Source organism: Alexandromys fortis, unplaced genomic scaffold, assembly GCF_014885135.2.
Source record: "Alexandromys fortis isolate MF-2015 unplaced genomic scaffold, M_Fortis_MF-2015_v1.1 scaffold_19, whole genome shotgun sequence".
NCBI classification, from domain to species: Eukaryota; Metazoa; Chordata; class Mammalia; order Rodentia; family Cricetidae; genus Alexandromys; species Alexandromys fortis.
The window spans coordinates 16,113,064-16,257,242 of NW_026067890.1; the positions used below are offsets into that span (position 1 = coordinate 16,113,064).

The 144,179-nt window shown below is 42.0% G+C and overlaps 1 protein-coding gene across 2 annotated transcripts; it reads right to left on the bottom strand.

Annotated features, from left to right (window-relative positions):
• Nucleotides 1-25,424: 25,424 nt before the first annotated feature.
• On the bottom strand, nucleotides 25,425-107,039 carry Tet2 (tet methylcytosine dioxygenase 2). 2 transcript variants are annotated; one of them, XM_050139142.1, is made up of 11 exons: nucleotides 106,872-107,037; nucleotides 78,932-79,075; nucleotides 48,638-51,942; nucleotides 46,767-46,857; nucleotides 45,472-45,565; nucleotides 44,464-44,672; nucleotides 40,987-41,137; nucleotides 38,386-38,475; nucleotides 36,650-36,787; nucleotides 31,364-31,715; nucleotides 25,425-30,002 (listed from the first exon to the last, which is right to left on the bottom strand). In XM_050139142.1, exons 3-11 carry the CDS (start codon nucleotides 51,894-51,896, stop codon nucleotides 28,543-28,545), a joined length of 5,844 nt encoding a protein of 1,947 aa, XP_049995099.1. In that variant the 5' UTR covers nucleotides 51,897-51,942; nucleotides 78,932-79,075; nucleotides 106,872-107,037; the 3' UTR covers nucleotides 25,425-28,542. The 2 variants fall into 2 exon arrangements, 1 of the variants encoding a protein (XP_049995099.1); XR_007591193.1 differs by lacking the exons at nucleotides 25,425-30,002; nucleotides 31,364-31,715 and having other exon boundaries at nucleotides 36,768-36,787; nucleotides 41,049-41,137; nucleotides 106,872-107,039.
• Nucleotides 107,040-144,179: the final 37,140 nt, after the last annotated feature.

A 144,179-nucleotide genomic window follows, 5' to 3' on the forward strand; every position in this document is an offset into this window, starting at 1 on the left:
GGCATACATGGCTAGAGGCCTGTGTTTAATAACATGGCTGGTGACAGGTTTGCACTAAGTCAGTTTTTCACCCTGAGTCGTTCATGTTGTTAGATGCTGTGTTTGTGTGTCTGTGTGTCTGTGTGTGCATGCATGTGTGTTAGGAGAGGGAGATTAGACGTGTCTGTGCTGATTCCAATTTAACTGGCAATGTGTTCTTGATAGAAGAAATTAGCCTCAAAAAGCAAAGAGGGAAATAGAAAAAACCACCTTGTGTTCACCTATTTAATAAGAGTTTTTGGATCCATATTTGAGAACAGCACTGCTACCATGAGACACATCAGACGTCATTACTGAAAGCACCTAAATCCCCTCCCAATTATTGAGATGCTCACACCATATGCTTTTTTTTTTCCTTGAGATCAAGATGTTACACTTCAACTTCCTTGGGATCTCTGGAGCATTTGTAGAAATTAACGGCCTCTTCTGTTTGGATCCTTTGAGTTTGTCATTGTTGTTTTGGAAGGCAGACACAACAGTGAGTCTCAATTAAGGATATATTTGCTGCCAATGCATAGATAGCTTTAGGGTTATCTGTTTGTTCTTTGGGAAGACTAATGCAGCTAGAGTCTGGGGTTTTGCTCTGATCAACTCATTATAGATTGTAGATATTGTAAGAAAGTGCATTTACTATAGCTACTCTGGCTATTTTAGCAACATACTGTACTCCAGAATGTCACTTACTTTGTCATCATCAAAAACTGAACTCCTGAGCACCTTGAGAGAATATTGTGTCACAGATTGCAAGCCTGGGAAAGTTACAAGTTTTTTTTTTTTTAACTGAATTCTTATCACTTAGCATCTCTGTGAATAGCTGAACACTTGTAAAGTCATGATGCATTAGGTTGTTTTCTGTACTAGAAAACATCTCACACAGTGTTAATGGCTTACTGAGATTTGCAAGACAAGCAAATATGAGCCAGATAGTGGTGATGAAAGCCTTTAATTCCAGCCCTCAGGAGGCAGAAACAGGCAGATCTCTGAGTTTAGAGTCAGCCTGGTCTACAGAGTTCATGTTGGATTCCATGAATACCATTGGTTAGTAAACAAGCTGCATTGGGCCTATTGCAGCGCAAAACTGGGGCAAGACAGGAATTCCAAGCAGATAGAGAAGGAGAGAATAGGTAGAGTCATAGAGAAGCTATGTAGCCGCTGCAGGAGACACATGCTGAATCAGAACCTTACTGATAGGCTACAACCATGTGGTGATACACAGATTAATAGAAATGTGTTAATTTAAAGTATAAGAGCTAGCTAATAAGAAGCATGAGCTAATAGGCTAAGCAATGCTGTAATAATACAGTTTCTGTGTGATTATTTCAGATCTGGGCCGCCAGGAAAATGAATGAGCAGCCTCCGTCAACATAGAGTGAGTTCTACGACAAATAGGGCTATACCAAGGGACCTGGATTAAGATCCAAGAAGTTCTGGAAATGGGGCCCTAAAAGTTTTTTCATTTTTACTCTGAATGCTTACAATTTGTAGGAAAATTTTAACCTGAACTATGATCTAGAGAACAGTTACTACCTTTTTTCACGGGTCTTTCTCTCTAGTCCCGACTCAGCACTGATCATATGGTGTCTCTTATTATCCACGCATTTAATATTTTATATACCATCTACCCATATCTTATATGTATGCATCCTGTATATGATGTAATGGTATACAAAATAAATATTTGCTTGGACATTGTAGTTCTGTCAGGGGTTAGAGAAGAAAACTGGGTAGGTTGTAATGAGCTGTAACTACCATGAGGTGAAGGCAATGCAAACAGAAAGAGGTCTTCTGTCCTACTAGAAGTTACAAAATCATCAATACTTCCCTAAATTTATTACAACTGGCCTTCAGACTAAAGGATAAAGTATTGGGTGAATTTGATCCTGTGCATATATCTTAAACAGAGAAGAAATTCAAACAAGAATACGGAATATAATATCCTTCTTGACACTATACGTTGTCTTTTCTAGTTGTTTTTTTTATATTATTCTAAGTTGAAAAAATAAACACTTTAAATCATGAGCATGAACTGAAACATTCACATTTGTGCTGTGCTCTGACTCACAAGCAGTGGCAGTTGAATTACTCACTTTGAATGTTGTGGCCCATTCCTTTCAACAAGGGCCTCCCACCAGCCAGAAAACATCATAGGATGCTTAGAAGAGACAGATACCATCTCTGTGAGCATCTAGGCATAATGACATCCGGCCTCGGAGAGACAGATACAAACTCCGTGTACTTATACTGAGAGTGTTTGGAGGAGAATATAGACCTTCACAGGATGTGACCAGGCTGCCACACAGGGAAGGTTCTGCTTTACACCAGTAGCCGAGATGCTGAATTGTGACTATGCTGGGAGTCAGATCTGGGGAAATCAAACCAGGCAGGTCCCGTTCCCATGAGATATTGTTCCATCTCAATAGACAGAAGAAACCAGGAATCTTTAAGACTCTACCTTATAGGGAGAAATGATGCCTGAATCAGAAAGTGTTCCCCCACCCCCCGAAGGTGAGCACAAATGTCCCCACACAAACTGAAAATGATTGTCTAGGTGACATGGCAAGAGGAGAGAGCTTGATGACCCTCAGACCACTTGTTGAAAAGTGCAGAAAACTGGACAGGTGGCTCCTATTATCCCAGTACTTAGAGGCCAAGGAAGGAGGCTCACCTGTGATTCAAGGTCAGCTTTGCTTACAGCTACACAGTTGCACAGTGAATTCAAGGCTGTCCTGCACTAAGGAACAGTCTCCCTCTAACAAAACTAAAAAGTTCCAGGAGACTAGGAGTTCAGTTATGAGGTGTTCAAATCAATGTGTGTTTTCAGCCACCTCTTCCTTTTTCCCTTGTCATAAATTATTTTCCTAGTATGGAAAAACAGAAATGAGAACTCAAACATTTCAAACTATGAGTTGCTCTTGTCTAGACTAAAGCTTTGGTTTGGTTTTGGTTGTTCTTTTGTGGGGGAGGAGATAGGACAGGAAGGCATAGGAGGTTTTACTTGTCCTTGAAAAAGAAATATTCTTATACTTCCTTCAGGTTTGTGTGTCATTCGGTCCTGCTAATTTACCTGTAGGAGTGTCTTTATTACTGTCCCCCCCACCCCCACCCCAGGGCAGAATATTGGAGTTAAGGACACTCAGATTAGACCCTGACAGAGCCAGTTTGAGTCAGGTCTGCCTGTCTGCCAAGCTTCCGGTATCCTTGAGGGAAAGGATCTTGTTTCCTGTAGCAGGCTCTAGCTTTCCTCACTGGTCTCCACACTCAACAACACCTAAAGCAGTGGCTCTCAGCTTTCCCAATGCTGTGAATCTTTACTACAGTATCTCACGCTGTGCTGACCTCGACCATAAAATTCTTTTCCTTGCCACTTCATAACTGTAACTTTGCTATTGTTATGAATCATTGTGTAAATATCTGATGGGTTGACTATCTGATATGTGACCCACAAGTTGAGAACCACTGGCCTAAAGAGATGATTTACGCAACAGCCTGGCCACACCAGGTGTAGAAACATCTCCTACCAGTGAAGCAAGTATAAAAGAGAACATTCCTGGATAGAAGTGGGAGGACCTTGGACTTCCTGCAGGGCAGGGAATCTGGACTGTTCTTCATTCTTGAGAGGGAGGGGGAATGGAGTGGGGGGGAGGGGGAGAGGAGTAGGGGAGTGAGGGGAGGGGCGATGTGTGCGAGGAGGGGGAGGGAAATGGGAAACGGGGAGGAGGCAGAAATTTTTTTTTTTTTCCAGAAGAGGAAGGGGACTAGAAATGACTGTCTTTCCTGTGGGGAATCCAGGAAGTTAAAAGTTTCTTAGGTTGGGGAAGGAACTGCTGCCCTCATCTTGGCCCCTTAATTGGTACTCTGAACCCAGATGAGTAAGAAAGAAGAGGCAGAAGACAGCCCGCTTGGATTTGCTCCACCTCGGTTTCTTATGCAGTTCTGTGCGTGTTGGGTTGGGAAGGATGGTTCCTTAATTCTAGAATGAATCTCTCTCTCTCTCTTTTTTTTTTTTTTTTACTTTTAGAGTTTTTTTTTATTAATTTTTAAATTTTTTAAATTTTTATTTATTTATTAAAGATTTCTGATTCTTCCCTGCCACTGCCTCCCCTTTCCCTCCCCCTCCCCCAATCAAGCCCAAAGAACAATCAAGTTTCCCTGACCTGTGGGAAGTCCAAGGACCACCCACCTCCAATTCAAAGGCAGAAGGAACCCTGCCGTTCTGACTGCAGTCCTCTGGGAATGCTGGTAGTATCCCCCAAGTAACTGCATCTAAGATCTTAGACGAGAGGTGCTTCTTCTGTTCACTTCTTCCTTGCCCAGGGCCCTCCCCTCACCCTCCTAGTAATGAACCCATTTCCAGGATTAACCGTGATCTTGAGTCATTTTTTCTGTTCCGTGTGGCTAACTTAGTGACTCAGAAAAGCTGAAGAGCCCTCTTTTCTCTGAATGATCTCAAGCTGATTTTACGATGGGCTTCTTCCTGCCCCTTCATTGGAGAGTCATTTTGGGTAGCCCTGGGTTTTCCCCCTCTTCTTGAATTCTGGTTATGAATGGTTGCCGTGAGAGCAAGTGATTTGCCGGTCTCCTGTATTGAGCTATGGGCAAGAAGTCATGCAGACATCAGCTGCTGCCCGATGCTTGGAACCATCCACACACACACACACACACACACACACACACACACACACACACACTCCACCTCCACCCTTTTGCTTCTGTCATCTGTAGCATCATGGTGCAATTTTTCCACCTATGCCTTTCAGAGTCAGAGAAGCACAGTTAGGGCCTTATTGATTCATGTGACACACACTGGCCATCTCAGTGTCACTGGAGCCGAGTTCATTGTAAAACACCTTTTTTTTGTTTGATTGACAGTTTCATACATTTATATAAGCAATGTTCCTCTCTCTCATCCCCCTCCCTCTCCCATGGGCATCCTTCTGACCAAGTCTCCCCCCTACTTTTCACATCTTCCTTTTGTGTGGAACACTGAGTTTGGTAAGAGTTCCTTTCCTGAGCACGGTGAGGAACTATTTAGTAAGAAGGTCAATTTCTTAGTGACTGTACCATTAGAGAAAGCGCCCCCCCCCCCCCCCATGAGTTCTATTTTGGGCTTCCCTTCTTCCTAAGGCCTTGTCGTTGACTCAGAACATTTTTGACTGGGGACAGAGAAATAGTGGATAGCAAATCTTCGCTGGGTCATGCATAGACCCTGAACCTGACCACAGGACTGTGATGATGGGGTTAGATGAGAAGACTATGCACACAGCCACCATAAGTCACTGTAAGAATTGGACAGCTGAAGGCTGAGCTGTAGCTCAAGGGTGGAGCTCGTGTGTGAGAGGTGCTGGGTACAATCTCTAGACCGAGAAAGAAACAAAAACTAGCTGAACAGAAAACTCTTCTTCTGGGCTCTGGTGGGGCAGCCAGACGTGTCTCTCTCTAAAAAGAAAGGAAAAGAAACTCCTGACTCCCTTAATTTCTGCCGGGTTTTGAAGTCATTGGTTATAAGTTCTTTGATCTTCAGAAAGTTATTTAAATCCCATACCTTAGTTTTTTTTTTTTACGGCTATAAATTGGAGACAATAATAATAATGATTCCCCTTACTGGTAGTTAGGGAAAATTGAGAAGGTTAACACACAAACAAACACTTAGATCAGTGATTATTCCACAGTAAAACCTCTATAAATGATAGTGATTCGTAATGTCTTGACTAAACCTCTAGGTGAGACATTGGTGAAGTGCAGATGAACAGGTACTGTCATAGCCTACCTGGGAAATGAAAACATAGCCCTGGGAAAGCCCCACGAACAGGTCAGCACTGGGCATCATGAAAACAATCATCACGAACCACCCAAATGCTGCTCCACTATAATGTTCTGGAGTCATAGATGCTCCTGAAAGGACGTTTGTAGATCTGGGATATCATCATCCTTTCTTTGGGGCCTATTTTATTCTGTTACAATGTGAGTCATGGTGTAGGTGCTTGATGGAGTTGGCATTGACGGTCTTCCCTTTGAATCTTTATCAAGAAAGTGCCACATCAACTTTTGAGAGGGTCTCGCTTTCTAAACTGTGCTAACTTCAAATTTATGATCTTCCTGCCTCTACTTCTAGAGTGCTGAGGTAACAGGTGTGTGCCAGCACATCTGGTTCTGGAAATGTTGTTTTCTTTTGGCCATGCAGACGTGGTTTCTGTGAAGCCTGGTGAGAACTGATTTCAGATATCCATAGTTCTAGTATCTCCATGATTACCATGATCCAAATGTTGTAGCATGCATGAGGATTTTCTTGTTTAAACTATTTCTATTTATTGCTGATGTGTGATTATTCCTGACAAGATACAGATAAACGTGTACTCACCCCAGATAGGGTAACAATGACAGACCAAAGCAATGATTTCACCACGCCAGGGGCAGGAAAACATGCACTCTGGCACCTGGAAAGTTAAATGTTTTTTTTTTTTTTTTTGTCATTAGTCTGTTGGTGTTATGTATTATCTTTGCTGACTTTTTAGAGGTTGAATTATCCTTAGATTCTACAATTCAACCAAGCTTAGTGAAGATGCATCACTGTTTTTATATGATGTTGTATTGGTTTGATAGACTCTTCCTGAGGAGTTTTGCAACTACGGAATGGCTGCTTCAGTGTCAGGGTAATTAATGTTGAGCACAGAGTGAGTTATCTCTCTCATTTATTTTGAAGAATGTGAGATAAGTTGATAGCAATCCTCCAAATGTTTGGTAGAACTCTTCTTTGAAGCGATCTGATCGAAGATGTTTTTACTTGGGGGAAGCTTTTATACTTGCTGATTCAATCTAGATAGATTGCATGTGCCTGGAAATTTATCAATCTTGTTGAATTTGCTGACATACATTTGTATAATAATACTTTCTTATTTTTTTAAGTAGACATTTTGAAGAAGACTTAGAGTCACAGGAAATTTTAGTAAATGAGACTTGGATTTCCTATGTGTGGTCCTGCCCTCAGCCAGGCATACACAGCTTTCCCTATTCCTCAAATCCCTTTAGCTGTTAGGACAACACACCCGTAAGATAGTGCTGGCTTACAGCCTTGAGTTATGGACCCAGAAGTGGATGTGATCTCTCATTGGGAAGGACTTTTGCCTTGCTATCGTCAAGACGTTTTGTCCCCCTTTCCCTCCATTAATGCCTTCCTTTGTGTTTAGTAGACCTTTCTTTCTTTCTTTTTTTTTTTTTTTGTCATGATGAATTTGGACTCTCTTCTCATTTGTTTGTGTGTGTATTTATTTAGTTTTAGTTATTTTTTTGCATTTATCTCCTTATCTGTGTTTGTGTATATGTGGATGTGTGTGGGTGTGGATGTGTGCACACTTGTAGAAGTCAGTTCTCTCCTACCATGTAGATTCCCAGGCTCAAACTCATTTTATCAGGTTTGGTGGCAAGTACCTTTCCCCACCGAGCATCTCACTACTCCATCAGTGACTATAGTTTCTTTGTTTTTGCTGTGGATATTTCAGATAGCATAGATTCTGTTAGTCACTGTTCTATTGCTATGAAAGAGACACTGTAACTATGGCAGCTCTTATAAAAGAAAGCACTTAAGAGGAGAGAAAGCCATCCGGCCTGGCTTGGACTTTTGAAACCTCAAAGCTAACCTGCAGTGACACACTTCTTTCAGTAAAGCCACTCCTATGCCAATAAGGCCACACTCCTAATCTCTCTCAAGTAATTGCTACTCCCTAATGATCAAGCATTCAAATATATGAGTCTATGGCGGGTGGGCTCATTCTTATTCAAACCACCAGAGCATCTTACACAGCTACAATGATCTATTCTAGAGTGACATCAACTCCGTTTCAATCACCACTCCACTCCTATGTTGTTCTGCCTCCTCCACTATGTTAGTATCACAGATTATCTTGCTGTGTATTATATACCTATTACTGTGAATGTATAATTATTATTATTATGCACTATTAACACATGTAAAAATTAAAAGTAAAATTACAAACTCAGATTTGCAAATGCCAAGGCACTTGTTCAACTATGTTCACTGCAACTAATTTTTAATAGTCAGAACCTGGAAAAAACCCTAGATGCCCTGTAACTGAAGAACAGATAAAGAAAATGTGGTACCTATACACAATGGAATATTACTCAACAATGACATCAGGAAATTTGAAAGCAAAAAAATGTATGGAACTAGAAAAAAGTCATCCTGAGGGAGGTAACCCAGACCTGGCACACATGTATGTATTCACTCATAAGCGGATATTAACTGTAAAATAAAGAATGCTACAATCCACAGCCCTAAAGAGGTTTAGTCAAGGCACACAGGGTATGTATGCTGTTTATTCATTTTAATTCATTTCTAGGAAGTCTTTAATTTCTTTCTTATTTCTATCTTGACCCCTTTTTTCATTCAGTAGTGAGTTGTGTAGTTTTCTAGAGTTTGTAAACTTTTTACTGTTTTTGTTGCTGATGATATTTAGCTTTAATCCAATGCAGGGATTTATTTCAATACTCTCATATTTGCTGAGAGTTGCTTTTGTCCAAGTATGTAGTGGATTTCGAAGAAATTTCTATGAGGTATAGAGAATAAGGTATATTCTTCTGTGTTTTAGTGAAATGTTATGTGTTTTTGTGGGTGTAGTTAGCATTCTTTGTACCTTTTGTAGAATTGGACTTGTAGATAGATATTCTCCAAATTTGACTTTGTCATGAAATGATCTTATTTTTTCCATCTATGGTTATTGAAAATTTTGCTGGATATAGTAGTCTGGGCTTGCATCTGTGGTCTATTAGAGTCTGCAAGACATTTGTTCACTCCCTTCTGGCTTTTAGAGTCTCCATTGAGAAGTCATGTATAATTCTAATAGGTCTACGTTTATATATTACTTGGATTTTCCCCTTGCAACTTTTAATATAGTCTATTACTATTAGTGTGTGAGGGTCAATATGTTACTTAAACATTTTTATTTATTTATTTATTTATTTATTTATTTATTTTTGACTTAAACATTTTTTATGAGCTTTGGTGCCCTGTGCTTGGGGCACAGATGGTAAGAACTACCATGTCCTCTTGGAGGATATTTCCTTTGCGTATGTAATATCCTTCCATGTTTAGTTTTTGTTTGTAATCTATTTTTGCTAAATATTAAAATATCTACATAAGCTTTCTTCTTTGGTTAATTTGCTTGTACTATCTTTTCTCCATCCTTCTACTCGAAGGTGAGGTCTATCCTCGATTTGTTTCTTGAATGCAGCAGAAAGGTGGATCCTGTTTTCCCATCCATTCTGTTAGTCTATTTATTTTTATTGGGGAACTGAGACCATTGATATTGAGAGATAATCATTATCTTTCTGCTTCTATGACTCATCTCATTAAATTTACTAATTCCATCCTGTCATTATGTAAATCTACTAGTGAACCCGCATAGTAAATTCAATTCAATTGTCATTTTTTTCCTAGAATTTCTGTTTGGTACTTTTTTTTTTTTACATAATTTTCTTTCATAGTCTTACTTTGTTCATGTATCATTATTCTGATTTTCTTTATTTCTTTGTCCATCTTTTGCTACCTCTTTGAACAAATTTAAGATATTTGTGTTTATTGTGGTAAAATGTGTATCACATACAACATTTATCTTTGTGTTTATGGTCCCAGAGGGACGAGGGGCCATCCTAGCCTAGAGGCATGGCAGCAGCTGGCATAGTGGCTGGAACAATAAGCTGAGAGCTCACCTTCTCATTGGCAAGCATAGAGCAGAAAGAAGAACTGGGAATGGCAGCGATCTTTAAATACCCAGAGCCTACCTGCAGTGACACACTTTCTCCAATAAGACCACATCTCCTAAACCTGCACAAGGAGGGCCACCAACTGAGAACCAAGTATTCAAATACCTGAACCCACGGGGTTATACTCACTCAAGTCACCATAGTCTGTTGTTGGCATAGGCTGTTTGTTTGTTCCCGGCTGCCCAGGCCCGAAATAACCACACAGAAACTACATTATTTGCAGTACTGTTTGTCCAATAGCTTAAGCATATTTCTGGCTCACTCTTATATTTTAAATTAACCCATATCTATTCATCTGTGTATCACCATGTGGCTGTGGCTTACTGGGCAAAGTTCCCTCCAGCATCTGTCTTCGGTGGGGCTACTTGGCTTCTGGTTGACTCTGCTTACTCTCTCCTCCTCTATCTGCTTGGAACTCCCGCCTTGCCCTATTCTGCTAAGCCACTGGCCAAAACAGATTTATTCATTAACCAGTAAAAGCAACACATAGACAGAAGGACTTCCCACACCACTCTGCGGGTTTGTCTATCCCTATTGCCTTCTATAAGTGGATTCGGCTTTGGCGTGTTCTCATTCTCTCCTCCTCCCTCTCTGTCTGTGCTGCAGATTGGAGCTAAAGCCTAGCGCATGAGAGGCAGGCACTCCGCCACTAAACTATATCACCAGTGTTTGTCTTAATCCACTTAGGATAATATAACCAAGGCTTATCCACGTTGCAGTCAGCAATTCCTTCCTTTGGAAGCTGGATAATATTTATTATATGCATGCACAGTAGTTGGCCTATTCTTGTACATTTTGGGTTATGTCCACCTATTGTGAATAAATCTGCTACACATGCTCATGCATTTTCCTTGGAGTCTTTAAAAGAATACTATCTTGCAATATATGCCGCACAGTAGACCGCATGGTAATTCTCTGCTGCTGCTCTGTTTGAAGAGCTGCCCTGCTGTTTGGCACAATAGCTATGCCAATTTGCATCCCTTCCAAGATGTACAGAAGATTTTGACTTCTCCATATTCTCAACAATACACCATATTCTGGATTCTGTTTGCTTATTTCCATCTTAATGGATAAAAACCACATCTAATTGTGGTTTTGCATTTCCTTAATGACTAGTAATGTTGAGCACTACTCACATACTTATTAGACATATTTGTGAATTGCCTTGGAATCCTCTGCTCTTTTTTTTTTTTTTTTTTTTTTTTTTTTTGTCTTTCGAGACAGAGTTTCTCTGTAACTTTGGAAACTGTCCTGGAACTTGCTTTGTTGCGCAGGCTGACCTTGAACTCACAGAGATCCACCTTCCTCTGCCTCCTGAGTGTCGGGATTAAAGGCACGTGCCACCACCGCCCACCGTTCTCTGCTCATTTCTAATTGGACTGATAGTTGAACCAGAGAATTGTTTCACACTCTGGCTCATAATGCTAATTACCTGTTCTGTTTTTGTGTGTTTGTGGGATTGCTGCTGACAGTTTTATTTTTTTTAAGGATACATGTATGCTATCTTGTACATTTGTATGAATTATGAATACCTGTTGAAATTTGGGCATAAGAAAAATAATCATTTCTCAGGTTTGACAGGCTGGGTTTGCACTAGGAGTTTTTTTTTTTTAAGTCTTTTCTAGGCCTGTGTGTGGCATTTAAAATGTTACTTGTATTAAGTATTAGAGAATTTCATTCATGCATACAAAGTATGTTTTACTATATTCACCCACACTTACCCAGCTTTTCTCAGATACACTGCTTCCACCCCTTCTAAGCTTTATGTCATTCTTTTTTTTAATAACCCAATGAGCCTAATATGTGCTGCTCATGTATCTATGGGGCCACACGGTCACGACCAACCTACTAGGGACCTCACCCTTAAAGAAAATCAACTCTCTCTCCCTGAGAGCCATCCCTGCCAATCATTCCCCACCTGTGGGTAGGGGCTTACGATCCCCTCTCCCTCCATGCTAGAAGACTGAGGGGCTTGCCCCACTGCAGATCTGGGTTAGCAGCCGTGGCTACCATGAGTTGATGGTTGCAGCAGTTCTAACATGTCCTCAGCACATTGTCCCAGCCCTCCCCAATAATATCCAGGTTCCTTTTCTATCATGTTCCCTGAGCCTTGCGAGGAAGCAGTGTGGTATAGAATGGGCATTTAGGAATATGTGCACTACAGAATTTTTTTTTTTCTGTGCCCTTTAACCACTGTTCACTGCTGAAAGCAACTTCTCTGACAAGGCCCCAAAGCTGGTCACAGAGATATGGACTGAGAGAACAGTTTGATTAGCAAAATAACAGTAGTATGTCACCCTGGGGCCTATGAACTTCATAGCCATGGGTGCTTGGCCAGATTTACAGTATCAGACATTCATTTTTTTTTTCCTGCCGAGTAGTAAGAATACAGATGTTTACCCACATAGTCATGCCATGAATACACTCATGGACAATTTTTTTCTAAGATTGATGTTTATGCATATGAATACTTTGCCTATATGCATGGAAGTACACTGGCTGTGCCTGGTGCCCGCAGAGGCTGGAAAGGAGAGCTAAAGTCCCCTGAGTTTGATCTTAGAATTGTAAGGTATCATGTGGGTGCTGGAAACTGAACCTGGGTCCTCTGCAGGGCCAGTAAGTGCTCTTAACTGCTGAGCCATCTCTCCAATACTATTGCTTCATCCTCTGATTTGTGTTTTTACTTTCTTTTAAGATTTAACTTATGTGTATTGGTGTTTTGCCTGCATGTATGTCTGTGTATGATGTGCATGTCATGGGCGTATCTTCCCAAGCCAGTCATTAGTATAGTTCAAAGGGCGCACAGCTGGGTTGATGAGTTTTCATCCTCAGCAACCTGCATAGCACCTTTGTGTGCTACAAAACCTAGCCAACAAGGAGGAAGTGTTGTAGGAGTTCCATCAATGCTCTGAGAGCTTGATCTGTTTAGCCAATGACAATTGGGGTGACTAGCCCTATGGGTATGGCTTTCTTTGGATATGTGACCAGATAACCAAGGAGGGGGTAAGTGCTCTCTTTCTTGGGTGGTTGGAGCAGGAGCAAGCCTTGCAGCTGGTCTTCATTGCCCTTGGGCAGAATGGCAGGACAGTAGCAGCTGGATCTGTAGTTGAGTCTACCATGTTTTGTATTCGTGAGTCTGTTTTTCCATTGCATCCCTTAATAAGTTATTGACCATACTTTTAACCCCAATAGTACCAGGTTGACTTCTCCATGTCCTGTGACCAAAGTAATGTCTTTCAATAGAGTCTTACCATCAAGTTGGTGGTAACCAACAGCAACGACAATAATTTGTATTGTTTGCGGGATATGGGGACACCCCTGACCAAAAACTTGGGGAGGGGGGAGTATACTACACTCAACACTGAGGTTTTTATTTGGCAACCTAGGTTTCTGGGGAAGACATAATCCTCTGTGTAAGATAAATACAATTAAACTCTTTTTATGAATGTGAACATACATGCATACGTACATGGAATTTATGAAATAGGTTTCTGCATGTTTTTTTCCAACATCCTTGGCGATAGTTTTCCCATATAAGATCACCCACAGACACAGATGCACACATATACACGAGAGAGAGAGAGAGAGAGAGAGAGAGAGAGAGAGAGAGAGAGAGAGAGAGGGAAAGAGTTTGTTGAACAAATCAGCTGCTCTGAAGAATCTAACCGCAGTTTCCCGGAGCCTTAACAAGCCTGTTATACATCCTCCCCATCATTTCTTGCTCCGAGTTACTGTTGGTCTCACTTTTCTCTTTAACTGTCATTGACAGGACACTGCTGCTCACTCTAAGGTCTAAGTTAGGAAGAACTAAAAGCAAACCTTCAGGGCTCCTTACTGTCAGCTAGAATGTTGCGGTCAGTAAGGCCTTCTCTGTGAGTGGGTGGGAGATGACTCAAACATTGAAATTCCCTACCATTTTGGATGTGGATATTTCTTGACGGTGCATTTGACTAATTGCTGTTGTCCCTTGACTGGTTTTCTAGAACAAGCATAAAGTTATTTTAGGCAGTCTGTTGTTGCTATTGTTTTGTGTTTCCATGGGGACGTGAGGGCTTGAAGTTTTTTTCAGCTTCTATTTGTTCATCTCACTCATCAGTTCAGGTTTCCATCTGGGGGACTTAATGGAAACTGATTTTTTATTTTTATTTATTTATTTATTTATTTTAAATCGCACTCTCTACTGACTTTTTTAAAAAAAAGATTTATTTTGGGATTTCTGAAGTTTGAAATCATGAAAATAACAGGAAACTCTCCCTAGAAAGCAAAGAGAACTTGGATAATTATATTTGGAATTAGGGGAAAAATAATTCTTCTGTCTCCTACAAGAACATTATTCAATGGATCAATGTGTGGTCTATGAGATCCCATGGGAGTTTTTTTTTTTTCCTGACAGAGTTGATCATCCATAAATACACTCTGAAAGGAAGGCCGTGTATCAGGCCCATTTGCTTCATGAGACAATAAATCTTAATAGATAAAAGTCTAGCTAGCACTCTTCTCCCCACTGGACCATGCCATAGCACAACTTTTGTTCTCACTGGATATGGAAGGTGCTTTTGAAATGCAAAGCACGATTTCTTTCTTGTTTATTACCCAGGCCCATGCTGCTAGAATACTTCCTAAACGTGGTGGGTGTTCAGTAATAGCCATAGAATGGATGGAGGAGGCTGTTGCCTATAACATGAGGTGAAAAACTGTAACAGAGTCCACAGAGTAGATTTGTTTTATCTTGATCAAAAGTCAGGGAGTTCAGACCTATTCTTGCCCCTTCAAGGTTGCAACAGGAGATTTGACTCAGGGTGAGGCTACCTACAGGTTGCTTGGCCTAGGGTGTGGTTGCTGCATGTGTTACCTAAACAATAGAATATTTAACTCAGGATGTTTCACATACTGAAGAGGTAATTGCTCTGTTTGCCCTTCTTATCTTGGTAAAGCAGTCTTATGCCTCACTTATCCCCTTTTGGAATGGGGTATATGAAACATACGGAAAATAAATTGCAGGCGAATTCAGTATTCACTGGGTTGCCCTCCCAAGTCTATTCTGTGTCTCTCTTTTTCTTTTGTATCTCTGTTTTTTTTTTCTGCCTAGTATTTCTAATCCACACATTCGTTCTCTGGAATGTACAAACCTGTCAAGGCTGGACCCCGGCAAAAATGAGGACTTTGTCTTTTAAAACTCCTTAGCGAACTTTATAATGAAACACAATATGCATGAGTAAAGGAAGCTAATCATAATTATAGGTCTGCGCGTTTTGATCAAGTAAGAGTACCTATGTAACAGGATTCTACAGGCGGATGCAAGATTTTCAGGATTCTGGAAGCAGAAATCTCATTTCATGCTTTTTCAATCACTACTCACTACCAAACCTCATCCTTCCCTCTAAAGGGTAAAGGGTAGCCACTGGCATGACTTCCCAAGTCTCTGGCTTTGTCTATTTCAAATTTTCCATGAGTTAAATAATACAATTTTTACTCTTATTTGTCCTTCCTGCTCAACATTTTGTGAGAAATATTCATAAGTAGAGTTTAAAAAAATTCTCCTGACTTTAATCGATGCCTTGTAAAACTCTACATTTTAGGAATACAGCCTCCAACATATGCCATGTGTTCAGCTCCCAGTGGCAGCCATGACCCCAAGAACACAGAAGATACTTCCTCCTTTCACCGCTTTCTCGAGGAGTAGATGCTGTTGTTTCTACTTTAATTATAAACAAAAAAGTACCTTGCTAATAAATAACAAGTTTGAATCAATACAAAGCTCACTGGAACCCACATCCCTCTAAATAACCACTCGAATCTGCTGGTCCCGTGGTGAACTCCTTTATTCTATTCTGAGTGGCCATGCATACAGACGATACAGTGAAAAGGAGGGACCCATTTAGAGATGGCTGTCCTGTGACCATCTGTATCGCAGGATGAGAAAGTTTCCCAAAGCTTCTTTGCTGTCTGAAGTGCATGCATAAAGACATCTCTGGACCCATTGCCCGAGGCTCCTTCAGGGCTTCTGATCCTAGGAAGAGAGGACTTGGCCTGGCTGCTGAATCGCAGAAGTGGGTCTCGGGGTAAATTGAGGAAGGACTGGCTCCAGCCATGACCTGTTTTCTCTGTGAGCCCTGACCGTTCTAGGGCACAGGCCCAGCTCCGGGTCAGCTTCGCAGCAGCTGTTCTCAATTTCTTCCCTGGAGGTGGCGACCTTGCTTTGAATCACCCCCCAGTTGAGGATGGATTCCTCTGGCAGACTGTGCATTCAGTCTGCGGAACTTTTCTCCAGAGGAGAAACTCCCAGCCTGGGATTTACTGTTCCTGGCTGTTCTTCAGACACCATTCAGAGGGAAGAGGGGTTTTTATTTATACAGCTTTCTTGGAGCAGTTTTTGGGCTCCTTCACTTTTGTAGGTTTTACATATTCAAGGCTTGCATTGATTTACGTTCTCTTCCAGTTTTTACAAGAGTTACATGAGTAAGGACGGAAGCAGAGACTCCACACCAGGAACCGCTGGTCTCCCAGGATTGTTCCTCCCTACTCTGTAGTAGTTTTCTCTTCCCCTTAGGTCTTTCTCTTTTCTCTCTTGTTGCTGTTCTCTGAGAATGATTTTGGCTTGTTTTGGTTCAAATTCAGCTTCTGGTACCTGGAAAAGGCAAGTTCCTTTTGTCCTGGGCTTCCTGCAGGCAGGAGATGAAGACATTGTGTCACAGTGTATAAAGCCAGGTGTGGTATATTATTCCAGCTGTTCGGGAGGCTGAGTCAGAAGGATTGTGAGTTTAACTTGGGTTACAGGGTGAGAACAGGGCTAGCCTGAGCAACTTATCAACTTAGCCTTTTCAATATAGTCTGTATCATGAATTCTAATTGGTCTTAATAATAGAAACCCAGAGTCAGATATTAGGGGATTTCAAGCTCTACTACGGACTATAGTAAGAAATAAAACCCACATGGTATTGGCATAAGAACAGACAGGTGGATCAATGGAATCAAATCAAAGACCCAGGTATAAATCCATACACGTAAGAACACCCGATTATTAAAAAAGAAATCATAATTATACAATGGAAAAAAGAAAGCATCTTCAACAAACGGTGCTGGCATAACTAGATGTTCCCATGTAGAATGCAGATAGATCATTACCTATCACCCTGCATAAAACTCAAATACAAATGAACAAAATACCTCAACACAATCCAGTTTCACTGAACCTGACAGAAGAGAAAGTGGGGAATAGCCTTGAGCACATTGGCACAGGTGGCCACTCCTGAGTAAATACAAGTAGCAGAGACACTAAGATTGACAGTTAATAAACGGGACCTCATGAAACTGAAAAGCTTCTGTAGGCCAAAGGCACTGTCAAATAGGACAAAATGGCAGCCTAAAGAATGGGAGAAGATCTTCACCAACATCTTCACATCAGACAGAAGGCTGACCTCCAAGGTTTATAAAGACCTCAAGAGGCTATACAGAAAAAACAACAACAATAAATAATCCAATCAAAAATGGGGTACAGATCTAAACAGAGAATTCTCAACAGAGGAATATCAAATGGCAGAGAAACACTTAAAGAAATGTCCAACATCTTTTGCCATCAGGGAAATGCAAATCAAAGTGATTCTGAGATTCTCTCTTACATCTGTCATAATGGCTAAGACCAAAAACACAAGCGACTGTTCATGCTGGAAAGTATATGGAGCAAAGGGAACACCCCTCCACTGCTGGAGGAGTACAGCCTATTTGGAAATTCATATGGCAGTTTCTCAGAAAATTAGGTATTGATCTACCTCAAGACCCAGTTATACAATCCCTAGCTATATACTAAAAGGATGCTCAATCATACCACAAGGACACTTGCTCAATTATGTTCATAGAAGTTCTATATGTAATAGCCAGAACCTGGAAACAACCTAGATGCCCCTCAACCAAAGAATGGCTAAAAAATGTGGTACATTTACACAATGGACTATTATAACTCAGATATTAAAAACAATGACATCTTGAAATTTGAAGGTAAAGGGATGGAACTAGAAAAAATTATCCTGATTTTTTAAATTCCCTTTTAGCTTACTTATTTTTTTGTTTTTGTTTTTGAGTGTCTGTGTGCCATGTGAACTCATGATATCTGTGGAAGGTTAGACGAGGATGATGGATCACCTTGAGCTAGAGTTATAAATTCTTGTGAGCTGATATCTATCTGAGTATTGAGAACCAAACTTGGGTCCTCTGTAAGAGCAGCAAGCACTCCTAAACTTTAATGCATCTCTCCAGCCCCAGCTCTGATTTTTAAATTCATTTATTTCTTCATTTGTTAATTTCTTTGATCAGGTGTTGGGAACTAAACAACCAGAGCAGCAAGTATGGCCATCTCTCCACCCCTCCCCCTTTTAAATACTCACTCACTGATAGAAATTTTCTTTTTAGAAGTGTCTTAATGTATGCCAAAGGTTTTAGTAAATAACGTTCATTTCATTTAATTCTGATTCTGGGAGTTTAAATTTTCCCTCTCTGACCTATTCAGTGATATACTTGTCATTCAAGAATTAATGATCAGTTTCTAAGCATCTGTATAGTTTCTCTCACTATCGATGTCTAGTTTTAGTCTACTGTGAGCTCATAAGATAATGAGTTTTTATTCCAACCCTTTGGTATTGAGTAAAGTGTTTTCTGGCCTTAAATACTTCAGAAGAAGTTCCATGGGCTGCTGAGAGGATGTGTCTCCCTAGGGTGCTGGAAGTACCACAGCATCAGTGTAATCTACACATGGGAAGATCTGTTTCCATAGCTTCACATCCCGCTAAGTGCTGATAGTGAGGCTGTCCTGGTATTGCACATCTGTGGACACCAAGGTCCACGAAGGGGTGGGGGTCCTCAAACTCCATAGCAAAGAATAGCAGTTCTACGACTGCTTCAGCTGATTCACCTGCTCACCTCAGGTCACCAGACTCCAGTTACTCTTGGTTGATGAATTTGGCTTCTGGTCCCTGAGTTCAAGGCTGCCTTTTTCTGTGCACTTCACTGTCTGGGCTGAGTCTTGTATCTGCTGCACGACTCAGTTTGTCTGTGACGAGCTCCCTGCTCTTTACAGTTGCCTCCTGTGTCACACCCAGGCTTACAGCAAGCAAGCTCCCTGGGTTTCCCTGTTCTCAGACCCCCAAACTAGCTCAGTTTTATATAGTAAGTCCCCCAACAGTGTAGGCACTAACCACTGCTCTCTGAGTCATACAGAATGACAAGAGTCATTGTCTCACAATTGGATGTGAGTGTAGGGAAGCATTAATAGGTTTGTTTTTAGGGCAAAGGGTACATGTCTTTATACCAGGGCACCTGGCTTTCAACCTGGCTTCTCTTTCCTGTCCCCTGCTGGAAAGCCATGTGGCTGGAGTTGGGTTAAGCTTGCTTTGATTTGGTGTGTCACCTCTTCTCCCCTGGACTTTCAGCTGCCTGGCCTTTGCTGCTTTGAGTTTTTATGAGTTCTAGAAGCTCTTCTTTTCCTGTTTTCCTTCCCACAGTCACTCGGACCATGCAGTAGCTTTCAGTGTTACATTTTACCTGGCCCCAGTTTGAACTCGATTCAAATGTAAGGCTTATGTTGGGGTCTCAACAGTCATCTGTTTCTGAATCTTCATGTATATTCGTGATAATTGCATTTCCTTTCTCGAGGGAGGGCTATCTCTACATCTTTGTAATACTTCCTGGTTATCATGAATTCCTTCATTTTGTTTCATTGTTTCCTCCTCATTTCTCAAGATTTACCTAGTTACAGTATTCATGGTTGTAGGTAATTTCCTACCAGGACCTAGAATGTATCATAGCATTGTGCCCTAGCTTGCAGGACTTCCTGGATAAATCTGTAGTTGATCTAATAGGAGAAACAATTAAATGTGATAGTGATTTTCCCTTGTATATTTTATTTTCTTTCTCTGGCTTGTGCTCTAGTCATTTGGGTATAATACACTGATGTGGGAGAGTCTTCTGTTTTGTGTTGATTTCATTGGTTAAGCATGTTTTTTGCTTACTTCTGTTTAGAGGAATCTAAGCCTTCTAAGCACATATGTCTGTAGTTTCCTCAAACTTAGCACCTTTATGGTATTTTATTGAATACTTACATACATTTTACATGCCCTTAAACATTTCTTGACTTTAGGTCTTAAAATTTTTCATATTTATTTTTCATTTATGTTTCCACAAATATCTTGAATTCAATCTTCTTTCCCCTTCTTTTCCTGTCTTTCATATGTGTTTCTGGTTGAGATATTTCATATGACCTGTCTTCAAATTCTGATTGCTTGATTTAGTCTGCTATCATGACTTGTTTATTCATTTGTTACTCACCCATCCCCTCTGCCCACTTCTGTTCATCAGGAGAGAGTTCTCCCTGCCCATGTAAAAGTCAGAGGACAACCTTGGGTTGGGCTCCTTACCTTCCTGCTATGGAATAATACTCTTGTACACTGTAAAGATTTGTCACTCAAATTGGTTAAATAAAACATCGATTGTCCTGTAGATGTTTGCAGTATTGGATATGTCTTTTACCTGGGTTCTGGTGATATGAAGTCAGGTTACTAGACTTGCATGGCAAGCAATATTACCCCCTACTTTACCAAATCCTCATTCCTCCACCTTATTATTTGACTTATTGAGCTCTTTATTACTGTTGTTTTTTCAAAATATCCATTTCTTTGCTGAATTTCACATTCAAATCTTCCTTTGTCTTCCTAACTTATGCAAGTGTTTATCCGTATTCTCTTAGATTGCATCGGAATGTTTTATAACAGTTCCTTTTATTTTATTTTTATTATTTTTTATTATTTTATTTTTTATTTTTTTGTTTTTTTGAGACAGAGTTTCTCTGTGGCTTTGGAGCCTGTCCTGGAACTAGCTCTGTAGACCAGGCTGGTCTCAAACTCACAGAGATCCGCCTGCCTCTGCCTCCCGAGTGCTGGGATTAAAGGCGTGTGCCACCATCACCCGGCTAACAGTTCCTTTTAAAGAAATCATTATACTTGTGCGCATGTGTGCATCTACACATATTATGGCTTGAATTTAAAGGCTAGTTCTATTCTTTCACCACAGGTTCCAGAGATTAAACTCATGGTGTATGACAAAAATGTCTACTTGCAGGCCTTCTTCTTCTTCTTCTTCTTCTTCTTCTTCTTCTTCTTCTTCTTCTTCTTCTTCTTCTTCTTCTTCTTCTTCTTCTTCCTCTTCCTCTTCCTCTTCTTTTTCTTCTTCCTCCTCCTCCTCCTCCTCTTTTCCTTATCTTCTTCTCATTCTCCTCCTCCTCTTCCTCCATCTCCTCCTCTTTTCCTTCTCCTCCTCATTTTTCTTCTTCTTGGTTTTTTGAAATAGAGTTTTTCTATGTAGGATTGGCTATCTGGAACTCTCTCCAGGCTGTCCTTGAACTCAGAGGTCTGCCTCTCTTTGCCTCCAGAGTGCTGAGGTTAAAGGTGTAAGCCACCACCACCCAGCTGACAGCTATATTCTTAAGACATCATATTAACTTGTTTTGCATACTTATTTTTTGCCTATGCAGATTTTTATACTTGATAGATTAGATATTTCTATCAATTTTATCAGTTGCCTTCTTAGTTTTAGGACTTTTCACTGAAGATGCACCTTGGCACATCACCCTCTTAGACAATAGTGGCTTTGATTCTCACCAGTCATATGCACTTGTCCTTTCTTTGGCTTTGAATAGTGGCTTCGCAATGTTAAGCAGCATGGTAGCATAGAAGAGGACCCCTGCCTCTGTGTGATTACAAGAGAGGGAACACTAGCAGTGCAGGCAGGTATGACATGATCAACAATGTGTGAGTGCACAGCATGACTACTCCCATAGCGGGTATGCTGACCTCTGTTAATGTTGGGGTTTTCCCCAGGCTCCATTGATGGTACACCTGCTACTATCACGGGCTGTGAGTAGCAGCCTGAAGTGCTGTGTGGTTTGAAATGCTTGTTTTCTGGCCGGCCACTTAGGCTACAACAAGGGGAGTGACTGTGGCAGGAGGGATAGCCCCCTCTGTGGCGCTCATTCTTACTTCTGCAACAGGTGCATTCAAAGCATGGGTAGGGAGGGGGTAGCAGAAGCTAAGAGAGGTGGTAACAGGAACCACAGTATTTCTCACTATATTTTATTGACAATGGCCTCCTAGAAGCGGGACCATGTAGTTGCTTGTTTGTTTCCTGACTGTCCAGACTCATTTCCTGGCCACCCAGACTCCCGAAATAATCACACAGAAACTATATTATTTGCAATACTGTTTGGTCAATAGCTTAAGGGTATTAATTAATAAGCTAGCTCTTACATCTAGAATTTACCCATTTCCATTATTTTATATTTTACCATGAGGATTGTGACCTATCAGCAAGGTTCTGGCTGGTAGCTAGCACCTACCTCCTGTGGCGACTCTATGGCTTCTCCTTGACTCTGCCTTCTTTCTCCCAACATTTAGTTTAGTTTTCCCAGGCTAGCTCTGTTCTGCCCTGCTATAGGCTCAAAGTAGTTTCTTTATTAATTAACCAATAAAAGCAACACATATACAGAAGGACTTCCCACATCAGGACCATGGCCAGAATCATACAAAGATGCCCTTCTTTGGGCACACAAGACTCCAAAGCCTCCCCCACGTAGCCCCATCTATTGGAGACCAATGGGTCAAACACAAGAACCTGTGGTGGCCACTTGTCCTTGTCACTCAAAGCATAATACTTAAGAAAAGAGTTAGGATCCTGTCCACTGGGGCATCTACTAGTGGAGCTCTGAAGCTCATCACTGGAAAGAATCTTCTGGCATGAGGCAAAGGAGATGTTGACATGCAGTATTTTCTTAAGGCTTACAAATATTCTACTTAATGTTCATATTCCTACCAGATCCTCAGATCCTCACCATAGCTATGATGGGTGCAGTGTGCTGATCTTCTAGACATAATTCAATGACACTATTGAGTTAAATTCAAAGCCAGACATTGTCTCCAGCATTACACTTCTTAAAGCTGCACTCAAGAGACCACCGTGGGACTAAGAAGTTGTCTCAGTGGAGGAAGGCATTTGCTCTTCTTGCAGATGACCACAGTTCTCTTCCACAATAGAACATCACATGACAGGCCACAGACAGCTGTAAATCCAGTGCTGGGGATGACACCCTCTTCTGCCCTCTGTAGGCACTGGGCACACACCTGGCCCACACACATGCATGTACGCAAAACATTTATATACATAAAATGTGTTTTTTAAGGAGGTTGGGCATGGTGGCATACACCTTTAATCCCAGCACCTGGGAGGTAGGAGGATCTCTTGAGTTTGAGGCTCACCTGGTCTACATAGTGAGCTCCAAGATAGCCAGGACTACATAGAGAAATCCTGTCTCAAACAACAGCAAATGGTGACTCTGACGTGGTGGGTTAAGGCAGTGGTTCTCAAACATCCTAATGCTTCAACCCTTTAATATGTTCCACATGTAATAGTGACCCCCAACCATAAAATTATTTTTGTTGCTGCTTCGTAACTGTAATTTTGCTGCTGTTATGAATTGTAATGTAAATATTTTTTGGAGATAGAAGTTTGCCAGCAGGGTTGTGAGCCACACATTGAGAACTACTGGATTATAACATGACATTAACATGCATTTCTCCTAAGCAAGGGATAAAAGCAAGGGGTTTTGCCTATGAATCCTCAATCCTGTGAATTCAACTCATCTGGATTCGCCCAGAGAGGGGAGAGGCAGCAAAGCACTTTTCTGTAATTAGTAATTCACTCAGTACCTAAGTAGAACTCTTATTTCAGCTTGAATGAAGAATTGATTAGAGAGTGAAGTGTCAAATTGAGTAGATTAAGCATCATTGAAGTCGCAGAAAAGAGAAGCTGCCAAGGGCATGTTCGTCGCCTGTGTCTGTTAGGAACAGCGGCCCCTTTAAAGAAAAAGCCTGTTGCAGACAAGCAGAGAAATCTGTGAAAAATTACCTGGTAAAGAAGGATATTTAGACAGGTGGCCTCAAATGTATCAGAACAAAAGAACCTTTGTTCTGAAGCACACTGCTAAAACCGGAATAATGTAAATTACAGTTAATTCCTTTCTAAGTATTCTTTGTGTTCATTTTTCTCCTGGAGGGAGTGAGGGAGGGATGTAAGCAGAAAGAACATGCCCCCCCTGGCCCGATGAGTGATAAAGTCAAGAAGCAAATGTTTCTTGGAACAGGGTCAGCCCTCTTCTTAGTTCTGGAAAGAAATGTTCCCCCACCACCCTGTTCTCATAGAATGCTCACCTCCAGATGGCTTTTAACCCAAAGCACCAAATTAGAGCTCTCGGGGACATGCGGGGCATGCGTCTTGCTGAAGCAAGTCACTTCACCTGCAGCGCGATTCCCCTGAGCAGATTATGCAGGAGTTGAAGCTAATGGAGAATTATCCAGTGTGGGAACTGTTGTGTTTTAAAGCAACTCAAGGCTCAGGGAGGCAGCAGGTTATACTCTTAAGGGCTGCAGCTTTGCACAGGTTTGTTCTTGCCCGTTCTGGGAGAGGGAATGGGGCCCATAAAGCTCAGTGAATGCTGCTTCATCTGTCATATCCAGCTGTCTATCCATTCAAGTCCCCTGCAAGCTCGGCTGCTGGCCTGCCTGCAGTTCCTTTTCCAGTGTGCTGACAGCGTACCCAGCCTCTGAAGGTTGGTGGGTTGAAGGTGTGAGGGAGCGAGCAGAAAACGCCTTTGTGGTTTGGACTGTGTGATTGCTCCGTGACCTTGCAAAGGTGGACGGTGGGAATTTGTGGAGGTTCAGGTAGATGATGGGCCACGAAAGGACTTAAGATAGAGTGTGCCTAGCGGACTGAACTTGTGAACATTGATGGGCTGTTCTTCATGGCAACGCTGACTTGGGGCAGTCCTGGAGGCAGCTGTCAGTGACCTGAAAGTTACCAGGGGCCAAAGTTTACACCATTTGCATCAAATTTGTCCCTAGGCACATAGGAAAAAAAAAATCTGGAAGAGGAAATTTCCTTATTACAGGCATGCTAAAAATGATTGCACTCTAATTTGGGAAAAGGTAGGCTACAAGACCCTTATAACTGCTAACCATGACCTGTGGATCTGGGAAGCATTGCAGGCAGAGTGCAGTTGGGTTGCAAAAGGACCTGGTTCACATGCAGAGGACAGATGTGGCTGAGGGCAGTGTTGCTTCAAGCTTCCCAAAGCCACATGGGATAGGCCCATCTGGTATGGATCAAGCAACTTTTCCTGCAGCAGACCCTTGGAGGCCTTGATAGGCAGGAAATGAAAATTTAAGAGTGGCCATGAATAAGCTGAGATTAGACTCAGACCAGGGCTTACGCTTGGGAATATGGATCAGCTGATGCCGTGAGCTAAAATGTCAACCTAGGATCAGCTGCTGGGATCATTCCATTCCTGGCTACCTGTCTATATTTGCAGAGGAAAGAGGCTGAAAGTGAGTAGAAAAGGGGGTGATGGGCAGATAGCCTGACTAAAGAGCCAGCATTAAGGTATTCATTTCGTTTTAGTTTAACATGTACAAGAACTGTGTGAAAAGTGTCTGGAAGATGACAAAACTCAGCTCTTCCCATTTAACCTCATTCTGAACAAATGAACAAAAACTTCTGCAACAGGGTACTTCGAGTGCATTAAATAAATATAAATTTTATTAAAAACACTCACATAGCATTATCAGGAATGATATAATAATAAACAGCTTTCAAATGGCCTGCATAACATTACAATACTTACAGTATTTATAACCACCCTCAGATTTTATAAACAAACCCAACATCTCATGAATGAAACTAAGTTAAAAAAAATAAACCATAGGAAAATGCACACAGAAGATCATTATCTTAGTGTCAAACTGCAAAAGATTTTCCTAACAAGTTAACAACTACCTTGTAAAGTGAACTAGACATCACTGTGCGTCAATCAAGATGAAAATTCATTCAAGTAATGTTGACACCATGCAGAAGCACTTTCAAGTATGGCCCTGTAGTCAGCCCATTCCTATAGAAGCAAATCTCTGATCTGCTTTCCATTTGATTTAACTGAGAGGTTGGATGGCATTTAATTGCCTCTCTTCCCTACATGACCCATCCCCTCACAACCACACTTCCTGCTCCTGTTGGCCAGCAGTTTGACAAATGACAGTGGGTGACATGTAAAGCAAACATTTTTTATGGATGACTGGCTCGAGATGGCCAAACGCACCTACAAGAAGCTGATGTCGTGGATTCAACATCATGGTGTGGAAAACCATTAACCTTGTGGTTTTGTGTGCAAAGCAGACGTTCTGAAAGTTTTAATGACAAAATGTGACCAGTAAATTACAAAGGTCTCCTCCACTGATCATGGAACCCTTTATTTGAAGAGCTGGTAAGCAACACTCTTTTTAGGCCACAATGTAACAGAGTCCTATTGCACGGCACACCACCAGATTCCAGGACTGTTTCGAGACACTCATGGATATGAACCTGTAGTCATTACTAGATCAAAAACCTTTGAGGATTTGGCCAACAGCCATGTGATGACCTTTGACTTCACAAGTTTCCCTTTATCAGGTCAGTGCATTCTATTTTAAGCTTTTTTACTTTGTTAAAAATCATCAAAACTCTCCAGACCATTAAAAAAAATGCTTTTCTTTATAATTAAAAGTTGACAAATTTACAAAATTAGTTTCAGTTATCAGTACATGTACAAGCAAAATAGGAGGGATTCAAAATAAAAGAGTTAAATCCCTGAAAAAAAATATATTAACTGACAACTTTACATAAACACAGATGGCATGTTGGCATACGGAGAACAAGCTGAAATATCCCTGAATTTTTAGAACAAAAGGTTTGAAATTCAAGTTATACTTGCTAAGAAATCAAGTATTGAAAACGGTATGTTTTAATAATAATAAAAAAAGACTTTTAAAAAATGGTGGTATACAATGCTATAAGCTTTCGCTTAGTTTAATATCCCATTGCCAAACTAGTGTTGAGGTATATGACAAGTAGGAACATCACTCAAACTTTTAATCAATTCTTAGCTCACATTAGCATCTATGTGTAGCAGTCTGAGTAGCACCATCGTGATGTGAATTTTGCTTCAATCTCATATATATATAATATATATACACATATGTATATATTTAATTTTTTACAGTACTAAAATACTAAAGCATTGCATTAAAAAAGTTTTGTTTTACAATTTAATTTACTATACAACTCTTTCGTCTTTTTTATACAAATTTATGATTTAAAATCACCACAGCAAACCAGCTGCCTATTTTGTTTAGGGTTTTTGCTTTGTTTTGTAGCCAACCGTTTCACATGGACTTAACCCTGTCTGCTCATCTTACCCGGGCGTCAGTCCAATCCAGCTTCCTGGTAAGGAGGACACTTAAGCAAAGAGATGACATCGCAATGCACAAGGAACACGAAGGCAGCCTGTTGTCCTGGAGCGCCTACAGCTCCACGAGACAGCGTGGGCTGCAGTGGACAAGCTCTGCTGGGTCTGTAGCATGCAGCTAGTTATTGCCTGCAGCCAACAGAGAATCAAGCAGCACACACAGAAGCCACGAGCTCGTCACACCGTTACTAGAGCCAGTAAGATGAGCACCAGAAAGCACGTGTTCTGTGGACTAACACATCCACTCAGCTTCGGTTTGGACTTCACAGGCCGTGTTAGCAACGAGTACTGCTCATCAGCAGATACATGGCTAAAAGCAAATGTTTTAAAAGCTTTCCTTTAAAAAAAATAAACTTTTAATCCTAAGTGAAAGTAAACTTTTTTTTTTAAACGTCTCAGTACCTTAGCATTGTTCAAGTTGCCAAAGCTTAGGTAGGCAAAGTGCTTCTAAAACACCACTTAAAATATTTCAATATACATGTATTTGCACATATAAAAATGTGTGTATGTACACATTATGTTTATTGTCCTACAAGGACATCACTGGATGAGCACAATCCAGAGGCCTTTAAAATGTCCACGTTTAAAAAACTAAGCTGTATAAGAATAAGTAAGTAAGACAGAAATGTAAATGAAAGGATCCCCGGTTCTTCAAGGGCACCGGACTGCACTGACAGCATGGTAAAAAAGGCATTTGCTTTTCGGCTATTAAAGACACCATTTTTGTAGCACCATTTCATGTAACACCCAAACAAATTCAGTGTTTTGCCATTATTCACGTAAGCTTCCTGTAGCTTCTCTGATAAATAAGTTAATATTAAGATTACAGTAAAAACTGCGTGTTCAAAAGCCATAATTCCAGTATTCAGCACACCTTAGATCAGCACCAGGTGATTCCTGCAACTGTACTACTACAGTACTGTGTCCCGTGACTATGCAAACTTGGTATTAGACGTGGTCATGTATGTGGAGTGCAGGGGAAGCACGTCTCACGCACATGACCTCAGCCAATAAGAGAACCAGTGGTTTCGAAACTATGAACTGTGGCGCACTCTCTTCCCACCTTCCCTTTGCATAGGATGCTTTGGTCTTTTCCTGAAAGCCACCAGGGACCGCTTGGGAAGTCAGTAGAGATTAAGTGCAATGGTAAAAATAATCCCTGTTTTGCTGGTGAGCTGACATCCCTCCCCCCAACAAACACATACAAACACACACACACACACACACACACACACACACACACACACACACACACACACTGCATTTGTCATGGATGCTATGACCCGTCCCTGTTGCCCATGCCGCGAGAGCTATACCACTGACAGGTTGTTCTTGGTGTTCCGGCGTAAGGGACAGCATCATACATATCTGCTGTAAGGCCCCGTGACCTGAGTGAAGGCATATGGAGATGTAGTCACCGTGGAGTCTGTGGTCAGGGACCCTGTCTTCTCAACAAGAGACTGGATGAAGCGCAGGTAACTGGGCTCAGAAGGTTCCTGCAGCTCCATGGGCTCACGTTTTACCCTTTTGCCATGGCTTTTCTGAGACACATGCTCTGGTCCATACTTCTCACACTCTTCCTCTTTCTCTCGGGCCTTTTCAGCCATTTTGGCTTCCCAGAGAGCCAAGCCATGCTTTGGCTCGTTCAGGTTCTTATGCTGGTAAAATACAAGGGAGATCCTGGTGGGATTGACCCGATCGGGAGTATTTATCCGTGTTGTGGCATGAAGCTCTCGCTTGGCACACTCGATGAGAAGCGAGCCATGAGTTGGAGCCACAGCCACCCCTCCAATGTCAGGATCAAGAAAGCTGTGCTCACTGTCTGACCAGACCTCGTCATTGTCCTCCACAGAAGAAGCCGCACCCTGGCCTGCTGCCCCAGGTTGCTTCTCCTGGCTGCTGTCAGGCAGATTGTGTAATAGACCTGGGGCAGAAGCAGTACTCTCATGATTCAGCCCTGGAAGCACCCTTGATAGCCCATTGGCTGTGTGGGAGAGCATGTCATTCTCCTTGCTGTGGAAGGCGTGATTGGAGCTGTTGGTCATGCCCGAAGCCGCCGCGGTGTAGCTGTGGATCGTCTGAGGAGATGGATGGCGCTCGCTGTTTCCGTAGTCTGTGTGTGCATTGCTCATACTGTACGGTAATCTGGGGGCAGCTCCCATGAAATGGGCATCTATCTCGGGGGTGGGATACGGAGAGAAGGTTGCGAGGTGGTGTACATTTGGTTTTATGGTACAGTTGCTGAAGGCCTCTCTCTGCATATTTTGGTTTCCATAACTTAAGTACTTAGAGGGACCGTCTCCAAACCTCTGTTGGTAAAATGTGTGGATGGGTGGTAGGTTCAGCTTGGTCAGATGCTCCTGGCTTGCATATCTGTACAGATCCCTGGGCTGAGACTGGGGGGAGTAAGAGCCTAAGTAAGGAGAGCAGTTGTCCACGGACACATTCCCATTGCACTGATACGCTCCGTATTGGTTATTCTGATTGAAAAGCCCAGGGTAAGGGTTCATGGGGTCAGAGGGACTCAAATACGATGCTGCAGTTTGAGATGAGGTGGGGTAAAAGTTCATGTGGTTGGTATCTCCATAAATATCCGAAGTGTGTGAAGAGCCTGGGTAAGGGCTAAGCGGATTGGGCCGTCTCATGTATGGGTTGGTGGGGTAAGAGCCGAGGGACTCAGACTGAGAGTTACTCTGCAGGATCTGTTGCTGTGGCTGAGGTGGCTGTGCCTGTGGCTGATGTGGCCGCTGCGCTTGCTGAAGGTGCCTCTGGAGTGGCTGGGGCTGCTGGATGACAGATGCCGAAAGTCGCAATTGTTCTAAGGAGAGAGCGGGAACACTGGCTGTTATTCTAAGAACTCTAGTGGAGACTCTTAAATATATGCAACAGCATAGACAGTCTCCACGAGCAAGGGTGAAGGAAAGCCGGGGCTCTGAACATTGTCAAGCAGAACTTTTTGTGTCTGAGGTATTAGAATAAACATGCTGAGCTTTTAAAGCTACATTTTGTAAGTAAGAAAAATGTGTGTCCACCAGAGTCATTCAAAGCGCCTCTGCTCACTCTACCTATCTCCCAGCCCTTCCTCAATTTAGCCCATGTCCTCACCATCTATGCAAACACAGTCTGAAAGGCAGTGACAGTACTATAATACTGCCCCCCTTACCTCTATTGTTCCTGGAGGAGGAAACATGTTTTATTTTATTTCTCAATTGTCTGGCTTGTGACAGGACTTGTTATATAATTAGAACGACAAGAAGAATTGCATTTACCAATGCCTAGAAAGGATCTTATACACTTGGTGAATCCTACTTCATAAGAACATTTCCCAGAAGGAACTGAAGAGAGCACCTTGTAGAAATGTTTGCCTTGTAGGCTACAAACTGTTAAATGGACCCGCTGTGGCGCTATTGGGACATGCACAGTTTTCCATCACGGAAACCAGGAAGAAGGGAATTTTCATCTCTCAAAGCCAAGAGGCGGTAAGCGGAATGGCAAGAACATTCTTGTCGTTGGTGGTGAAGTCAATATACATCCTAAAACCTGGATTTCTTTTTAGTAGCTCCAACCGTAGATAAGGCAAGGGGCTCTGAGGCCATTCTCTATGAGGACGACCACAGCCAGAAGCTCTTTTTATGAGTGTGGAACTTTAGCTAAACCGGACCAAACCTGTCTATGGAAAAATGTACTCAACTCACCCTCTATCCTGTAAACTGCATTTTCAAACTCATTTCAATATATCACTATTCAATTATCTAGGCCTAAAGGCTTGGAGCAGTCCAAAGTTTTCTCCCTTCTCATCTATTCTTTTGCCAGCGTGATCTGTTTTGTACCCTGAGAGGCTTTACTTGCAGTTTCTTACATATTTAACTCAAGGTCTTGTGCTCTCCTCTTGCCCCATTGTAGGTCCTAATGCTCCCTCCTTAAACTTGGTGAAATGTCCCTGCATGATTCACATGACTTCTGACATATAAATGACCTGTTTATAAGTTTTGTTATTTATTACATTTAGGATAACCCCAATGTCCCTCTAGTCTGAGATGCCAACTCTAACAATGCCAGTGAAGCCTGGACCTGGTCACTTGCGGAAGATCATGCTATAGACTCAGACCACGACTGTTAACACCCCCGCCCCCCCGTGTCACCCAGTGCCGAAGGCCACAAGGGTCACGCGGTGTTTACCTGGGAGCTGTTTCATATGGCTTGCACTTTCCATCTGCTTTGTGCGAGAGGAAGACTTCTCCTTTTCGTTCTTAGTTGAGCCGTTCTCCAGGGAAGACAGCTTTTCAGCTGCAGCTTTCTTGGCCTCTAGTTTTCTTTGTCGGCAACTCTTGACCGGCTCTGCCAACATCCTCACCTTCCTCCGGAAAGAGTTCAGCACCTGAATGGACCCCTTCCGAATCTTCTCCTCCTGACCTTCGGTGCTCCCAAACTCATCCACAGGAGAGATTTTGTACATAGGTAATACGTGGAGCTGCTCGTCCTTAGGCTGTCCTCCAATCTCTCGATTGTCTTCTCTAGTGAGGGTGCACACCTGATGGGGAGGGGAAATGGTCCAGGCTCAGTTGCAGGTTCAGAAGAAAGTATATACAGGCTAAAGTTTCCCCCTCCCAGTATCCACATGTGTGTTGAAACAGGGACATGCGCAGTATCAAAACCAGATCTGCCTGTTACTAATGAAGACATTGTACAAATCAAAGACATAGAGAAAAGACAAGCTCCCTTTTATACTTCTTCAAGTCTATCAGGAAGACTGTTTGTCATGCACGTCTAGCTAGATCTCAAGGAAGAAGACATACTTCTTCCAGATGAAATGATGCCATCTCCTGCTTTCCACATATTAAACACACACGACAGATCATTTCCGTCAAGAAGCTATAGTGTGCTTCTAACCACGTGACCATTATGTGCATGGGTGGGGAAGGGGGATAGCACAACACAGCTCGGCTGCCCTCAGACCTGACTCCTAACTATCCATGTTTAATAAGTGTGCTGCAGAGATGGCTCAGTGGTTGAGAGTGCTGTAGATTCTTTCAGAGGACCTGGGTTCAATTCCTAGCACCCACATGACAGTTCACACCTGTCTGTAATGCCAGTTCCAGGGGAACAAGCATCCTCATATAAACATACATGCAGGCAAAACATCAATGCACATACAAAAATAAGCAAATTGTTTAAAAATTTTTGCTATGTTCAAGAAACTTTACAGCTGGGTAGTGGTGGTACACTATATTAATCCCAGAACTCCAGGAGGCTCGTGACCCATGCTCTATCGACTGTGAATGAAATCTGCAGATGGATGTGTTCCATTGTGTAGAATTTAGAAAACTAAAATATGTACACCACACCATTGATACTCATTTAGGTCTTCAATGGGAAATTGCTTTGAGTTTGGAAAAGGCTGATTCAGTAATAACACATTTGATAAGGGTTATGACAATCATGGGTATACTTGTACAAATAAAGACACACAATGCTCCAGCATATGTCTCTAAGAAAATGAGCTCCCAAGGTCCAAATGAGGAGCAGAAGGAGGGAGAACATGAACAAGGAAGTCAGGACTACAAGGGGTGCTCCCACCCACTGAGACGGTGGGGCTGATCTAATGGGAGCTCACCAAAGCAAGCTGGACTGGGACTGATGGACATATGATCAAGCCGGACTCTCTGAATGTGTTGGACAAGGAGGGCTGACTGAGAAGCCAAAGACAATGGCTTTTGATCCTACTGCATATACTTGCTTTGTGGGAGCCTAGTCTGTTTGGATGCTCACCTTCCTAGACCTGGATGGAGGGGGGAGGACCTTGGACTTCCCACAGGGCAGTGAACCCTGACTGCTCTTTGGACTGGAGAGGGACTGGAAGGGGATGGGGGGAGAGGGAGAGGGGTAGGGAGAGGGAAATGGGAGGAGGGTAGGAGGTGGAAATTTTTAAGTAAAAATAAAAAATAAAAAAAGGAAAAAATGAAACAGTTTTTGCTTATTTTAATATAAAGCATATTACAAGTGTACCACACTATTCTATAGGCCAGGCAGTTATAAAAAGATCAAATCAAACTCTAAAGGATAAATAAACAGAAAGGGATGATAAATACCCCCCCAAATTGATTGTATCATGCTTTATTGACTTTGAATTTTCTAAATGCTAATGAGAAAGAAACAACAGCTGTGGAGAGACATTGGATAGTAGAAAAAACTACAGAATTAAATCAGCCAATACACTAAAGATGTATACAGACCTCAGAATGGAAAGGAGGATATGTGTTACATTAGGGAAGGGGGTGTTGCTTTTATTTCCATAGGAGAAGAAAAGCTATGGATACCATCAAATTGATAAAGATTTGATTTGAACAAAAGGGAACCTCTTAATTAGAAGAGATGATAGTTCATCAAACACCATGACCATTTAATAGAAACTATCCTATAAAACTATCAAATGTTTTAACTTCATCAGCTATAACTTGCCATAAGAGAATCTTTCCAAAATTTAAGTTGGGGAAGGGTTTTCCTTTTAATATAAACTATCCTATAAAACTAACAAATGCTTTTACTTCATCAGCTATAACTTTCCATAAGAGAACCTCCCAAAAATTCGAATTGTTTTGTCTTTTCAGGAGAATGAAGACATCCAGCTAAGAACTGGACCACTGGACAAATGAGACATCTAATGAAAAAGTACAAATCATCTAAGAAAAATGTCTCAAGAAAAAGTAAGTTGGCCTTTTGGTATATAACATTTCTAACGTGATAAAATTTCATAAATCTTTCCAAATGCTAGTTTCTGCTGTTCTCTACAGATACATAATGCAAATGGTCTTTTTGTAGTCCCAGTGCAATTAAAAATCAAAGCTAGCTTTGGAGTTGGAGTGTGGCTCTCTCATTTTATGAACACATGTATGTTTATTAAAGTGAAATCCAAAATTTGTCTCATGTCAGAAGAGCCACCTGATATGGGACAGAAGAAAAACAAATATTTAAAGACTATTATATTGCTACCAATCTCATGATCTTTTGGTTTATATTGACTATTTAATACATTTTCTTGATATACAAGATTAATATGAATATTATAAGTATATATTATATAAACATATATTAAACTTTTTGTCATGATATTAATGGTTATATAGAGTATTAACTAATTCTAGGAAAAGGTTTCATCTACCTTCCTGTACATGATTTTGGGTTTGAGTCTCTATCAGTTTTCTGCAGTGAACCCTGGGCAAACCTAGCAGTAATCTTTGAAGTCTTCATAAGGATCATGGGGCTCAACAATGATGATTCCTTCAGGAATATGATAATACCGCCAAGTTTTAAAATACCCCCTAAAGATTGGCTTTGGACTACAAACTGCTGAGAACAATTTCGAGGTGGCTAGCTGAGATGATCCAGCCTCACAGACTACTCTAGCCAGGACTTGAAATAAGTCCTGTACTTTCCCATTACGCAGAGACTGGACAGCAAATGATACAGCTACATTTCCCCAGACTTGACAATTAACCTAAAATTTTCTTTTCAGGATTCCCTAAAGATGCCATCACCCCCAGAGAGCAGGAAGCACATTTAAGAATATGACTTTCACTTTCCCAAGAGGTGGGGTGGGCAGCTTTTGGTTTTTCATTGTTTAGGGAGATTGGTTACAAGCTGTTAACAGTAATGGTCAGGAAAAAAGCTAAACAAAGGAAATTAAATTCAAGGTTCTTGTTTTGAATAGAAAAAGGGGATACAGATATGATAGGATAAAATGGTAAATTATTAAATTTACTCTGAAAAAAAGAAGATGTAGATATGATAATATAAAAGGTAGATTATTGACTCTTCTTTTAAAAAGAAATTACTAGTTTTAAATGTTCTACAGTGGATTGGACTTTTGTATATTGTATACAAATTTTATATATTGATACAAATTTGAGATTAATTGTGTTACAACATACTGTACATACATTTCTTCTTGTTCAAGGTATTGTATCTATACAATTCATTTAATGATGTAAAGCAAATTCCTAGTCCTTGAAAATTATTATTATGAAATGTTTAGGATAATAAGAATTTACAGGTAAGTAATTAATCACCTATTATAACTGAACATATTAGGTATGGTTTCAAGGTCAAACAAAGATAAATTTTAGATAGATAGGTCAACTTCAAACACTTCAGAGATTTACAGAATATAGCATTTAAAGTGTCCTAATAACATAGTTCTTAAAAAAAATGACAATGAGATATGTCTACTACTGGCAGCACTAATCTCCTTCAGAGAAGATAATGGGCATCTAAGAAACTCCACATAGAGTTTACTTTCTTTGTGGCAAAAGTAAGCCACTGGGTAAGAAACTGCCCTTGTTTCAACTGCTGACAGTATGCTGTTCTAATTTAGCAAGCAGGACACAGAAGAAAGTGACTGCCAAACATTGTCAAGACAAGGAAGGACAGCCCTTCAGAATAACCTGCTTCACAGAAAAGCCTGTCAGATATGCTAGGTCTGTAGACTAGACCAAAGACGGATGCCCCAACGTTGCAGGGGAACTTTAGGTGATTTCCCAGGCAGCCAGATGTTTCTGTCATTGCTTACATTTTTTTGGAAGTCATTTGCTTACACTTCCTGCTTACTCAATTAATATTATTTCCTTCTTGGGTTTCTGAGAAAGTTGAAGATTAGATAGTTATAGTTTTCATTGTTTATCAGAAGCAGAAAGCAAGTTAATATAAAAAGCAAATTAGGTACAAGATTTTGACTCATCAAGATAGGATAGAAATGGGGTTTTTCCTCTGAATTTGTCAAATGCAAATGAACTAGACATTGTTGATGCATTTATTGCTTTTATATATTTTATATAGTTATTGTACTTTTGTATATAGTTTTTCTTATATGAGGTATAACCCTCTTTTTTTTTTGACAAAAAGGGGAAATATAGTGATATTTCATTTGTATTTTAATAAATAAATCTTGCCTGAAGACCAGAACACAAAACAGCCACACTATTCAGCCATACAGGTCAGGCAGTGGTAGCATACACACCTTTTAAACCCAGCAGCCACACTAGTTAGCCATAGAGGTTGGGCGGTGGTGATGCATGCCTTTAATTGCAGCACTATAGAGGACTATTTAAGGCAGGATGGGGCAGAAACTTGCTTCTCTTTCAGCCTAAAGACTTAATAGAGTTAAGAGCTCTCTAGTGGGTGGTTGCTTTGCTTTTCTGATCTCCAGGTTGAATGGTAATATCTGTCTTTGGGTTTTAATTATTTATGCTACAGGTGGTTGTGAGCCATGAGTGCTGGCAGTGATTGAGATTAGTACTAAGAATGCCTAAATTCTCATGTGGTTGCCAACCTTTCTACTAATGCGCCTCTCTGTTAGGAGGGTCTTTGCCATGCTCAGGAAGGTTACTTTGGAACACAATTCACTTCTGTTCTGAGCCAGCAGCACACAGCCTTTGGCAGATGCTGCTAGGATCATGGTTTGCCACTTACCAATGTGCTGCCATTTGGCATGTTGTGCAGGTCCCTGTGGGCATGAGCACAGAAGTCCACACATGCAGTGACCCCTGAGAATGGTCGGCCTTCCTTCAGACCCAAACGGCACTCTGGAGCTCTGTGTTCATATTCAATCTGAGAAAAACATGTGTGTGAGTGGGGAGGTACTTCAGAAGAGTTTGAGACTATTTTGCACATATTTTGCGCTTTATATCTATAAAATAATGGAAGGACAAAAAATAGAGCACACACTTAACATATCAAAGTTTCATTTGACAATACTATCGACGAAAATTTCATGTGCGTGTGTGATGCCTAGGGTCCCATTCAGGGCTTCACACATTGAAGTGGCACTCTACTCCCGACTTACCTTGCCAGGTCCCAGATTTCTCCTTTCCCTCCAAACCCTCCTCACTCTTTCAAATTCATGGTCTCGTTTCCCACTAATTGTTAGTGAAATATATACATATATACACACAATAACTGTTATTGTAGCATATATTCCTAAATGTAACCTGCCCATGAACTGTTAGGTGGCATTTACAGAAGGCAGTCTAACTTTGATCTATGTATACCCACATAACCACTGCTATAACAAAGTCAGGCCCATAATCTTCATTCCCTGAAGTTTCTGGCAGTCTCCTGGGTTTTTTCACCATACAGACAAATGAGGACTGCATCACATGTAAACTCTTTTACATAGTCAAGGGAACAACCCATGTTAAAAAAAAAGTGTGAGATGGAAGAAAATCTGTGCAGAAGATACTTCTGATTATAGTTACTACCCAAAATGTCTAAGATTTAAAGAAAAAATGAAAATAAAATTTCAGTCACTTCATCCTTTCCTACTTCCAGTGCAAACTTGGTACATGAATGGCTCCCTGTAGGCTGATACGACATCTTTATCTTGTACCAGATACTCAGGAACAAGCTCTGTGTACATCTCTTTCTAGATTTTATTATGTGGAAGTTGCTTTTGAATTTATTTCTAAACACACAGAAACCACAGTGCTCTCTTCATGCCTCTGTGTGGCTATAAACAGGTCTTCATTTGAGTTCATTGGATGATTCTGTTATGGGATTAAAGCTGGAGCAATTTCTGAACTTATCACTAACTAAGGAGTCTAGTACTTGCAAAATACACAATGATTTTGTATTTGACTTTCTTCATGAAGACAAAGTCTAACAAAACATCTGGACCCATGTATAATAAATGTAATAAGCATTTTATAGATATATAGATAATCCTGTGAAAATAGACTGCATAGTGAGGGTCACGTGATTTAAATATATTCAACAAAATCTTTACATGAAGATAAATTAGTAGACAAAATATAAGTTAAGACTAAAAAATTTGTTTTTAAGGCAGAAAAGACCAAGAATATGCCTTTTAAATGACAAAATCCATACACTTTCTTCAGATAGTTTTAACAATTAAGAGAGAAAGGGAGAGCTCAGCAGTGAAGAACACTCACTGTTCTTACAGAGTCCCTGCACCCACATAGTGGCTTACAACTGTCTGTCTATAACTCTGTTCCAGGGGAGCCAATGCCATATGTGTGTGTGTGTGTGTGTGTGTGTGTGTGTATGTGCATACATGAAGGGTACACTCATATACATGAAGAAAAGAAAATATGAAACTTAAAAAAGAAGGTTAAAAAGATACTTCAGGAGTGGATAAGTTACAAGTAATGAACAAATAGTTTGAATCATCAATAATCACTTAAACTTACCTGATTATTGTATGCATCAGGTGCAAATTTCTTGTATATTGGAGCAATTAGAGTAGACAGGTTTTGCAAATGAGATTCTAGTTTCTCTTCCTGTACAAAAAAATGATCCAACAAACTCTAAATTAAAGATGAATATATAAGCCTGTGTATGCATTTAGACACGAGGCAGTCAGTTGTATTATTCCCAAGTGTATAGAGTTTTTCTTTATATATATTCTAAAATATGACTAGTTCTAGAATGAACGCGGCACGATCAGGAAGCTACTTGGGCTTGGGTAAGATGGACGGAATCTCTCCCCTCTGCTGGGGGTGTGGTGCTGAGTAAGCCAGATGGGTCCCAGGAACACATTTTCTTTCATTATACAAATGTTCATTAAGGAAGATGAACACCTATGTTTGTCTAAAGACTGAGCAGTTTACTTGAAAGGGAAACATTGTTATATTCTCAATACCCTATGCTCACACAGAAAAGGTTTTCAGGGAGGCTTCTGAAGTGGCATGTGGTAGTAATTGGTTTGTAAATTTCCCCAACATAGTCTCAGGAGACAGGGCTTCTCTGTGTAGCCCTGGCTGTCCTGCCACTTACTCTGTAGACCAGGCTGGCCTCGAACGCATAGAGATCTGTCTGCCTCTGGGGTGCTGGGATTAAAGGGGTGTACTACCACTCTCGGTCAACACATTCCCATTTTAAAATTATACTGTTAAGCGATTTTGAGGGCTGAAGCGATAATCTCAGCAGTTAAGACACTTGCTACTCTTCTAAAGGATCCAAACTTGGTTCCTCTCCCTCATGTCAGGCCAGCTCACAGCTACCACCTATTACACAGTTCTAGGTGATCACAAGCCTTCTTCTAGCCTCTGGGGGCACCTTCATGTATGTGGTGCACATACCAACACTCAGGCACATGCATACACATCAATAATTATGCTGTCTGCCTCATACCATGTGTGCACACACAAATGCAAGACACACACATCAGGAGATGCAAACGTTTAGTAGGTAAACAGATCGCTGTGCCATATTCCTGCCTGAGAAAATATCCTTCGAGAATATTTAAATCACTGATTTTTATTTAATATTATAGTCACAGATAACAGTACCCTTTTAGAGGAATATATTTAAGTTAATAACTTTGTGTGTACTTTAACTACACTCAAGATTCAAAGGCTAGAGTGTAGGGAGTGAGAAGTACACAAGTGCCAAGTACGTTGAGGTTTTGGTCATTTGGCAAACTTCCAAGCAGACTCAAATGCCCTTACGTCCCACAATTTACAAATATGTTTTTCAAAGAATCTGTATTTTAAGAGACAAAAAAATTTGATGGCTTCAGTGAGAAATCAACGCTCATTTTACTTGAATGGGACACATATACTAAAATTGACCTGTTTTCATTGCTCAAGTACATTCAGTCCAGTAACTTAAATCTTGTGACTGACTAGAAATAGGGTAAGCATGACTTTCATAATTCAGACTTGGATGAGAATGACATCACACATCCTAATTTAGTTTTCTTTAAAATAAGTCTTTTTTTGTTTTAAAAATAACATTTACACATTATCTACAAATCCACAATATTTTTGTCCTTGGTCGCAACATGATTCACATTGCCGCAGCAAACCCCAATATCACAGACCTTCAAGCATGACCAGCTTTAGTATGCAAATAATTTTTACCTGGTCTAAGATATTATAGACTTGTTTTTCCCCAAACATTCCATGAAAAATTAATGTTAAATGTAAAATTACACTGAAAAATCAGAATGTCATTAACATTGAGTCTATTGTCTGCCAGGTGATGGTGCTGCACACCTTTAATCCCAGCACTCAGGAGGCAGAAGCAGATAGATATCTGTGAATCTGAGGTCAGCCTGGTTTAGAGTGAGTTCAAGGACAGCCAGGGATACACAGAAAAACCTGTTGCCTGTATTACCGACTTCTCTTTACACAGCCAACTCAACTCTTTAGTCCAGGCTAGCCTAACTTAATTTAGTTTTCCCATGGGTATTCTGTAAAGGCCCATGTGCTGGCTAGCGTTTGTCAACTTGACACAACGTAGAGCCATTCTGGAAGAGGAACTTCAATTAAGAAAATTCCCCTATGGGCAAGCCTGTGGTGCATATTCTTGATTGATGATTGACAGGCAAGGGTCCAGCTCAATGTGGGCAATGCCATCTCTGGGCTGGTGGTCCAGGGTGCTATAAGAAACTGACCCAATCAAGTCATAGGAAGCAAGCAAAGAGCACTCATCCATGGCCTCTGCAATAGCTCTGTGCCTCCAGATTCCTGCTCTGGTCTCCTCAGATGATGAATCACACTACAAGCTTTAGGGTGGAATAATTCTTTCATCCCCAAGGAGACATTGGTCATGGTGTTTTTAATCACAGCAGTAGAAACCTTGGCTAAGACAGCCCACAGGGAGGAATCATGTATGCTGCTATACATAGTCATGTTAAATTTATAAAATACTTTGTGCTTATGATTTAGTCAGAATTTGTAGGTTCATCTGAGATAAAATTCCTTCTGTTAATGAGAGTATGACAGGTCATCCATGCTCACTAATTCTTTATGAAAAATAGGTTATATATTAGGAAACAAACCAACCTCTTTTGGATCATCTCCAAGTAGCTTAAATTTCCTTGGGATCTTGCTTCTGGCATACTTACATCCATTATAGTACATGCTCCAAGAACAACCAAAAGAAAAGGAGGCACCACAGGTTTCTGGATCCAAGCCCTGACAAGCACAGGTTCTCCTGAGATCAAAGGACAAAATGCAAGATTATAGATATTCCACTGTCTCCTCAGTGGGGGCATCTCCTAGCACCTTAGTCTCTGACAAACTCCACCATCTCACCTTTTGTGTTACTGAGCCATTCTCCTGTCTTAAAGAGACAGAGATTATTTCTACCTCCAAATTTGTTTGAGTATTCTTAGATTTCATGTAATTGTATAATGTGTGTCAAAGATAATTGTTTCTATATATTGTTCGTGACAACTTTGGTCACTTCAATTTTCTCATTTTTGTGTTCTAAACTTGTTTTTTATTATTATTTATCATGTTCAATTAAAATGCACTTGGTGTACTGTTTATAAATGTATTTTTATATACACAAATTTGGATAAGGAAGGGGAAGGAATATTACCAAATTCATCCTACAATTTACCCTGACACCAAAAGTCAATAAAGACTCAGCAAAACTATTGGCCTAATTTCCCTGATGAACACAGATGGACAAATTTTGCAATGCATATTTAAGAACACAATAAGATCATACACCTTGGTAGAGTTGGCTTCATGGCAACAAGACATTGGTTCAACATACAAATAAGTACAGACATCACATGATCTTATCAACAGACATACAAAAAGCTTTTGACAAAGCTCAATGTTCCTTCATGAGAAGTACTTTTTTTTTTAAAGGGAAAGCAGGAATCTATGCCAAACACAATAAAGGGTACATGGTAAAGCCAGAGTCAACATATACTATATTAGGACCATTTCCTCTCAAATCAGGAATGAGGCAAGATTATTCATTATCACTGCTCTATTTTAGTTCAATGCTCAGTCTTTTCAGGAATGTAGAGAATACAAAAAATATATTAAAAAATCAGTAAATTTTGCAAATAGCATGTACAGATTTAGTTCCTAGAATCCACATTGGGTAGCTCACTATTGCCTTTAACTCTAGCTCCAAAACCTCTGGCCTCTGTGGGTTCTAGGGTTTACATGAACACCCCCCCCACAGATAATCATAATAAATAAATCAATCAATAAATGGTAGGAAAGAAATTTCCCCAGCTTTTCTATATGCCAATAATGAACATGACAAGAAAGAAAGAAAGATAGAAAGAAAGACTCCTATTCCAAGTTTCAAATAAAGTAAAATACAAGTGAATAAAATTAACCAAAGAGGTGAAACAAATCTATATTGAAAAGTTCAAGACAAGCAAGAAATTGGAGATATACTCATGCATTGGCATAATCAGAATTGTAAAATGATTGTATAAATGAAAATGACTATAGAGTCAAAGCTATCACCAAATCTCCGATTACATTCTTCACACCCTTAGAAAAATGATTCCCAAATCCATAGGGAAGAATGAAGTCCTAAATAGCCAAAATAATCTTCAACAGAAGAAAGCAATGCTGTAGGTATCATAATACTGGATCTCAAACTATACTACAGAGCCATAGCAGCAAACTAGCATTGTACTCATACAAAAAGAGACATTTAGACCAATGGAATAAGAAGAGAGGACCCAGAAATAGAGCTACAGCCACCTGATTTTTTTTTTTTTGATAAAGATATCAAAGTTCCAATTTGAGAAATACTGCCTGAATAAATGGTGCTGGGAAATGAATATCCACACGGTGTAGAACAAAATTCCTTTCAGTCTGGATAAAAGTTGGGCAGTGGAGAAGGGAAAATGCACCTGCAGATCATTTTCTCAGTTTTAGGGTTGGGCCCCAGCCAGGAAGGGTGTTGCCCACATTAGGGTGGGTCCACCTACCTCAATTAACCTAGCTCCAGAAAATCGCTCAGAACCGAGCCCAGAAACGTCTCCAAGGTGATTCTGGGTCCTGTCAAACTGACAATCAATAAACCACCACCTGAGGTAATCTTAATGACAGCGAGATTATGTGGCTCAGGAAAGTTTTGTGGGGCAAAAATCTTTACCAAATACACTGACGGGGATCAAATGCAGGATATTTAAAGAACTGCAAACTCTCCAGTCAATAAGCAGACTAGTGAACTGAAGAGACAGAAATATAAATGGCCAACAAATACTGGAACCTATTAAAACACGCACGCTAAAGCTGCTCTGAGATTGCACGTCTCTCGAGGTTTTCAAGGAAACACGTGACACAAATGCTGACATTGTGGGAACGCGAGAATGTGAACTTTTGTCCAACAAGAAAAAGCAGAGCTCTCATGTCATGTCATGTTTCTTGGTATGATGTTTTAGATTGTGGCTTAGTTTGCTTAACACAATCATCTTTAGTTCCATTCATTTTCTTGAAGATATTTTTTTCTCTGTGGCTAGAAATCTATTATGTGCACGCATTACATTTTTGTTTAACCCTTTTTCAGTAGGTGGGTATCTGTATTAGTTGTATTTCCTGGCTATTAGGCAGAGGGCAACAATAAGCATAGATACACAAGTATCCTTCCCTAAGTCATTTCCCCAAGTTCTTCAGCAATTTAGACTCTGAAGCCACTGTTCTGTTGTAAGAACAGTAGTTCCTCAGCAACAGTGTGTCCAATGTGCCTTCTCTCTTATTTATGATTAAATGTATCTACACATTTTTTTCTAAGAATGAACAAAATAATTTGATAGACAGAGTGGAAAGTATTTTGCATCTAGAGCAGTTTAACAGAAATTTACAAGTCATGTGCGAGGAAGTGAACCTTTTGAGCAATCTCTAGCAAACTGAGGGCAGTCAAACAAAGACCATGAGATGTATTTTGATCAAACCTCTCAAAATCAACTCTGTTTCAAATGGGAGGAGTAACTTTCCTAAATCAGTTATGGATTGATGATATAATACAGCCAAGACTGAGCAACCATAAGAAACAATTTGATTAGCAATGGGATTGGTAAACATGGGCATGTCTTTCTGTAATTCCAAATTATTTTGTGTTAGAATTGTGTGGATTTTTTTTAAGTGTAAAATTTAAATTATTTTCCAACCAACAGTGAGAAAAGGTAGCAGGAGAGCCTTTCTGTATCTTAGCATCATGCAGAAACCCACAGTAGAGAAACAGAGAAAACCTCTGAGTGAGTGCATTGGCTTCATGCAGAGTGGACAAGGCTAAACCAGCAGATAGTAACAACAGATACACAGCAGTAACGTCTGGAGCAGCATTGGGAAGGGAAGCACATTTGTACTACAGAAGTAACGAACTAGATTAAATGGGAAAATGGTTTCAATTTCTACAGAACTTTATTTTTGCTTGCTAAAGTGGTAGCCACATTGATAAGGAGGGTCAAATTATGGCATGAGAAGTAAAATAGAAATTATGGTAGAACGGAAGCCATGTGGGTGCAGATACCTAAATATCACTAGACCACTTACTCTTCATTCAGGGCACAACGACGATTAGTGTGGGCACCGTATTTACTCAGGGTCTCTTTAAGATCCGAGTAGAGCTGGTCAGCCAGAGTCCTTGGGATTCCTTCCCAGATCATGATGAGAATCACAATCACCGCAACATCACAGCTGTGGCCAGCTCGCTCTCGGACCAAACACAGTAGCTTCTCCTCAAGGTTCTCTCTTCGAATCACCTGTGGGAATCAATAGCCCACCCAAACAGCCCCGCCCCACCCCAAACAGAAGAAAGGTCAATTGGGTTCAGAAAATATCCACTTGCAAATGCATACTTTTTCCATGTCTGGATCAAAATTATCACCGCCTGACCAGGTATACAGCGAGAACCTAAGCAACTATCACAAAAGGAAATGGCACAAAATTACTCCTTGATGGCTAGCCTGGCACAGTGGGGCAGTTAAATTCTAGTATTGTAGTAAGAACTACAGAAAAGACATGGAACATCTCAGTTGAGGTTTTCATTGAGTGGCATTATAAATATTAATCTGGTGCTTAAAGGGTTAAGGACTATTTCTTCACCATCTAAGGACTATGCTTTAGACTAGTGGTTCTCAATCTTCCTAAGGCTGTGTCCCTTTAATACAGTTCCTCTTGTTATGATGATCCTCTCCCAATCCTAAAATTATTTTTGTTGCTACTTCATAACTGTAATTTTGCTCATTATGAATCATACTGTAATATCTATGTCTCCCATTGGTCTTAGGTGGCCCCTGTGAAAGGGTTGTTTGACCCCCCCAGGGCTCTCGACCTACAGGCTGAGAACCTCTGCTCTAGACCTCTCCTACTAAACTATTTCAATTTAATGGTTTTTCCACGATTTCAGAACTACTCTACCTACAGAATACAAGATGACACAGAGGATATGTTCATTCCAACTTGCAATGCTCTTTGGCTAAAGCAAACCCATTCTTGTGGTGATGAATGAATCAAAATGATCAAGAGCGAAGAGCAGGGGTACCAACAAGTCACACTTACCCACTTAGCAATAGGACATCCCTGAGAACTTTTGCCTTCTTTACCAGTATAGATGACTTTTTCAATCCTAATAGCTTTACCCTTCTCTCCAAACCTTAAAGAAACACACACACACACCATTAGCAGACTACTTCAAGAAGCAATCAGATATTTGGACATCTAAGTGAAGTTTTGTTCTATAACCACATCTTAAGAAATTAAAGGTTTAATTTATTCTTTAAAAATTGGTGTAAGCCAAGTATAATGGGCAAGTCTTATCTTTTCTTCAGCATCCAAATATATCAAGAGTTATAATGAATTATTCGGTAGTTATATGTTGAATGAGAAATACTAGGAAAGCTATCTTTATATACAAAGTACAAAATAAGTTAGTTTGCTAAATCCATATTTTGAAACCACATACTATTTGATTATTGTCCTGTACTAAATTTATCTTCCAACTTGGAGAATTGTAAGTTTTTAGAAATCCTGGGTTTCTAAAGAAATCTGGCAAAAAGTTACTATCCAGCTATTTCGAAAAAGTCAGAACTCTAGAAATAGATTGTATTCCCTGCACGCCAAATGCTGTGTGCACTGTGAACAAAAGAAAGTGCTTAGAGAAATTCACAGCCTCTGCCAGGGTGGGGGACGACGTGGTGAATTTCTACATAATAGATTAGAAGGTCATAATCCACAAATAAAGCGAGAATGACACCCTGCCCATATGTATGCAAATACATTTTTATGACATGGCATACAACAGCTCAGAGCTTTAGCTATAGGGAAGGCCTTCTGAGTCTTCAGCATAAGGGAACTGAGGGTAGACACCTTGGACAGACAGTTTTGGAAAGTACATGGAGTCTCTTAGCTAACCTTTCGCACTTGCTTTCTTCAGTAAGAGAAAGGATTCATTTGCAAAGCTAAGATTGTAAATCAACGATCTTCACTTGCACTGCTTCGCCCTTGTTATTTCTTTGACACGTCACCAAACAGGAGAGAGCCAGACTGAGGCCCCTTGGCCGCCTGGGCCAGCACTCGCGTGCCCAGCAGGTTGGCTGGATGGTTTTTGTTTGTGCCCGGGTTTTCAAGCATCCATTTCCAAGTGGGCAGCCTGTGCCAGCTAAGCAACTATTTGTCCTGTCAAATATTGTGACTCTGTAGTGAATAGCAGTGTGCTGGGCTGGCAACCCCGGAATAGCTAAGCCTACTGATAATTACTTGATTTACAATTGTTTACTGCTCTGTGCGGGGGAACTGGAAACACTGCTGTATACAAAGGATAATGTTAATCTGCCCTGTGCCTTTGAGTTAATTACCTTTCTTCCATGATTGTTCTAATAGCTGCCACATTAGGACCAGCTCCTAGATGGGTATAAAAAGGACCTTCATCTTTTTCAATAACTTGTTCTGTTGAGATAATAGAAGATTATTATTTTCGACCTCAATTATACTAAGAATTAAGACTACATCCAAAGATTATCCCCAGCTGCACATTAATGGCCCTAAGTCCCTAAGTAACTTCCATTCTTTTTTTTTTTCCCCCTTTAGAGTACATTGGTGGCTTCATCTATTAGAAAAAATGTGCCAAGTAATACACACACACAATGGCTACTGGCAAATTATCACTACATTTCAGATATAGCGTAAGACATTATTTTAAATCGAGTATTATTTTAAATCAAATAAAAATGAAGGGATTAAAATGTATGTTAACAAACTACAACACAGTTTTCTAAATAGAAAAAAAATCCAACAGAATCATGCTTGTCATTTGAAACTTACAAAGTCCTATTCCACTCCAGATAATTCGACTTGTGGAGTCCATTTATTCTGCCTCTATTTTCCCTCAACATTTGGTGAGAACTATTTCCACTGCACGTTGGAGCTAACTTGTGAGAGAATGCTACAGAGCCCAGTGAAGGGCCAGTTTTAGGAGTACAGGTGGGAACTTGGTGCTATCCATGATACTGGCTACACATTAGCTCTGTGCGGCATCTTGTGAGCCACACACAGGGAAGAAGGACCTCCTCCCACCAACCTACCAAGTGGATGGCACAATGCAGTGAGCACCACCAGGGGATGGGTGGGACATTAGACAGTAAGGTACCCTGTTCTCCTAATGTCTTCTGCTACACTTGTGGGGGGCAGCTGCTATTGGTATCTTCCAGCTGCACATCTACTATATAACATGAGCTTAACAAAAGGCATTGATTTTTATAAGAAATACCATTTTTATATTAAAAATTTTATAAGAAATACCATTTTTTATATTAAAAAAAAGGAAAACAAAAAGGAACACAAACCAATACAGAGTATCAAGTGGGAAAGGACGTATTCTCTAAATGCTCCTAAGGGAGTTTTCGCGAGTACTCTAAGGGCTACCTTTGTAAGTACTCGGAACCTTGGAACTAAGTACTCAGTACCTTGGTCCTGCAATTTTCCAACTTGAGATTAAAGATAGGAACTCCCTCAGTTCCCAGAAATCTTCTGATCTTTAACCCCAAACTTTAAACCTGGTTTTATGACACTGTTTTGTTTAAAAAGCTACATGGAGTTGGAGGAAGTAGTTATTTTTTTTTTCACAGTAACTAATTTTTCTGCCTATATGCGTCCTCTAAGAGATAAGAGTTAAAACAAATAGATCCAGGCTGGGCATGGTGATGCACGCCTTTAATCCCAGCACTTGAGAGGCAGAGAGGCGGGACAGTCTGATCTACATAGTGAGGGACAAGATGGACAGGGCTGGGAGACTCTGTCTCAAAAACCAAAGATGTAGGGCTGGAGAGATGGATCAAGCAGTTAGAAATCCCAGTACTCCCAGGGTGGCTCACAACTGTAGTCCTATGGGATCCAATGCCTTCTTCTGGCGTGCAGACATACATGTAGACAAAATTCCAATACGTACAAGCAAAACATTAAAAATGTTATAAAATACATTTATACTTCAAGATCTGATTAGATGGAAAAAAAGAACACATTCAGTTGGTTTGGGGGGTGGACAGATACAAACATAGTTTTTGTTTTTCATGGCATGAGTGTCTGTAATTTAAAGAGAAAAGCAAGTTTTTATGAGCCTTCATAGTGGGCTCCCAGACTCCAGCTTTAAGAAGGAAGAAACTCTCCAATACAAAAACAATGAGCTAATTCTGGAAAGCACCATGGGCTTCAGGATGTTCCTGGCACTCACCTACACATCTGCACGATGGGAAATCATATTGAGTCTTGATAGGAGTATCCAATAAATTTCTTACAGGAAGATTTAGTAATTTGGAAGGTGAGTCTAAAAAATTGTTGAGTGCAGAGCCAGCTGTTCTTTTGGTTGGTGTCTTTTCTGCAGCTGGGGTGTGGCTCTCTGACTCTGCACCATGGGTCTTTGTAGACACAACTGTGACAGGGCCAGATGTCTCCACTCTCATTTGCTTCTGTGACTTGGGAGTCAGAGTCAGGGACTTATGGTTAAAGAATGAATTGAGCTGAAACTGCTTCAGATGCTGCTCCATGGTCTCAATGATGCTCTTAGGTTGCCCATCTTCACAGCTTAGTGGGGGAATCTCTTGCTTTATCTTTTTGGCCATTTTTTCTTGGGGTGCCAACATGGAGCGTTTACAGGAAGAGGGTTTGGATCCAGGCTCTGTCTTGACTGGCCTGTGTGTCTGATTATGACAAGAGTCAGCCTGGGACTGCTGTGTTTGCTGCTGTTCTTGCTTTTGTAGGAGGAGCCACCTTAGGGCAGCATGCTTCTGAATGTCCCTCTGAGGAGGGATCTGTGTTTGAGTTCCTCCTGGCTTGGGCACAGGATTATGCACCTTTGCCTGATTATGCACCAAGTACCTTTGCTGAGCCACTTCAGCTAGTTTTGCTGTCTGCTGCCCAGAAAATGCATCCTGGCTTCTGCTTGTGAATCCCTGCAGAGCCGGAGCTGGTTGAGGCTTCTGTTCATGTTCTGGAAAGCACCTATGATGAATGTCCTGATTTGGGGTCACATCATTTGGGAAATATTGCATGTTTTGCAGGTGTGGGGTCTTATTTCCTGCAAAGAGTTCAGGGTGTAGAGTTTGTTCTCGATTCTCGGGAATGGGGTGTGTATCATCTGAACAGGGAACCTGTAATTTGCTTGTGTTTGATTTTAACATCTTACTACTCACATTCTGTACTTGCTCCAACCCCCCCTGGGTATTGTGAGTTTGGAAACTGCTTGATTTTGAATACTGGTTTTCACCACTATAGCATTCTTCCACCTTAATCTGGCCAGAGCAGGACCCTTCCCTTAGCTTATCATGGCTGCCTTGGAGATGAGAGAAAGTCTGAGGCATTTGTTCCTTATTCGTCCTCTGGGATTGCTGCTGCTGGCAGTTTTGAGGGAAACTTGAGTCCTGGGATGCTCGTATTTGTGCTCCCTGCTTATGAGGCTTATGCTGTAAAAAGTTTTCAAACGGTTCGGTCTCTGTGGCCTGCTGATTCAAGTGCTTATTAGTGGGGGGATCCACTGTCTGCTGGAAATGGAAAAGAGGAACACTTGGAACGTGAGCACCAGGAACGGTGTCTGCCTTGGAGAGGCACTCCTGGTATGAAGTTTGCTGGAACTGTAGCTGTTGGTCCCTCATACCAGGAGAGTGTCCTTGATTCGTCTCCGCTTGGTACATTTGTGACTTCTGCTCCGGCTGAGCTGTTTTCTGGATGTAGGGTAGCCTTTGGAATCCTCCCGGCGTGTTCGTATTTCCAGTGCACTGTGTGGAGGGCATCTGATTGGAAGGGCCGCCCTGATAGCGAAGGACCGACTGAAACATCGCATCCTTACATCTTGGCTGATGCTGCGCTTCCCGGAAACGAGAGGTCTTCAGTTCAATCCATCCAGGTTTCAGATAGTGCTGGGCCGCCAGCACTGAGTCTTGTGTTTGTTCCCTGTTCTCATCCTTCACCATCTCTTGTTCCCTGTGTCCCATCAGATGCAGGCTGTGCGCTTGTAAATCTCCACCGCAGCCATGATTTGGTGGGTAATACTTGGGATATTCTGACATGGTTCTGGTTTGTTCAGAGCGCACAGAGACGCAGTTATTCTGATGCCCTTCGGGAAGCATCAGCGAGGGGTTGGATGTATGAACAGATGGATTCGGACTCTGGCCAGACGATGCCGCCTTAGGTTGATGTTCTATTTTCTCTTCCCCTAAGAGAGATGCGTTACCTAAGTGCTGGTGTTCTTCCAAAGCCCCATCACCCAGAGTGCCTTTTCCTTCTGAGGGAGGCTGAAGAACAGGAGGGGGAGAAAGAAGCAGTTGTGATGGTGGAGTCATGGTAGTGGCAGAAATGGAATCTTTAGTGAACACTGAGCTTTGCCTGAAGTAAGCACCATTGATTTCCTTCTGCTTTGAATACTGTTCAGAGCTGCCATGAGAACCTTGTATGTCACCGCTGGAACCGGAACAGGATTCTTCAGCAAAGAGCTTCACCTTTCCCCGGGGGTTTACGTTTTCTGCAGGAGATGGGCATAGCTCCGAAACTGTTTTTTGTTGATGTTTCTGGAAAGGACAGGTACCTAGCACTCCAGCTGGTTTGCTGGCATTATCAGCATCACAGGCCTCAGGCACCATGGCAGCTAGCTCGGGAGGCAGCCGGGAGCTTGAGGTCTGTGGGGAATTGATCTGCTCTGAGGTATGCGATGGTTGAGTGATCTCACAAGACAACTCATTAGTAGCCCGACTGTTCAGGTCGTTCACATGAGATGTGGTATTCTGCACTGCCATGGGAACGCGATCTGGGCAGCACAGAGATGGCGTGTTTTCCAGGAATTCACCATGCGTGTTTTCCACGGAAGGGGCAGAAACTGTAGCACCATTAGGCATTAGCACAGCCTTGTTCGTAAGTAGTAAAACGTTCCTGTCGTTTTCCCCTTCCTGCTCCTTGAGAACCCGGAACTCTCTGTTGTCCACTCCATTGCAGTGATGAGTCGGGAAACCATCAATGGCTGCACCTGCTCTATCCTGGGTCAGAGAGGGCACAGCCTCTCTGTTCTCACTCCGACAGGAGACACTTGGCTGACGGCTGCTTTCACCTGGGTGTCCTTCTTGGCTTTCCCCGAAGCAATTACCCTCTCCCTCAGCTTTTTGGTCTAGTTTCGATTTCTTGTTCAGATGGAGCCCAGAGAGAGATGGTTCACTGACTGTACGTTTTATCCCTCCGTTTTGCAAGCACCCGGAATACCCTCTGCCTTCGTGTATAAAGTCTGGACTCTCACGATTGCTCTGGCTGCCTTTCCTGTGGGGTATTCCATAATAGCTTTCCAAAGACTGCCACTTGGTGTCTCCGTTGACTTCTTCTGGATGAAGTCTCTCTACTAATGGGCTTCCATTCTGGAGCTGAGGTTCTGTCGGGCAGATGGGAGAAGGCGGTGGTATCAGGAATGGACTCAGTGTGCTGCCCTCAGGATGGGTGGTTCTGTCCTGTTCCATCAGGCTTGCTTCGGGGCCATCCACGAGGCTGCCCTTTGAATGAATCCTAAAGAACACAGAAGCACAAATTTTTATCGCAGCAATACCAATACCTAGGTATAGCAATCAGCCACTCATTTTCATCTTTGGGCCAACAGCTACTCTTGTCTTCCTAGCATGGCGAAAAGGAACGATGGAATCCCAGCTGCTCTGAGAAGTTCATACTTCACCATCGAGTAGTAGCAGAGAAAAATCGCATTTTCTCCAGCACTTGTTTGTCTAATCGCTTACCCAACTGCCATCGCCGCTTCCTGTGCACTCCTTAAATTATCCCCATTACGATTCACTCCGTTCTACTTTGTCTCACAGTCCCTGTCACAGCTCTTTGACACTGGGCCCTCCCTCGAGTTCTTCAAGGCTGCCTCCAATTTGTTATCAAAGGACCCAAAAGAATGTTCTAAAATCTGATCCTGGTACCTTTCCTCCTTATCATACCTAATTAGTTTGGCCTGGCCTGTGTCAGTGGTTTTCAAACTCTTTCATTTAACAGGGACCCCACATCGTGTTTCACCGTCATCGGTACACCATGCGGTGACGTGGCGGAAGGTGAGGTTTTAAAATACCCATTTGGCTCGGGGCTCAAGTCAGCGCAAGGTGGCATGCGAAGTTTGCAGGACACTCTCCCCAGGCTCAATACTCAGTTGAAACAGAAAAATACACACACAACCACTTCCAAACACGTACCACCTCCAAGCATGCTGCTTTTAGGTGATTTTTCAACAAGGGATGGATGCCCACTTTGCTGAAGATTTCCTGTCTAGGGCAGGTGAAATGATTCAGCAGGTTAAGGGCACTTGCCACCAAGCTGATGGCTTGAGTTTAATTCCCAGCACCCAGGTGAGAGGTGTGAAGGCCTACAAATTGTCCCCTGACTTCTTTCACCTGTTACAGCACATTTGTACATAGACAATACATATACAGAATCACATGTAAATAAATACAGTTTTAAAAATCATAAAACAGGATCTCCTGAGTAAACTGCGAGTGTGGGGGTCACGGGAGAGGGTAGAAGGGGCGGGGAAAGGAGGGGAGTAAAGAAAAACGCATAACTCAATAAAAACAATAAAAAATGTAAATCGTGATAATTGGTGCTAATAGCTATCTTTCTTGTTCCTCATGGCTTATAGTCTAGCAATGACAACTTTATAAAAACCGACAGTAAGTAAGCACTTTCAGCTCAAAGGGCTTTTGCTGGTGTGTGAAAGTAGCCTTCTACATCTACGTCAGCATCACCTTCTTCCCCTTCAGCTCCTTCTCCATCCTGAAGTCACCACGTTAGCTATAGTTGGCCTACTGTCTCTGTCTGCCTTATGTACTGCTTAGACATAACTTCTAACTCATTTTTGTGCTTAATCTAATTTATTTTTGTACTCATCCAGTAAATTTCACTGAGACGATTCAAATCCTAACTTATTACCATTATCATGGATTCAAACATTTTCCAGATTTGTACAAACATTCAAAGGCCGAAGAAGAGAAAAGGGGAAGGGGAGGTGGGTATGTAAAAACCCATCTTAAGGGATGGAGGAGAGGGGCTCAGTAGTTAAGACCTATGTTTGGTTCCCAACTCCAGTGTTGAGTGGCTAATCTGGTTTTCACCTCTGAATTCAGGCACCTGCAACACATGTATGTACACACAGACACATACACACACACATATATGTATATATATGTTACATTTTTTAAAAAAAATGTAAACACTCCTCTGTTCATTTAATTATCCTTTTCTATCCTCTGCATCTTTCTCACATTTTGAAGGCTAACAGTGGAGGGGGCACTCTTTTCTGTCTGTGCTAAAGCAGTATTGTATTAGATTAGTACTTATTTTTCAGACAAGACAAATGGGACAGAGGAAGAAATAAGACAGAAATGTTAAACGCAACACTAAAGTTATCACTGGACCTAGAAGGACACAGCTGTTCACACCTTTAATCCTGCATGGGTAGAGGAACGGGCCTACAGCGGTTCCAGGACAGCCAGGGCTGTATACAAGACCCTGCGTCAGAAAGATAATACCACTGTACACTGATCAGTGAAGAGAGCCAGCTAAAATGCTGCCATCTTTCCTAAAGATTTAGTAAAGTAGCCCCCAAAATGCAAGTATAGCCTCAAACCATAAAAGTAATCAGAAGTTTTATGGCAATGAAATATTGCCGTTGTAACAGAAGAAGTAAACTCAAAAGTTCTATGTATATGCAGTGAGATTGCTACAGGGGAAGAGTTGAGGGATGAAAGCCAGGTAGGGAAACGCAACACGCAGCTAGTTGTTCTGAGAAAGGATGGCAGCCAGCCTGGCGGGCAGCGCTTCCATTTTAGGATTGATCCACGGTTCTCTCTAGTGTTCACCTGGAGCCCCCATCTGCAGACACAGGAAGATGCCGTACCCATCTGGGCAGTTATCTGGTCGGCCTCCGTGGCTGGCCCGACAACTGACATATCTTTTATTGGTGAACTTTCTATGGTTTCTAACCTTGTGCTGAAAAAGAAAAACAGAATGCCCAGGCCCACACCAAACCTGAGTCACAGACACAGAAACTGACGGAGAAGCAGCTGAAGAATAGCCACGGGAAGGGGATTCCTTTTAATTGTCTTTTTATACTTTTAAATTTGTCTTTCTTATTAAAATTTAAATGGAAAAGATTCTTCTCACTGAACAAAGAAAAGTGATCTTTTTTTGTGTGTCTTAAATGACAGGCAAGATTGATATCACCTGACATAGATAGGAATACACGGTCACGTTCAACTACTGCACCCTTGCAGTACGCCTACTCTAAGTTGATCTGTGCTACAGGAATGGAAAGAAGCACCGGATTTCAGGCCTGTATGAAAAGTAACGTAAATATCTCGGTTTTGAAAACATCCATTATGGGCTAGGATTTATTTCATCTGGTAGAGTGCTTGTCTGGCTGGCTCCAGTCCCCAGCACCACGGCGCCCTGGCAGAGGGCCCCAAGGAAAGATGAGGGCAGGAGAATCAAGGTCAAAGTTCTTCAGTTTTACAGTGAATTTAAAACCAAATTGTAGGGATAAATCCCGCCCCTTAGGGGGCGTGTTCGTCTCGGGCCAGTTTACCTATAAATCTGGAGAGCTTGCTCGCAGCTCTGGCTTCTGCTTTCCTGGTCTCCGCTGGAACGGTGGTTCTATAAGTCTATTTCCCCATTAAAGCTGTCTGCATTCGTTACAATCTGTCTGCATTCATTTACGCCGTTACACCAAAATGTCTCAAAAAATAAAATAATAACTTATTCTGGATGATAGTAAGCAAAAACATTTAATTTTCACTTTTGGGGAAATTTAAAATTCTATATCATGTATTGTATCATATTTCTTTTGGGTTGTTCTTTTTTTTTCTTAATAAAGAAACTGGGAGGGAGGAAAGGAGGAGGAAGGGGAAGAAAAAGATGCACTCTGGGCAACTGTACAACCAATCCACACATACAGCAATCAAGGGTTATTTAAAGCTACATACATGTATGTACATTTCTGATGTTAAAAAATTTCAGGCTCTGTATACAGTGTTGTGCTACCTAATTTTGAGCTATAACATATTATAAGCATTTTAAACACTCAACACATTATGATCCATTCCATGTAATTTGCGGTCATTCTTTAGAATGTCAAGCTAAAAATTATAATAGATGAAGCTCAAAAACCCTTTAAACATAATAGTAGCTCCTAAGAATTAGGGTAACGAAATAGAATTGACATTAATATGGAGGTTTAAAGACAATAGAACCTTTAAGCCCCAATTTAAACAGAAGTTTTCTGTGGCAAGATTTCACTTCCTGGGTAAAGCCAGTAGCTGTAGAAAGCTAATAGTTCAGGGAATTTAAACACTGTCTCTCCTGAAAACAACCTCCCCTGTCAGAGGGTAAAAAAAGGATATATTACCCTCGGCTTTAGTACGTCCTAAGCCACATTTCTTGTAGGAGTACGCAGAATATTAAAGAGTTCTGTACCCATTTGTACAGTACTTTCAGTTATCCAGGTTTTGGCATTATTCACTTAGAGCTGTAGCTTTTTATTTGTTTGTTTTAAGCTGAAAAAGTCATGGTTAAAGACAGAAAGAATCTTCGGGCTGTATTTGAGATGTTTACCTAATAATCAGTTAAGACATTAGTTTTTTTTTTTTTTCAAATTTAAATGACTGTAAAACAAGGAACCATTTTCAAAAAACTATAAACTTTTGCTGGAGTTATTTTTGCACGGTTTTCCTCAGTCCACTTCCTATTTCTAATAGCCTGGGGTTGGGCAGGCTGGAGGCTTATTTTGGCTCTTCATTCTCAAATGGAACAGCCTTACTGCTGTTCTTGTCTGGAGCTGGTGCAGAGTATCATGGCCAAGGATACTGTGTGCTGGTCTTGCCTTCTTCATTTTAAAGGCCCTGTCCCAAAAGACCTGGGCTGGACCCTAAAGCTCACACAGTAGGCGAGAAACAAAACAAAACAAAAAAAAAAAAAAAAAAAAAAAAAACACCCTGCCAGTTGTCATTTGACCCCCACACTCACACCATGGGACCCCACTCCATGATCCCAATTTTAATCACCTCTGAATATTCTACTTCTAAATGTACTACCTCTAAAGTTTACCCTCTCAGTTACCCAGTGAGGGTTAAATTTCAGCCATGTTTTACAGGAAAAATCAAAGCTTTTCCTTTCTCCATTGAAAGCAATAAGAGGTACAGACTTTTTATTATCTGTTCTTATAAGTGAATGACTAGAAATAGATTTGTTTTTTAATTTATGAGATTAGATACTTCTAAAGTAATGCATTTTCTGGAAATTTACAGATGATAGTCATTTATTTATATTATACTAGTTTGCTACATGAAGAAAATTTTCATGTAGACTGAGAAGCAACACCATCATAATCATCATCCCCATTATTTTGGGACAGGGTCTCACTGGAGAGCCCATGCCGGCGATCACACCCAGCCTGAGCAGCAACTTTTTAAAGAGGGATTAGCCAACGTCACTCAGGAGGACTTTGGCCAATCAAAATTAGGGTGCTATTTTTCAAAAGCCATTGTGAAGTTTATATAAGAGCATAGACTAAATATCCTTCAGGAAACCTACAAACCTGACTGTGGCTAAGCTTCCCAGGGATGCTTTACAGGATAACCCAGCTTACACACTGTAACAGCTACACTTAAAAACACAAACCCGAATAACCAACATCCTCTGAGTTGTATTGAAGGGATAATTGCAGGCTATTGAAACCCATCTCCAATTTCTGTTAGGAATTAATATCTAGGGCTTCTGAAAAATTACCAATTATATATTATTTGGAAATCAAATGCAAGTTCCCTGAGCCCAGCATAAACTTGGGTAGCCATTCTGGTTTTCAGAATTATGTTAACAGGGAGCTCAGGATCACAGAATGGCGGCATTTCACCTTCGAAAGAATAACAAGACTTTAAATGACATTTAAGTAGGAGGCTGGGCGCGTGGTGTTAATAGTCCGAATGATGTATGAAGTACTTCAGGGTATCAGAAAGGGCTTCATTGGTTCCCCATTTACAGATGTAAATACCGAGAAGCTGCCTGGAAATAGTGACTCCTGGTGGGGCCATGCAGAAGTAGTCCGCCAGCTCTCTGAAGCCCTTCCCGTCACATAACACAAACGAAAACGCATAATTTAGGGAGACTATTTTGGACTTAAATTTGTATCTTGTTCTTATTTGAGCTTGTTCGCATGCTTGGTATTAATACTCTAAAAGGCAGTTTGCTACATGTCTATAGACATGTAGTTATTAACAGAATTATGGGCATTTACTTATCTTTAATGAGGGCCTCATTTCCCTATATGGCTTGAAATAAATAAAATGTAAACACTTAAAATATGAACTGTGAGAGGTTCCTGTAGCGTTTTCCTGATATTCTGTTGAACTCAAGATCCTGCTGTCTCACTGAGTGCTAGGATTACAGGTGTATCACTGCAGTGGCTACTGATGCCCTAAAATATGATGGCTCAGCAGTTAAGAGCACCAGTTGCTCTTCTAGAGGTCCTGGGTTTAATTCCCAGCCCCCTCACAACACACCGTAACTCAAGTTTCAGTGGGTGCAACTCCCTCACACAGACACATATGCAGGCTAAACACAGTGTACAATGTGTGTATGTGACATTCCTTACAATGCCTGGCTGTCCGGGGAACCAAAAACAGTGGTTATATCAACTATAAATACAATGCATGCCTTTTTGTTGCTGAAAGTGTAACGGTAAAATTATAATAACTTAACCTAAATAGGAATGTGCAATCATTTTATAGCCTTCCCATCCCCATTGATGGCATTAGCTATTGGCAGTCTGACCATTGCTGACTGTGTCAGAGGCACACGTTTACAAAGCCTGTTTATGCTGGGCATGGGGGCATTCCTTTAATCCTGCCACTACGTGGTGAGCTCCAGGACAGCCATGATATGCAGAGAGACGCTTGTCTCATAAAAACAAAACAAAACAAAAACATTTCTCTCCCCTTAAAATACTGCTCTTTTGAGGAGTAGCTAGCATTTCAGTTTCTTTAAGACAAGGCAGGTTTCAGCCATTGCAGTTTTCCTATGAGCATAGTTTTGTCCTTTCTCTTGCCTGTGACAATAATTAATTAAAAATTCAAGTCACATCGACAGCATCTGTGAAACAATTACTGCACGGAGGGCTGACTCTGCAGTCTAATCCATCATAATTATGACAGTCCTCTTTCAAGACACTATGATGCATGACTTAAAAATAGCACATTAGTGTGCAAATGGATCAGCATCTCATTGCACCGATGTGCATTTAGCGCTGTAATGTAGCTCAGCACCATTTGACTCTTTCTGAATCACTCAGAGGGTAGCCATATCTCTCACCAGAGAACACCGCAGATGATGCTCAAAATTTGGAGGTTTTTTTTTTCTTTTTGGCTTTCTGGTTTTGTTGGCAATATGGATTTTCCAACTCTAAAAGTAAAAATACATTTATACAACAATGCAGTAATTTTTTTCCCTACAAGTACTCCTGTCACTCTTTGTCCTAATATTGCAGACACACACATGCACGCACAAGCACACACACACACACACAATGCCATAAACTGGTGAATCGTGTGTGTGTGTGTGTGTGTGTGTGTGTGTGTGTGAGTGTGTGAATCTATTCAGATGAGTGGAGGTAAATACGCACGGCTGGTTATGAGCAAGGAATGCAAGTCCATGTTCCAGCCTCAGTCTTAGGGGATCCCTGTTGGTCACCTTGTCACTTCCACTGAGAAGTTTCATTCCTTCTAAACTCATTTACTAAACTCATTGTTAGGAATGATTTCTTGGCAAGGAAAAACCTGAGAAAGTGATACATTTGATTATATTTCCCACATACATGGGAATAATCTCCACAACGTTCTATTCTGATCACCAAAGTGGAACACAATTTAGGTTAACCACAGGTTAATTTCAAGATAGGCTCAGGGAGCCCTTGTGGTGGTAAATACCCATCATCCCAGACCTTAAGACTGAGAGATCCAAAGTTCAAGGATAACCTGGATTACTTACTAAGCCCATCTCAAAGTGTAACAGGACAGGACAGTGGACATCACCATGCATGTCTAGTTAGTATCCTTGAGGACCCAAATGCTGCTTTGAAATCTCATCTTATTAATCTGCCAGCTCTTTCCATTTAATTTTCTTGCTTCCCTTTTTAAAAAGATTTTTATTTATTTATATGTCTATTTATTTATTTACTTATTGTGTGTGTGTGTGTGTGGTGTATGTGTGTTGTGTGATATGTGTGTGGGGAGGGAGAACTAATACATTTTTTTTTTTTACTAATAAAACTTTTCTTCTAGAGGCCAGCGATGGCTTAGTAGTTAACAGCACTTGCTGCTCCTCCCTAGGACTCGGGTGAGGTTGTTCCCAAGACCCATATCAGACAGCTTACAACCATCTAGACTTCAAGTTCCAGAGACTCTAGTGCCTATTCCTGTCCGTCCAAGGTCTCCTTCATGCTCACGGTGAATATACATATACTCAGGCACACAGACATAAAACTTCCAGTAAATCTATGGAGTTCCAGTGTAATCGCAAGGTCTCTCCCTGAAGGGTGTTTAGTTATGGAAGATAGCAGATGCACAAGAAGAGATAGAGTGAGAATTCCTCTGGCTCTACATGTGGAGTTACAACAGACCATAGAACATTCCCCATCTTCATTTTAAAAAAATCAACAATTTAGGGCCTGGAGCAACAGCACAATGTTCAGTGGTTAAGAACCCTGGCTGCTCTTTCAAAGGAGCCAGGTCTGATGCCCAGAACCCACATGGTGGCTCACAACTGTCTGTAATTCCTGTCCCAGTATACCCCTTCTTCTAGTCCCTAAGGACACCATACCCAAGTGATACAGAGCTATACATTCAGGAAAAACATCCATCCATACAATAAAACAAGTATGGGAATTAAAAATTTAAACATGATAGTTCTCTGAAACTGGTAGTGTAATTTATGTGCCGGGGCATCACTGAAACACAGGCCATCACAGAGTGGTGACAGCCATGTCTGAAAGTAGAACTCTGCCTCATTTTGAAATGTGTGGGTTGGAAGGGCTGGCAAAAGAAGACGGTGAAATAAGATGATCGGTTCAGATGATCCATTTGCTGTCCTTACTTATACTCTCCGGGGGAAGAAAGGAAATCCACCAGCGAGTGCAATCCCTAGGCAAACAGATTCCACCATGAAGCAAGGAAGTTTGCAGCAGTGTCGATGACAGCCAATGACTCTTCCCTAAAATTCTACCTCCCAGAAACACCGAATTCCCTTAATGTAAGTACAAGGGAAAATTAAAAAAATAATATTAATGCCCCCACTAGCTGTTAAATACTTCCATTGAGTTTGATTAAAACAATTAATTTCCCTCAATCCAGACCATAATGGGGTATCTGATCCCCTGGAACAGGAGTTACAGGTTGTAGCCACCACACGTCTTAGGAAGCAGCCAGTGAGCATTCTGAAGCATCTCTCACAGGTGGGCATCCTTTATAGAACAGTCTGCAAAACCAACATCCCGTGGAACAGCATACATTATAACCCTAATTTAGATGAATAATTTATGTGGTTTTAATTAAATGCGTTTTGTGTGTGGTGATGCGTATCTGTGTGCAGTGGCAGTAAGACAATTTCACTGTGTAGCCCTGCCTGATGTGGAATTTCCTTTCTAGACCAGATTGGCCTCAAACTAGAGACCTGCTTGCCTCAGGTCTGCTGGGATTAAAAGTTGATTTCACTGTAGCTCAGGATGGTCTGGAAGTCACTATATAGCCTATGCTAGCCTTGAACTGGCAAGAATTCTGCCTTAGCCTCTCTAGGACTGAGATGGACAGGAGCCGCCTTGCCTAGTTTCAATATATCACTCCTGAGGTGCTGAGAATCTATGGGCCCGAGGAACTGGTGCCGTGTCAAACTTAGATGGAGCGTTAAAGTCAAAGCATACGGTAGAAAGTCTGCCATGCATTCTGTTTATACTACTGTTCTCACTTATTCAATCCTTTGCCTCTAACTCGGAATTTCTATCTTGCTGGGATACAAACTGGTCACAAATTTTTATATGTAAATAACTTTCAAAATAGTAACTTTTGACATAGGGCTATGTAGAAAGAGTAGTCTCTGGGAAGGCCACCACACATGAAAGTACATTTTAAGATCATTTATTTTTAGCTTTTATTTTTTTCTTTAATTTTGTTGTTGTTGTTTGAGACAGGGTTTCTCTGTGTAGCCCTAGCTGTCCTTAGACGTTCCCGGGTAGCCGAGGTTGGCCTTGACCTCAGAGATCCACCTGCCTTTGCCTACACCACCACACGCAGCTTCAGCATTTTTTTTTCTTCAGTAACATTAGTATAGCAGATATTTAGTTAAATGTTAGTGTGATTTATCAAATAGACCTATTTTAATTTTAAAAATAAATGAGAATTTATCACTAATTTTATATACCCCAGGTTCACCGATCTAGGTGGTACTGCCCATAGTGGGCCCTCCTTCATCAATTAATAAGTAAGAAAATGCCCCCATAGACTTGCCCACATACAATCTGATGGTCTTAATTTTTCAACCTGGGTGAATCTAGCTTGTGTCAATTTGATAACATACACACACACACACACACATACACACCATGACTCTAACTTCAGATGACTGCCACATAACTACCAATTTTATAAACATTTAAAAGTACCACCCAGGTAATTTAAATTGTAAGTAATAGAAACTGCACTCCACTGAATTAAGAATTTTGAGCTTTTCAGTAATAAACATGGGTCAAGTGTCGCCGTTTAAAAAGCTCTTCCATTAGTTTTCTAACACGGGCTGGCAAGTTGTCAGAAAACTGTAGAGAAATGGTACCCATTTGAGGAGAGTCAGACAGCACCATGTCTCGGGGCATGCTTCCTGAGCAGCAAGCATAGTATCCCATGCATCACTACACAAGGCAGATTATGGTGTATTTGACACATAGCCGCACTGGTTCAAGTGAATTGCTTATTGAACTGCTTGTTAAGTACTGTGAAGAAGAGTGTGTAGCTGGGTGGTGGTGATGCACGCCTTTAATCCTAGCACTTGGGAGGCAGAGGCAGATGGATCACTGAGTTTGTTCCAGGACAGCCAGGGCTACACAGAAAACTCCTGTCTCAAAAAAAAAAAAAATAAATAAATAAAATAAAAACAAAACCAAACAAACCACACCAGCGTGGACTGCTGGTGAGCACCTCCTGAGCTTTCTCCTAGCTAGAAGTAGAGTTGTCGACCATGGTTAGTCATGACAACAGACCCAAACAAAAATGGGCTTGGACTTTCCACAGGACAGGGAACCATGACTGCTCTTTGGATACGAGAGGGAGGGGGAGAGGAGTGGGGGGAGGGGGAGAAGAGAGGGGGGAGGGGGAGAAGAGAGGGGGAGGGGGAGGGAAATGGGAGGCTGGGAGGAGGCGGAAACTTTTTTTTCTTATTCTCAATAAAATAAAAAAAAAAAATGGGCCCACGAAGATTCACAGTAGTTATCAAGTTTCTTGGCAAGTGTTACTAGTGAATAGGCAAGGAAATCATCTCAACGTTGGCAATTAGCAAAAACTATTGTTCTAGCAGTTGTATTTTGCAAATAAATACAATGTCACTAGTCTAGCATGTTTCAATGAGCAGTACACTGATATAAAGATATAGTGTAAAGATAGTGCAAAGCAAACCAAGATGAGAAGATAGTTTTCATCATGCTTATTCCAAGCAGCTGTCTAGACCAGTGGTTCTCATCTTTCCTAATGCTGAGACCCTTTAATACAGTCCCTTAGGCTGTGCTGACCCTCCAAACAGGAAATTACATTGTTGCTTTAATTTTGCTACTATGATGAATCATAAATCTGACATGCAAAATCTGTTGTGACCCCTGTGACAGGATCATTTGATTTCGGGGGGTTGCAAACCATAGGTTGAGGACCACTGCACTAGGGTTTCCTCTATCACTGATTCTGTTCTGTGTTGAGAAGAGCCTCCCCTGCTAGAGGCCTCAGGGTTCTGTCTTAGACCCTCACAATTGTTTTACAAAATAGGACAAAAGTAGCATTGTCCAGTTGGTTTTTATGAAGTCATGTGTTACCTTGGCACCCAAATTACATAAAGCCCAAGGAAAGAAAGAGTTAGACAGTCTTCCTCTGTGAACCTGAATATTTTACTCTGTGAATATTTTACTCTTGCAGAGGAAGCAACACAGAGAGAGACAACTGATACAAAACTTCTTTTTTTTTTATTGAGAATAAGAAAAAAGTTTCCGCCTCCTCCCAGCTTCCCATTTCCCTCCCCCTCCCCCCACACTTCTCCCCCTCCCCCACTCTTTTCCCCCTCCTCCCACTCCTCTCCCCTCCCTCTCCAATCCTAAGAGCAGTCATGGTTCCCTGCCCTGTGGAAAGTCCAAGGTCCTCCCCCCTCCGTCCATGTCTAGGAAGGTGAACATCCAACCTGGCTAGGCTCCCACCAAGCCGGAACATGAAGTAGGATCAAAACCCCTTGCCATTGACCTTGGCTTCTCATCAATCCTCATTGTTCGCCATGATCAGAGAGTCCGGTTTTACAAAACTTCTTAAGAAAATATTTGCAAATGGGGCCTGGTAGTGTTGGGCACATGGTTAATCCCAGCACTTGAGAGGCAGAGGCAAGTGAGTTTAAGGCTAGACTGGTCAGCAGAGTGATTTCTAGGACAGCCAGGGTAACACAGAGAAATTCTGTCTCAAAACAATACAAAACAAAAACAAAAAGAACAACAAAGAAAGAAAGAAAAGAAAAAAAAACTCAAGAATACAAAAGAAAAATCATCTACCATAATCAAGTAGGTGATTCAACATATATAAATTGATAAATGTAATCCACTGTATAAATAAACCTCATTGGATGCTGAAAAGGCCTTTGACATAAACCAACACTCCTATATGATAGAAGTCCTGGAGAGATTAGGGATACAAAGGACACACCTCCATATTATAAAGATGGTTCATAGAAAGCCCACAGTCAACAACTTAAATCAAGAGAAACTCATAGCAATTCTAAAAACCAAGAGCACTCTTTTCATACCTATTCAGCATAGTACTTGAAGTCTTATCTAGAGCAATAAGACAACTGAAGAAGATCAAAGGGATCCAATTTGGAAAGGAGAAGTCAAAGTATATTTATTTAAATGCAGATGATGAAAATATATGTAAGTAATAAAATTTTCACCAAGGGAACTCATTCCAATTGACAAATGGACCAAGAAAGAAATCAGGGAAATACCTTTCATAATAGCCTCAAATAAAATCTTGGGTCAACTCTAATCAAGAAACTGAAAGACTAGTATGGTAAAAAAGACTTCAACTTTTTTAAGAAATTGAAGAAGATATCAGAAGATGGAAGGATCTCTGTGCTAATGGATCAGTAGAATATAATATAATAAAAATGGTCATCCTACCAAAAACAATCTATAGATTCCATGCAATCGCCATCAAAATTACAACACAATTCTTCACAGATACTGAAAGGGCAAATCAGCTCTATATGAAAGCACGCGTGCGTGCACACATGTGAGCGTGTGTGCACGCGCACACACACACACCAAGATAGCCTAAAGAATCCTGAATAATAAAAAGAACTGATGGAAATATTACAGTGAACAGAAAGACTATATTCAAAGAATAAATATAAATTACTAAAAAACAAAACAGAAAACACAAACTACAGGGTATTTTTTATTCTGAATTTTCTTTCTTTTTTTTTAAATTTCATTTTACATTCCAACTACAGTTCTCCCTCCCACCCTTCCTCCTGCTCCACATTGCCTCCCCCCAAGCCCATCCCCTATTTATTTCTCCCAAAAGGTAAGGCCTCCCACTGGGAGTCAACAAAGCCTCGCACATGCACATTCAGTTTAGGCAGGACCAACCCCCCCCCCCCCCCCCCCCCCCGGCCCTTCATCAAGGCATCCAACCATAGGAATTGGGTTCCAAAAATGCACCAGGGATAGATGCTGGTCCCACTGCCAGGGGCCCCTCAGATAGACCAAGCTATATCTACCACATGCAGAGGGCCTAGTTCGGTCCCATGTAGGCTTCACAGCTGTTGGTCTAGTGTTGTGAGTTCCCATGACCTTGGTTCAGCTGTCTCTATAGATTTCCCTGTCATGACCTTGACCTCCCTTGCTCATATATTCTCTCCTCCCTCCCTCTCTTCTACTGGATTTCTGGATCTCGGCCTGATGCTTGGATGTGGATCTCTGCTTCTGGTTCCAACAGTTACTGGATGAAGGCTCAATGACGACAGTTGGGGTATTCACCAATCTGATTACAGGGAAAGACGGGTTTGGGCTCTCTCTTCACTATTGCTAAAAGTCTCAGTTGGAGTCATCCTTGTGGATTCCTAACACCAGGTTTCTCCCTAACCCCTCCATCAAGGTTTCTCTTTCATTGTTCTCCCACTCCATCCCTCCCCCAACTCTACCATCCCATCCCCTCATTTCTCATCCACCATCCCTTCTCTACGGCCCCCACCATCACCCCCAGTTTACCCAGAAGATCTCACCTAATTCCCCTTTTCAGAATAATCCTTACATCCCCTTTAGGGTCTTCCTTGTTACCTAGCTTCTCTGAGTTGTGGACTGTAGTCGGGATACACTTTACATCTAATATCCACTTATGAATGAATACATACTATATTTGTTTTTCTGAGTTTGCGTTACCTCAGGATGATTTTTCTAGTTCCATCTATTTACCTGTAAATTTCATGATATCATTGTTTTTTTTTTTTTTACAGCTGAGTAATAATACTCCATTGTATAAATGGACTACATTTTCTTTATCCATTATCCTTTGGTTGAGGGGCATCTAGGTTGCTTCCAGGTTTTGGCTGTTACAAAGAACATTGTTGAGCCAATGTCCTTGTGATAAGATTGAGCATCCTTTGCATATATGCCCAAGAGCAGTATCACTGGGTCTTGAGGTAGATTGATTTCCAATTCTCTGAGAAGTTGTCATACTGATTTACAAGTTTGCACTCCCACCAGCAGTGGAGGAGTGTTCCCCTTACTCCAAATACTCTCCAACATAAACTGTCCTCAGTATTTTTGATCTAAGCCATTCTGACAGGCTACAATGTAAGTATAAGAAGATTTGCATTTCTCTGATGATTAAGGATGCTGAGTATTTACTTAAATGTCTGTTGGTCATTTGAGATTCTTCTGTTGAGAATTCTCTGTTTAGATCTGTATTCCATTTTATAATTGGGGTATTTGGTATTTTGATGTCTAGCTTCTTGAATTCTTTGAATATTTTTATTTTTAGATCAGCTCTCTGTCAGATTTGGGGTTGGTGAAGATCTTTTACCATTCTGTAGGCTGTTGTTTTGTCTTGTTTACCAGGTCCTTTACCTTATAGAAGCTTCTCAGTTTCAGGAGGTTCCATTTATTGATTGTTGTTCTCAGTGTCTGTAATACTGGGGTTATAGTTGGGAAATGGTTTCCTGTGCCAATGCATTCAAGGGAACTTCCCACTATCTCTTCTATGAGGTTCAGTGTACCTGGGTTTATGTTGAGGTTTTGATCCACTTGGACTTGAGTTTTGTGCATGGCGATAGATATGGATCTATTTTCATTCTTTTACATGTTGACATCCAGCACCTTTTCTCCATTGTACAGTTTTGGCTTCTTTCTCAAAAATCAGGTGTTCATAGTTGTGTAGATTAATATCAAGCTCTTCAATTCAATTCCACTGTTTCACATGTCTATTTTTATGCCGATACCAAGCTGTTTTTTATTACTATAGCTCTATAGTGGAGTTTGAAGTCAGGGATTGTGATGCCTCCAGAAGTTCACTGTGAGAACATTTGATGGGAGGGTTCTCTCATCAAAGGTCCTAATTTAGAACAATACGTACAATTGTTGGAAATGACTCACATGAGCTGCAACCCAATTCATAAGGAGCAAGTATTTAGTTCGCTTAGCCAGCTGACTACTGGGTGCAAAGGACCAGAGACAGTGAGGACTCTGTATATTTACTAGAGTATCTCAGCCTGTCTAAAGCAAGAGACTTCACATCTCCTTCCTGTCCACAGAATACAGGACCCTGACATTACTCTGAACAAATTCAAGCTTCAACTATTGTTAATCCAAATAAATCCTGATCGTGTAACTCATATATGAAATAAACAACCATGGTGAACTCAAAGGCTTCAGACTTCACCCAAACAAGCATATTATATACGAACCATCTATTTTTATTTATTATGTGCAAGTTGGGACTTTTTAAAAACAAAATTCAGAGCCAGGGGTGGTGGCAAATGCCTTTAATCCCAGCATTTGGGAGGCAGCGATAGGCATCTGCTGTCTGAGTTGGTCTGAGTTGTGACCAGCAAATCTCAGGACAGCAACACAGAGAAACCTTGTTTTAAAAAAAGAAAAACAGAACTTTGAGCTGGCACACACTTTTTTTTCCCCTAGCAGATGCTAAAATTTAACAGCTTTGTCCATTATTTCCTTCTTGATTCTAAACACTTGAATTTCAGAGTGGATTTGATAACAGTTTAGTTTTCGGTAGCTTTTGTTTTAATTGGTATCAAGTGTCCTGCTGTCTTTCCTTATGGCAGGTCACCATGTCAAAAATTCAGGGCAACACCAAGGAAGAAAACTCATGTTCTGTTACCCTCCATCTTCAGGATTCGTTGGAAACATTACTTGCTTGTTTGGGCCCTGGGTTCTGCCCACTGCCTCTTCACTGTTTATCTCTGCCAGGAAGAGACTGGGTTTGCTCGGACACTACGACTACAAGATGCATACAACAAGGTGGCCAAATAAAAAGCCTTAGCTTTTAAAGACTTATTTTGTGGTAAAAAATCAGCCTACTCTTTGTACCCTTTAGGCCTAAAGGCAAGAAAAATAACTAGAAAATTAACAATAAGTGTGAGGAAAATCGCAGACACTCCCAATGAGTTGTTATGGAGAATTCTAACTAATGCTGTTTGCTTGAATGTCTGCTAAGGATGTTTTCCGCCACTTTCCCACATTTTCTACCATTCCTATCACAGTAATAATAATGATGTCTTTAAGAATACTACATTGAGCCTAGAGTCCATGATCCTAAAGAAGCTAAGTAATAAGGTGAACCCAACAAAAAACATATGTAGACCCACCTGGAAATTGGAAACAGACAAGACTGCCTGACAAAATTGGGAGTATGGGGGTGGAAGGTAGAAGGAAGGGGAGAAGGCGAATAAAAGGGGAGAAGGGGAGGGTTGAGGAGAACATAAGGGAATGGGATAGTTGAGATGGAGGAAGAACAGATTTGAGAGCAAGGAAAGAGATATCTTGGTTGTGGGAGCCCTTATGGGGTTAGCAAGAAACCTGGCTCTAGAAAAATTCCCAGGATTCCACAAGGATGACCCAAGCTAAGACCCTAAGCAATAGAGGAGAGGAGGCCCAAAATGGCCCTGCCCTGTAGTTAGACTGATGATTATCTTAAATAGCACCATAGAACCTTTGTCCAATTACAGATGGAAACAGAGGCAGAGAACCACATTGGAGTACTAGACCAAGCTCCCAAGGTCCAGTTGAAGAGTGGAAGGAATGAGAGAATATGAGCAAAGAGGTCAAGACCATGAAGGGTTCATCAGCTGAAACAGTTTACCTGAACTAATGGGAGCTCACCAACTCCAGCTGGATTGGGAAGGAACAAGCATAGGACCAAACTAGTCCCTCTGAATGTGGGTGACAGTAATATGGCTGGGGCAGACTGAGGGGCCACTGGCAGTGGCACTGGGATTTATCTCTACTGCATGTACTGACTTTTTGGGACCCTATTCTCTTTGAATGTATACTTTGCACAGCCTAGATATAGTAGGGAGGACCTTGGACCTTTCACAAAGCAAATTGCCTTACCCTCTCTGAGGATTAGGGGGGGTGGGGGGGGAGGGCAAGGGGAGGGGAATGGGAGGAGGGGAGAAAGTGGGAATTTGAATTCTTATTTTTTTTAATTTAATGAATGAATAAATAAATAAACAAATAAATAAATAAATAAGAATACTACAAAGTCAAGACAGCCAGAGTGACTTCCCCAGAAGAAAGAAAACAGCTGGACTCTTCCAGCTGTGGAGACGCACCAGGCCTGAAGGATAAAGCCACCACCAAGGGCAATCATTTCAGTTCCTTTGACCCTCATCCATAAAACTATTTTCACTGCTACTTTATAAGTGTAATTTTGCTGCTGTTACAAATTACAAATACCTGATATGCAGGATAAGATATGTGAGCCCTGGGAAAAGGCCGCTCGACACAAAGGGGCCGAGACCTACAGTTTGAATACTGTCATATTAATGCCTAAAACCCCTTATGGTTTAGTTTTCAACTCTGCAACTCTACCTTATGAACTCAAATTGAAGCTGGGTGTGTTGGCGCGTGACTTTAATCCCTTGCTGGCCTAGAACTCATTATGCAGACCAGGCTGTCTCTAAACTCAAATCTGCCTGCCTTTCTTCTACTTAAGCAGCTGAGATTAAAGGCCAGGAGTGCTGAGATTAAGGTGTGCACCTTCCACCCCCTTAGTCCCTTACCTTGAAAGTCTGCTTTCTATTTTAAGTTTCTTTGAAGCCAGTATCCAACAATAGAAGCCTTTCATGAGTTCGTTTCTACACTCATAGATAAAATTAAAGTACAGAGAAGTAGAAATATTATAAGCAGACCCCTTAAAATGATTGAAGAAAAACAAAAAATCATAAATATATTAGTATTAATATATTCAATACTAGGTGATAGTAGGAGTTCAGATTCAAAGTTTTGAGAATTTTTAGAAAAATGCAGATGAATCCACACTGTTCAGAGTCCAGTCATGAGCTCTCTCCTAAACCTCTATAGGGAAAGCTACAGAAAACAAAGCTGTGCTGTCTACTCCTTACTTGGATAACTTTTCAGTTGGAGTTAAAAAAAAAAAAAATGCCAGCAGACTGTGCAGTGAAAAGCCTCCTCAGTCCCTAAACAGCAGCTGAGCGGAGTACGCAGATGCCATGTGCCATCCCTGCGTCACAGTCACATGAGGAATGCTAACCCAGAGGGAGAGCGAAGCTCTTTTCCTAACAAGAGGCTCAGCAGTCTACAGCAAGCTATAAAGTAAGGGATGGGGCAAGCTGGAGAAACCAATGCCTTCAAGTCCAAGTAGCCAAAGGCAGCAAGTGTCCCATCTGTCCACAACACGGCTGGAGCTACTCTGAGCGCAGTGAAAGGACTCACGGTCACACGAGTGTGCATTGTTTATACTGCTCAGGCTCACAGAAAGGGGGACCAGTGTGATGGGTTTTCCTCAGCTTGGTGGGCTGAAGGGCCAAGGGAATACCATACTTAACCTGGACTAGAAACCAGGACAAGCGAAGAGGACCCAAAGTGAAGTGCGGACAGGCAGGAAACAACTCCCAAAGCGTTTCAATGAAGATTTCTAAATGCCCCCCTTAAGTGACTCTCTCAGCTACCTAGAGTCTTCTACATACAGGACAGGTAAATCCTTCTTCCGTTAGAATAAATGAACCGGGGGAAGAAAATCCAAAATGCCTGTGCTGCAAAAATGGAGTCCAACTGCCTGCTTCTCCCTCGCTCTCATCCTACAGCTGACACAAAAATCTTATGTGAGCCACAGGTGTGTGAGCATCGCTCCCGAGTAACAAGCAACTCGGGAAAGTAGCAACTACAAAAGGGTAGTACAACATGCCCTTTCATCTTCTTTTCGGATAGACTAGCTTTCTATGTAGATCTCACTGGCCCAGAATTCTCTTAAAGAGGTGAAAATTAACCTCTTTAAGCCTTCCAAGTGCCCATCCATGATTATGGGAATATGCCACCATGCCATCCTTTGTTGAGAATCTGGACAGAACATCAGGTCTCAGGACAGGAGGTCTGGCACAAGACAGTCCCCCTGTAGTGATACTTTGTTTGTGTTTTAACAAATGAAGCTTGCCTGACATTAAGAGTGCAGAGCCAAGCCACTAGAGGCCAGGGAGTGGTGGCCCACACCTTTAAGCCCAGGACTCTGGAGACAGAAGCAGAGGGATCTCTGTTAGTTCAAGGGCACCCTGGGCTACATCAGATTGAATCTGTCTAAAAGAGAAAAAAAAAAGCTCACACACAGGTCATCCCAGCACTTGGGATCCCATGCCTTTAATCCCACACCTTTAAGCGCAGCACCTCCCTAGAGGTGGAGACAGGAGTGATATGGCTGGGCAGAGAGAGGGACGTACAACAGGAGCAGACAAGAGCTCAGGGCAGTCTGAGGTTTGGTGAAGACAGATGCAGTCTGCAGATGCAGTCTGAGGACAGGATGGCTCCTTCAGTCTGAGCACTGGCAGAGGTAAAAGAATTCTCTAGTGGCTGGCTGCTCTGTTTCTCTGATCTTCAACATTAACCCCCATATCTGACTCTAGGTTTTTATTATTAATACCAATTAGAATTTGTGCTACAGTCTCCTCTATCAGGTCCCCCAATATAGATGCTAGTTGAAAGCCTTGGTCATTTTAACTGTGTCAGTGGGCTATAATCAAAACTTTCACAACCTTTTCCTTGGGTTTTCATTTGCAGAAGTTTGAGGCTTGGGCTCAAAAGCAGAGAGGGCTGGGAGTGTTAACAGACAGGCAGGGAAAGGCAGAGGGGTATGAATGAATGAATTAATGAATGAGTGAACAAATGACTCTCCCCAGTGCTGGGATTATAGGTATGTGCAACTATACAGCCAGCTATGCAATTTCTATTTCAAAAGAATGTGCAATGTGTCAGATGGGCATGGTGCTGCATTAATTTAATCTGGGAGGCGAAAGTAGGCAAATCTCTGAGTTTGAAGCCAGCCAGTGTTACATAGTAAGACCTTGTCAGAGAGAGAGAGAGAGAGAGAGAGAGAGAGAGAGAGAGAGAGAGAGAGAGAGAGAGCGCAAACCTGTAGACTAGCTTCATTTCTATCAGCACTAATAATTCCTGATTGGCCAATTGGCATAACTACACTCCTGTCCCTACTTGAGATTCAGAGCTACAGACATGGCTGGCATTCTCTAGAACTTGGACATGTTTTCAAAGGCTTGAATCTGTATTCCCAGATCCTGTTTGGTCCCAAGAAACTTTAATCTTTGGGTTTTTTTTTTTCCTAAATTGACTTTATTCTAGGTCAACAACGTTAAAGAGATTTCTGTTTCCCTTTCTGAGCAACTCTTTAGTCAAAGAAGAAAGTAAAATGTTGAAATAAATACCAGAAAATGGTAATGAGCATAGCACATCTCAAAATGCATAAAATGGATGGGCTGTAGTGAGTTATAACTTGAGTCTTAAAATCCTTTGTTTCCAGAGGAACAAAAGGAAAATGTTGGTACCCAATTCAATAGTTTAAGAGAGAACTAGATGTGGTAACAAAGAACCGCATGATCTTCTCGCGTGGGCGGTACAGGCCAGGGAATCAGGAGTTGAGATACATCTTCAGAAAGAAAGGAAAGGAAATTGTGAAATTTGTGTGGACCTAGAGAAGATCACATTGAGTGAGATACACCAGACTTGGGAGCAGAAAGACAATTGTCACATGCTGTCTCTCTTAGTTCCAAATCTTCAGAGTTGAGTACATAGCCTGGAACAAGTGCAGAACCCAGGAAAGCAGAAAGGGACCATCGCTGGAGTAGGGGCACAATGGCAGGACACATGTGATCTAATCGAGGAAATGTAATCTAATTAGGGGCTCTAATTAGAGAGGGGAAAGAGATATATACAGAAGGAGCGGGGAAGACAAAATAACAGCAAGGATGTCTTAAAGCCTTAAGCCCTTAAGACTCATACCATCAACTATCTATTGTAGACAAATCTGCTATAAACTGAGGCTGGAGAGATGGCTAAATGTGTAAGAGCACCTTCTGCTTTTGCAGAGTACCTGGTCCAGTTTCCAGCACCCAAATGGCAGCTCACAACAGTTTGTCACTCCTGTTCTAGGGGACCCAGTACTCTCTCTGTCCTTTGTAATTATCAGGGATGCTTATGGTGCACATATGTACATGAGGGCCAAGTGTTCACACATAAAAAACTGCCATAAACGTTTGTGCAGGTTTTTATGTGGATACAAAAATCTTTAGTTCACTCAAGATAAATACCAAGTTGTTGTTGTGTTTAAATCTAAACCCTCACCAAGATTTAAGGACAGTGCATTCTTTGGTCAAAAGTTACAAAAGTCTTAAACATAAAACATTCACTACAGGATCAGAAATTCTACAAGAAGAATATTATTGGCCTGATGTTAATATTAAAAAAAACTAAGATGACATTCAGCATCTTCATATTTTGATAAGGAATCTGGTAATACCTGAAATGATGATAAACATTTTTAGAACCCTTCGCTGTCACTGTGACTTTCGTTTAGACTACGAAGTACTTTCACCAAGACTCTCATTTCTGCTTAAAATATCTCATGAGATCAATAGAAGCAACTGATACTTCACTGGAAGAGGAAACTGAAACACAAGAGTGGTGAAAATGACTTTCTCGGGGCCACTCTATTTTAGTACGGTCTGCTTATTCTAAATGCAAAGGACACGTCACATGTGGATACGTAGTTATACAAAACTGCTGCCCAGCTATTTATGAATTTAAGGATTGCCAAAGTCCTCAGCTGAATCCTATGGCAATGTCCGTGTTCTCTCACTCAGTTCCCTATGTTTTAGTCGATCTATAACAGGGTTTTTGCTTTCACATAATTCAGCCAGTGCTCAGATCATTCTGATAGAGAGAAGAAAGAAATGATACAGAGCTCTTGAAAACAGACAATCAAGTCTTCCAAATATACCTCTGCTGTTCATTTACTAAACAATTATATTTTATTTTTAAAAAATGAACTAAAAACACAGGGTCAGCAAGACAACTCAGTAGGTAAAGAAAAGCAGTTGAATCTGATAGTTCCATCCTCGCCACACACCTGGTAGAGGGAGAGGTCCCACTTCAAAGGGTAGTGTACCATGGCACACTCATTCATACACACACATGCACACACACACACACACACACTAAAATAAGTGTAAGAAAACTTTCAAAAATTGTACAAATGGTTAAAAATAATTTGAGGACTAGAGAAGACTGTATGAGATGATCTCTTCTGTTCATTTTTTAAAAAGGAATCCTACAGTAGCCAAGTATGATAGTGACCTATAGTCAGGCTACCTGGGAATCTGAAGCAGGAGGATTACATAAGTCAGACCAGGCAACATAGTATGACCTCATGTCAGTAACAGACACATAACAAACTATCCCAAGATTCGAAGGACAAACGGATGAGGTTTGTTAGACAAATGCCTACAGACTTCAGTTCACAGGGCTGAACTGGTTTGTAAGGAAGAAACCCTGAAATCTTCATTTGAACTGTAGGTGAAGATTGAAAACTGCGGAGTAGGAAGAACTGTGTGGAGAACATCAGATAGAGTTGTCTGTTTCTAGAGGGACAATGAGAAATAGGCCATTACGAAAGCCATGCACTCCCCTAAAAGATAAACAGAAAATGAACACATCATCAAAAACAACCATTTCAGGTGGCCCTGGTGGTGCACGCCTTTAATCCCAACACTCAGGGAGGCAGAGGCAGGCGGGTCTTTTGAGTCTGAGGCCAGCCTGGACTACAAAGAGAGCTAGGGTAACAGAGAAACCCTGTCTTGAAAATCAAATCAAAACCAACCAAACTAATGAAGCAGGAAAGATGACTTATTTAAACAAAAAACCTTTGGTAAGTGTAGATAGAGGGAAAAAACCTAGAACTTGGGTATATATTCCTGCACACAACTTTTGTACTAGGCTAGCATTTACCTAAATTTTAGTATATGGTTAAGAAACTTTTAGAAACTTATTTGGCTCATTTCAACTCTTATATGAACTTTGGCTTCAAATATGCCCCCAATTTGTCCTTTGAAAACAGTAGGGGGAAATTTTAACCTAGTCTCCTTCATCTCCTGTGTGCAACTAGTATCTGAATCCTCTTGATTATTCTCTAAATATATCAGGTCTCTTTGTCCATTTCATTCCTATCTCTTGGCATAATTCATCAGATCTTCAAGGTCACCCTGAATTCCATATCTCCCCAAAATTGCATTACTGGGGATGAGATCACTTTGCTATCCACTGTGGCATTTAAAACCAGTATTTGCAGGACAGGGTGCAGTAGTCTTTAGGTTGATCTGATCCATTCTCTCACCATCTGCCCACAGGAGCTCTATAGGGAGTGGCATCCTCGTCCAACCTCAGGGTCCATGTCATCAATATTCTACACCATAGATTTTGCCCTCCACTTCTCCACTAGGATGCCACTGCTGTTACCTCCCGTCCTTCAAGATCCAGAGCCTGCCCATGACTTTCCCAGGTCCTCATCCATTGCCACTCAGCTGAGGATATGGGCAAATATTTACTGATGGAACACCTGTAAGCTGCAGCACCCTGGTTCTCCTTGGCTTCCTCTGAAACTTTTCCTTAGTCTTTGTGACTTTTTTCTATTACTTAGAACATTTTTCCCTAATTAAATGCCTTTATCTAATATTCAGTCTTCTCTGACTGCTGGCTTTCCAATGAACTATCTCATAATCATTCCCGATTTCCTCTTTCTTGTGTATATATCTGTGTGTTTGTTTAAGACGTCAGGTCTTGCAAGAGTGCCCAGGCTCTGAACCCTAGGCCCGGACAGACCCTCCTGCCTCAGCCTCCCGAGAAACTGAAAAAGCAGGCATATAACATCACGTCCAACTTTGTTCTTTACTTTATGCTTAATAGCTCTTGCTATACAGCATACTGCCTTCTTAAAACTACCATGGTTTTCCTTTGTCCCCTTCAGACTCCTAAGGTCACCAAAGACAGAGATTTCTGTCTGTTTCCTAGTATTTGATAGGCATCCAAGAAAAACTTCACAAAAGAAGAAAAGAAAACTTCACAACAAATTCCTATCTTAAAAGGTACAAGGGGAGATAAGTATATATAGCTTTGGTGCAAATCCCACGCCTAGCGTGATCAAGGCTCTGGGTTCCATCCCCAGGACTGCATATAGTTAGAAACACTCAAGCGTGGGGCTGGAGAGATGGCTCTGCAGTCAAGCACACAGACTGCTCTTCCGGAGGACTCAGTTCCTTTCCCAGCACTCACAGCTGCTCACAGCTGCTCACAGCTGTCTGTAGCTCCAACACCCTCTTTTAGTCTCCGAGGGCACCAGGCATCCATGTGGTGCACAGACATGCATGCAAAACACTCATTCGCATCGAGAATTAATTAAAGAAATACTGGAATGAAACAAAATAGAAACCAAAAGAGCCATTAAGATTGGTGATAAATATTAAAACCGTTAACAGTGATAACAACGAAAGACATGGCAGTATAGAACTAGGAACTCACATTGTGCCTGACCCAACACATAGTCTCTTTAAATCAATCCTATTGTCGTTGTCTGTTCTAGCCTAACTGCCAAGTAAAGCAGGCTTTAAACAGACCCTTCATAAATGAACTCCAATACGCCCTAGATTTATGTAGCATGAAAGTTAAGGCCTAGGCTGAGTTGATCTGACAGAGAGTGTGAGTGTGAACTAAGGTTGGAGGGTGTGGTTAAGGGAACGTGCTCTGCAGCCAGCCACTTCTCAAACCGTGAACGTTTTCATTTCTAACCCTCTTTTGTTATTTCTCTTGCACTTTCCCATAAGCTTGCACACTCCCTTCCTCACCCAACCCCCCACCTCCAAGAAGAGAATCTCTGAGTAATGCTGTGATCTCGCTAGAGAGATAAAAATTCCATCTTAAAATATATGTTCTCAGTTCTCATGTAAAGGACGCAAGCAGAATGAGTGCCCACAGTTGGCATCCACGGCGTGAAGTGAGCAACCATTCAGTGAGGAGGAGAAAAAAAAAATACGTAAAGAATGCTCTGTTCATAATTACCCAAGATTTTCCAACATGAGCAGAGAAAGAGGAAGTCTAAGAATATTAAGAAGCAAGAGGAAAATCTTCATTCTGAGAGTTCCCTTTCAGTGACCTGAAACCCCCTGGGTAAAGAGGTAATCTAGGCAGAGATGCTAGCCTCCGAAGAAACAGGGCTTTAACTGAGGACACCGAGAAGGATTCCTCAGCATCAGATCAGCATCCCAGAAGTACCAAGTGGCAGCGTGGATGCCTACATCCGCAGGCCCAGAGAATGGGTGTGGAGATTATAGCTACCCAGCTTTCTGGGGAACTCATCATGCTGAATATACAACAACACACTGAAGCTGAACTACTGCTAAGAGTTACAGGGGAAACTGCCTAGATCTTCTTCTCAGTCTGACCTTCGGGGCTCGCCCACGACAGTCACCCCTAAAACTCAGCTGCCTTCTAGTACAGGCAAGCCCGTATGCAGAATGCATTCTTGTTTTCTGTGGGGGGAAAATCCATTTGTTTCCTACTTCTATACATGCATATAAGTAAGTGAACTGGTTTTATAAAGAATTCTTACTTTAGGACAAGAGAGATGGCTGACTCAATAGGTCAATGTTGCTTCTGGCAACCCTGACAACCTGAATTCCATCCCCAAGACCCACATGGTAGAAGGAGAGAACACACACACACACACACACACAGTAAACAAATTAAAATTAAAAACAAAAACAAAAGAGTAAAACTAAACTTAGTTTAGGGCTAGCAAGATAGGTAAGGGTGTTGGCTGCCAGGGGTCACAACCTGGGTTCTGTCCTCAGAACCCACATGTAGAAGGACAGAACCCACAACTTCAAGTTGTCCTCTGAACTACACACACACATTAAAACACACACATGCACACATATACTCATACACTCGCACACACATTCATTCACACACAATATGGAATGTCTCCTTTTGAGTAAATAAATGTAACAAAATTTTACCTTTTTTTAAAGAACCTTTAGTTTAAGAAACTTACTAAGAGTTTGGTGCATTAAAAGCAAATTGGTCTTTATCAAGATCAACTTTAAAGACACAAGGAATTATTTGGGTTTTCCTCCACCCACGGCCTGTGTTTTTTGTACTTTCAAAGCTGTATGGGTGCCCTCTCTGTTCTGCTGTGCACACCTTAGTTCTCTGCTTGTGCTCAGATGCCAACTGCGAAAGCTACCTGCTTCCCCCTGGGAGTGTTCACTTGACAGACCTATAACCAAATGCAAATATCACTGACTTAGTCTTCACAAGACAGGAATGTAGCCACAAGTGAGCAGCAAACAGAGGAGAGGGATACTGTGTCAATAATAATAATAACAACAAGTATTTCTGTATGCTTAGTTATATGCGAAGGCTAATTCTTTTTTTAGTAAGAATCAGACATTAAGAATCTGGTAGGAATTCTATAAAAATAACAACAATCCCCCAAAATACAGATAGGCATAGGAATCATACAATGTTAGAGATTGATTTTAAAATCTAATCCTTGTGTCTTAGGGAGGTAATCATCCTAATTCACAGTGTGACCCGGAGTTGCTTGGCATGCGAGTCAAACATCCACTGTGCCCCGTGCCTTACCAGCAGCGCTGTCCTCACTGCTCCTCCTGGATCATGTCCTGTTGACCGTGTGTGAGCCCATCTCCTGCTTCCAAGCACCGCAGCGGAACAGGAACAGGGGACATGGAGAGTCTTGGGAGGGTAAGCTGCTGAACGTTTACCAGCCTAGAGAAGACAAAGTTCATTTATTCTTCGTTTGCCAATACCACAAGGTATCTACGCCTATTACTAAGGTGTGATATGCTTTTTTAAAAGGTCTCAGATGCCTAGGACTGTTGTCTCAATTACATTGATTACTGATAAAAAAAAAAGTTAGGATTAAAAGATTTTTACCAAAGCAAGTGATACTTTTAAATATCCCAACAAAATGCCCATCTGGGTGGAGCTTTGAAACTCCCAAGCATCCTGGTTTTCAATCTTTGCAATGGTCAACTAGGTTTCCTGACCACTGACTAACATTACTTCATCTGTCAGGCTCAGTGCCCCTCAGCCCGGCTGTAAAAACAGCATCTGAGTGTAAGGCTGAGCTTTCCACCTGAGAGTCTGACCTACTGGATTATGGAAGAACTTTGTCCCCAGGTAATTCTATGGAAGCCAGCTTCGGGGATCATCCATCAAAGCCCCACCACTTACTGAGATAAAGCACTAACTTAATTTGTAGTATTTATTCTGTATACATCGTGTGAAAGAAGCTCACGCTGGGTGCTGCGGAAAGGGGAAGGCATTACAACAGGTGATCTCAATATTCTGGAACTTTCATTTCCTGATATGCATTTAAAAAAATGTTACCTGAGAAGAAAAATGCTTTGAAAACATAACTTGATCCACCAGTCAAAGATACAGTAAAAGTCTTGAGTGCTACAGAACACAGAAAACTTTGAGTCCTAAGGGTAGGATGGAGTTAACTGAGTGAAAAATGGAGAGGGGGGAAGAAGAGGAGTAAGACTATATGAAACTGGCTGGGGATGGAGGTTACCCAAACAGAGCACTGGAAGAATGAAAAAAAATGCAAAGCAGAATCTAAGAGTTTCAACAAAACAGCTAATGTACCACTATCCTGCACACTGGAAATGGCCCTGGAACATCTGCAGACAGTACCCAGAGTGGTGCCAGCTGCTGATGTCATGTTTCAGGGGTGACAATGGGGTCACTGGGCACTCAGGAACTCTTGGATCAATAGACAGTATCACTGCTTTGAGCAAGCTTGTTTAATCATTTTTGTTGTTCTTTAAACAGGAAATACTAAACTATCTTGCCACTGGCTGCCACCCTTTAGAGTCTCAAAAGCATGTCTGGGTGGTTCCCACTTTCCTCCGACCTTAGCAACACTTTTTGTTGTATGCCCTTTTATTTATATTTATCTCCATGAGCAGTAAGCGGTAGAAGGTTTAGGTGCTATAAATAAGCATAGGTAAGGTATTTAGTTCTTTAGCTATACCTGAAGTGACTGAGTCTGAAAGAAGAGAGTGGCAGAGGAAATGACCAGCCGGGAAGACACTATAAGTAAATAAGCACGAAATTCAGTGGCAGTCTAGACATGCAGAGGAAAAAGAACGGTGCGGTTACAGTCACAAAGCACTGGGTTTGATGGACGGTATCAGTGATGATATCAAACAGATAAATGTTTCATTCCTGGAAGGAACGCTGAGATGAAACATAAATTCTTTGCCTTAAAGCACATGAGGAAATCCTGGCATTTCAAATAAAGAAAGATGACATTTAGGGATTCTCTGTCCTTCCCTCCTCTCTCTACTTCCACCCCATCCTCCCTCCATCTCTCCACGAGGAACTACTGGTTGTGTTACGAGAAGGTTGTGGCCACTGCCTGGCACACGTACTTGAGGGTCCTTCAGCTGGGTTCAGCCACATAGAGACAGAACACTAAAGAAGGCAAAGGGGTTTTTAGTAAAACAATAACTAAATAGTGTCCGGATCTCAGCTGTTAGGCTCTGCGATGGAATACTTGGTCTCCTCCACTCTCAGATGGACATGAGTGTACTCAGAGAGCCTCCCCTCCACAGCCTGGCATAGGTTCGGGACCCCTAGAGGACTACAGTTGTGTTGCACAGTGAGTTATCTGGAATTCCAGCTGGCAGACTGTCAAAGAGAACCTCAAGGTTCCAGTTTCCTAGGCCCCAAACAACCTCTCAGCAAAAACTCTACTACTAACAAATGCAATGATACAGACTCTATAAAAGCATAATCTTTCTGAAATTATGTAGCTCCTAGATGTATTTTGCTCTTAAATCAAAATCTACTCTAATTTTATCCTTATTAGTTATTCAGTGTTTTAAAATAGATTTTCTGCTATATTTTCTAGAAGGTAAAACTTAAAATAATAAGTAAAACAGCTATAATCTATTAAAGGCATTTGGATTCTTTTAGTTTTTAACATAGTGTCTACTGTATGTAGATGACAGATTCCCAGAGCCTGGACTCAGCCAACCAGGCTTCAGAGTCTCAGTGGACTCAGAGAAGGCTCAGTGTAAAGGCAGCTCATTTCGGTAAAAGCCAACAATTCCTTGTTTGAATCATAGAAGCACACTTCCTTTCCTTCTTTCCTTCCTTTTCTTTTCTATGTATGGGAGGTATGTGTTTGTGTGTGTGTGCACATACGTACGTGCATGCATGTGTGTGTACATACAGATGTGCATGTGTGCTCACACATATGTGTGTGCATGCACACAGCGCATGTGTGCACATGTGTGTACATACATATGTGCATGCATGCATTGTGTTTCTGTGTGTGAGTGTACAGACGTGCATGCATGTGTGTGTACATACAGATGTGCATGTGTGCTCACACATATGTGTGTGCATGCACACAGCGCATGTGTGCACATGTGTGTACATACATATGTGCATGCATGCATTGTGTTTCTGTGTGTGAGTGTACAGACGTGCATGCATGTGTGTGTGTGTGCACATACATATGTGCATGCGTGCGTGTGTGTGAACATCAACCTCCATTGCTCTCCATTTAGTGGGTCAGGCGGGGGTGTCTCACTGAACCATGAGCTCTTCTGGCTAGTCTAACTGACCAGCTTGCCTCTGATGCTGAGATTCCAGCCAGTTTCCAGGCATGCTTTTCTGTAGATTTTGGAATTCTCACACTTATGCAGTAAGCATTTCATCCACTAAGTCACATCCCTAGTCAAAGCAGACCTTTAACAGAAGAAAAAGAAATCTCTAAAAGCCAGTCACTCAAACCACAAATGTGCACATACATACATACAAGCTACATAAACTGCGAAGAAGCTTTCTCTTGTCTCTTTCTTTCTTTCTTTCTTTCTTTCTTTCTTTCTTTCTTTCTTTCTTTCTTTCTTTCTTCATCCTCTCTCTCTCTCTCTCTCTCTCTCTCTCTCTCTCTCTCTCTCTCTCTCTTTCCTTTCTTCCTTTCTTTCTGTTCTTTGGTTATTTTTGTTTCTTTTCTTTTTTTAAGGCATTCTCTCATTCTATATCTCAGGCTGGACTGGAATTTACTATGTATATCAGGTTTGCCCTGATCCTCCTGCCTTAGCCTCCTGAGTTCTGGGATCTCTGTCATGAGCCACCATACCTGGTATCTCAAAAGTCATTCTTTTTCAATAGTTGGGTCTTTCGTTGACCAAATGTCACCAAATGCTCCATGTTTATCATATTGTGTCTGGCCCTTCTTTTCCCTCTTGTGCCCCTAGTACCCTTGATGCCTGGTCTTTGTAAATTCCTGGCAATAGCTGCTTCCTTCTTGTGGAAATGCTGTCTTTGCCTGTGGTCCTCCACGCACTAAGTGGGATCAGAGTAGACTGCACTGCACAGCAGGTTACTGACCTCAGCAGGGTGTGTCCACAAATGGATCTCCCCTTACACACACGCCCAGAGCTAGGGAATGACCTCAGCTCTACAGTCCTCAAAGGAAAAGATTATTTCAGAATAATAATCTGAACTTGGCAGCAATGGCCCTTTCCTTATTCATGCTTTAAAAAGTATTATACTGGAAACAATTGCTTTAAAGAAAAGTTATGAGAAGAAAATTAGAGATGACCTCATGGCCCTGCTCTTGTCCCTCCCAACTTATACAAAGTGTGATTCTGAAGGAATAATTCTGCAGGAATCCGCAGGACAAACTCCAGCAAAATGAAGACAAACACACTCCACATCAGCTGTTTCTACACAAAACTTTAGAGACCAGAAACCTCAAACAAACCTGGACTCTTAGCCAGAAGTTAGGAGCTCTCGACGGTAGTGCCTGCACCACACCATGAGATTATCTATGAACCAAGCAGAATATAAGAGCTACACATAAATTCCACATGATGAGCAGATTATAGATGTCGATTTACATGCTTGAGAGGATCAGAAGAATGCTGTGAGGAAAGAGCTACAGTGGGCATGTTTGAAAGCAACACTCACATTAGAAGAACAGGAGCAAAAATACAGCAGAAAGCCAGGTACGGTGGTGCAAGATTGTTATCTCAGCATAGGCGAAGCTGAGGCAAGAATGGTGTTTACCCCTTTCAAAAAAAAAAAGCCAGCCAGACAAAACAAAAGCATCCTGACTTTGAGTATAAACATTTCTGACACTCTGACACTTGCTGATACTTGACCTCTTTGATGGGAGTCTGGGCCAAGGGCAGGTGTGTCTCAACCCTTAACTCTTTCAATCCACTAAAAATAGGAAATAAAGATTCTGGCAATAGCCTTGCCATTCCAGATATCTAGGCATCTTGTGGATTCTCTCTAGAATCGCATGTAAAGAGAAGGGGATGAGAAGAAAAAGGATTCACAGTTTGCATGGGTTTAATGGTTCACCTGTCATTTTCTTTTTCTTCATACAAAGAGCTCTAGGCATGATGGCTGTGGTTGTTTACATGAGAACTCCCTCCCCCCCTTAGACTTAGGCATTTAAACACTCAGCCATCCAACATCACCCCCCCCCCCCCCCCCCCCNCCCCCCCCCCCCCGCTCAGTTTGTGGTACTACTTGGAGGATGTTTAGGAGATGCAGCCTTGCTGGAGGAAGTATGTTCCTGTGGGCTTTGAGAATTGAAAACCATTTCTGGTTCACTCTGCTCTGTGAACTGTCAGTTTCCCCAACCTGCCACCAAGCTGCCTCTTGCTGCCATGCTTCCCGCCATGGTGGTCTCTCATCCTTCTGAAACCACAAGACAAATACACTCTTCCACACATTGCTGTTGGTCACTGCATTTGATCACAGCAACAAAAAGCAACTAATATAGTGGATGTTAATGCACTTGAACATAGGGCAATAACTCTACTGAGAAGCAATTTTCTTCAGGGGGTAGGGGCTATCAGGATAAGATTTCTCTGTGTAGCCCTAGCTAAACTCTGGAACTCACTCGGTAGACCAGGCTGGCCCCAAACTCAGAGAGCTGTCTGACATTGCCTCCCAGGCACTGGGATTAAAAGCATGCGCCAATTTTGAGCTGAAGCTCAGCTCAGGACAGCTGTACAACTCTAAGCTCAGAAGCAAACAAGGGTGAAAGAGTCCAGAAGGGCTGTCATAGGGGAAGCCTACTCACTTCCTAACTCCAGCTCTGCTTCTCTATAACCTTATGATATCCAGCTGAGCTTTTAAAGAAACAGAGGACTAGAGATGCCTATCAGCCATTCCACTGTACTACGCAGTGTGAGCTTATGGCTTAGAGCAGTGGTCCTCAACTTCCCTAATGCTATCATGCTTTAATACACCTCATGTTGTGGTGGCCCCCAACCATAACATAACTTTTGTTGTTACTTCATAACTACAGCTTTGTGGTTGTTATGAGTCATAATGTACATATCTGTGTTTCTGGATGGTCGTAGGTGACCCCTGTGAAAGGGTCATTCAACTTTCAAATGGGTCATGACCCACAAGTTGAGACCCACTGGCTTAGATGCTATCCAATTTGATCCTGGTGGAACAAATACATATATCAAATAAACAGTCAGGTATGGTGATATATACCCGTAACCCCAAAACTCAAGAAACAGATGCAGGAGTATAGCCACATGTTCAAATCCAAGCTGAGTTATAGGCAACCCAGCATTATATAATGAGACCATATCTCAAAGTTGAAGCAAGAACAGGTAATATAGGAATATGATATACATTATAAGGACAGAAATGTCTCAATTTAGCCCAAATTACATCACACTAAAAAAAAAATGATTGTTGAGACAGAGTCTTGCTCATCCCAAGCTGGCCTCACACTTGCTACAGAGCCAAGGCTGATCTTAAACTCTTGATCCTCCCGTCCCTGGTTCTTGAGTGCTGGAATTACAGGTATTTCCCTCCAAGCCTAGCTTATGTAGTACAGATGCACCAAACCCAGGGTTCTCTGTTTGTTTGTTTGCACGTTGGGCACCAGGACTGCACTAGCGGAGCTACATCTCTAGCCTCTAATGATACTGTTTTTTTTTTTTTTTTAAACAAAGACTATTCCCTGAGCTGAAACATGTAACCCCAGCTCAGTCACAATGCTCATCACTAGGGACAAGGACATTTCATAACATACGCTCTATTCCATGTCATAAAGTGCTGTAGGGGATCCCTGGGAGAAAAGAATCTATTACCAAGGTTCAACGAGACTGAATTACTGACTGCAGCATCCATAGTGGCCACACATTAAGGATCAATTAGTAGACCGCAAGTGCTTTTGATAGCTGCTTCGAATCTGTAACGCAACCCTAGCTATTAAAAATAGTTGACTTTCCCAAAGGAAAAGTGTGAGGTTTGTATTAGCCCTCCCTTCGAGTTTCTTCAAGACAGATGAGAGGATGAATGTTAAACTACTAGTTGTCATGAACGGCTCATAGTCCAGCCTTCAAGCGAAGACACTCTGAGTCTTCTGCTCACCGAGGGAAGAGTTAAAGTCACCGCAGAAGCAGCCCCAGCCCCAGCATCAAGCATCAATTATTCGAACTCTAACAAGTGGCGAGATGCAGGATTACATATGAAGGGGAATTTCCCACTCTACTATCATCTTGGAAAGCTGGTGACCTTTGACCTGTCACCGTTTCCTTTAAAATAGCATTCCATGGCTGGAGAGGTGGCTTGGCAATTCAGACCACGTGCTGCTCCTGCACAACAAGCTCATTCAGTTGCTAGCACAGAGGTCGGGCAGCTGTCAACCACCTGTCACTCCAGCTCTGGTGAATCCAGTGCCTGTGGGCTCCCTGAGCACCTGTACAAGCGAGCATACTACACATCCTTGTGTTGCACGTAATTAAAAACAAAAATAAAAAAAAATTACATAGTATCACTTCAAGAAACAACATTGTTGAATTTCAAACAAGCGGGTCTTCTTACTGGTTCCTTCTGGTTGTTTTGAGACAGGCCCTGGCTCTGTATCCCAGGCCGCCCTCAGGCTTTCTGTAGCCCAACCTGGTTTCAAACCCTTGACCCTCCTTCAGCATCCCCACAATTCAGATCACAACCATGAAATACACACCCAGGTAGATGTCATCAAACCTCATTTCTAACAGAAGAGCAAATGAAAGGGATTGATAAAGACACCAAATCACACAAGAAAACTCCAGAGTTATATTTATCTGTGTTGCAAAAACAAATTTATGCATTTTGCAAACTAGAAATTTCATTTAAGATGAAATAAGAATAATTTTATCACAGTCCTGCCATGGTGGTTCACACCTGTCAGCCCAGAACTTAGGAGGTAGAGGCAGAAGGAACAGGATGTAGAAATTCAAAATTAACCCTTTGTGTGTGTATGTACACACTTCGCATTCACTGACGTATGATACAGCTCTCAAACAAAAAAAAAAACAATGAAAAACTTTGATTAAAATATAGTATTACTATTACTATCATTATTATTATTGTTTAGACAGGGTGTCACTACATAGCCCTGGCTGGCCTGGAACTGACTATATACACCACACTGGCTTCAGACTCACACAGATCCATCTATGCCTGAATCCAAAGTGCTGGGATTAAAGGTGTATGCCGCCACACCTAACACAAGATTTTATAAAAAAGCACTGAAGGCTCGGGGGGGGGGGGGGGGGGGGGGGGGGGGGGAGTTTGGCCAGCATGGGTGGGCTATATACAAGAAAAAAAGAAAAGGGGGTGAGGTAAAGCACTCATGAACTTAAATAAACAATGTCTCTCTTGCCAGACACCAGTGATAAGCAAAATGTTTAACATCCGGCATGCCAAAGCATGGGTCAAAAGATGGAGGGGGTCGCAGCGGCCATCTACAGCTCCCCTATAAGCCAGGTGTTATTTTAATTGCAGGGCAGCAGAGAGGCTCAGAAGTGGCAAGGACGGAGACACAGTGGCTGAGGCAGAGCACCGGCAGCCCCCTTGGAAGCACTTCAATGACCAGTGCCCAGCCGTTCTCATGCACCTGCTGCACACGGGATCTGCTTCTTCACACGGATCTTAAGGGATAAAAAAAAGACCGATGGTCGTTAAGTCTCTTTGAATCTAACATTTGCCGGGGGGGATGGGGGATATGCCGCTTTTCATTTAAGTGATAGCTGGAGAGCAAGATGAAGAGGAGGAAACCTTAGAAGAATAACCAAATATTTAAATCTAGCAAACATTAAAAGTACTTTCAAAATTATACAGGTTATATTGTCACGCTTCAATGAAAATGGAAGCGTAAGGCTAAATTTTCACGTTGTGGTCAACTTGAGTGAATGTAAATGTATTTCCCTCTAAGTGAAGATGGCACATAGTATGTAGAGGAATAAACTTAGCCTGTCATAATGGTCCATACCCGCAATCTCAACACATAATTACAAATTTGAGCACAGGCTGGATACATAGTGAGACCTTGTCTGAAAAGCAAGCAAAATAAAACAAAAAAAGTCAAGAACTTAAGCTCATGTCATACTTAGAGTTTGATAATCATATAAATGGATGGAAAATTCAAATGTCTATCTAACAAACTTATGACCTATTTTAATGAAAGTAATTATTATTGTGCTATACAAAGGTGGTATAACAATTACTACATACAAATTAAATTGTTACAAACATTTAAAAAAACAGTAGCACAAATAAAAAAACAAAAAAAATTGGAGTGTAATGCAGATCATAGGACATGGTCTCACAGAACTGCACTGTGAACTGAAAAAGAAGTGGATTTATTTTATGTGTATGGTATGTGTTCCGCATGTGTGCCTGGTGCCTGTGGAGGTCAGGAAAATGGTGTTCGATCCCTGGAACCACATAGAGGTGGAAGGAGAAAGTGGATTGCACAGAGCTGTCCTCTGACCTCTTTACACATACCACGATATACACATATCACCAATAATCATTTTAAATGTTCAAAACCAATTTTTATTTGCTAAATCTTCCAAGTCAGATATCGAAAACTGAAGAGATGAAGAATTTCTGGTCATTGATTATCCTTTGTTTAAAAAGTTCAAGTCACCTTGTAACTTGTGTGGTGTAGAAACCATTGTAAGAGTTGTTGTCTGCAACCATGCTACAGTGAAGGGCGGAGCAGGGCAGAGAAGGGGGGTGGCAGGGCAAAACGAGATCTACCAGGACATTCTCAGGAGAAGAAAATCCTCTTGAAGAATAGTAATTTGATCAGACGGAGCATTTGTGAACCTCATAAAGACTGACAGGCACACACATAGTTTCTCCTAAATGCAAATAACAAAAAATGTGGGCAAAGGCTAAAGATTCATGCGGCTTCTGGGCCTTTAACTAAGATCACGTGATGAGACCATCTTAAGAGAGTGTTGCTGAGAAGCTGGGCACGGGCTGGCCTCTAATACCAACACCTGAGAAGCTGAGGCAGGAGGATTTGTACTAGTTTAATGTCAATGAAAGACACAAATCAAAAACAACAAAAATGAGAAAGCAAATGGAAGGAAACTCTCCTTACTCATAGGTGAGAGTCCAGCAAACTGGCTGATTCTCACCGGGAAGACTCCTGCTTTCAGGCCTCACGGCAGCCAGCCTTGCAGCAGGAGGTCAATCTTCTAGCAGCAAGCACCGATGAAGTTACTGAGGCACTAGGTGTGTGCCAGGTCAGGGTGCACAAGTCACCTCCTCCCACTGCCACGGATGAGGTCATGTGTTATAGGGAATGCAGGTCAGAGGTGGCGTAAATCACCCACGGGTCACAGCTGTCGACAGATAACTTTCTATTACAAGAACTCACTTTCAAATGAAGAGGAGGAACGTGGCAAGGAGGAAAGCAAAAGCCAAACAGGGTGTTTTCATCTTGACTACGAACTGTGCAATCAGCAGCTATGCTAATTTGCTTTGTAGCCATTGTACTGGGGCACTGAAGAAGGTAACTGAAGGATGTCCACCGTCTTTGGTAAACCCTCTCTGTCACTGCTTTTAACAAAAGATCAGTGCTAATTATTCATCATGAACAATACTATGACTCAATTAAGAAGGCCATTAGGTTACTTGCTTTAGCCACAGTTGGGGATGAGGGTCTAGTGAGGTTAAGGGAGGGACGTTACCCCTCTTGGTGTTCGGGAGCTGCCTGGATTCATAATCATGTATTTGACATTATTTGAGACTTCCCAGGTACTACTACATTTTTCTTTCTTGGATTCCCAGTTTCCAATATGAGCTTTGGAGCTGTTCTGCAGCTCTCCCATGGTCTGTTCCCACTTGCTGTCCCCAGTCCTTTTTCTTTTTCTGTTTTAGTGTTTGAATTTTCCATTCTCATATCTTTAAGATCAGATATGTCCAGCTTCCTAATAAGACCATGGAGGGCATTTTTCATCGCCCCTGTTGCAGCATGCTTGCCCTCTGACAGGTCTCTGGTTCTCCCTGAAAATGTCTATCTGTATGCTGACAATACCCACCTGGTGTTCTCACATCTGTCCACTGTTTGTGCGTATCCATTGTCATATTAATCATCATTAGAAAAAAAAAATTCCGGGGGCCAGTGAGATGATTCAGCTGGTACAAGGCACTTCCCATTAAAACTGACACCAGGGTTTACCCCTAGACTTGTGGTGAAAGGAGAACTGACTCACACAGGCTGACACATGACCTCCGAGGCATGAGCATACACACTCACACACAATGATTAAACACAAACATAATGAAAGTCTTCATCCCCACATCGGTACTGTATTTGATTCTGTTTTGAATACTGGCTTCTTCAAGTTTTATGGTATACCTACCCTGTATTTTGTGTTGAATGACACACACACACACACACAAATATTCTCAGTAAAAAGAACTGCTCTCAACAGAACTTTGATAATGCTCAACACAGACATTTTCAGAAATGTCTGCTGCAACAGGAATGTGAGGCTCTGCCCTCCTCTGACCAGTTGGTCCTTTCGTGGGCCTGTACCTTGCAGTGTGAACCTCACCGGTATTGTTTGTATTACCTCCTCTGCTGGGTGGGATTGGTTGTCTTGAGTGATCTGCAGCTGGGTAGCTCTTTTCTCTAGGTTAAGGTTATGTTAGAATCTGATAAAATGATAGAAATTGCTCAGGTGGTGACACCTTTAATCCCAGCACTGGGCAGGGTGGAAGGGCTGCATCTTTGTGAGTTCAAGTCCAGTCCAGGACTACACAGTGGCGCCTAGCCTCAAAAAGAAAAAAAAAATCCAGATATTTATTTAGGCTTTGTTAAATAGTTTCTTGAAGTCAGGCTTTAAAAGTCTAGTGAAATTCTCTGGCATATTTCAAAATGACCTCTTACCCCTCCTGTGACGATGTACCACACTATCCAGTTGGAGGGGCCAGGAGAGCTGGTGCCACAGGAGGCATGAAGGGGGTCTCCCACCAACTGCATGATCTAAGAGTCTGCATTCCTTAGCAACACTAAGCCTCCAGCAAGTCAATAACTGCCCAATTCTGACAATAGTTCCAGAGAGTTCTTCCTGTGGATTGTCCTGACGAGCTCCACTTCTCTGTATCTGCCTGCCTCTCCTGAGTACTGGGGCTATGGTTTCCTCTGATCTCCTTTCCACAGAACTGAGAACTGTTGGTTTTCATCTTATTCAATGTTTTACTTGTCATTGGGGGTGGAGTAGTGACTTCTTCATTTCCTACACGACAGACTGCAAGCAGGCAGTCTTAGTCATTTTAAAAAACTAAAAAACCAAAACACCAACCCCTCCCCAACTTTGTGACTACAAATAATCATAGGGATATATCAAGTCAAGTTTTTACTGATTTTAGATTATTTTTATCTTTTAAAAATTATTTTCTCTTCCTCTCCCTAAAACTGTAGTTTCATGCCCTGGTTGACTAGAATTCTCTGTATAGACCAGGCTGGCCTGGAACTCACAGAGATCTACCCGCTCTGCCTTTGTAGTACTGACATTATCACCCATGGTTAAAAAAAAAAAAAGTATTTTGAATGATGTTAAAAAATGGCACACACCTTTAGTCTCACCACTTGGGAGGCAGAAGCAGGTGGATCTCTCTATGTTTGAGCAGAGACTGGTCTACACAGTGAGTTCCAGGACAGCCAGGGCTATGTAGACAAAAATATGTCACACAAAATCAAACAAAACAGTAGCCTGTGGCACTTTAAGAGATGTTTCAGCAATTATGAGCACTGGCTCTCATTCCTGAGTTTAATTCCCAGCACCTATACGACTACATACAACTGTCTGTAACTCCATTTCTAGGAGATCCAATCTCTCTTCTGGCCTCTGCTAGCCCAAGGCAGACATGTGTTGCACCTATATACATGCAGGAAAATACTCATACACATGAGATAAAGTAATAATAAATAAGAAGAAAATATCTAAAACAAAATAAAAGGACTTTTAGATTTATTAATTTTATTTAATATGTATGAGTGTTTTATCTGCATCTATGTCTATGAACTACGTGTGTGCCTACTACCCTTGGAGGCCAGAAAAATACATCTGACCCGCTGGAACTGGCTTTATAGATGGTTGTAAGCTGCCATGTGCCGTGTGGATTCTGGGAACTGAAGCCGGGTCCTATGGAAAAGCAAACGTGCTCTTAACAGTCTTCAGATCCAGTGACTCAGTGACTGCCTCACTGGAGACAGGGGTCACACTATGTATTTCTGGCTATCCTGCAACTCACTATGTAGATCAGGCTGACCTAAAACTCAGAGATACACCTGCCTCCGCCTTCCATACACCTGCCTCCGCCTTCCATACACCTGCCTCCGCCTTCCAAGTGCTAGGATTAAAGGTGTGCACCACCACATCCAGTAAGGACTGCTTGCTAATGACAAGGACAAGCTAGCTGAAAGATACATATCTTGTCTATGAGTGGATGCCAAGAGATACCAGAGCCTGCCATCTCTCCTAGCCCCAGAATTAGCAGACACAGCCTTGGAAGGCAGGAATCAACTGGTGATCTCAGCAGTGTTTATTTTGCAAGAGACCTGACCTCCCCTCTGCTTCTATAAAACCCAAAAGTGTGATGTTGTGAATCAGATGTATATTTTGAAGCCATTGCTAAGACCTTTTAAGCATATGATGGAATACTGTAACATTCTAAGGACATCTTAAAAGAATACAGTTACCATTGTGAAGAGTACTTTAGATACAAATGTCTCCTTTGCTCAAGCCCCTCCTGGGAAATTGTGTTGTACTGCATCTATTTGCAAACCCAACCTCACGTGCATGAGCTACATGGATACTTTTGAAATCAGTGTACAGTGTGAAGACTTTAACAAACAGGAAGATTCAGCTCAGGGGTAGGGGGTGGGGTGTTAATGCACAGTTAGTAGGAATTACAGGAAGATAAGAAAAATAGGTAGGTAAAGAAAGTGATAATAGAAGAAAAATTTCTTGAAATGAGTGAAAGTTCCTGTTTTACGATTATATAGAGCTGGGGTAATCCCAACATTTGTGGAGAGGCACAGGAAGGCAGATCTCTGTAAACTACACAGTGAGACCCTGCCTGGAAAAACAACAAGAAGACTGTACATGATCACAGCGTAAAGAATATTTTACGTTAGACCTAAACACGTTGTAGTGAGATTCTGGAGTTAAAGAGTTAAGTTTCGTAAGATGCAGTTGGATGTTTAAAATGTTGACATCAGAGATTGCATAAGCAATACCAGATGGTTAGTAGTCTACCCGTGTCTCCTAAATTTGCAGTGAAAATGGTTCCAAACTTCCAGGTGTGGTAGGGCATGTCTCCAGTCCCTATTTGGCAGTCTAAGGCAGGAGAATCTCAAATTTGAGAGCAGCTTGCACTACACAGTAAGACTCTGTCTCTAAAAAATAAAATTTTAACTTACTCCAAATGGGGTTTTTAAACATGCAGGGAAATGCAAAGCACTGTCAACAGCCTCTGCACTCCCAGGATCTCTTGAGCTCCCACAAGACTTAGAGGTGTAGACTAGTGTGAAAAAGTGAATACGAGAGTGAACTGTGAGTGAGCCCGAGGAGGACAATGCTGAGCAGAAACTGCGTGTGACAAGAGAAGAGGAGGCCTATGAAAATGCACTTCCTGTCCAAAGCCTCTGACCCCCCATGAGCACTCCAGTGTGCAGACCCCCACACAGACACGCACTCATGAAGAGAGACAATTATTTCAAAAAGAACAAAAAGGGCAACTAGAATTTTCAAGAAAAGAAATGAACATTAATAGGAAAATTTGAGAAGTTTAAGGAATTTAAAGAATATAAGCAAACAAAATTTACTTAAATTGAGCTTAACACATTACACCCGAAGCAAGCCGAATTCTGTGTCAGGATTGCTTTTTCCTGCTGTGCACATTTACCACACCGTGCGCTGAGTTCTGGACATCACAACCATGGCACTAAGGGATGTACTATTTTCAGATCGCAATGAGAAACAAAACGCAAGAAAACTAGCTATATAAATGCACACTACACTATCAGTTTTTCTTTTGTGTTTCTTGGGTCAAACTGAAGCAAGTCTTGTTTACTGTGCTTGCGGGTGTATGAGCTATAGCCGCTGCCCTGAAAATATAGAAGTTAGGAATTTACAATAAGGAAAAATAGCTTAGAAAACAGAAAATTGGGGGCTGGGGACATACTTTCCCTTACACGTTATGTAAACAAATACAGAAACTTTTTATGGTGGAAGGGAGGGAAGAAAATAAACGGATATGAGAAATACCTGGGTTTCACATCTTACATACTGGGGCGGGGTCAGGGAGGTCGATATGGCATTGTTTAATTTTAAAAATTCAATGTTCTATGGTAAGGAAGAAGAATAAAAGTCATACTTTTTTTTTTTTTCAAGATGGCTTTTTCTGCTTAGTTCTGGCTGTCCTGGAACTTGCTCTATAGACCGGGCTGACCTCGAATTCACAGAGATCCTCCTGCCTCTGCCTCTCCAAGTGGCTAGGATTAAAGGCATGTGCCACTGCCATCCAGCAAAAACATACTTCTACACTTGAAATCAAGAGTATCAGAGGTTCAAAGTCCCCCTCCAATCTCTAGCAAGTTTTAGGGTAGCCTGGGCCACATAACAAACAACAACAAACCCAGATGCTTGGTGTGTTGGTAAGTACCCTTAATCCTAGCACCCGAAGAACAGAGGCTGGCCTCAAATCCTCCATCAAATGACCTTGACTTCCTTGTAAATCTTCCTGACTGTACCTACCAAGTGCTGGAATACAGGTGTGAGTCGCCACCCACCCCACACACTCCTTAATGGTACTGGTTTTCTCGCTATGCATGCTATCATTTAACATTTCTAAAGACAAGCTTATTTCCATGTAACCAATAAGAATAGTCGATGTCACTCACAAACAGGTAACAGCAGGCGCTAGTGTATCTGATTGCAACAGTCCAAGGTTGGAAATGATTCTCCATCTCTTCAGACGCCACTGTGTGCCACACTGCGCATTCTTTCTCAGGTTGAATACTGAGAACGTTATGTCAAGTTCAGTTCTAAGGACCACTCAGGCAATAGAGGAACCATCCTTCTAGGCAATGATTGGAAAACAGCCCAGGAAAGTCCGCGGAGGCCTAGTCTAGGAATCTCAGTTGCTATCCAGTAACTAAGCGAGGATTCAAAACACCGATTCTTGCCCACTCCACAGAAGCAAAGAGGAAGGTCGTTTTCTTCCTGATACAGATGAATGTTTCACACACACTGGAAGTGTAAAACAACATCCATTCGACCACTGGAACTTTACAAAGTAAAGTGTGGGCCGGTTCATTTGCTATCCCATCAGCTCCTCTTAGCAGCATTATTAGAATGTTAAGCTGTTCCCATCCTGCAGATGGTGAAGCAGGTCTAGAAAGGATGAAGCAGCCCGGCAAAGGCATACGTACCTGGGGACAAGGGAAGCTAGGACTTGAGATTTTTCCCTATGGCATGAGATAACTTAAATATGGAATCTGAGAAAATAGAAATCGCCAGAATAGAAAATGGTTAACATGGCCTGCATTTGAAATAAATATCGCTTCGGAAGCAATGTCAGGGAAGAGACTTTCCCTTCCGTTCTTCCCCTTCCTCAGATCAATGCGACCAACAGCTTCATGTCTCTAAAGCCTTCCCCGTCTGATCACAGTGTGCAGTGCTGTATATGATATGAACTATGTTGTTCCAGATCTAATACATGACTTAAAATTGGACTGAGGTGGTTAAAGTCCAAGAGGCAATTATATAAGTACTTGGAAAGACATTGAATGTACACAGTTGTACATGAACTATGAAACTGCATTTAGAACAGAGGATGGGGCTCAGAGGAAAAGTGCTAGCCCTACACCTACAGAACAGTCACAACAAAAGCAAGGAAAAGCAAATCCCAAACAAACCCATGGAATTAAACCTTTAGTTTAGAAGAATTATTAAAAGTGCAAAGAAAGGAAAAAGAAAGAGTCTTTGATGATTTTTTTTTACAAGCAGGAATCAGTTGACAGACAATCTTGAGTTTTCATAGCATGACTGTGTTTATTATTCAATGAAAACTATTAGTGTCGTTATTTCTGCATGTTTGCCTCTCACCCGGCTAAGCGCTTTCCCATGTTCAACACTTGCTGGCATCCAGTTGAATACACACAAGTGCTTCGTTATTAAACTGCATACAAAATTATCTCTCACTTTGCTCGCTCTCCTGTCATGAATGTAGCAGATGATTTAGGCTGGCACGGTGGCCCGTGCCTGTTATTCCAGCATGATGGAAGGTGAGGCAGGGGAACTGCCACAAGTTTGAGGCCAGCCTAATGTGTCAGATAAAGAAGGGGTTTTCTCATTGTATTCATCCCACTGCTAAGCAATGCTTCCCCAAATGCATTCAGTACTTCTGAGAAATATCCATGCACACACTAGGAACTGCTTATGTCGAACAGCAAGCAGAAAGATTGGGTGAGAAATACTTTTCAAATGAGAGACAACGCAGCCCTAACTCCAAGGCAGTTTCCTTCCACTACTGCAGACAATAGTTAACTTTGTCAACTTACCTATTAAAGAGTTAACTGGCTTTAGGACTACCTCCCCTCCAGTGTTTGCATACAAAAATCCTTGTCAGAGTTAAAAGTTGCCACTATTTTTCAAATTTTTTCCAAAGATTTCCTTTCAGGTGGTAAGTCTATTCTAAAATGAACAAAGGGGTGAAGCTCCTTCAGGAATCTACCTTACTTCTCTTACAGCCAAGTTTACTACACATGCAGGGCTTTCTTATTTTGTACCAATTTATTCCAGGAGATTGTCAAATAAATAGTTCGTGAGGTGCAGCCATACCCCCATCATTAATGCTAGTCTTCTAGCTAATTCTGGAACAGTCTATGAACATTAAATTCATGTGTGTTTGACCACATGGGATGGAGTGAGAAGAACCGGGAGCTGTCTGGATCCAGGCATCAGTCTTAACACCACAGGCCTTTGCACGTGTGTGTGTGTGTGTGTGTGTGTGTGTGTTTCACATAGTGAGTTCCAGGACAACCTGAGCTACATTGTGAAAGGGTGTCTCAGAAAGCAAGCAGTTATTCAAACCTGCTGCATCTAAGCCGTTAACACAACTTCCACTTTCAGAGGATGTGACAGCAAGGAAACCAGGGATGGATAAAATATAAACACAACTGGCAACTTGCTCCCAATTTACATAGCAGAACCAGCCTGCCTACAACTATAACACAACCAAACACACACAAGAGCAGACATTTAGATTCACGATGTTTTGTTTAACTCGAGACTCTATGGATAATACAAATGTACATCCACAGAAATCAACTAGGGAAAAAAGGAACTAAGTACCCAGTGAAAGCTTAATTCCTGTTGTGTTAACCCCTGTGCTGGGATGTGGCAGTCATAAGGGTGGATTTCAGATCCGGGTGCCGGGGTGGGAAACATCAACTTTCTCTGGCCACACTTCCTACTTTGAGGAGTTAGATTACGGATTCACTCCTCAAGATCTCAAGTTGAATATAAACTTTTTCTAAATGAATTTTTTCTTTTTTTTTTAAACTGAAAATAATTTTTCCATACAATATATTCTGATTATGATTTCCCTTTCCTCAGCTCCTCTCAGAAACTTATTTTTTTTATCATTGTTGATTATCATTTTAGAGGTATTTGGAAGAGTGGATCAAACTTTCATGCACTGGGAACTGTAAATGACAGAACCAAGGCATTGTCTAGCAAAACAAACAAACAAAAAGGCTAGCATGACCTGCTCGCTCTGGCAAGCGACCAGAGACAAAAAAATGATTAACCTAACCCTGTTCACAGGCTGGGCCTGGCTCTGCTTAAGTAGACTTTGCATTGGGCAGGCCATAGGGAAACACCTTGATCTAGGGGTCATGACCAGGCCAGAACCAGACAGGGGATTTGTGACTATTAATTAAGGGGTGGGTACCTGGCTCCAGACATACAAAGAATCCTCCCTCCCAGGGTTGCCAAAGTGTTTGCAAATAGAGCTACCCAGAGCGCCAGGCAGCCGGGCCACTGCACGTGGAAGTGTCAGGGTCCTGTGGGAAAGAACACTTGAATGTTTCAGTTGTGCACAGAAACTTTGTCAGCCCTAAAAACATGCATGTGGATGACAAGGAATCTCTCCAACAAGGATTTGGTTTAAACTCTTTCCTGTATGTTTAAATTCACTTCCAAATGAAATATAGTGGGGTCGAAGAGATGGCTCAGCAGTGAAGAGCGCTGACTGCTCTTCCAGAAGATTGGGGTTCAACCCCGCATCCCCATGTCACCTCACGATTATCTGTAACTCAAGTTCTAGCAGGTCTGACACCCTCTTTTGGCACCAGGCTTGCACATCGTGCACATATATTCATGCAGGATAAACCCTTAAAACATAAAATAAAAACGTCCTATTTCTCTTAACACTAGAAATATATGCCCTTGGTAGGATGATCTAAAATTTTTATGTGGGAACAAAATCTAATGCACATATTATTTTCACTTGAAAAAAAAATGGTTTAAAAAGAGAAAGAGATGACTTTGAGCTGCAGAAAGTTTAGTTCCCAAAGCTAAGGATCAATTTTCAGTAGTAATCAAACCCAAGCCACTACCACTGATTGCTAAGGGGCATCACCTGTCACGCCATTGGTAAGGGGAGCCATACACAGAAATGTTTACTGGCTTTGTTTTCTGCAAGTCTTTCCCCGTGAATTAGAGATTTCTAAATTAAATAGTCTTCCTTGAATGTGAACCTAAACACAATGTAATGTCACAAGACAAAACTAACCATTTAGGTGATGAGCAGAATTTGGGTTGGAAGTTGTCTCAGTGGCTAAGGGTCTTTCTTGTTGCTGTCAAAGACCTGGGTTTGATTCCCAGCAACCACATGGAGGCTTACTGTCTCCTCGGGCACCAAGCACACTTATGGTGCACAGATGCAGACACATGAAATAATAAAAAGAAATCTTTAGAAAATAAACTTAAAAGACAGGCAGAACTTTTTTCCCTTAGGCTATATACCTGTCTAAGCTTTTATTAAAAGAAAAAAAAATATGTGTTAGTGTTTTTTAAGTTGAGGGATGTTTTCTTCCATTATATCTGAAAGGTATTTACTCATGGTGTTTTTCCTTTCATCATTTTTTTAAATAAATGAGTCATGTGCATGTTTTTAATAGTTTATTTTATTTGCACTGGTGTTTTGCCTGCATGTATGTGCGAGGGTGTCGTATCATGGAGTTACAGTCATGTGGGTGCTGGGAATTGAACCTAGGTCCTCTGGAAGAGCAGTCAGTGCTCTTAACTTCTGAGCCATCTCTCCAACCATCCTTTCATCAATTTTAAAATAGCAATATAAGTGACTTAACATTCACTTTAAGATTCTTGCCTGAACCTGACAGGTGATTGGCCTCTTTATTTGCAGAAATGGTTTCTCATTCTAGCGTATGCAATAAGGCAAACAACAGGCCAACATCCTGTACTAGTTACAGGTCAGTGAAAAGGGAGCCTTTTCAATGAAAAAGTCATGAAAGGCACAAGGAATTTGAGGTCATGCTCCAGCCAATATGAAGATTCTGAAACTTCAGGGACTTGGTGCAACAGTGGAGACGTGCAGAAAGAACAGACAGATGAAAAGCAAACGGGCGGGAGCAGGCCAGTGTGCAGAGGACAGAGTGCATCTGTGGTGGGAATGGGGCTGAAGCAGGCCAGTGCGTTGAGGACAGAACCCAGCTGTGGCTGGCATCACTGTCTACCTTAGAGGCCTAAGGTCTTATTCTACTGGATGACCTAATTACAGACAGGGAAGAAAGAGAGAAGAGTAACTCAGATATCATTTCACACCCCCTGGTTTCCATATCATTAGTTAAGTCACTGTTTTTTTGTTTTGTTTTTTTAAGACAAAACACAAATTTCAGGAAAAAAATACTAAAATTAAAAAAAACCATTTGAGAGTTCCATGGATGGTTTCCATCAAAGTGTAGTATTTTGTAATAAAAGCAGGTGCTTTGCTAAAGCATATTTTAGCAATGCCCATGAAGCCATGACAATGAGGATTCCTGTGGCTGAGGTACCCACAGAACAAACTGTGGTACCCCAGGACAGTCACAGTAGCACAATCCAATGCACTGCCTGGGATACCTCCTCCTGCGCTTGGCCACAGCAGTGTTCTCTGGAGAGACCAGTACATCAGCAAAAATCATGGTGCTTTGTTTTCTTCTGAATAGGTATTGTTTTTCACAGAAATGATTTATAAAAGTAAGTTTAAAATATCAACAACAGGGGCCGAAGAAATGGCTCATCAGTTAAGAACCCTTGCTTCTCCTGTAGAGGACCTAGGTTCAGTACACAGCAACCACATGGTGTCTCCCAATTGTCTGGTACTCTAGTTCCAGGAGATCTGATGCCCTCTTCTGACCTCCACAGACATCAGATACACATGGTCCTCAGACATACATGCAGGCAAAACACTCATACACATAAAATTTATCTTTTTGAAAAATCAACAACAGATGTAGTCAATCTGACAGTCAGAGTTCAAGGTGAAATAGGGCATATTGGTACATGCTTATGATCCTAGCACTTGGGCAGCTGAGGCAGGACCTTTTATTTCAAGGCTAGCATAAGTAGACACTGTCTCAAGGTGGGGGAAGAGAGAGGAATGCCAAGGCCATCTTGTGCTACATCAAGTTTTAGGTCAACCTGGGCTACACAGTAAGATACAAAAACAACAAATCAAAAATAGTCCTACTTTGCATGGGAGAACAATAAATTTTTGGAAGTTCATAAAAGTAAAAATGGAGTACTAAAAAGTGGTGAATAGCTAAAAACTAAAATGACTGAGCTATAAAAATCTACTGTCAGTAACGTGATTCTCAAAGGCCTAAGAGAAACCGGGAGCTGGGTGCAGTGGTAATGCCTTGACTGTGCTCTAGCACCTGAGAGGCAGAAGCATCTCAGACTCAGGATCTCTCTGAGTCTGAAGCCAGCATGGTCTACATGGTGAGATCCTGTCTTGAAAAAAAAAAAAAGTCTTTAGAAACTGACTATGGTCTCTAATGTCCTTCTGTTTTCGGGTACATAAGACACAAAAATTGTCGAGTAATTTGTTACTAAAATATTCAATATAGAAATTTCATTTGGCATCTCACTATGCATTCAGCATCCATCTGTTTAAACACTGATGGCCATGTTTACACACAGTCCTTTCACTATTTTTTAGGTTCCATCTCCTTAACTAACCACAAAAGGCTATATAACTGGATGTATTTTGCTCAACTATAGCGGTACAACACATGCACAATGCAGCAGCATGCCTAGCTTCTCTGGACTCAGGATTATGAGATAAAATGGCATAGGACTAAATCTACACAGGGATGAATGAGGCAAACCAAACTGGAGAAAGTCAAGTAAGACAGGCAGACAAGCAGACATGCATTGCAGCTCACACCTGTAACCAAATCACACAGAAGGCTGAAGTAGAAGAGAACCAAGTTCTAGACCATCCTGGACTACTTAGTAGGACCCTGTCTCAAAAACAAACAAACAAAAGACAGACTTGGATGTGATAGATTATGCCTGCAATCACAGCACTGCATAGGCTAAGGCAGGGGGATTGCCATGAGTTTAATGCCAGTTTGGGGTATGGTCCATGGCTCTCTGGAAATCACAACAAAGCCCAAACAAGCAAACCCCTACCTCTCAGTGGGAAAATGGTTACTTTGCTTGTTTGAGACCCTGAGTTTGACCCTCAAGACACACCACACACACACACACACACACACACACACACACACACACACACCACAACACAAGCTAGAGCTGAATCAAAACTGGCTTCCTATACAAAAGTTGTGCGAAATGTTACCACCAGAGGAGACCAGGGGGTGCGCACAGGCTCTGTCTACATTATTTTATATAACTACATAGATTGATTCCACAACTATTTGAATAAAAGTTTCAATTGAAATATGTAATTCCAGTATAAATGTAATAAAAGCCACTAGATCCCATTTTGAAGATGGGTGACTTTGGCAGGAGCCATTTCCATTTCCTGTAAAAATGACACTGAGGAACAAGAGCATCACTAGCAACCACCATGCCCGTCACCAAGGTCTCTTACATTATTTTCCTATTGTGCTTTGACTACAGGTGACACATGTTCTAGTTTTTTTTAAAAAAAATGTTTTTACTAGCTTCTACTAGTGAATAAAAATACAGAACTCAGCAAGTTCTCAACAGACAAAAAGAAATCTAATTTAAAAGAAACATTTGCAGTATTTTTGGTACAACAACAAATTTATGCCCTAAATTATCCCTCAAAAATGCTTCAGCCCAGTTTATTTATCTCTAATTTTAATTCTCAGACTATTTAGAGTGTGATTTCACATCGGTTTTGAGCAACAATCTTTAGTGAGCACGAAGCGCCATGTTCTAGGTTTTTAGGCATGATATGGCACCGTGTAACCTCAGCAATCAGAGACAGAGTCAAGAGTACTGCAGCAAGTCTAGGCCAGCCTGGAGTTACACAGTAATCACCAGGCCATTCAAGGCTCCATAGCAAGACCTGTCTCAAACCAGAGCCTAAGAGATGGTCCAGAAGTTAAGAGCACTGCTCTTCCAGGACCTGGACACAGTTCCCAGCATTGACTTAGTGTATTAAGGACCTTCTGTAACTCCAGTTCCAAGGGATTTGCTGATGCCCTCTTCTGGCCCCCTTCTGGCACTGCAGGGACATAGTGCAATATATGTAGACAAATACATATAAAAAAATAAACAAAATAAAGGTGTGCACCACCATGTCCAGCTTAAGTTTTACTTATTTTTATATGTGTGTGTCCAAGTATCTGCAGAGGTTGAAGTAGGGTGTTGGAATCCTTGGATCTGTAGGTAAAGGCGTTTGTAAGCCACCCAACATGGGGACTAAGATTCAAACTCCAGTCCTCATGATTGAGCAAAGAGTTCTCAACTGCTGAGCTATCTTTCCAACCCCTTAAATACCTTTTAAGGTATTTAATAAATACCTTAATAAATAGGAGAAATAAACAGGAGAAAGTCAGAAGTGAGAATTCACTACATTGGAAAGGACAATTTAGACTCATATTTTTTTTTTTTTATTTTCTTAAGCCTGGAATTTTCTGCAATGGCCATTCTATAGTCAGAATACGGTTGGGAATGAGCAAGTGTACAGTGCACACATTTCTTCCTGCTTGTGGTCGTCATGATACACATGCTCTGATTGTACTTCCTCCTCTGCTAGCTCCCTACATACGCCAACAGATGTACTGCATAGCCTCATTCAATAATGTCACCGTATTCGCTGGGTTTGGCGGTAATAGAAACCAGAGCACTAGACCCATGGAAATACTGTGTGTTTGGCAACAGACACTGTGGTTGTGTTCTTTAGCACAGTTTCCAGGATAACCACCAGCTCTGCTTGGCAACTGGACTCTCCCACAACGAAGGCTCCAACTGTAAAGTTGGCTTAGGAAACATTTCCTGCTGCTGAGTTTGGTACTGTTGCTGCCCCCAGGAATTACTAGTCAGTGGTGGCATAATCCTCAAAAAAGTATGTTTTTAATGAATCAATGCTATCTCATTCAAGAAAACAATTATATCATGTCTTCTAGCACTAAGCTATATAAGATTATGAAATTTGGAGATGGAGAGATGGCTCAGGAGTTAAGAACACTCACTGTTCTTGGCAGAGGTTCTGGCTTCCAAACAGCACCCACATAGCAGCTCACAACTACCTAACCCCAGAAGCAGGGAATTCGATATCCTCTTCTGGTGCCCAAAGGCACCAAGCCTGCACACAGGGCACATGCATACATGCAAGGAAACAATCATACCCCCAAAACACCAATTGCTAAAATTGAAACGTTAGAAGCAATTATAGCATTGCTGTAATCAGATCTAATATAAAACACCAGATATCCTAAAATATTGGCATTTCATATCAAATATTATCACCTCTTTTTTTTGAGATGTTTCATTCTGTAGCCTAAACTGGTTCAAAATTTTTAGCAATCTTCCTGTTTCAGCCTGCCAAGTGCTAAGATTACAGACTTGACACACCATACTCAGCTCAAACATTTTCTAAGGCACTTCATTTGATGATTTCATAAAAGTTGACTAATTTGCTTAGGTAATTATGGAAAATGGACTTTCTTTCAGATGTGTCTATGATTCATGAGAAGGGTTTCCAAATGAAGCTGGCAAACAAGAAAATAGAGGCAGTTGGCCTACAGCAGGGTCTGGGTGGAGCTCAGAGTAATTGATAGGGAATTTCTAGCTTCGACAAGTGAAACCAAGATGAAACACACGTACAGCAGCCAATCAGGGCGTGGAAGTCATCATAAGAAGCCCAAAGCAGGTGTGCACACTTGCTCTGGAAGTGATGGCAACGCCAGTTTGCAGGGCCATATGCTGCCACCTGGAAACCATACCATCCCCTGGTTCCTGGCACAGACCGAAGCAACAATAAATCTATTGAGAAGCCTTAAAACTATTTGACAAAGAAGTGAATTTAAGCACAGCGAAGTCTCATTCCAAGTTATTCATTAGTTCTATATACAAATAGACAAAACAATGTATTTTTGTAAAATCTACCAATCTTGTTGTTGTTTAATATTTTTTTTTAAAGTAAAACCAACTAAGACAACTGGCTCTTAAGACATTTTAGAATACCTAGGTGGTACCACACATAATGTATGAAAGGTTATTGGAGACTCTTCATCCTGTGTTTGCTTGAATAGTTTCTCTAAGAAATGAGAAAGTGTTATTTTTATACAGTGTTCAATAATATACAGATTTTCACTTTTAAAATAACAATAATTAAGCAGCTCTTCTCAGCATGAAATCAAGATGCACAAAATAACAAGATGTTAAATTTATGACAGGAAAGAGTATGCCTCTATGACAACATAAAAAAAGTAAGCCAACTTAAATATTTTTATTTATTAGGATGGCAAATACTCTTAAGTAGTTTGAGGACACAAAAGATCACAAATCTGAAAATTTGCCCCCAAAGAAGTCACAACACACTAGTCTACTAGTCAAACAAATTACTCTTTTGGAATTCTAGATTGCTGGCATAATTAATTGACCATAGTTTTCTCCACCAACAATAAGACAAAAAAAAAAAAAAAAAACCCTGTGTTTTCTTTATTACTTTAGGGCAAATCAGAACCAATGAAGTGTTTCTGTTCGGGGATGAGTAATGTCTCTTCTTTCTGGTCATGTGGATGAGCCCCTAAGAGCAAGCTTAAAGCAAGCTTAACCATGTTACTGAAAACCAAAACAGAAAGACTTGTGAAGTGAATTACTCAGGGTGAGCAGGTTTGGAGATTTGATTGGTGCAGAGAACTGCCTTTCCCTCTCCCTTGCAGTTAAATTTATCCCCCCATCTTAAGTTTAACCCCCATCCTTTAGAAACACTCTACTGCCTAATAACAGTTTTAAAACTTAATATTTGTGTTGTAATTTGTACTGTATTCAAAATGCATTATGACACACACAGAGAAACATATGAATTTAACTCCTTTTCAGTATTTCAACTTACCATTAAAATGCAAATGCAACAATTTCATTAGCCAGGCAACAATACCCACAGACTTAAATCAAACCAATATATTTTCCCCGTGAATCCCAACTTTCCCTAACATACAATCTTATTCTTATGAGTATTTCTGTGTATGAATTTTGTCAGTATAATCCTTAATTAGAGCAAAAGTACTGTGTGTGACTTGTGATTGTTTTGTAAGTCCACGGAAGTATTCTGCTCCCCCTGATAGGCAAACACCAACCAAAACATTTCCCTAAATTTTAAGCAAACAACTTGGGAAAAACAAAACAAAACCCCAAACCAACCGGTTTCAATTCCAAATCATTAAACAGGAGAAAGAAAAATCTCTCAAAGCACTCAAAAGTCTATCATGAAGGCATTAACCCGGTCTTTTTTAACTGGACCTTCCCAGGAGTCTGCCCAGGCCACACTTGGTCTGGCCAGAGTAGAAAACTCTCCATAGAAACCCCATTAGCTTTCTAACCGTAAGCAAGCAGTTCTGGTGGAGAGAATCAGGATGTGAGTGAGGCGTGTGGGGAGAGGAGGTGGTGAAAGACCACGAGAAAAGAGCGAGGGTCAGAGTTAAGACAATTTGGGATGGGACTGTTAGAGATCCTCGCCGGGATTTGGTTTCATTTCTTTGGGCGCCCCTGACCTTGCCTTCTCCAACTCGGAACGCTTCTCCCGCCCCCTCCCTCGGCCTGCGCCTGCCTTTGTGTGTGCCTGTCACTTACCGGGGAACAGAACGAAGCTGATTCGGGGGCAGCACAAAGCCAACACACAGATTTGCACAGATTCTCTTACACACATTTCTTAAACTGGGAGGTACAGCCCACGCAGGGCTTGTGAACCTTGAGAAAAGTGGGTTCTGTTCTTCTTTGGGGGCGCGGAGAAACTATTCTCTCCTCTCTCACTCAGCGCCACTAACAAAACGCGCGGACTCGGGAGGGGTAAAAAAAAAAAAAAGAAAGGAAAAGAAAAAGAAAAAAAAAAAACTCCACGTAGTGGATCCCGAATCCACTCACGATGACATTTGTCTAGTGTAGTCGTCCACGGGGGACAAACGTGCTGGAAACCGGAGACACAAACCCAGAACAGGACCCAAACAAACACTACCGGAGAGAAAAGAGTCAAAAACACCGGGTCAGTGTTCTTTCCGGGGTGTCTGAGGGTAAACGAGGGACTCGACTGACTTATACTAAGGTCAGGGGGGACGAGGATCAAAAAGAAAAGTGGTGATCCCCAAAGATGAGCTCTTTCAAAAAGGCAGCCCCAAGAAAATACTCACTTTCCTGAGACTCAAAGGCCGGCGGCTGGTGGGAGGTTCAAAGGTAAGTTTTCTGGGTAAGGAGGGGGCCATACATTAGTAGGAAGAAGGGACCCCAGAAGTGCAGGTTGCAGGAGGGAGGGGGGTGCTAAATTAAAACTATATTTGTCAGCCATGTTGAAGAAGCTCCAGTAATTTGTGAGGCTTCCCTCTTCCCTCTTGGTATTTGTGGGTGACATGACAGTCCCCGCAAGGCCGAGAGAAAGCGAGGAAGGTTGGAAAGGGACAGTTCCGCTGCCGAAAAGAGCGAGGAGAGAAAGAGAGCGAGAGAGAGACAGGCGCGGCCAGCAGCGCTCTGACCTGGTTCTGGTCCCTCAGCCTCGCAATCCGCCGCCGTCGCAGCCGGGTCTCCTTTCTAACAAATCCTACAGGGCAGCCATCTTGCTTCCTTCTGCTCCTCTACGAAAGCAGCCTCGCCTCCGCATCAATATTCATAAGGCAGTTTGACGTCTGTTCTCCCGGCTCGCCGGGGCCGGCTCTCGGGCTGCCGCCGAGGGGGCGGACGTGACTGGCATGCGAGCGGCGCGGGCGCGGGCACTGGCTGTGCGCTCGCTCGTTCGCGGGGGCGGGCGCGGCGGGGTCCGGGCAGTGCGCTCGCTCGCTCGCTCGCTCGCTCGCTCGCTCGTTCGCGGGGACGCGGGACCGGGGCTAGACGCTCTCTCCCTCCCGGGGGCTCGGGGCCTCCTCTTTTCCGCTCCGCCCCCGGGCTCCCCGCCGCCCCCAGCACGCTGGCTGCACACCCGCGCCTCTGTCCCCGTCGCCCCTGTCCCCGGCGCCCCTGTCCCCCGCAGGCCCGGTGCGCACTTGGAAACTCTTGCTCCCTCCCGCGCGCTCCGGGGAGGCCCCTGACCCCCGGCTCCTGCTCCCAGCACGGCACCGGACCGCTCCCCACTCTCCCCCACGCCCTGCCACCCTCCCTTCCCTGTCGCCCAGCCAAGCCGCTCCCCATTTCTCCAAGACCATGCCCAGAAAGCTCGAGGGGCCCGTGCTTTAAAGACTCCAAAGGCTGCAAATTGGCGGCGCCGGGGGTTCTCCCCGCCCAGGCCCACCTTCTGTTTACTTTGGCCACGTGGGCCTTGCGGAGGGGGCAGTCTCGCCGAGCCAAGAGGAGTTGTGTCTCTGAGCCCCTACTTGTCACTCGAAAGAAATTAGCCTGCAGTTTCTCATGTTCAAGTCGCCCCCGTAAGTTCCTCTATTTTGCACAAATTTCCACTCGTACAGTTAAGTCATGAAGAAACCGCCTGTGGGAAGCTGCAATTCCGAACACGCAGCGCTCAGTTTTCCCTGAAGTTCAAGGCTTGTGCACCCCAGCTCTTCTCTGGACAGTTTTCTCTTCTCTTGCTGAGTCCTTTTACTTATCTTTTAAATACTCCTTTGGGTAACCATTAACTTTTGAAGGTGAGCGCAACACAAATTCATAGAAGTCATGAGACAGTAGTTTAGAGAACACACACACACACACACACACCACCCTCCCATCTATTAAGTTTTCACATCACTGAAATTAAAGTTTTAAGTAGGTAATTTGGGAACGTTTTCTGTAGGAACAGTTGCGATCACAACAATCTTAAGTCAACCTTAACATCATTATATTGCTCATAGTGTGTGTGTGTGTGTGTGTGTGTGTGTGTGTGTGTGTGTGATTTCTTCAGAAAAGAGCCTACCTGTAGTCACAGTTACTCCTGAGGCTGATGAGAGTAGACTCATTTGAGCCAGGGAGTCCTGGGTCAGCCTTGGCACACAGTCAGTCAACTCAAAAGGAAGAGTAACGGGAACTTACCTATAGGGCAAAGGCGCTTGCATTGCAAGCCTATAGACATTAGCTGGATTCCCATGACCTGCGTAAAGGTAACAGAAATTAAAAAATGTAGTCCTCTGACCTACCAAAACACAGGTGCTGTGGTGGTGTGCACCCATAAATACACAATTCTCTCTCTCTCTCACACACACACATTTTGAAAAGAAAACGATCAGACCTGTACTCACAGCCCTTAGAAGCCTGGGGCTATAAGATGGCTGGGACTTTGAATCCAGTTAGGCCTGGTAGTGAGGCTGTCTCAAAGCTGTGACTCCTTCCCTTCACTTTATTGAACTAGAAACACTTCCTCTTTGTAAAATGGCCTCACATATGTGTACACACAGTCAGTCAAAGCCGGGAACTCCATGCGTCACATTGTTACCCAGAAGAATGCTAAAGTAAGTTCTAAGGAAACAATGTTTCTGCCATTTAGAAACAATCTCCAAGTCATGATCTCACAAGTCAGTAATCAGCATTTAGCTGGGTTCCATCTTATTTCTAAATTTATTATTATTACTATTTATTATTGTGGTTATTGTTATTATTATTATTGTCTGGGCCTCATTGTGTAGCTCTGTCTCATTTGGAACTATGTAAAACAGGCTGGCTTAGAACTCATAGATATCAGATGCTTGCCTCTGTCTCCCAACTGCTAGGGTTAAAGGTGTGTACCAGTCATGCCCCACCCCCCAAACAGGGTTTCTCTGTATAGTTCTGGATCTCCTGGAACTCCCTATGCAGACCAGGTTGGCCTCGAACTCTGAGATCCTTCTGCTTCTGCCTGCAGAGTAAGTTTTATTTATTTGTGTGAGTGTTTTGCTGGCATGTATGTCTTTGCAACATGTATGTGCCTGGTGCCCCAAGAAATCAAGAAGAGGGGGGCCAGATCCCAAGGAATTGGAGTTATAGATGGTTATGAACTGCCATGTCACTGCTGGGAACTGAGCCTAGGTCCTCTATAAGAAGAAGTACTCTTAAACACTGAGCCATCTCTCCAGACCCCTTTCTTGTTTATTTGTTTACCAGACATAACCAAGAGTTTGTTGAATCAATGTGGAAATCCAAAACATCCTACTAGTGACCAGGACCGAAATAGCCTAGCTATTCCTGTAGACACTCTCTCCAAACCAGAGTCTTTCTCAGATCTAAGGTTTGGCCTCAGAAACCTCAATGGGTGTCTACAGTGCCCTTGGGAGCCAGTTTTGGAACCTGCTGTTCTCTCTGGACCTTTCCTGTATTCTGCCTTCTCTGCTCAGAGAAGTTCAAGCCTGGGTGTGAGGACACTCCTGTGATGTAGCATCCAGGAGCTGGGGACCAAAAAATGATTTGCCCAGGTCACACTTGCCTGGCTACACTGAATTCTGGGTCAGTATGGAATACATGAGACACTATCTCAAAACAAAACCCCGAGTCAGAAACTTGAAATTCCCATTGTAGTTCAGGGAGTCTTGTCCAGCATTTAATGTCTATTGCTTCAACAGTAAGAGCACACTCAGGACTACCCCAGGAGCAGGATGGAATAGCATCTCCCTAAGGCCACAGCCTGGCCCACATAGAAGAAGGCAGTAGATACCGTAACTCACATTTCTGGCCTTCACCTTGAATTATCCTCAAGACCAGGCTCTCCGGGAGTTTTTGGAAGGCTGGCAGGAGGTGTTAGAAATCATGTAAAGGTACTTCTCACGCAAGTAGTACGACCTGGGCTCGATTTCCAGAGCCCTTATTGAGGTAGAGGGAGAGAACTGATTTACTAAGTTGTCATACGACCTCTTCAGTGGTGCTGTGATACACCCATGCACATATGCACACACACACACACACACACACACACACACACACACACACACACAAGAAACCTTATTTTAAAAATACTGCATGTAGGTATCTGAGTGTTGAGGTTACACACACATGTGCCAGAAAGCATGGGGCAAACATAGGACTTCCCTACCCTTACTTCCTACTTCTTATTCATGTTCCTGTACCTCATCTTAGTTCCGCCATTATTAGCCCTTGGTGCTGGGGGTGGCCTCCAGTTAGTCTTTTTTTTTTAAACAGGGTTTCTCTGTGTAACAGCCCTGGCTGTCCTGGAACTAGCTCTCATACACCAGGCTGGCCTTGAACTCACAGAGATCTGCCTGTCTCTGCCTCCTGAGTGCTGGGATTAAAGGCGTGCACCACCACTGCCTGGCTTAGGGCCCAGTAGTAAATGGGGTCCCCCACGCACTCCTTTCCACAGACAGTCGTCCGTTCCATTTCTCAGGGGGAACCTGGCACTTAGCAGGACGAGCGTCACAGCGGCATTGTATGTGCACAGGGCAGAAAACTATGAATGGTGCCCATAACAATTGTTAAATTTAGTCAGAAGAAAAGAAAGAAGAGAGAAAAAAAAAAAACCAATCATGTTTCTGACTTTGTACTGACCAAGCAAAATTGTTTGTGTTCCCTTAGGCGTGTCGTGTAGATTAAATTTCTATCTTTTCTGTCTGTCCACAAGTGTGTCCTTGGAATCTTCACAATTATCAATGAATTTTAAAACCCAGGATGATTCCCTGTAATTTGTTTTTGTCTTGTTGTGCAGGTGAAGTTCTACACTGACCGTGCCATACATTTATGTAGTGCTCAGTATTACAGAGCGGCTGGGAGTGTGGGCTTCGGAGTTGGGCAGACTTGAGGCAGTTGTGCCTGGATGTCTTGTCGTATGAACCCAGATATGTTCCTTAACTCTGTGAATTAGATTTTTTTTCAGCCCTTAGGCAGCGTAAAGCAGAGCACTGTTATAGAGATTAACTAAGACTCCAAGTATGTGTGTGGGTACTTATTACTCTTATCAGGAGTAAGCCATCTACTTCCACAGGTGTATCTTGACTAACTGTAGGAATATATACATAATTATATATCATGCTCTGCTTAATAATAGATGGGAAATCTAATGCTGGCGTGTCCTTTTTTATGTGTATGTGTGTGGGCCAGAGTGTATGTGTGTACCTATGTACATGCAGGTACCACAAGTGGCATCAGATCCCCTGAAACTGGAGTCACAGGTTGTTGAGGGCTGGTCACTGTGGGGTGCTAGCTAGGAGAAGAACTCAGGTCTTTTTCAAGAGGAGGAACAGCAAATGTTCTTAACTTCCTGGCCATCTCTTCAGCACCCCCCCCCCAAGATATTCAAATACCCCAACCTCCCGTTTCCTAGACTCCAGGGTCTCACTGTATAAACTTGGCTAGGCTGGAACTTACCATGTAGACCTGGCTGGCCTCAAACTCACAAAGATGTGCTTGCTTTGCTTCTAAAGTGCTGGGATTAAAAACAATATATTGGATGTGTCTGTAAGTTCCTCTATTTATATTAAAATTGATAGAAACAACTTTCAGGCCATCTCCCTGGTTCATCCTTTAGACCCTCTCTGTTACAGCAGGTGGTTCTTGTCTATCTGGAAGTATGTTTGGGTTGCAGTTGCTTTTGCAAGAGGCTCTGCACATTTTCGTGCCAAGTTCTTTCTCTGTGTCCGCACCCACCCTTAACCACCATGACATTTGTTAATTTCAAAGAAAATACATTATTCCTATTGGCTACTGTGACATTTCACCAGCAAAAGAAAGGAAAACTATGGAAGTCTGTAGGTCTGCAGTTTTGCTTTTTTCAGTTTTTGTTTTTGTTGATTTAAAGAAAGCCTCCTTCCTTAGCTATTTCTGGGAGAGGAAGGCTCTAGTGTGCATAATCCCTTGTTTATTGGCATCAGGGTCCATGTGCAGGAGTAACTCAGAGCCAGCATTTATGAATATAATGCATTCTTGAGATCCCCCCCCATAGGTGTGGCTAATCTGGTTTTTAGAAGATAATTTACTCTTTTAACAACAGCTGATTGTAATCAAATCCTTTGATGTTTCTCTAAAGCTAGAAACCAAATCTGCTTGCTTCTACCACACCACCAACTCCTTGCTTCCTGATGGGAGAAGGGGTGGAGTCTGCCAATAGAACATGCTCCATGCCTTGCTGTTCCTGTCAGAGAATTGACTTGATTGGCCTGAATATCTGCTATCTCGGTCAGATTTGCCATCTCTAATCCTCCTGAAGATGAGGCCATTTCCTGTCTGCTCCTGTCCACCAGAGAGCTGTCTCAGAGTGCACTGGGTTTTCACATTGTGCTGATAACAATGACAACACATCAACCAGAACTAGGTTTCCTATTGGCGTTCTCCCTGCCTGCAGTGTAGGACTTTTTTTTTTTCTTTACAGACTTGATTTTTTTTTCTCTTTAAAGATTGTGCTTCCTACAGCTTTGAAAGAATTACAGAGATGTCACGGTAGCATTAAATCATCCCGTCATTTCCTATCTCTGAAACATTTTCTAAAGGATAACATGGTAGAGATTTTCTGCATTCTTAAAAGACAATCGACCTTCAGAGGGCACAGCACTGTTGCTAGGAAGAAGCTGTGCTGTCCTTCCCATCATAAGGGGACACCTAATCAAATCAACATAGATAGGATGCTAACTAGAAGATATTGTCAATAGATAAAACATTTGTGCATTGCCCCTTAGTGCAGAAATATGTATTATCCACAATAATAAAACTATTGTTTTCTAAAGCCAGAGATCATAATGTTATAAGGCCTAGATAGTTTATTTTCTTACTGTGACTAGGATTTATTTTTTCCCAACCTTGTTTGACATGGTTTATATCTGCAGCAGTGAGTTATTCCCCTACCCCAATTCTATTAAAATATCACCAGGGGTATTATAAAGAGACTATTAAGGTTATTATTGGGATAAATATCATGGGAATTTTTCAGAAATATTGTAAATGTGTTGCTAATATCAATCTCTCATAATTTTCAGAACTTAAAAAAAATGATTCCATATAACCCAAATGGCTTTGGAATTTCCATGTAGCCCTGGCTGGCTTCAAACTTCTGAGTCCTTCTTCTTCCTCCCAAGTGCTGAGATTACAGTCACGTGTTTTTGTTTGTTTTTGTTTTTGAGACAGGGTTGTTCTATGTAGCCCTGGCTGTCCTGAAACTCTCTCTATAGGTCTATAGGCTGTCCTCAAACTCGTCAAACTCACAGAGATCATCTGTTTCTGCCTCCCAGGTTTTGGGATCAAGGGCATGTGTCATTACACCCAGCTTTGCTTTCTTTTGGGATAAGGTGCCACCATGCAGCCCAGGTTGACTCTGAACTTACTATGTAGACCAGGCTGGGGTTAACTTTGTGAATCTGTGGCTCTTCTTCTGCCTCTGCCTCCTGAGTACTGGGGTAAAGCTATGCATCTTCACATTTGGAAGTACAAGTAAAATCTAAGACATGTTCTTAGTGTCATTGGTAATAGAATTACTGCTTACCCTCCTTCATGCTAGCAATTTTTAATGCAGTGTTGTATGTAAGATCACTCCTTCATCGTCTTGATTGTATCTTCTATGTATTTGTTCGTTTCCAGTTCTACTTCACAGAATTTGGGCTTTTTTGGTCAAGTATCTTCATAGAGCCTTTGTCCATTTCCATCCTAGTGAAAAACACCTTGCAGAGAGGAATGCCTGTGTAGATACGTGAACCACCAGCCTTTCCTGCAGTTTCCATGACGTGTAAGCCTGGACCACTTACTGCTCTTCAGAATCCCCCACCCCATACACTGTAAGCCTCTGCAGCCTAATATCTATTCATTCATTCATTCATTCATTCATTCATTCATTCATCCACTCATTCATTTTGCTTTATCTTGTCTTTTTCTCTGCTTTGTTTTGCTTGGTTTGAGGGAGGGTCCCAGACAGGAGTTCCCTCGGGTACCCAATCTGCTCTTGAACTTGTGATCTTCTTGTTTCAGCCTGCCACATGCTAGAGTAACTGACATATACCATCATGTCCAGCTTCTCACCTCTTCTCATGAGCCACATCTCGCCACAGATCATAGAGTACTGTACTTTGGTCTTGGTTCTTTAGGAAGAGGGGAACACATTGGAATGCCTTTTGTGGGGCAAGAGAGATGCCTGCATGTTTAGAGTCTTCCCGGTCTTTTAGAGGACCAGAGTTCAATTCCCAGGCAATCCTCCCCCTTTGCCCCCAACCCCTGAACCTCCCCTCCACCCCACTTCCCGCCACACAGTATACACACAGAAAGGAAAAATAAAGTCTTAAGTAAAACAAGAGTAATATTTTATGAGTTTTGCTTTGGTTAGAGTCACAAAAGGATTGGCTTCATTGATGACCAAAAAAGGCAGAATTGCACCTTTGACACGCTCCTGGTGCTCCCGAGTTACCCCCTAGCCATTCCATGAAGCAAGGTGGAAAGAGCGCCCTCTGCTGAACTTGCTAGCGCAGCTTGGGTCCTTGGAGATACTATATTCAGAATGATGTTGGTTGGAAAAACAATCAGAACCACCCCGGAGCTTGGGGAAGAAATCTGAGCGACCAGATTCCACTCTTCCAGTTCTGGAGGTCCCGAGGAGAAATGGAGGCTCTGGGGTGAAGTCTGCCATAACCAGACCTTTCAACATTTTTACAGGAGTCAGATACATAATCACTTGAAAACTACAGGGTTCAAACCCATCTGTGAAACTGTAATAAATAAAGGCATTGAAAAGCTAGTCACGATGGCTTCCCTCTCTAGTTTCAGAATATAGGAGACTGAAGGAAGAGGATTTTGAATTCGAGCACAGGTCAGTCTGGAGGATCAGTCTGTCTCTAAAAGGAAACCAAACATCAGCTAAACAAGACTAATTTTAGGCCCCTCCTAGTGACATTATTTCCTTTGCTACAGATACTCCGAATGGGAGGGAAATAAAAATCAAAAGGCAGGATATCATTATCATTGATGTCCAGTTTTCTTCATATCTTCTATGCTGTCTGTATGTTTTCTAGATGAGGGTGCAGAAAAGCTAATGAGGGCTGACTCACTGCCAACTCAGAGCCCATGGGTGTTTGGGTTTCCTCCAAGGCTGTGCACTACTGATCTCAGCTAAGTTTGTTCCCTCATTGTGTGTGTGTGTGTGTGTGTGTGTGTGTGTGTGTGTTGAGATAGGGTTTCCAAACACCCTTAATCTTAGTATTCAGGAGACAGAAGCAGGCAGATCTCTTCGAGTCTTAATCTGGCCTACAGCGTGAAATAGGGCCTCTCTATGTACCCCTGGCTGTCCTGGAACTCACTATGTATATACACCAGGCTGGCCTTGAACTCAGAGATCTGCCTTTTGCCTTCTAAGTGCTGGGATTAAAGGTGTGTGCCACCATCATGCCTCGTTTCTTATTTTATACCTTACGTCATAATATTCTTACTATTTTGCAGGAACCATTTTGATCTATCAGTAAGTAAGCATGCCTCTTCATTGATCATGATGGATAGTCTGTGGTCTTGCTTTTTACAATAGTTGATATCACCCAAAGAATGAATTAATTTCCAACCATTGATCACCAGCCAGAGGCCCCTAACAGAAAGACTGTGGAAGATGTGAATAAACACACTCCTCTGTTACAGTAGGGTGTCCCAAATCACACTGAGAGTGTTCTGTGTCCCTAAGTTTCACTTCTCCTGAAGGTCTCAGTCTGTGGTCTGACTTAGACTGGGCAGGGAGATGTAAGGAAGGAACCAATACAGAAGGCTGCTTCCATGGGTTGACGTCACCAGGTACACACAGATCTCTTGGTGCTGATGTATTGAGTTTGCTTGAGTTGACATGCTTCTGTGGTGCTGAGTTAGGTTGGTGCTACAATCCCAGCCAGGAAGTACATACTTTAGACGCTGTCATAGTTCCTATTCTTGTCTGTGTGATATCTCTATGCAGATGGTGAAGGTGATTGCTAACACATGTGTGGAGGTCAGAGGACAACTTCTGGAGTCAGTTCTTTCTGCATTCTGGGGATCAAACTCAGGTAATGAGGTTTGCTTGGCAGGCACTTCACCAATGAAACTGTCTGTCCAGGCCTACATGGTGTTTTTTTAACAGACAGTAGATTTTTTTTTTTTTTTTTTTGGTTTTTCGAGACAGGGTGTCTCTGTGGCTTTGGATCCTGTCCTGGAACTAGCTCTGTAGACCAGGCTGGTCTCGAACTCACAGAGATCTGCCTGCTTCTGCCTCCCGAGTGCTGGGATTAAAGGCGTGTGCCACCATCACCCGGCTCAGACAGTAGATTTTAATGAAGAAAACTTTCCAGAACCACTTACATCAGAGAACACCGGAAGCCACTGTGTTCTAGAAAGCAAGAACTAGAAGAATCTATCTAGACTGAAAGTCTGGAAAAATGTAAAGTTAGAATTTTTTTTTTGTGTGTGTGTGGGGGGGTGAGGTTGACTAAAAAAGGTAGAAGCAAAATGAACTTTTAAAAACTAGATATTTAAGAGTCATATGAAGTAGTACATACCTGTAGTTCCAGAATTCGGGAGGTTGAGGGCAGAGCACTGTGAGTTTAAGGCCAGATCGAGCTGCATAGTAAGTTCCAGGCCAGCCTGAGTTGTTAATACCTGGCCTTAAAAAAAATGTCAGAAAATGGTATTGCACACCTGCCATCCAGCATGTAGGAGACTGCGCAAGGAGAATTGCTGCAGGCTCAGGGCTGGGTGAACGAGACATTATGTTTGAGGGCAGCCTGACCTGCAGAGTGAGAGACCCTGTTGCTTAAAACCAGCAGGGCCAGCAAGATGGCTCTGGATAAAAGCACGGAAGAAGGAAGGAAGAGAGGGAGGGAGGGAGGGAGGGATGGAGGGAGGGAGGGAGGGAGGGAGGGAGGGAAAAAAGGAAGGAAAGGATTCCCACACATTGTCCCTGACTCCACTCACGCATCATAGCATGTATAGCACTCCCTTCACTACGAAATAAATAAAATGTAATAAATAATAAAACCTAACAACAAAAAACAGTGTTTCTATTGGCCACACATTTACTAAAATCAGAATATTGAAGAGATGATGACTTTTGTGCAGGGATCAACTATAAGCTTCCAAAGCTTTCCTGGTTTTCCTAAAATACTGTGTGTGTATATGACATGGATATGAGCTTGCAGGTACAGAGGTCAGAGGACAACTTTGTGGAGTTGGTCCCCTTCTTCCACCTTTATGTTGGACAGAGAGATACAATTCAGATTAAGCAGGCTTGGGTGGGAAGCACCTTTGCCTGCTAAGACATCTTGTTGCCCTGCATTTTATTTTATTTTGTAAAGATACTGAAAAAAATTTTAAAGAGCAACCGAGGGCTGGTGAGATGGCTCTGCAGGCGAAAGTGCCTGCTGCCAAGACTAAAGACAAGAGTTTGGTCCTTGAGACCCAAGTAGTAGAAAGAAGAGGATCAACTCCCACAAGTTACCCTCAGACCTCCTCAAGTATGCCGTGGAATGCCCTAGGGTGTATACACACACACACACACACACACACACACACACACACACACACACTCACGTAACTATTTTCAAAGAGAGAGAACTGGTAAAAGCACACTTTTTTGAAGAGTCAAGTTCAGTCTGCTGCAGATCAGTGACAAGATGCAGGGCTGTAGTCTAGTCTCCACTACTGACAAAGTGCCATCTTTCAGTGAGCTGGCCAAGTGCCCAAATGCTCTACTACCGGGCTATGCTCCTTACTTCTGCGATAACCCCTGAAGTAAGACCGCGTTCATCCCTGTCTTACTGAATTTTGTTCTTCAGCACGAGGAAGCATGTATTTAATGCAAGCAGGGATGTATCAGGAAGATTAAGGAACTTGTTTCAGGTTAAACAGCAGGCAATGCCGTGTTCGGATTTGGTCATCAGTATTCTTTCATGCACAGATTCCCCGCTTCAGGTATGTTATGGTGAATAAGATGTATTCCTCTGGCTGAAGAGATATTAGCAGGATTAGCTGTGTGAGGGAGGATGTGCTGGTGTGCCACAGCTCAGATGCCTCAGCCTCACAGAAAACTCCCTATGGCAAGGATGTCTAAACAGCCCTCAGGGACAAGGGAAGAGGCCAAACGTGATATGAGAGAATGCTTCATGAAGAGAAGGGTGTGGATAATTCGGTCATGAGACAGTGGGATGTTCTTGGTAAATAAATTCCAAAGCGAAATTCCCTGAAAGCAGGGAAAGGGATGGGGTAAGGTTGGGATGAAGCTGGTCTGGACTATAAAGTGAGTTCAAGACCAGCCTATGATATGTACAAAACCCTGTGTGCAAAATAAAAACAAGACAGGCCCAGCATGGTGGTGCACACCCTTAATCATGGTACCTAAGAGGCAGATGCAGGTGGATCTCTGAGTTTGAGGTCAGTGTGCTCTACATAATGAGTTCTAGGCCATCCCGTGCTACAAAGTGAGACCTTGTCTGCCCTCCAACCTCCCGAGTCCAAAAGGAGGCCAGACAAGGTTAGCCTAGTCTATACAGTGAATTCTGGACTAGATGGGGCTACACAGTGAAACCTTAAGACAAAAAGTTTTGGCAAAGGTTGGGGAGATGGCTCAGAGATGAAAACAATTGGCTCCCATGTAAGCAAGAAGACCAGAGTTCAGATTCCCAGAACCCACATAGGACCAGATAAGCTAACAGCTCAACTGTAATTCCAGCCCCAGAAGGTGGGGACAAGACATCCTCACAGCAAGCTGGCTAGAGATTAAGGTAGAAGAGCAACTGAGGACCATCAAATGTTGGCCTCCATATGAATGCTGAGGTGCATATGCGTGTATGCCCCATACACATAAACATATACACACATAGGAAAATAAAACGGGGGGAGGGGCAAAACAGTAAGAACAAGAATAGATTTTAGAGAAGATGCAAATGATCATATTGGTAGATTTGAAATATGGAAATACCTCTGCAGTTCCAGTGAGATGTGATAAGAATTTTTGAAAATCCCTGCTGGCAGGGTGGGAGTGGGGCGGGGGTTCTCAGCCAATGCCATAAGCTGAATCTAGTCGAACTAATAAGACCAGATTTTAATAAACAGAGCAAAGCAACTCCTGGGTGACTCTCAGAAAGGCAAGAGAAATCACACAGCAGGTCTAAAATCCAGGTCTTAAATACCCTGTCGGTGTGTAGGTATAGTCTTGAGCATCTTAGGGGGAGGGGTCGCCCCTTGGGCTGCTTTCGGAAGCCTGCGCTTTGGAGAGGGAGAAGGGGGGGCTGAGGCGGAGCTTCCACCTAAACATGGGGGTGTGGAGAATAGACTGAGAAGACAAAAGAGCACAAAGGAAGGTCCAGTGGGTAGAACTGTCAGTTGTACAAGCTCAGCCACCCAAGTTCCCATGTAAATAGCCAATGCAGCCACGCCCATCTGCAGCCCTCGTATTCCTTGGAGACAAGAGAACTGTCTGAAGTTCATGGCAAGCTAGCCTGGAGTAACAGATGCTACAATGGAAACAAGAAAGACACTGTTTCAACAAGGTAACAAGTGTACATCATCAAGACACTTAGTATTGGCCCTCAACTGGTAGGATCTAGAATCATCAGGGTGGCAAACCTCAGGGCAGGGCCTGGGAAGGAGCTTCTAAATTGGGTTAACTGGGGTGGGAAGATTCACTCCAAATATGGCTAGTCACATCCCCTGTCTTAGGGTCCTGGACTGAGTAAACAGGAGGAAGAGAGTTGAGTACCAGCATCCGTGTCTTTCTCTTCTTCCTGACTTCTGATGCACTGGGAACCAGCTCCCTTGGTTTCAAGCTGCCAAGCCTTCCCCATCATGCTGGATGGGACCCTTGGGCTATGGAACAGAGAGGATACCTTCCTTTCTTAAGCTGCCTTTGCCAGGTGTTTAGCACAGAGAAAAGTGACTCATCACTTACATAAAACCCAGAGTGGTCTGGATTAGACATTAGGCCACTGGAAGAAGAAGAATGGGTCAAGTCAGAGGTGTTCCAGAAATAGAAGATGTGGACAGGAAGTCAAGGGGGCGTGAGGAGAGCAGGATGTAGCACTTTGCTCTGAGGGTTGATGTGAGCCAAGGCAAAGGGCTGTCAGCAGTGTGTGACTCGGCACAGGCGAGCCTCCCACCCACAGCTCCCACTTGGTCCATGGGATGTTTGGTGATTGTCTCCAGAGCTAAACACACCGAGTGGGGGTGTTCTTGACCGTGTGAGGGAGGAAAATCTCAGCAGGGAACAAGTTATTCTGAGGCACCTGGGAGGCATCCATGTGGACAAGCCCAGGGGTGGGTGTCTATCTGAGCCAGGCACTCAGAAGGAAGACTCGGAGTAGAGGTTTGCATATGTGAACCACCTGGATAAAGACAGCACTTCATGAAGCTGTAGCCCTGAGGAAAGGGTGAGAAGGAAAAATGAGGAAAAATCCATCCTTGTAAGGAGCCCTGGGGTGGGATGGGAGGGTCCTCAGTGCCAAGGGAGCCGGGTGAAAGAGTAACTTAAAAGCTTCCTGAGGGAAAGTATGACCTAGTCCGCGGGGCCACCAATCATCAAGCTGTCACAAGACACAGGTGACGAGAACTGTCCTCGGATGCACAGTGGGACAGTCCTGTGATCTTTAGCCAAGTGAATTTCAGAAGACGAGCCTTGATCCCAGAAGCCAGATTGCCTGAGGTTGAAGGCTGAACAGGAAGTAAGGCTGTGGAGACAACTATTTAAAGAAGGGTTACTGTGGCAGAGAGGAAGGAGACAGAGTAGCTAAGAGGGGTGTGGGGTGAAAGGGGGATTTTTTTTTAAGATAAGAAAGAGTTGAACATGGTTTAGTGCACATAGGAGAGGAAGAAAACTAAGGTGGGTGGTTGAAGGGAAGAAAAGGTAATTTATTGACATTATCCCCTTTGGAAAGGTGCAGCCTGCGGGGTGCAGGTGAAGGGCAGAAAACTTGTGAAGCACAGTACAGGCCCTCAGTTCTGTTCCTCAGTACAGCTGGGGAAAATCACTCTCCCGACAAGCAGCATGAACAGCAAAGAAGATGGGCCACTTGGTTCAGTGTGAAGGTTTCTTTACAGCTTTAAGGCGCAGGTAATTTTATGGAGTTCATTTGAAGAGCACAGGGTCCCTGGCTAGTGTAGACCACATGGTTTCTGACACAGTCCCTCCACCACAGATCCCTTCTCTCCACCTGCTTCTTTCCTTGTGTCCAGGGGATGTGCAGGGTGGCTGTGATTTCTTCCAGGCTTTCCACAGTGGTGAAAATTTTGTGATATAAGAATAATCATCAGAATACTGCTTGCCTGATTTGTTCTGAAAGCAAAGCACTCATTATTTTTATACCGCCACAAGGTCCTTGTCAGATTTTCATTATTATCTTCAGTGGCGAGGTAAGTGAAGACTCGGAGAGAATAACCAAACTCTTGCAATCATAGAGCCTGGGGATGCTGAACCAACACATCTAGGTTTGTGTGCGGTATGAGCACTTTGCGCTGAATACCTTGATAGAGCCTTCAGAGATAGCAAGCTGAAGGCAAGGATGGTAGAGCTCTGTCCTGTAATCCCAAAGCTTTGAGGTCTAGACAAGGGGATGAGGCCCTGTCTCAAAAACCCAAACAAGTAGCTAATGAGAGATTGTACTCTCTCAAAATGTCCTTACAGGCCGTTTTGTTTCAGAACTAAAATATCCTCTTTGTTGACTTTACTGAAGAACCAACAGAGGGATAATCTGGTATTGATGTGTAAGGGAGGAAGCTGAAAGGAAGCTAGAACAGGTGGGCAGGAAGCAGGGAGAGCATGATGGTGTCCTTCGACTTGCCAATCTGGTGAAGAATTTCATCCATTTAACTGACAAAAATTTTAATTTCTACAATTATTCTGTTCCCCTAGAAAACACTCATTTAAAACTTAATTATGATTATGTTAAAAGCTGCAAAGGGGATGTTTAGTGGCCGTTGGGGAATGGGAAGAGAAGGATGTAACTTGATTTATGAGTCAACTCAAGATATCCTTGAGAAAATTAAGATTTGAGCTGTCCTTAGAAAAAACAAGTAGAAGTGGTCCAGTTGAATAGGACACAAAGGGAAGTCACCTTGTTCTCAGAGCAGAAACTGTCATATGGAAAGTCCAAAAGCGAAAAGGGATGTGACATAAGACCAGCATGTCTGAAGGTCAAAGGTAAGTAGGCAGTCCAATCAAATGAGGTCAAAGCAGGAACCACACCACACAGGACAAAATGAGTACTGGATCCTCCTTTGCTAGGTGCTTACATAGTAACATATAGGTAAAGTGAAGATCTTTGAACCACAGGGCAGAGATGGACTGTTTTACCTGCAGCACGAAGGTGGTAGGAACTGATGCAGTGCTGGCCAATCAGAAAATGGCAGTTCCATCCTCTCCTCCCTCAAGTCTCCACATTTTATTTAATTTTTGATTAAGTAATAAGAAACCACTATGAAGATCAGAATGAGTTTGAATTTCTAATCCTTCTGCTTCTACTTGAGTACAGGATTACAGGGGTGCATTACTGGTCTAGTTTTATGGGGTGCTGAGAGTCATATGCATACTAAGCAAGCATTCATCCTTGGCATTCTACAGGAATTTTATTTATTTTTTACTTATTTATTTACTTATTTGTTTGTTTATTTATTTGTGTGTGTGTGTGTGTGTGTGTGTGCATGTGCCGTGACATCTGTATTGAAATTAGAGAACAAGTTTTAGGAATTGGTTCTTTTTTTTCACTATGAGGATTCTGGGGACCCAACACAGGTTGTCATACTTTCTATGTTAAACCATCTCTCTGGCTTCCCCGCCATGGGAATTCTTTGTTTCATTTGATTTGGTTCTTTGAGATAGGGTCACTCTGTGTAGCCATGGCTGTCCTGAAACTTGCTACATGGACCAAGCTACCCTGAAACTCACAGAGATCTGTCTGCCTCTGCCTCTTGAATGCTGGGATTAAAGGAATGTGCCACTATGCTTGATGCTACAGAAATTATTAAGACAGGGAAGCTACTGGCCAAGCTAAGGCCACATATAGAAAAGAAGTTAAGTCTGTTTCTTGTGTTAAGGAGAAACATCTTTTTTTGTAGGGTTACTCACATTTCAAGATAACAGGTTAACAGGGCTCATAGGGACTCACAGAGACTCAAGTGACAATCAGGGAACTGATGGGTGTGAGCTAGGTCCTCTGCATATACATAATGGTTATGTAGCTTGCTATTATTCTTGTCAAACTCCTAACAGTGGGAGTGGTGGTATCTCTGACTCTTTGGCCTGCTCTTGGGTCCCGTTTTGCCCTACTGGGTTGCCTCGCCTAATTGATCTGAACGGTTTTGCTTAGCCTTTTTGTAAGTTGTTAATACTATGTTTGGTTGATATTTTTGGAAGGCCTTCTTTTTTTTAAAGGAAATAAAGGAGGAATGGATCTAGAAGAGAGGGAAGATGGGAGTAAGGCCTGGGAGGAGTGGAGGAAGGGGAAACTGTGGTCAAGATGTAATGTGTGAGAGAATGTATTTGAAAAAAATCTACTGGCAATCAGATGGGGGACACTCTGCCTCTGTTCCTGTGTATCTAATACAGAGGAAAACAGCAAAAGGTGGGGAAGAGTGTCCAAAGTGCAGACCTGGCCAGTTCTTCATCTTTTTAGTTTTGAGAACCACTAAATTTCTCTGATGATGAGACAGCAAGATGAATATTGTTATCTTCTCAGTTAAGGCCTTCAATCTGAGGAAGGTCCAGGCTTGCCTCACATGTAGCTGAGACCGGTCTTGAACTCCTAATCCAAGCTTTGAGATCACAGAAAGGAACCACTATGTCCAGCTGAAATTGGCTTTAAATGAAAGAGGATCCAATGTGGCTATCACACAATGGCCTTCAAGAAGGAAGAAGTGAAACTAGTCATTCATGATCTCCGCGTCAATGCTCCACCACTTGCTTTAATTGGCAGTCAGAAATGTTCTCTTTTCTTTCAGTATTTTCATACCAGAGGAAGGGAGTGATTTTTACACCGTGGTACTGACACCACTCTATCATACATGAACATCTGCATTGCTGAACACCTGCAGGCGTCTGAGTGTCATGTACAAAGAGGAAGCACGGTGCCCCCACACCCCTCTCCCATCCTGCGGGCTGTGCCTCTTCATCCACATCCTTAGTCACTCCTTCTGTAATAAACAGGCCCATCTGAATCACTGCTTCCCGGAGTTCTGTGAGACACTCTGGCAGGGTGATCAGACCAGAGGAAGGGATTGTGGAATTCTCTCCTTTCGGTCACTAGTTCAGAAGCCCAGGTAACACACACCCTGGGGCTTGTGACTGGCAGCTGAAGGTGTGCAGCTGTGGGGCTGAACTTTCAACCTGTGGCTTCCTGGGTTGACTTAGAGGACATCAAGCTGTTCTCCACTGCTTCAGCATTACAGAATTACTCGTTTGCTAGGAAGTGTGTGTGTGTGTGTGTGTGTGTGTGTGTGTATTTTCTTAAGTGGGTTATGGGTTTTGTTGCTGTTACTTTTTGCTTGTTTGTTTGTTTTTGTTTTTTTTAAGATTACGGCTTCTCTGTATAGCCCTGGATGTACTGGAACTCACTCTGTATGTAGACCAGGCTGACCTCGAATTCAAAGATGCTCCTGCCTCTGCCTCCCGAGTGCTGGAATTAAAGGTGTGTGCTACCACTGCCCCACTAGTATCCTTATATCTTTTGAGGCTCCCCAAAGCATCTGCTAATTGTGAGAAAGTAGATGGGGAAGCAGTTACTTTTTTCTAAAGATTTGATATCCATTAAGTGGAATTTTTTGTAAGAGTCCTGGCTCATGGATGGAAATGTGGTTTAGGAAGCAAGAGAATGAAAGGGTTGGAGGAGGAACATTGATTACTTGGTGATTACACGGCTGCCATGTTAGATGGAGTAGTCACTGAAATGCAACCAGTTATGAAAGGCCAAGGGGCCCATAGAATTTCTAGATGGTTCCAATTACAGGGGGTGGAGTGGGCAGGTGGGTAGGTTTAGTGGACACTTAAGGAATTTTGAGCTAATAAGAAAAAAATTAAATCTATAACTCCTTGATTACTGTTGTCTTTTAGAACAATATTTACAAATTTATTTGTGTAGGTGCACACGTGCATGTGGTACCCATGTGATGGCATAGACATAGAGGTCAGAAGATAAGTTGAGGAGTCAGTTTTCTCATTTTACTATGAATCTTCTATCAGGGGTAGAACTCAGGTCATTAGGTGATGTGGGATTCCCCTCTGTATGCTGTGAATACCATTGGTTAATAAAGGACTGATTTGGACCTATAACAGGGTAGAACTTAACTAGGTGAGGAAAACTAAACTGAATGCTGGGAGAAAGAAGGGCAGAGTCAGGGAGAAGCCATGTAGCCCCAAAGACAGACGCCAGACCTTTACCTGGTAAGCCACAATCTGGTGATACACAGATTAACAGAAATGGGTTAAATTAAGATGTAAGAGTTAGCCAATAAGAAGCTAGAGCTAATGGGCCAAGCAGTGATAAACAATATAGTTTCTGTATGATTATTATTTTGGGGCTGAGCAGCCGGGAACCAACAAGAGGTCTCCCACAACAATTAGGCTTGGCAGCAAGTGCCTTTACCAGCTCTTGTCAGCTACCTTAAAAATCATCTTAAAAATGAACATTTATTTGTGTGTTCATATATGTGCACCACCAGGTACGCACTCAAACCCATGTCACTGTGCGTGTAGAGGTTAGAGGGCAATTTTCTGCAGCAGTTCTCTCCTTCTATCTTATGGGTTCCATGCCTTGAACTCAGGTTGTCAGGCCTGGCAGCAAATGAGCCAAGCTGAACCGTTTGGTCCCCTACATCTGCCTTTAACAAGTACAATGAAATAAAAGAATGGTAGATTGGGCCTTAAGGTTGAACTTAGTTCCCATGGCAGCCTGTCCAAGCTCAGGCCACTAGCCTTGAAGCTACTCACAAAGGGGAAAGTTATGTCAGAACAACGCAGCTGCTGCTGATCTCCGCTCACCAAGAAGGTTGTCGGAGTGAGGGGAAGGGCACAGGGTAGGGAGGGTGTTGAATTGGTCCACTCTGGGACAATCACAGGTAACTGTACGTGATGAAGACAATCCCCAGGGAATAGCCATCCCAGAAGACTGAATAAAGCCACTGTGAGAGACGACGCCTAACCCCACCTGTAACTGCCTGGTGGGGCACTGTCTGGGGAAAGCAGCTGGGTATGTGTTGTGTGTGCAGGCCATGGGGGATGGGCTCTCTGATGTGGCTTAGTCATGGTAACCCTGTGGTTAAGGGGGCTTCTCTAGTCTCCTCATTGGTGCAAGACAGGCTTCAGTCAGGGAAGCACGGCAAATTAGTTCGATCGGCTTCCCTCCAAGGGTCTTGTAGATGCCAAGGAAAGCTTTTGGCTAATTGGTAGGAGCATAGAGGAAGATGGAGGGGTGGTGTCATGATTCTTCCCAGGAAGGTGGATATTTTAAAAAGAAAACGTTGATAAAGACAGTAAATCAGCTTTGAGCTGAATTGCTTGCTGAAGACTCTGCATTGTAAAAACTCATTTTTCTTATATTATATTATTTTCTTTTTTATTGATTTTATTGAGCTATACATATTTCTCTGTTCCCCTCCCTTCATCTCCCCTCTCCTTCTACCCTCTCTTATGGTCCCTATGCTCCCAATTTACTCCCCATGTAGATTAGATTCATGTATGTCTCTCTTAGGATCCTCCTTGTTGTCTAGGTTCTCTGGGATTGTGAATTGTAGTCTGGTTTTCTTTGCTTTATGTCTAAAAGTCACTAATGAGTGAGTACATATAATATTTGTCCTTCTGGGTCTGGGCTACCTCACCTTACTCAATATGATATTTTCTAGATCCATCCATTTGCCTGCAAATTTCAAGATGTCATTATTTTTTTCCTGCTCTGTAGTACTCCATTGTGTAAATGTACCACATTTTTTTTTTATCCATTCTAGGGGCATTTAGGTTGTCTCCAGGTTCTAGCTATGACAAACAAAGCTGCCATAAACATAGTTGAGCATAGTCTGGTGGTTCTAGGGTCCATAAGAAAGCAGGCTGAAGTGAGGGAGTGGTGGGTCATGCCTTTATTCCCAGTACTTGAGAGGCAGAGGAAGGTGAATCTCTGAGTTTGAGGCCAGCCTGGTCTACAGAGAGAGTTCTGGGGCAGCCAGGGCTACACATAGAAACCTAGCCATGAAAAGCCAAATCATTATTATCATCAAATATAAATAAATAAATTAACTAATTAAAAAAAGAATGAGAAGAAAGCAGACTGAACAAGACATGAGGATTCACGGCCTGTTGCTGCCCTCTTTGAGCCTTTGTCCTGACTTCCTTTGATGAATAGCAACTGTGGAAGTGTGAATGGAATAAACCCATTCCTCCCCGACTTGGTTTTTGGTCATGGTGTTTTTTTCACAGCTATAGAAAGATGAACTAAGACTAATTCTGATATTTTTTTTACTTTTAAAATAGGTAGCATTTTTGTTTCAAACTCAATGTTATTTACACTCTGCCACCTTCTAGATAATCTTTCAAAATTTTGTAAAAAAAGAAATCACCAAGCTATATACTATAGCCATTTACCCTTCTATAGAATCATTAGGAAGAAACTCATCTCAACTTATAATTTAGAAAACAAAGGAATACATTTCTATTGACTATTCCTGTTGAGGTGCATATAATATTTAGTGACCCCATGGCTGCCAATATAAAGTAAATACATATATTTCGCTTACCTTTCTGTCTTAGAAACTTCTGAGCCATGAGTTCCTTCTTGGACAAAATGATCCTTTCCCTTCTTCATGCCTGATATGTGTTACTTAAGGAAACTGACCTGAAAGTCTTAAAATTTTGCTTAATGATTGACTAAGAGATATTTACAAAATCAACTCAGAGCATTTCAGGGCGGGGGGGGGGGCGGTGATCATTCCCAGTGCTCATTCTGGAAAAACAAAGTAAATTGTAGAAGCACCGGAAGTACATTTCTTTGGAAATTGTGCAGCAATGTAACTTTGGAGCCTGTCCTGAAACTTGCTTTGCAGATCAGGTTGGCCTCGAACTCACAGAGATCCACCTGCTTCTGCCTCCCAAGTGCTGGGATTAAAAGCGTACCCCACCAACACCCAGCAAACTAGTGCTTTCTGTTGAGCAGAAACAGGGTGATAAGCATGAAGCCTAATTAATGCACTGTTTGTCAGAATCTGTTGCTTAGAAAAGGGCTTTCTCCACCAATCTTATGTGGCTGAGGTTTGGCATAATCCTCTTGTAGTTTTCTCCCTTGAATCTGAATTTCCCTACGGGGGATCAGCAGGAGCATCACAAAACAAAACAAAACAACAACAACAGAAAAAACCCTACAGTTTAAAAAACAACTTCCCCATCTTATTTTAACCACCATCTACATGAGAGTTTATTCACATTGGCATTGGCTGCATCCATAATGTCATGGTGCTCGGGACAACTGCCAACGATTTCAAAACATAGAGGGCCCAAGATGAATGGAGTTTAGACTTGAAAACTGATTTTGTAAGTGATCTTGTTTCTATTGTGTTTCCTGGAATCTTGCAAATACATTTCACAATCGGGGCTGACTGCCAGATTGATCCCCAAAGAAGACAATCATTTTCATTCTTTAGAGGAGTGAAGTCCTCGACACATGGAGTCAAGATTAGTTTGCAACCCTCTACTGCTGCTCAATTCACCATTGGTTTTCACGTCTCTCCTTGCAGGTGATGGGATTGTAGGAATACATCGCCATATAGCAAACACCTGATACTCTGTAGTTTTAAAAACCATTTGTTTACTGTTACTATTATTATTTGTTGATGTTGTTGTTGTTTATGATATTGGGATTGAACCTATGCACATGCTGGGCAAACACACTATTACTAAATCCTACCCTAGTTCTTGTTTAACTCTTCAGTTGAGACCAAATGTCGCTAGATTGTCCTGACCGACCTCAAACTTGGTCTGCTTCCACCTCTTGCCTCAGCCTCCTCAGTGTCTAGGATTACAGCCATGAGCCAGAAGGCCCAGCTGTCTGTCTAATTGTTTTCTTTTCTTTCGAGACAGTGTCACAAAGTCTAGGGTGGCTTTGAACTCTTTAGTTGAAGATGCCTCTGAACCCTTGGTTTTCAGCCTCCATTTACTAACCGCTGGAATGGTAGTGATTGACTTCTTTTTCTGATTTTTTCAAGTGTGACTAGTCAAGTCAGATGTGTGGCAGCGCACAGCTATAGTCCCAGCACTTAGGAGGCTGAGGTAAGAAGATTGTTATTGAATTTGAGACCAGCCTGGGCTACGTAGTGAATCCCCAGACCAGCTGTGGGCCTCAGAGTGAAACCCTGTCAAAAAACATTCCTCAATAAATAGCTAAATAAAGTTAAATGGAATTAAGTCAGGGGTGGTGGTTCAAGATCTTAATCTCAGGGCTCAGAAGAATTACTTGTCCCAAACTAGCCTGGGCTACGTGTTATATGAAAAGTAGGAGCCTACAATTCCTGAAGCTTGAGAGGCTAAGGTCAGAGGATTGCCAATTCAAACCTGCCTGAAATACAGAGAGAGTTTGTGTCCAGCCTGGGCAATTTAGTGGGGCATTACCTTAAAATAAAAAGTAAAATGGGGCCTCGGAATATAGCTCGGTGTCGAAGGTTGAAGCCTCCCGCCACCCAGTGTCTCTTTCTCTCTGTGGTCCTCTCAGGTGTGCACTGTCACCCCCATCCCTGCCTGTGTTGTTTTGAGGGCTGTGATAGATTGCTGATTATAGATCTGCAAAGTACATAAAATACCAGTTATTATAAGAGAGGACATCCAAACAGCATTTAGCTGCTTGATTATATAATCAAGGTAAGTGAAGATGTTCTTTCCAACTAATGGAAGAGTGATTGTCCTTGGGAAGTGTGAGAGAACAGGCAAGTTGGGTGTGTGCGCCCATAATTCCAGTACCAGAATGCTGAGGCAGGTGTTTCATGAGGTTGAGATCAGCCTAGTCTACATTATGAGACCCTATATCAGAGAGAGAGAGAGAGAGAGAGAGAGAGAGAGAGAGAGAGAGAGAGAGAGAGAGAGAGAGAGAGAGAGAGGAGAACATGGAAGGAATATCAGCTTTCCATGAGTTAGAATTCAATAGTAGCCTTGCTGGGATTCTTGCCATGCTGTGCCAGGCCTGTGCTTTGCCCATAAACCTTGCTGCTGACCACACTGCCACTTGGTCTGTGATATCTTATTATCTTTTGCAAAATCCCTCAGGTGATTCCACACCTCTGAAAAATGAAGTCAGAACAGACAACAAGTTAATCCAATTAGTCTTTCCCTTCCAGGATTTTGCCAGGGAATTTCTGGGAGAATTTCCTAATAAGGGCAAGATCAGGATGAGCAGCTACTAAAGAAAGACAGATCTCACAGAAGAGAGACTACGTGGGCAATAGAAGAGAAAGTGACTGGCCCACAGGTCATCTGGTTAGCTAATGCTGCATAAAAAACAAAAAAACACCCTAAAATGTGGTGCTTTAGGACAACCATTCCGTTTGCTCATGAGTCTGTGCATCAGGCATCAGGCACAGTTTAGCTGATGCTTCAGCTTGCCTTGGCCTTGGCTGGGGCGTCAAGTGGCACATACGGAATTTTCAAGAACTCTTTCCTCACACGTTGCCTCTCTGTGCTCTCCCATGTGGAGGGTCAATATGATAGACCTGCTTTCCTCTGTGCATTCTGGGTGTACTTCTTACTGGTAGTACACTTCTCAGAAACAACATTCTGGTGAAAGCAACAAAAACAAATATAAACAAACAAAAGAAAAAAACAGAAAAGTTCACAGACCTCTGAGGATCGACCTTAGTTGTTACAGGTCACTTTTGCCACAATCTACCGTCTCTGATGTGGCAGTCTACTTATCTCTTGATAAAACATGACATGATTTTGATGACACCTCAATGCTACCATGTGGTCTTCTAACTTTGCCCACAGAAGGTCCTAATGTTTGGGAGGAGGGGAGGTGCTTTTCTGTGTCCTCTAGATTGTAATTGTATGATAATCATTGTTTACCTTGGCAATGGTCATCTTAAATCATGATGAAAATACAAAAGAGATTTCTTAGATAAAAATGGCAAGAGACCTTTGCTTTGGACTAAGTTTCTGGAAACCAAGTTGGTACCATTCATGTTCAAGTTCTCTGCCCCAAAGCTGAAGTTGCACTGCTCATCTGACCTGAGAAACCAGGATTAGAGAGACAGCAGCCATATCCTAAGGAAGTCAGCTTCAGTTGGCATAGTACTAAAGTTCCTCTTACTTAAAAAACAAACAAACAGAAAATGAAAACAAACAAGAGAACAAGCCAAAGAACAACCACCAAACCGAGAAAAGACTGATGTAAACTAGTCTATTATTTTTTTAGTCATTGCATTTGTTGGTTCCTTTAGAAGGAAAGTGACTTCGAAATGACGCTTACTTTTTTATATTATCTACTGAAATAACTAATTAACTTAAAATTTTTATATTATATATCATTTTGTATCATCTATCTATCATCTATTCGTCTGTCATCTATCATCTATCTATTCATCATCTATCTGTCTGTCTATCTATCTGTCTATCTGTCTATCTATCTCTATCTATCTATCTATCTATCTATCTATCTATCTATCTATCTATCTATCATCTATCTTCCTATATCTATCTATCTATCTATCTATCTATCTATCTATCTATCTATCTATCTATCTATCATCTATCTTCCTATATCTATCTATCTATCTATCTATCTATCTATCTATCTATCTATCTATCGTCTATCATTCGTCTAACATCGGTCTTCTTAGTATTTATGTGTGTCTGGGCCTTTGTGCACATTCTGACATTCATCTATTGAAAGCAGAGGACAGTGAGCATCAGCTGACTTTCTCCTTCCACCATGCGAATTTTGGAACTTGAACTCAGGTTGCCAGGATTGGTGGCAAGAACCCTTGTCTACTGAGCCATCTTCTCAACCTACTTTTTGTCCATTTGTTTTTTCTTTATTCAGCTTTTGTGGCTGTAATAACCAATCTCCTTACTTAGCCCACAGAACATTCATTTCTATTTCTGAAGAAAAGTGATTAGAGATTTATAAATAGATTAAATTGTGATTCAGTTCTTCGACAGAGATAAATAGAACTTCAACTTTCTTTAATGTTTTACTAATGAGATGGCTCAGCTTGCTGTGCAAGCCTAACCCCCCAAATTCCATCCTGGAACCATGATGGAAGAGAAAACTGAATCCTGAAAGTTACCCTCTGACCTTCTCATAAACACTGTGGCATGCGTGTGCCTGCACTCGTGAACATGAATATACACACATGCATGCACATACATCACACATATATCACCCCCCCACACATACAATACACAGAGTGAATTGTGAAATTCACTATAATTGGGAAAGTTTTTAAAATGTATGTATTTGTTTTACCTATATGGGTATTTTACCTGCAGGTATGTGTGTGTACCACATGTACTCTTGGTACCTGCAGATGAAAGAAGAGGTTGTTAGATCCTCAGGGATAGGAGTTACAGATGGTTGTGAACTATCATGTGGCTGCCGGGTTCTCTTGAAGAGCATCCAGTACTCTTAACCTCTGAGCCATCTCTCCAGCCCCAGTGAAAAATTTTTTAAAGAAGTTGGTTATGAGCTGGAGATATGGCTCCTGGGTAAAGAACTTTACTAGTTTACCTCAGGACGGAGTTCTATCCTTAGTACCAACAAGTAAATAATAAAATAAAATCTAGAATTTGTACAGCAGAGCAAAGGGCATTTGGGTCTGTTCCTCCACCAATAATATTAAGTAAAATAGAAGGGATATATATTCAAGAATGTGTACTGAAAGACACTTTACTGAGTCCAATTAATCAATTCAGACCTCTCAGAAATAAAAGCGTTCTTTTTCTTTTTTAAAGGAGCTGTTTTTACATTTTACAAACTAGAACTTTCCACAGAATACCCATAACACATGCCCTGGGTGCTTGGTAGAGAGAGATGGAGGTGGGAGAGGTTAGGGGTGGGAAGGCTCATGCAATGATGGGAGAGAGGTGACCTGGGAAAAGAAAGATTGTTGGTAAATGGTGAGAAGTAAGACCCAGAACCCAGGGAAGGTTGGGATGTAGCAAGTGGGAGAGAGTTGCTAAGCGTGCAGGGAAACCTGGGTTTTATCCTGGGTATCACACACACACACACACACACACACACACACACACACACACACACGCCGGGAGAGGAGGAGAGAGAGAGAGAGAGAGAGAGAGAGAGAGAGAGAGAGCGAGAGAGAGAGAGAGAGAGAGAGGCAGCCATATTTCTCCAACAGTGATTGAAGTAAGTGTGTTGAGAGTTCAAGACCTTTACCATTATTGGAAAAACCAATGAAAACCAAGCCAATACTTGACAGAATGAAGCTTTTAAAGACTTGAAGCTTATTAAGAACTGTGCTTTGCTATGACCCAGTTTTGTAGTATTAGTTGTACATGTGTGTAAGCTACCTGAAAATAAAAATGGGGCTTTCTGGGTCTATACTGCATCTGGCCATAGACTTGTTTATTACAAATGCTCACGGTCCCTTGGCGAATAAAATTGGAGTGCCGTCTTTATATTAAAATTTTACTGCTTATTGCAAAGAGATTTTCTCACCCTAACTTCCTGAATGTGTTCAACTCCTTTCTTCATCTTCCTGGTCATTCCTACATTAGAAAATTAAACCAATATTCCTGAAAAATTGGATTAATATTAAGGATCATGCAATTAGCTTCTCTATAAAAGCAAAAAAAAATTACTTGGGATGTCTGAAAGTCTCTTGGGGAAGCCCAAATTTGAATTTTGGAACTTGGGTGAGAGATGGCTGTGAACTACCGTATGGGTGCTGGGGATTGAAGAACCAAATCTCTTAACCACAAAGTACTTTCTCCAACCCCCAGATATGGGACCGTGGGTAAGAGGTGCTAAGGAAGTGATGTCTTTCCAGTTTTTTATTTTGTTTTATTTTTTTATGTGCCTAAGTGCTTGCCTGCAGGTGTGTATGTGTACCACATTTATGCCTGGTCAGAGGTCCCCTAAACCTGGAGTTATAGATGGTTGCAAGCTGCCACGTGGGTGCTGGGGGCAAAATCCTGATCCTCTGCAAGAGCAATGAGTGCTTTTATCTGCTGAGAGATCTCTGAAAGGCCCCACGATTAATCTTCAGCTTTGCTTCAATCCTGTGTGATTTATAGGATGCACAATGTGACTTATTTGGTTGTAAATTTGTACTTTTTTTCTGAAAAAAAATCCCACAACCTTATTATTTAATATTAATGTATATAATTTATTGTTTTTAATTGAGTTATACATTTTTCCCCTTCCCCTTCCATCCTCTCTTCTCCCCTTCTGTCCTCCCCCTCTGTCCCCACCCTTCCAATTTACTCAGGAGAACTTGTCTTTTCCTCCTTCCTAGGTGGATTCATGTATGTCTCTCCTAGGGTCTTTGTTGTCTAGCTTCTCTGGAGTTGTGGACTGTAAGTTGGTTGTTCTTTGATTTATGTCTAAAAGTCACTTATGAGCGAGTGCATATTATATTTGTCTTTCTGGGTCTGGGTTGCCTCACTTAGGATGCTTTTTTCAATTTCTGTTTATTTGCCTGCAAATTTCAAGATGGTCATTCCTCTTGGTGTTGGCAGGGCTGAGGATCCACCGGTCAGATAATTTCTGGAGGTCACTGTTGTTGTTTTGACCCCCTGTGTTGCTGCTCAAGCTTCTCTTCCCGGCTACCTGGCCTAGCACACCACGCTGCTGCTCACACTTCTTCTTCCGGCGGTCTGGCCTTATGTTTTCATAATATTTTATACAGTGATCTCACCAGGCATTGAAGGTGTTTTCAAGGCGTGTTTCTCATTGGATCCTCTGGCTATTACAGAAATAAATCTTAATATAAAATCAGGTTCTACAATATAAAAAAGATGTGTCTTAAGTTAACTACCCGTACAAAAGTGGCCGAGTAAAGAGAACCGGGATGGGGGTGGAGTTCAGTGTCTGTAGACATTACTCACAGTATCTATAGAGCATGCCCACATCTCTGGGTACCATTGTCAATATTGAAAAATGAAAAGTAGTAAAGGAAACAGCTATGATTCCTCATGGTCACCTATGTGACAGAACAAACTTCACATACATTGACATTGAATCTTCATGGTATCCCGAAGAGTAGGCACGCTTTTTGCATTCACTTTGCACATGGGAGTCAGAGGTACAGAGGTGTATTAACAAGGAACTCAGGACCGCGAGGGGTGCACCCACACACTGAGACAATGGGGATGTTCTATTGGGAACTCACCGAGGCCAGCTGGCCTGGGTCTGAAAAAGCCTGGGTTAAATCCGGTCTCGCTGAACATAGCGGACATTGAGGACTACTGAGAACTCAAGAACAATGGCAATGGGTTTTTGATCCTCCTGCACATATTGGCTTTGTGGGAGCCTAGGCAGTTTGGATGCTCACCTTACTAGACCTGGATGGAGGTGGGTGGTTTTTGGACTTCCGACAGGGCAGGGAACCCTGATTGCTCTTTGGGCTGACGAGGGAGGGGGACTTGACTGGGGGAGGGGGAGGGAAATGGGAGGCTGTGGTGGGGAAGAGACAGAAATCTTTAATAAATGAATAAAAAAAACTATTTGGAATTAAAAAAAAAGAAATTTGACACAGGACTCCCACAACTAGAAGATGCAAGAGACTTTACCTCAAACTTACATAATGATCAAATCCTCATTTTAGTTCCCAATATAAAATGTGACTCTTCTAAAGTTAATCCCTTTAAAGGAAAAAAAAACATAAATAGAAGCATTATAAAGATACAAACTAAAAATAACTGCTTCTACCAAACTGTCATAGGCAGTTTTTCTAATCTCAAATCTATAATTGTTATTCCTTGAAAAGATATCTCTATAGCAGACTAAACTGAGAACTAATTAATTTTTAATATAATTTGAAGCTACATTTAGTTTGGTAGACTTTGCTGCACCCTGTTCTGTGCTACTTGCCAACAACTCTACTAACGGTAAGAGCAACTGAGTCACAAGCCAGCACATTGTCTTCTCCTGTGCTTAGCCTTCCCGTAATAGAGTCAAAGGATAACTGTGGTTCCCATGACTCCGTGTTAGCATTTTCTCTTTCGACACAGTGCTGGGGTTTGAAAAGGATTGCGTGTGCTTAGCAATGGTTTGCAGACAGGGACCATTTCCTTACTACTGAGCATTTCCTTTCTGTTGCAATAAATACCCCAGGAGGACTGTCTCTTTGCATATAGCTTGTCCTGTCTCATCTTCTTTCTTTTACTCTTGCTTCTTTCTTGTGTGTTTTGCCAGGCCCTGAAATCACTTTCTAAATTGTCTACCCAAAGTACATTGCCAGTTTTCACTGACTCTAGTAAGGGCTCTCTGGCCTTACTGTTTCTTCTTGTCATTGTTAATAGTCATTCATTATGATTTTAAACTTAGCGAACTAGTAAATGGTTTCTCATTAATAGAAATTCTTTCCTTTGGGGAAGGTTCATTTCTAAGGTCTCCATCTAAAAATATGTATGTGATATGAAACGGGGACTGAGTGGGTGGACATAGAGAGAGGGAGGCGGGGACAAGAGCGTGATGGAAGGGTGAGATGCAGACATGTTCTCTCATGGGAAACTACACTTAATAAAGCACACACACATGCACACATGAAAGACACGAGGGCAGAAAGAGGGCTATTTGGGGCGAGGAAGAGGATAAGGGAGGGGAGAGAGGGGGCAGAAGCAGGTAAGGGGCGAACGGAAGCATAAATACTGTGCTAGGCATGTATGAATGCGTCACAGTGAAGCCTGTTACCTTATGTGCTAACGGTCATAATAAAAAAGAAACAATGGTTTTACAGCATTTTCCTAAGGGCCAATAGGAGAAGTGTACACGGCCACCTTTCTTCTCTTTTTAGACAAGACTACCCATCAGTTTACTCTCCAACATATCTGCCTAAGGTCATGATGCAAATTGCTGTACCTGTCGCGTAATCTCCTGTTTGCTTTCCCCTCAAGAAATCTCACAGCTGACTCAATGGAAGAAAAGAAATTCCCCTGAGCTAGCTTACTTCAAAAAACAAAAACTTTTTTAAGTTTCTTTCTTTTCTTTTCTTTTTTAACCACAAGCTTAATTTGCATCTGGAGGTTCCTATTTTTGACTCTCAATGTTACCCAATAGATACCACAATGTAACTGCTCCTGTCCACACTCACAGGCGAGAACCCCTGTGGTCCTGACTAGAAGAATGACACAGAGTCCACTCTTATTTGCAGAATCCATCAGTTATTATTATAGTTCCCCCATGCATCCTCCTTGGGTGAAGGAGGATGGACGAAAGTGGAGCACTTCTGAAAACTTGTTATGTTACATGGTTGAGGGTTTTTAAATTTTTGCCATTATACAACTTGCTTGTGGTTTGCGTGTTTGTTTGAAACAGGCTCACTCTTTAGCTCCCGTTGGCTTGAACTCACTACATAAAACAGGCTGGCCTTGAACTCACAGAAATGTGCCTGCTTCTGCCTCCTTTGTGCTAGGATTAAAGGTATGTGCTAATATGCCCACCATAACCTACTTATTGAACAGTTATATGAGTTTATTTATTTATTTTTTTCTTGTGAGACAGTCTCGCTCTGTAGCTCAGACTGCCTGGGAACTCCTGATTTTCCAGTCTCACTATTCTGAGTGCTGGGACTTCAGGCCCATGCTCATTGTTTGTGAGATTTTTTTACTTTGGGAAACAATTTATTTGGTTAGTTTTAAAAATGTTTTTATTTTCACTTGTGTGTATGTGTATATGTGAATGCATGCCACATGTGTCTTTGTTCCTGAAGAGGCCAAAAGAGGGCATTGGATCCTCTTAGAGCTGGAATTACAGGCGGTCACAACATCTGACATAGTTGCTGGCACCTGGACTCGGGTCCCCTGGAAGAGTCGAATTGCTCTTCACTGCTGAGCCATTTCTCCAGCCTTAGACACTTCAGCTTTAAAGCTTCACACCGCAGCCAAAGGGCAGTGCTCTCCAACGACTGCTTATGAATGTTTCATTTATGTCAATTGTCAATGTTTGCATTGACCGGCTTTGTCTTTCATTACAGTGTTTTCTTTCTCAATTAGTTGACAGCAATCTCAAGTATCCTAGGACTTTAATAATCCTTAAACACCACATATACCATGAAATAATAATGCCTATATATAATGTCATAGGTATTTAATATGCATAACTACAATATGTTGTTTTTAGAAACTGTAGCAATTCAGTATCTATAAACCACAATGGAAAGTTCCAAATTCCGCCCAAATTACCAAATTATTACAGTCCAGGGTTCCAGTAAGACTCACGCATTATTTTTAGTTTTCTTTTTGATCTACAGTTTTCCCATTTTTGCTTTGTCATTCATAGTACATTTGTTGAAGCCTCTAGGCTCTAGCTTATTTTTCTTCATTGTTTTAGAGGGAAGATGCGGCACTGGGATCTGGAGCAGGGCTGCTTTCCCCACAATGATCTCCTGTCTTGTTGGAGCCTTTACTTCTGTGCCTTTCTCTCCCTCCCCCCCCACCCCGTGCTTCCACACTATGCTTTTATTTCCCTGGATACCCTCTTCACCTTTTATTCTCGGTCAACTTTTGGAGCACTTTTTATTTCATATTTAATTTTTCTCTTCCTTTCCCACTCAACCCCCCCCCCCCCTCCCCAAGAGATGCTTGCCTATTTCCCTGAGATAATTAACTGACTTACAAACAGCTGGAGGGAAGGCTCAGCAAGTAAGGGCCCTAGTTACTCTGGCAGAGGATGAAAGGCCAGTTCTGGGTACCCTCGTGGATGGCTGCAAATCCCTGCAACTGCTGTCCCAGGAGGTCGGACGCCCTCTTCTGGCCGCGGCAGTCACTTTACTCATGATGGACGTGCAGACAACACACTCATGCATTTCAAATGAAGATCTTCGAAAGAAAGTGTTTAAAAATTACGGTTGGCTTGTTTCTTGTAATCATCTTTCTGAGTCTAGCACTTTGCTTCGCTGTGATAGGTTTCTCTCATTAACTCTGCTTTCATAAGCACGTTCCAAGTTGACACTCCAGTCTCCCTCAATGGTAAGACCTGTCTCCTGTCTCTGCAAGAGTCTTTGGTTTAGGTGGGCTTTAACTGAAGTTCTCATTTCCCTAGTGCTCTGTGCTACTGCTTTTTTTTTAAAAGATGATTTTCAAGTTATTTTATGTACTTGGGTGTTTTGCCTGCATATATGTGTGCTTCTTGTCTGAAAAGGCCAGAAGAGGATGTCAGATCCTGTGGGAAGTGGAATTATAGCTGGCTGAGAGCTGTCATGTGAGTGCTGGGAATTTACCTGGCTCCATAGCAAGAGCAACAAGTGGTCTTAACCACTGAGTAGTCTCTCCAGAAAAACAGTGTATTTTTTAAAAGTCAATTATGTGTCCTTGAATCTGTGATGGAAAATGTATTTTTCTATATCTTTGATTCATTATTCATGGGATCTAATTAGCTTAGTTGACATAAACCTTGGAATTGAATTAAAAGAAGTAAAAAGATGGGACTAAGGATATAGCTCCTTAGTTAAGAGCATTGACTACTCTTGCCGAGGAACCAGGTTTGGTTCATGGTACCTACGTGACAGCTCAAGTCATCTGCAACTCCAGGTTAGGGGGATCTGATGCCTTCTTCTGGTTTCTGTGGGCACCAGGCATATATGCAGCACATCTAGACACATAAAATAAAATAAATCTTTTAAAAAAAGGTAAAAAGAGCACAACATATTTAAGTCAATACACAAGTTGAAAATTTCTCTTATCGAATACCATCACAGTTATACTTCAGGATAATCGAGTCAAGGACTGTCTGATTGGATAGAAAGTTCGAGCTGGGAGGATCTGAGAGATATTAAACTTACTTCCTTAGTTTTCAGATGTAGAGCCTGAGAGCACAAATCACTTCAGGCTACAACTAGCTGGTGATAGGGAAAATTTAAGGGACTCTGCATCCTGAATCTTAGCTCAGCTTGAGTCTTTTGCTTTCCTTGAACGCCAGTGTAATCTTTTCCTCCAAGAAATATTCAGACATGTAAGAAGAAGCATGGTGAAGGTCTTGAAAATGTGTGGTAGCAAAGAGGGAAGAGCACCAGTTACAGCCTCAGGGACAGCAATAGCCTCTGGTTGATGTAAAGGGAGAGTCATAGATAGGTAGATGGTGCATTTTTGTGCTCCCAGTGCTGAGGATGCTGAGGGACAAACTGCTCTAGTTCAAGGCCAGAGTGCGGGACATAGCAAGACTCTGCACAGCTTCGACTCTCCTCCAAAGGGTAGACTTGCCACAGATGTGGTGTTTATTGAGTGGCTGCTTTTTGCCTGGCATGGGTCTAAGTTAGCTCATATAATACACCAACTTCTCTTTGCAGCACCACTAAATGTGTTAGATAGCCACCGCTCTCACTTTACAAATGAAAACAAGGAAGCACAGGCATGCAGCAACTTTTCTGCTTTTTTTATCTAATTGATTAATTATTTTTGTGGTGCTAATGTTCAAACTCAAGTCCTTACAATCTGCTAGTGAGCCACGCCCTAGCCTCTAAATTTCTTCAAAGTGTCAGAGTGGGGTGAAAACTCAGATGTTTCCAGGGTTACAAACCAATCTTTTACAGATTTGTTTATCTGTATACAGGTACATATATGGCATGTATACACACATGCAGGCAAAACACCCCCACACATAAAATAAGTACCCCGTGTTCATAGAGGTAAGCAGAGGGTATCACAGTCCCTGGAAATGGATTTACAGACAGTTGAGAATTGCTATGCGGCTGATGCATTTTTAACCCAGGTCATATGGAAGAGCAGGAAGTGTTCTTAACCTTTGAGCCAACTTTGCAGCCTTTGCCCGTCTCTTGTTCTAAGACCATCAAACACAAATGCCAGTCTTTCACGAAAATGGAAGATGAGGCAGAGATAGGGTTCAATGGTTTCTTTATTCGTAACCAATTGTAGTGGTTTGAATCAAAAGGGACCCCATAGGTCCATAAGGAATGGCACTATTAGGAGATGTGGCCTTGTTGGAGTAGGTGTGGTTTTGTTGGAAGAAATATATCACTGTGGGGGTGGGCTTTGAGGTCTCAGAAGCTCAAGTTAGACCTCGTGGCTCACAGTTTTTCTTTCTGCTGCTTGCCAATCTGGATGTAGAATTTTCAGCTCTTTCTCCAGCACCATGTCTGTCTGCATGCTGCCATGCTCTCTGGCCTGACAAAAATGGACTAAACCTCTGAACTATAAACCAGGTCCAGTTAAATGTTTTCCTTTATAAGAGTTGCCGTGGTCATGGTGTCTCTTCACAGTGATAGAAACCCTAAGACACCAGTCAATGAATGGATACTACTCACCTAACCTGAACTGTGCCTAAACTTGAAATTTACTGGTACCACACAGGCATTACATTCTAAGAGAGCAGCCACTCCGAGTGAGACTAGCTCCTGATAGTTCTCTTACAGTGCCGTCAGTTGGTCCCTAGCTCTTCTTCCTGCCAATGTGAACTCTAAAGATGACTTTCTGTAGCTTAGATCATCCACAATAAAGGAGTGTTGCTTTACACAGAAAAAGCCGTATGTGTCTTACAGCCAATGTTCTCCTCTAACAATAAAAAACAAAATTAAATTAAACCCTACATACCTTATCTATGATGAATTTAGTCTGGTTTTCATTAAATTGAAACAATGTCTACATAACTATTGCTATGAAGTAATTTAAAAGGTCATTAAAAATAGATACAAATACAAGACATGACCAAGTGGATAATCAAAAATTGAATTTTTGGCCAAGAGTATGAGCTAAGTTACCAGTCAGGCATGGCTAACATCGGGATAAAATTTGGCTGATGTTCAAAGTCCCTAATATTTCAGACACTCCTGTCTGTTCTTAGAAAGATTTTACAACACTAGACCTAGGGAGGATGTATGTTCCCTGCTTCAAAGGGCATATCTGCAGATGGGACTCCAGGAGTAATATGAATTGATTTGGTGGGTCCAGAGGACAGATTAGTACTTATTGCTTTGGAGGCTTCCGATGCAATGACAAGGGGAACAGAGAGCTGCTTCCTCTGCTTGAGGTTGTTTAGGAGGTAGAACTCGGGGAAATGATGGGCATGGAAGGATCAAAGCAGAAGAAGGGGTGAGAGAAGAAGGCAAAGACTCAGCAGGGCTATTTGTGAAGCTTGATGGCAAGCAACATGGCATGAGGTCACTGTACTCTAACTTTAGAATATTTTCAGTAACCCGAAAGAAACTTGATGCCTGTTGGCAGTCATTGTCCACCCTGCTCCCTCAGCTGCCCAGACTTTGATAGGTTTTCATCGGCTCTTTCTCCATGGATCAGACCAGGATGGGCCCACAGCACAGTGAAACAGCACAATAATGTAGTATTTGAGTTTTGATTAAGAAAAATTTGCTTCTTGTACCCAGCATAGTATTTTCAAGGCTCACACAGTTTGTAGTATGCAGTACAATCTCTTTTCTTGTCTTTCTTCCTTCTTCTTCTTCTTCTTCTTCTTCTTCTTCTTCTTCTTCTTCTTCTTCTTCTTCTTCTTCTTCTTCTTCTTCTTCTTCTTCTTCTTCTTCTTCTCCTCCTCCTCCTCCTCCTCCTCCTCCTCCTCCTCCTCCTCCTCCTCTTCCTTCTTCTTTTTCTTTTTTAGACAAGGTCTTAGGTAGCCCAGGGTAACCTTGAACTCCTGGCCTTCCTTATAGGCATACAACAGAATGCCCACCTCATTTCTTTTTAGTGGTAAGTATTCTCTTATATGGGTATACCCTATGCTTTATACCCATTAGTTGATAGGCATTTGAGTTGTTTCCACTTTGATTCACAGGAATAACGCTACTCTGGACACCAGTGTACACATTTTTGTGTGTGCATATCTTCCTTTGTAAGTACATAGGAGTGGCCGAGTCACATAGTAATTCGGCTTTAACACTGAACAATTAGTTACCTTATGATTTCCAAAAAGGAAGGATCCACGAAAGTTGTCTGCTTTGTTGTTACATTTGGTCATGGCAGTCCCCTAAAATGCTTTTCATTTCTTAAAGTTTGGTAGTTATGCTCTTTCTTCATTCCCCATCTTAGTAATTCCTTTATTTATTTATTTATTTATTTATTTTAGTTTTTCGAGACAGGGTTTCTCTGTAGCTTTGGAGCCTGTCCTGGCACTAGCTCTTGTAGACCAGGCTGGCCTCGAACTCCCAGAGATCCGCCTGCCTCTGCCTCCCGAGTGCTGGGATTAAAGGCGTGCGCCACCAACGCCCGACAGTAATTCCTTTTTTGAAAGTCAAAGTTTTGCTAGTTTTACTGATATTTTCTAGTCTTAGTTATAGTTGCTTCTCTTCAGTTTTAGCTTTAATTTGCTCTCTTGTTTTCCAGCTTCCTCTCCTCCTCCTCCCCACTCCTTTGTCTTTTTATCTTCTGTAGCCCAGGCTGGCTCCAAGCTCAATGTATAGCTGAGATGATCTTGAATGCCTTCATCTCCTGCCTTCACCTCTCAATGCTGGGTTATATGGTGTACACTACCACATCCATCCTTTTTCTCTAGTTTCTTAAAAAAAAAAAAAAAGATGGGAGCCAGAGGAACAGAAAGCCTGCTTTGAGATCAAGTCTTCCAGAAATGACCCACAAGCTGCTCGTATTATACCTCAACAATGTGGCTGCCTGTTTAGGCAGCCAATGGCAACACCAATGGACAAGCTCATGGGATTCCCCACCCTAGATAAAGACTGCTGAGAGAGGGAGAATTAGTCATCCACATGGATGAGCCCCCTAATTTGTTATTAATTCTTAGTGATCATCTCCAAAATCAGATACATACAAGCAACAAGAAATGGATTCCCAAGGTTGTAATTCTATATTTATGCATTTATATGTATATGTAATATAACAATTAAAAAAAGAATCCATGAATTTGAGAGGG

Coding starts and splice junctions, on each gene's coding strand:
- Tet2 (XM_050139142.1), bottom strand. CDS start 51,896: ATGGAACAGGACAGAACCACCCATCCTGAGGGCAGCACACTGAGTCCA. Junction 46,858..48,637: donor CCCATCGTGCAGATGTGTAG/GTGAGTGCCAGG, acceptor TTATCTCAACAG/AACAAGTTATTGAAAAAGAT. Junction 36,788..38,385: donor CTGATGCATACAATAATCAG/GTAAGTTTAAGT, acceptor TGTTTTTCTCAG/ATTGAATATGAACACAGAGC.